This window comes from Vulpes vulpes, chromosome 4, assembly GCF_048418805.1.
Source record: "Vulpes vulpes isolate BD-2025 chromosome 4, VulVul3, whole genome shotgun sequence".
Lineage (NCBI taxonomy): Eukaryota > Metazoa > Chordata > Mammalia > Carnivora > Canidae > Vulpes > Vulpes vulpes.
In genome coordinates this window covers 117709448-117813562 of record NC_132783.1, presented here as the reverse complement: position 1 = coordinate 117813562, position 104115 = coordinate 117709448, and the positions used below count along the sequence as shown (strand labels likewise).

The window sequence follows — 104115 nt, the reverse complement described above, 5'->3', positions numbered from 1 at the left end:
AAAAATTGGTGGGAACAAATCAATTTATATGAAATGCTACCCTTTTTGTCTCTGCAATTTTATATACAAAACAAGACATTATCAGGTGATAGGTGAATGAACATAAAGTCTCAGTTCTGTGTACTCAGTATACTGCCCTGTTTTTTCAGTTATTCACAGCTAATGACTTTAGGAACATATTTTATACCACATATATCTTTTTTAATTAAAGCAAGTGCCTTGATGCCATTCCATATAAATCAGGCTTAACCCTTTTTGGGATGAGGATGAGTTGATGGGTTGCAGCTTGTTGCAGGAGAGGGGGGAGTTGGTTAATAGCAGGTCTTTTTCTTCTGGAAGGATATGTTCGTGTTGTTTATTATGTAAGATCCAACATGTGTTGAGATCTAGAGGTGTCATTTTAATTTCTGCTAATAAATTGTTACGCTAATAAAATATTACTCTGTGTCTAAATTATTTAAGTGCAACTAAGAAACACATTCAGGTCACCAGTAAGCTTTGAAATGCCATCTCTTTATATTTGCAGAGTGATTCAGTTATTTATTTTTCCCAACTATAACAAGAGGATCTGTCCTTCTAGAAAGACATAATGCACAAAGACACATTTCTTTCCTTTTTGCTTTGTGGTTCTGAGTAAATACATTAACCCTTTGGGGACTCATCAGTGAAGAGGAGAGGAGCATTAGATTGAGGACCTTTCCAGTTCTCATGTTGCATGACTACTATCTATACCATGTTGGAATCAGAAAACCCCAAACTGTCATGATTTACTACTCCTAACTCTGAATTTTGATAAGTGAATTTTGAGCCACTTTTCCCCCATGAATAGGTTGAGGCTACCTATCTGATATACAGAATGAAGGAGTTGGACTGAATGGTCTTCTAAGGGCCTTTCCAATTTTACCATCCTATATACTCCCCCAGGGCCTTTCCAATTTTACCATCCTATATACTCCCCCTGTGTGCACACGGCACCTGGGATCCAGAGCTTTGTGATGTGCCTCACAGTCTCTGGCATCTCTCCAGCTACCTTGGAAGGCTCTGCCTCCCCAACTGTCCTTTCAGTGCTTGTGTCTTTGGCCTCTTTTCTCCTCAGCATCATTGCTTAAGTTTTGAATTTTCAGATCTGATTGAGACTGATGAAAGTATGGCTCTTCTTAGAGAAATGCCACATGTGCATGTATATACACACGATTATAAAAAAGGCTGGTTCATGGACCCCCGTGTCATGAATACTTTGCATAAAAGCTCTCTCTAGATGACTACATCCACATCTATGGCTTCAATTGCTTTATTATCGGTGTGCTGATGGCAGCCAAACATTTCTAGTCTTTCTAGAACACCAGTCAGTGTATCTGTCTATATATAATCTTCAGAGCTGTCCAATAACAGGTGGATGCCCAGAGGCACCTCACATGCAACACATCCTCAAACTCATCTTCTCTTTCTCCGTTAACCTGTCTTGATCATGGCATGACCCAGCAACTCAAGCCAGAAACCTAGAAAATTTTAGAATATTCCTCTTCAACTCCATCACCAAGTCCATCTACCTGGTAAGAGTCTGAAATCTAACATCTCTTTCTTGCCCTCAATGTTCATTTATCTTCAGGACAATTCCACAGCCTTACTAGTTAATCTATTTCTCTATAACCCAGCCTCCACACTATCAATTATTTTCTTAAAGAAAAAAAAAAGAAAAGACCTTTGTTACTTCTAAGTGGTTCTCCAGTGTTTTCAGAGTAAGTTCAGAATCAATACTATAGCCAACAAGACCTTAAAAACTCTGGCCTTGCTTACATCTTTAACCTTTTGTCCTGTCACACATCCCTTTGCTCAACCTTGGATGATCCCAAATGGGCCATTTAAAAATATCCCAGGCCTTTATATATATATATCCTGTTCCTTCTGCCAGGGGTAGCCTTCCAGCCCTGTATGTGTAACTTTTTACTCCTCTTCCAAATACTTCTTACTAAATGTCCCTTTGCTCTTGCAATATTTCCTATTGAATTCCTCTTCTCATGCAAAGTCTCGTTTGGACTTCATCTCTCCATATTCTCTAAAATGGCATTTACCACTCTATTATTTTTTCCTTTCTATCTCACCTACTAACTGGACTCGCTGAAGATGGGCCCCTGTATTTCATCCTTAAAACCTCTATGGCCGGCAGTGGGTATAAGGTCCAAGCATGGATATTTTTGGTGGATAGTTAGTCCTCTAACATTGGTTCATCTGCAGAGCATGTCTACCTGTCCAGGGTCAATTACATGGCCTGTGGTTATCAATAGGTTGGAAAAATTCCCCGGTGGAGGGATAGGTGTGTAATGGGGTAGATTAGATAGTCCAAGCTACGATTATTTCTTAGTTGCCTGAGCAAGCCTCACATCCTATCTTTTCTATCTTTCCTTGTTTTCCTTTTCAATCTCTACCATGTCAGAGAAATTACACGCGGCTGCTTCTAAGGGTTCTGGAGTGGGCTAAGTGGTCTCCATTATATAGTCTCTCTCTGCCCTCTGGTGGCCAGAATATGCTACCACATTCCACTTCAAAGAACTATGGCTTCTGGTAGCCTGAACAATTCTTTAATTGGTATGCAACTTTGGATTCATTATCTGAGCCCATTCATCCTTTTGCATTACAATTTTCTGGAAAGACTGAATGACAAGGAGTAAAATGGTGGTTGGCATGTAATAGGCAACAATTCTCAGCTTTCTTCTTTTTAAATGAAAGAGCCCATCTTAAGAACAGGGCAAAGAAAACTTGAGTTTTATCTAATAATCAGGCTTGCTGGTTCTGGAACACTAAACCCCAAAATCTGTTAGTGAAAGGAAAGTCTGGTAAGGGAGGGCCCTGCCTTTAGATAGTACTTGTAAAGTTCCAAATAAGGATGGATAGTAATGACATAACATTTGTAGAATACTGCTCGTTGCCAGATATACTTTCTTTTCCTCATAATAGCTCAATTGAGGTAGATGCCTAGTTCCAGAATGTTGGCCTACCGAGTGAATTGGTCAACTGGGGCGAAATAAATCCTCAAGTGGGGAAGGAGGGACCAGAGTCAGGGAGAAGCTATACAGGCCTGATGAAACAGCTGATTCAGAAGGGATAATAGCAACCTCTTTTAGTTTAAAAAACAAAATATCAAACAAAACCATAATGTACCAACAGAATCAAAGTAAAACGTTTGGCCAATGTAAACCAGACTACAGAAGCTCTCTCTTTTGGCTATAATTTCCACCTACAAGGGTTTAATTCATTATGATATATTAAATGAATCAAGAACGTGGTTGTTTTTTTTTTTTTTTTAGCAAGTTTAAGCACATATTTACTGAGTACTACTATGTGCAAGGCACTTAAAGCTTTCGCCCCCAAAGTCTTATGTGTGTAAATCCTGCAATGACTTTATGTGGAAGGAAATAGGCTTAACTTTATATATTGGAACTATTCACTATCAAAAAACAGATGATAATCTGGACTGGAATACTATTTGAGGCAATAATATCCATGGAAAATTTTTGCAAATTCTTTCAAATAGAGGACAGCCTTACCCTATCTTCAAGTCATTTTCTAATAGAATCAGTGCTTCATGCAGTTTTATAAAAAGGTGGCATTGACGCATTATATGTATATATCAATTTATACACAAATGTTTATTGAAGTGCCTGTGATGGGCCCAGCACAGTGCTAGGCACCATTAAGGTTATAACCAAAGGTCCCTGCTTCCATGGAGCTTACAGTCTAGTCCAAGAGCCACGAAACATTGATAAAAAAATATTTTTTTCATTGATAAAAATTGGTAGAGACTGTAAGTGCCAAGGAGTTGAGAAAAGGGTAAAACAGGTACTGAATCTTCAAAAAAGGCTACGAAAGAGAACTCCAGTTCTTGAAGGGGTTTTTGTGGAGGACCTACGTTGGTAGAGAGCAGGGGGAGGCATTCAAGTGAAATCATGCCAGCACACGTGGGTACAGAGTGAAAGAAAACCGCCTATCAGGGGCAGTGCCCACACTGAATTGTACTGAGCAAGCAAGCTGGAAATGTAGGTTGTAGCCAACTCTAGAGGGTGCTAAAACTCAACTGAATAATTAGTCTTGTATTTATTTATTTTAGGCATTTGAGAATTACTACAGACACTCAGGCAGGGGAAATGGCAGAATGTCAATAGATCTAACATTATGTGCCAAACAGAAGAAAGGTGAAGAAAGGAATTTGAAATTGTGTCAGTAATCCTGACACAAAACGATGACACAGCAACGTAGTGAAGTTGCTGTCAATAAGTGGAACCACAGGACTTAGCCAGAAGACACTACTTTCTTTTCTGAAAAAATATTTAAATATTTAAAATATGTGTAGTACTTATAATTAAAATTATACTTGTTAAAAGGAAAAATATACAAAATAAGGTTTCAAAAATCCATTTAAATATGCTTTTTGTGATTGTTGTTTTGTTCAACATGGAAGCCGTACTTTTTTTTTTTTTTTTAGATTTTATTTATTCATGAGAGACAGAGAGGCAGAGACAGAAGCAGGCTCCATGCAGGGAGCCCGACGTGGGACTCGATCCTGGGTCTCCGGGATCACGACCTGGGCCAAAGGCGGCGCTAAACCGCTGAGCCACCCGGGCTGCCCCATACATTCTATGATATATCTGCCTTATATATGTTTTGATTAAATGATTACAGAAAGAAAAATAACTGAATTGCAATGGGTTCCTGAAGTAACCAGAAAATTAACCTGTATGGAAGGAAAAACTACTACAACACTGACAGGTATTTGTATGTATCTTCTAAAAATGAAAGAGACACTTATCTTCCATATTAGGAACAGATACTAGGGTTATAAAGGATATTAAGAATGACTTCTTTATAGGAGAAAAACTTTAATATAAATCTGATTATAAATTTATGTAGTTCTAAATAACTTAAAATCAACTCTGCTCTTGCAGACGTCTATGCAGAACAAACATAAAGGAATTAAAGGTGAAGTGATTTTAACAAAGGCAAACAGTGTGCCTTCATCTTAATCACAAAATCTGGGCTGGATTATCCACAGGTGTGGAGAGCAGCGTGAATAATCCAAACAGGGACCAATCCAAATCCTGTCACACGTGTTCTCTCTCCCACAAACTTCCCTCTCACCTTGTCTGGAAAGTCAGAGAGGTACACAAAGCTGTATGTTCTCTCCCAGGATTCTGATATACAAGGCACCCCACATTGTGTCATACCTTCTCCTTAATTCTCAAATTCTCCTGTGCCCCAGCTCCCTCTGGGTAACAAGCCTCAAGCATTACGAGATGTGTTAATATGCTCGGTGGCTCCCGTCAATGCTTTGGGCACAGACAGATGTACCTCTACTCACTACTTGGTTAGCTGGTGGGACCTTCAAGAGAAAAGCTAAGAAGATTCTAGAGTTACCAAATCAGTAGAAAGGAGTTAGTGGATCCGGAATAAGAACAGCTAATGCTCCCCTCTTTTTCTTTTGCTAGTGAGTGTGAGTATTCAGTTGGTTTGCTGAAGGGAGAAGTACTAGAATCCAGCTAGACCAGTGGTTCTCAAAGTAGGGATCCTGGACCACATTAGCATCAGCATGACCTGGGAACTGGTTAGAAATGCAAATTTTGGGGCCCCATCTAAGACCCACTGAATCAGAAGACTGGAGGTAGAGCCCAGCAATCTGGGTTTTAGCAAACCTTCCAAGTGAGCTAACATTTGGAAACGACTGAGCTCCAGACCCACAGTGTGCTTGATTTTCCTGTGGTCAGCACAGTAATTCCCAAACTTTTCTGCACATTGGAATCACCTGGGGAGTTTTACAAACTACTAAGGCTTGTGACCCAGCACCATAGATTGTGATTTCATTGGTCTGGGATAAGGCCTGTGCTTTGGAAATTTTTTAAAGATCCTCAAGAGATCCTTAGGTGCAGACAACTTTGGGAACCACTTGATTAATCAAAAGATAACACACATTAGTCAAATTTCATTTCCAGATTCCACTCAAGGAAGTTTCCTGATTATTTCAGAGGACTGGAATGTTGTCATTATAATATTGCTTACATTTTAAGTTCAATAGCCTATCTTAAAAAAAAAAAACTTTATTCTCGTAAACTACATTTTCAAAATGAATAGAGGTAGGAAATGCCTATGTTATTTTGTTTCAAGGAAATCTGCAATTTTGGAGTCAACAAGAGTTTGTGTCATTTTTCTCATTAAGTATTCATCAATACCATTCAGCTGTCCAAAAATGGCATCAGGAACCCCTATGCAAGTGGAAAGGAACTGTCTAAGTTTCTGTACACTTGAGATGGCCTCTGTGATGGTGATTTTTGGCTGCTGTGCTAAAGATGCCTCCTCTTCCTCTTCACTTCCGGCTTCATCTGTATTTTCACCAACCTCCATGCCTGGGATGACCTCTGTGTCTATCAGCTCTTGCGAGATGATGAGGTCATCATCTGCAGTGATAAAGTCCTGGACATTGATTTCATTGGGGACACAAGTGGCAATAGCCACGGAGTGCCACAACTTCTCAATGGCTACCTCTGGTTCACTGACTGCTGCTTCTGTGTCAGAATCCATCAGTTCCATAGGGATGATGCCTGCCTTCTGCCAGCATCTCACCACCGTGGACTGCTTGACTGACCACCATGCTGCAGCAATCATGTCAATGGCCTGCCTAATGTCCACCTCTTCGTGATCTTCACTGCTGCGGAGCTTGAGGAGGATCTGTTTCAGGAGGTGGCTTCGGTACAGCACTTTCGTGGTGTGAATTATGCCGAGATTCAGTGGCTGCAGGACGGCAGTACAGTTAGAGGGCAGGTAGCCCACCTGAATCCTTTCCAAGCGGGGCAGCATGTTGTGAGCAGAGCAGTTGTCGATGAGCAGGAGGATGCGGCGCTCTGCCTGCTTCATCCTGGCATCCACTTGCATCAGCCACTCATTGAACAGATCCTGCGTCATCCATGCCCACTGGTTGGCTCGATAATCACATGGGAGGGAATGGACGTTCCTGAGACAGTGTGGGTTGGCTGACCTACCAACAATCAATGGTCTCATTTTTTCAGTCCCGGAAGCATTGCAACAAAAGAGTGCTGTCAACCGCTGCTTTGCTTTCTTGCCTCCTCTACAATGGTCCCCTTTAGCAGCAAGCGTGTGCTGGGGAAGCAACTGGAAAAACACTCCTGTCTCGTCAGCATTAAAGATATCATCTGGGCTGTAGTCTGCAATCAGTTTTATAATTTCCCCTGCATGCCACTCATTAACCTTATCTATTCCTAGACCATTCATTAATCTGTCACTATCCTCTCTACAGACTGCTTTCAAAGCAATTCCGTGGCGGTCCCTAAATCTGTTCAGCCAGCCCACACTTGCTTGGAAATTGTCATAGCCAAGCATGTTGGCCAAGTTTAGTGCTTTTTTCCGAATGACAGAACCAGTCACAAGAATGTTTTTGGCATGGATTTCCTGAAACCAAGCAAAAACAGCCTTATCAATGTCGTCATAGAGAGCGTTCCTCATCCTTTTCCGCTGGGGTCCTACAGATGCTTCCCGTACCTTCTCTTCAAATTTGGCCCTATCCTTTAAGAACGTAGACAAAGTAGAAGGAGTGATACCGAATTCTTTTGCCACATCACCTTTCCTCTTTCCTGAGTCTACAGCTTCCACAACTTTCATTTTCTCCTCCAGGGAGAACTGCCGACGTTTCTTGTTCCCCTTGTTTGCCATATTCACAGAATGAGTTCTGGGTTACAACTACCAGGGCTGAGTGTGTTCCTCCTCTTGGCTTGTTTTGCCGCAAGTGTAGAAAACTGAGGAGACAAAATGTGGCGTACGTGTCAGGAACCAAAGATAATGAATTCCCCCTAAAAGATGTCAATTTTTCAAAATCCTACTAGGAAATGATAAGGCCAAAGCCAAGAGAAAATAGAATTTATACAACTGAGTTTTTGTAAGGATTATTTATATAGGCTCAAGGAGTGTTTGAAATAGAAGAGATCTTACAGAGGATCTAGTTCACTTAAACTTTTGGAGCTTCTATAAAAATAACGTCAGTTCTGTTGTGGGAATAGATTGAAATGATATATGGTAAAAGAGGTTTACAAACAGCAGTGCACTGTATAAATTCAAGGTGTTATTACCTGGGTCATTTTATAACAGAAACTGAGGCTCAGAGAAGGGACTTACTCAAGTTCATACAGCTCAGATTTCATGACTCAATTAGTGCCATTTCTGCAATTCCATAATCCTCCTGGATATTCCGCCCAAATCAGATCTTCAAAGCTCTATCACTATTTGGCTTGGATGGATTTTCAGTGAGGGAATGTTTCTGGTAGCCACACATTCATTTAGTGAATATTTATAGGTGCCAAGTGGTAAGGATACAGTGATGAACAACACAGTCAAGGTCCCTGCCCGTATGAAACATACAATATGTTGGAGTAAGATAAACAAAAGAAGAACAGATAAATAAGATAATTATAGAGTGTTATATGACCATGAAGGAAGTAAACATAATCAGGCAGTAGCAGTTTTGGTAACTGCCTGTGAAGACATTTTATCATGAGAGTCCTCAAAGGACAAGAGAAGCTGCTGTGACTGCCCCTTTGCAAGGGCTGACTCCTACCACCACCTCCACACAAGTATCTATCCATTCTTGGCATCCTCTGTGTGCAAAGCACTGTGCTCGATGCCAGCCAACCAAAGACGGAAGGAGCATACTGCTCACCATTGAGAAGCCTATCCGGGAAGCAGGGAAGATGAACACTGGAGTGCATGAAAACTATAAGAGGTTACAGAGTCCCTTAGAATACGGAAATGAGGATGATCAACTGGGTGGGACACGGATGAGTAGTGTGCTTCAAAGAAGAAATGATATTGATGTCGGACCTTAAAGTATAAACAAGTGGGAGTTCATGTGATAGAAGGAAATATGTGTAAAGGCAACAAAGTAGTATAGAAAACAAGATGGCATGGTCCGGGAAAAAAGTCTTTGGAGAAGAAAACAAGAGCCAGATCATAGAAATTCTAGCTTGATCCTGGGACAATAGAGGCCATAGAGGTCTGTTTATTTAAACGATGCCATCAGATTTGCACTTTAGAAGAGTCCTTTGGTTGCAAAATGGAGAACCTAATGGGTAAAATCCATTTTCCTACGAGGTGGCCCTAGATAAAGGCAAGCTAGGTTAGTAGGCCACAGACAGTTGGGATACAGTACTTTGAATGCAAAGGGAAGCTACTGAAGGATTTTAAGGAAGAAGAAAGACAACTACTAGGTAAAGAATGGAATTGAGAGAAATAGCAGGGGACTAGTTAGGAGGCTGCTGCAGGAGTCCAGATGTGCGATAATGGTGGCTTGGACTACAGTAATCGTGGATATGGGAAGAAGCAGTGGGTTTGGGACTATGGTTTTGCAGATCTTGCTAATGGACTAGATGTCAACTGCAAGAGGAGTTCAGGATAACTCCCAGATTTCTGGCCAGAGCACTGAGCCATCAATGGATGGTTGTGCCATTTTTACAGAGATTGGGAACCAACTGAAGGGATGGAAACCAGTTATTGAAGATCTACTTCGTAATCAGAATTTGCTACTTTACATGCTTTAATACAGCTGACACAATGGCAGGACTTGGATTTTCAAATCCAGGGAGACTCTGCACAAAGCCAGTGTTCTGAACATAGAGTACTACACACCTTGTTCTGGGAACTACCAATATGGAGAGGTGACCTGAGAAGAGAATGACGTAAGAGCCAGGCCAGCGTCTGGTAGGTCAAGCGAAGTTCGAATTTTATTCTAAGTGAATGAAAAGACACTGGAAGGTTTTGAGCAGGGACTGACTGAATCAGTTACGGCGCAAAAAAAGATGCAAAAAGATCAATCGTCCTGTTGCGTGGAGAATGGACTGCAGAGCGCCAAGGGGGGAGGTGGGAAGAAACTGCATCGATCCAGGAGGGGGGATAGTGGTGACTAGGGGACTGGGGACAGTGGTCCAAGGAGGAAAGTATGCAGATTGGAAATACGCTTGCAAGATAGTGGGGGTGGGGTGGGGTCGTGCAAGGACTTGTCCAAACGTAGAACAGTCTGTGACGCTGGCGGGAAAAACGTACGGCATCCTTGTCTGCTTGCACAGCCTCTCCACTTGGTCATGCGGCGCAGTTTCAATCACTCGGGGAGCTCCCTACCTAAGTGTGTGTGTGGGACGGTGGGGCGGACGGCTCCATGCGGCACTAAGCTGCGAGAACCGCATCCTGAACGCGCAGGGGCAGGCTGGGCGGGGCCGGGCCGGGCCGGGGCCGGGCCTCCAACACCGTGCGGACAGGGCGCTGCTGGGGCTCCCCGGGGCCCGACGCGGCCCTGAGAGGCGAGGCGGGGCCTCGACCTCCCGCGCTCGGCACAGCCCCGCCCCGGTTACCTGAGCGCCCCACGGCAACGCCCGGGGCTAAGCGGCCTGCGCGTCCCACCGCGGGCGGCCGCAGCTTCCTCCTCCTCCCGGAACCTCTAGCCGGAAACAGTCCGTCCGCCTCATCAGCCCCCTTCGGGCGTCTGGGCAGCGCCCGGGGGCCCGTCCCTCCACGGGGCTGCACTGCCGCGCATGCGCCAGGGGACGCACGCAGTCACGCGCGGCCGGCCGCTTCCGGTGCGCCGCGAGGGCCGCCGGGAAGGGTCTCCCTGGCGATCCGAGGTGTGCTGCCGCCGCTGCTGCCGCCGCCGCCGAACCGGTGCTGCGGGGACGCCCGTGGTCCTGCCGTCTCCCTCGGGCTCCCCGGGGCTTGACCCCCGGGGCCCTCGGCAGGCGTCGGCGAGGAGCCTGCGGGGCGATCCCGTGCTCCCACACGCGCCCTCCGCGACCCCACATCGCGACTCCGACGAGGGGGAGCGAGAGGAGCTGTCGCGACTCCGCGCCGTGTGTCGCCGGGCGGGGCCGCGGGGCCGGGGCTCCTCCAGCCCCCGGGATGCGCGCGCGAGCCCTCGCCTCCACTTCCTTGTTGCCGCTGTCACGACCGGAGCCGCCTCTCGCCGGCAGCGGGGAGCGCGAGCGCGCCGGCCAGCCCCCTCGTCCAGCCCCCGGGCCGGGCGCCTCCGGGAATGTGAGCCGCGCGGCTCGCACGCTCCTCCGGGTAAGGCCCGCCCTCGAGCGCCGCGCTGCACGGTGCCGCCGACCTGCTGGGCGACCTCGGGCGGCTGCCGCGGCGCTCCGAGCCCGGGGCCGTCGCCCCTGCCACAGACGGGAGCGGTCCGCCCTGGTCGGCTGCTCCCGCGTTCGGTACGTGCGGGACATCCGGGACCCGGAGAGCGAAAGGAGCTAGCCCCGAGGCGAGCCGCGGGCCCCGGCCGGCCGCACTGTCAAAGGCCACCTCCTGAGGTTTGGAGGAGCATCTGCTGGAACAGCGGAAGTGTCTCAGATTTCATGGACTGCCCTTAATCCTGTTTTACAGATGAGAAAACCGAGGCTTAGAGCAAATAGGTTGCTCAAGGTCATAGAGCTCTGTGTGGGTGTTCTAGAAACGTGCAACTTAAATCCTCATCTTTTGCCTTTCAAAGCCCTTGGTTTCAACCTTTGTATTATTCCGGCTTCTTGGGCATCGCCGTACTGAGGCCTAGGGTTTGAAAAATAATCTCATAACCAGGCTGAAAATGGGGGTAGTCAAACAAGCAGAAATCCAGAGTCGTCCCTTCCTGCCCCCCACCCCAAGGCGGTTGTAATGACCATGTTTCCTAAATTATTTTGCTCTGGGTGGTAAAACCGATATGTCATCCTTCACAGATGCGCTCTCGCAGTTAACTGCTTCCCTGCAAGACTGTTAAGGGCAGAGAAAAAGCACAGATCCCGCATGGCCTTGATTTGAACTCTAGCCCTTCCCCTGTGAAGGCACTGGCCTATGGCTTACCCAACCAAGTTGTGGACTATGTTCTCTTCTTGGGTTGCACCCTGGCGGAATGCAGGATTTATTTGTCTTAAATGGGAAGGAAAATCATTAAGAGATGACGCAGAACAAGAAAGAACCTTAGGAATAACGTGTTTTTAGCTGGGAGAGATCTTTAAAACTGTAGGTCACGTTATTGTTTGTCTGCATTTGCTAGGGGAGAGTTTTTGGCTTTCCCAACATTCTCAGAGTTATTCTTGCCTCCCCCAGATTTAGGAGCTACTGATTTCAGCCTTTTGGTCTCACATGAGGAACAATTGAAATTCAGGGTGGGATGTAGACATGTCTGAGATCACATGGTTAGAGTTGAGCCTTGGAGCCAGGTCTCCTGAGTTATCAAGCAGTGCTCTTTTTCTCATTTTACCTTACCAGATACCTCATTTGTAGAGTGAGGTTTAAATGAGGTGTGAGTGGGTTTGTAATACACAGCTCTATCCTGTTTATTGCCGCAACTCCGTCTTTCCAGAATCCTAAGTTCTCTTCTGACAGATCTTAAGAGCAACTGCAGTGTATCATTTCTGTCTCATAAAATTGAAGTGGTTTCTGGAAACCTTTCTCCCTTCAATGATTGAGTCTTTTGGGTAAAACCCCAACTAAGAATGTGGCCACAAATAGACTAACTGTTCTTGAACTAGCCATTCAGGGTTTTTTTGTGTGTGTGCCTTCCTTTTCCCAGGAAAAGCTGTTATTAGATTTTCTGTTTCTGAAGCCAGAGAACTAATGCTGGTCTGTCAGATTACTGTTTAGACCTAAGCTGTCCAGTACCATTATCACTAGTCATATGTGGCTAATTTAAATTAATTACGATTAAAACAATTCGGTTCCTCAATCACACTAACCACATTTCAGGTGTTTAATAGCTGTATTGGAGAACACAGATACAGAACATTTCCATCATCACAGAAAGTTTATTGAACAGTGCTGGTTTAGAGGGTTGCCAGTGGAAATAGGCAGCAGTGTAGTATAACAAAAGAAGGCTTAGAGAGTTGGCTTTTTGAATTAAAAAAAAAAAAAAATCTTGTCTTTCAAGTCCCTGTTTGGGTGTGGTGGCCTTAGGCGGGTCATTAAGCACCTCAGCCATAAGTTATTAATCTTTACTGGTGAACCCTTTCTTTTGTGTAGCACTTGCTTGTTCTCAAATAGAGTTATATCTATAATATCTTTTGAGCCTTGTCACCATAAATCTGTACTAAGATGGGTGAGATACCTATCTTTTTATATGTGAAAAAATTGAACCTGAAATAGCTAAAGGACCTGTTCAAAGTCACACAAGCTGGCAGGGTGTAAAGAAATGTCTTACATATAGGCACTTCATATCTTACGAATAACTGAATGAATCAATGAAGCAGTTTGCTTAAGGTAATTAAACATGAGAGAAGGTCCAGAACTTCTTCTGACTACTGGCCAAGTATTCCTTTCACCCGTTACCATATGGAATTCTTGTACTGTGGGCCTAATCTTTGAGTTGAAGAATTAGTATATCTCGTGAGTGAATATAAGCAAATGAGCTGTCAAAGCTAGTGATCCTAAATTTGCCTGGTCAGAGAGATCACCTGAGGTACTTAAGCATATAGAGTTCCATACCCTCTGGAGATTCTGATTCAGAAGAGCTGAGGTGGAACCCTGGGTTCTGTATGTTTCTTAAGTACTCCCAGTGCTTTTTAGGATCTGCTGAGTTTGGGAGATGACAACCTTGAGGCCCTAGCAGGGATAGGGGATCATTGGATCAAGTGGCTGCCACCTTTAGGATAAATTCTTGAAACCTGTTTGTATTTGACTTTTCCTCTAGCCATGGATGCATCATATGATGGTACTGAGGTAACTGTCGTGATGGAGGAAATTGAGGAAGCCTACTGTTATACCTCCCCTGGGCCACCCAAGAAGAAGAAAAAGTATAAAATACATGGAGAAAAGGCCAAGAAACCCAGGTTAGCCAACACCTTTTGGTAGCTAACATTTATAAACACAAGCTGCTTGGAGAACTGTGTTGAGGAAGACTTTAGGCTGTGTCTGTTGTTGAAGCCCCTGGATGGGCATTGGTGTTGTGGGGAGAGGGAGATGGGGAATAGGAAGTGGTTGATTGATACCATCAGTTGCCATTCCTGGCTGGATCTTGATCATGTTTTCAGGCTCTCATAGGAAATTGTACAATACAAATGGTGGAAGCTGTGTACAAATGAAGTATGTTATTTATTATTAACATTGTCAACATTTAAGGATTGAAAATAGAGAATTAATGAAAGTACAGCGTTATGAGTAGTACCAATGACATCTGTCAAGATTATCCATGTTATAGCTCTAATCTCCCTCTTAACTGGACACTCCAACTTCTTGCTGAGGTCACCACTTTTGGGTTACTTTGGTAGTTAATTTACTTCCGTTTCTCAGCTCTCGGGAGGTGCTGTTGACCCATGCGGTGATCAGAGGCTGTGTAGAGGAGTAAAGCGTGTGTGGGGGGGGGGGGGGGCATAACCAGACTGATTAGCTCCATGAGTAACCTTTTCTGATAGTGGGATGACAGGGCACATGTGTATCTGCTCATACTGACCTTTAAAGCCAATCATTCCTGCAGAAAAAGTAGTCCATGGAAAAGTAAATCAGACAAGCTTTTGCTTCCAGGTTTCTGGAGGGAGAAACCTTCTATATACTATCTGGGGCTTTTCTTTGTTTGCTTCAGCCCATATTTAGATAAGTGCTTTGAAATGAAAAGCTAAGTTTTTGCCTCTTCACTCTCAGACCTGACCATTGTACTACTTACTGGTTGAATGAAGGAAAATCTTAAGAAATTCTTGTTTCCTTTAGGTCGGCTTACCTTCTATACTATTACGACATCTACTTGAAAGTGCAGCAGGAACTCCCCCACCTCCCTCAGTCTGAGATCAATAAGAAGATTAGTGAAAGTTGGAGGCTCCTCAGCGTGGCGGAAAGGAGTTATTACCTGGAGAAAGCCAAACTAGAGAAAGAAGGCTTGGATCCTGTAAGTAATTTTTTTCCCAGCTAATTTCTCCATTGGGTCAGTAGGGAAGGCCTTGGGAAGCCCCCACCCCCTGTTTTCCTTTTCCTTTTCTCTTCTTGAGAAAACTTTGAGTTGAGTAAGTTTTACCTATCTTAACGGAGTAGCTTATGTAGGGATTTCTCCTGCACCATGAGGTCATGTTATTCATTGAAGGTCATGAGTATGTGTTATACTGATTGGTGTCAGTTTTAAAAATGTAATCAGCAGTTGGGCTGGGGAGCTTGGAAGTAGATACAGCTGCCTTGTATAATGTGATGTTCTTCAGTTACCACTGGTGGTTAAGCACTATGCCAGAAGCCGAAGATGATGGAGGAGACAGGCTTGAAATAAAGAATGAATGAGGAGGTGTTCCAGTTTGTCAGCCATTTTGTATTTCTAGTTCATAGTAACATAACACTGACAACTATTAGTACCGCTGGTTTTTTGTTAGACTGAGATTCCTGCAGGAAAAACAACCTTGTTATAGCAAGGTTAACCTTAACTCCTTTTTTCATTTAAAATATTGTTTCTGATTTCTTTCTTTTTTTTTTTAATTAATTAATTTATTTATGAGAGAGAGAGAGAGAGAGGCAGGCAGAGACGCAGGCACAGGGAGAAGCAGGCTCCATGCACCGGGAGCCCGATGTGGGACTCGATCCCGGGTCTCCAGGATCGCACCCTGAGCCAAAGGCAGGCGCCAAACCGCTGCGCCACCCAGGGATCCCTCTGATTTCTTTTTTGATAATATAGAGCACAGATTCTTTAGGAATGCAACAGCTATGTTATAGAAGAAGAGGTTGTGTTTTCCCTTAGTGGAGGCCATCTGCCACTGCCATTTAAATGACTTGCCCTTATTGGCTTGGCATTCCTCTTCTAAAAGTTTTGTGTTATCTAAAGTCTTGGAGATACCAGTCCATACCCCTTCCTTTAGATGATTTGTTTCTCTTTCTTTTTCTTTTTTTTTTAAAGATTTTATTTATTTATTATTAAGAGAGAGAGAGAGAGGCAGAGACACAGGCAGAGGGAGGAGCAGGCTCCCTGGCATGGAGCTTGACATGGGACTCGATCCCGGGTCTCCAGGATCAGGCCCTGGGCTGAAGGCAGGCGCTAAACCGCTGAGCCACCCAGGCTGCCCAGATGATTTGTTTCTAAACTGAATCTGGAGGACAGTTTAGAGGGGAGGGGATGTGAAGTCTAGGAAAAGTGCATGTACTCTCTGTGGTTTCCTCGTCATAAAGTCAGCAACCTTCTGCCCTGGTACAGGAAAATGTTACATTTTCCCAGAGGGATAACAGTTTTAAAGCTAGACACTAATGTAGGTTAATACTTTTAAGATGTTTTTTATATAAATCATCTACAATGACTTTTTTCTTGTCTGGGACTTTATATCTACTATTATCTCTACTGCTATTATCAAGACATGAATGAATTAGCTCTGATATTTACAAACTGTGACCTTGGAAGAATCATTTAACCTTTGAGTCTTCATTTCCTCATCTGAAAGTGGGGAATAATAGTATCTATTCACAATGTTTAAAATAGATAATATAAGGGACCTAGCTGAGCCCTTGGCACATAGTGCCTTAATCAGTAAATATCACTCTTTAGTAGGATAAGTGTCCAGTGACCATATAATAAGAAAAGGCGTGATTTAATGAGCGTCTGAATATGTCAAGACTGGGTAAGGCTTTGGGTGCTGTGTTTGACCTCTCCCAGATTGCCTGGTATGAAGGTGAGACCCTCTAGCCTGCATCCTTTGGGAGCCTGTCAGAGACCTATTGGCAGCCTGGTTTCTCAGCAGCCCTTCTAGTCTCTTGCTGGATCAGTGGTTCCATGTCATTCAGGCCGCCGTGGTGTCTAGGTGCCTGGATTTGTTGATTAAGTCCAGATCATTCTATGCATTTGCTACCATTTAATCTTGTTCTGACCTGTCTGCTTCAAAGGGTGACTTGAGAATGTCATTTCTCCATTATCTCTCCAGTAAAGGCTCCATAAAGGATTTGGCCTGTCTGCTTTTATGTTTCATCTGAGTGCTTCTTTCAACTTTCATCTCTGAGTGCTTCCTTTGTACCTTAAGTAGTCTCATCGACTTCTTGCTTTTGATGTATTTAAGGATCCTTTTGTAATGGACTTAGTGTTCCTTTTAAAAGATGCATCTGAAATGATTTCCATTTAATTTCAGCTTTCATTTAACTTGACTTTGAACTTTTCTGTTTTCCTTATTGGGTAACTTGCAGCTTAATTTGAAAAAAATAAAAAACAAAAGTACCTTTTCCTTAGCCATGAAAGGTTGCACTTCTAGTACCTGGTTTCCTTACTCCTTAGAAGACCTGGCTTGGAATCCTAGCTTTACGACTTACTGATTTTGTATTTGGAGAAGTTTTATCTCTCTGAGCTTCAATAGGAACAGTAATATTACCCAACTTAATAGCATTGTTAAGGTCAGGACAGTATTTTCTAAACTTTAAGATCCTAGTCAGTGTTAATATTTGTATCCCCCAGTATATTCAGGTCCTTGTCAGATATCCCCATCCATACATACTTTCTCTCGTGAAGAGATCAGTTCATTTTCTGCTCTGTAAGTCTGGGAGAAACCAGTGTTATCAGAACCCTTGCTTTCTGTCTTGAGGTCCAGTATGGCCTATTGGCTTGTATTTTATGCTTTTGGGGGTTTTACTGAACATTATACATTCTACTACCTTGGAATTCTAAAGTATCAGAGCTAGAAAGGAGCTCATAAATAACTATATTCCGATAGGGCAGCAAGACATAAAAGTGGAAAGTATTTGCTCAAGGCTGTGCAGATTTGGGATTCTAGCTCACAGTTTCGAATGCCGAGATCATTGCCCTTTTCAGAGTCTGATCCCTGTTATGAGCTCCTGTGTGATTGAGCAAGTAAGCTACATGGGCTTAAGTGTGGTTCAGAGGAAGATAGCGTTGCTGTTGGCAGAGGCTGACCCTCTCAAAATCTTAGGTCAAGAGAGGAGTCTTTCTGGTCCCTTTTGCAGAAAATAATCCAAAAACTGAAAAATGTAATCATAAATATATGTGCATGTGGTCTTAACTCCATTTATCTCTGCTTGTCTCCCCCTCACCGGCTTCCTGGTCCTCAGAACTCCAAGCTCTCTGCACTGACTGCTGTTGTTCCGGACATCCCAGGTTTCCGCAAGATCCTCCCCCGCTCAGATTATATCATCATCCCCAAGAGCAGCCTGCAGGAGGACCGCAACTGCCCTCAGCTAGAGCTTTGTGTGGCCCAGAACCAGGTGTCCCCTAAAGGACCATCGCTTGTGTCCAACACTGCCCCGGAGGCAGTGCCTAGCCATGCGGGCATGGCAGAGCAGTGCCTGGCTGTGGAGGCCCTAGCTGAGGAGGTGGGAGCCCTTGCCCAGCCGGGTGTCGTACAAGAGATCACCACCTCAGAGATCCTCAGCCAGGATGTGCTCCTGGAGGAGGCTTCCCTGGAGGTAGGGGAGAGCCACCAACCATACCAGACAAGCCTGGTAATTGAAGAGACCTTAGTGAATGGCTCACCAGACCTCCCCTCTGGAAGCCTGGCTGTGCCCCACCCCCAGGTTGGGGAGAGCATGTCAGTGGTAACTGTCATGAGGGTAAGTGACTTTGTACTGATGTCTCTTTTGGTTTATCTGGAATTACTACAAAGGCAGCTAGCACCGTGCAGTGGTGATTAAGAGTACTGGTGTGGACTTCTAGTAGGACTACAGTCCTCTTGAACCTTTTGCCCCTGGGCTTACTTAAAGTTCTCCTCAGTTTCTTAAGCACTCAACCAACTCCTTTTGCCCAGCATAGCCAGGACTTTCTTCACATGAGAGTACCTGAAGTATGTAACAGCATTTAAATAATACAGGCTATCCATGAATCAAAGCCAGGATCTCTCAGGCTATTAGGATTTTATGTTCCCTGAAGATTGTGTCAGCAGACACAATGGCACCTTGAACTGTTTAGTAGGAGAATTTCCAAATAGTCTTCCTGGGTGCAGAGTGGGTAGGAATAAGAAAGCTCTCTTCAGGGCAGCCCTGGTGGTGCAGCGGTTTAGTGCCACCTGCAGCCCAGGGCATGATCTGGAGACCCTGGATCGAGTCCCACGTCAGGCTCTCTGCATGGAGCCTGCTTCTCCCTCTGCCAGTGTCTCTGTCTCTCTCTCTCTGCAGCTCTATGAATAAATAAATAAAATCTTAAGAAAAAAAAAATGAACAATAGTTAAGAGGGAAGTCTCTCCGGTGGTGGCATAAGTCCAGCCATGCCCGGTTGAAGGGAAAGAGCAGGTTCAGCAATCCCACAGCCTGGTCCCCCCAGAAGCAGGGGAACTACCACCATGCATTCTATTACCCTGGGTAGTGTGGCATCCTCAGAGAGGAGGAGTTCTGCCCCGGTCAAGAGGAATATAGGATGGCCTATATGTACGAGAGCATTGTAGCCCCTTGCAAAGGAATCTGTGTTAGACCTAAATCCATTTTATTGTTATTGCCTTAGTGCTATTTATGATAATGAAGCATGCCACCTGCCTAGTTAAGCTAGATCAATAGGATGTTAAGAACACTTGGCAGGGTCAGAACAGTTGGGTTCTTTCACTAACTGCTTATGTTATTTTAGGAGTCTTCAGTCTCTTAAGACCTCAGTTTTCTCATCTTTAAAATGAGGATAGTCCGCATTCTCTGCGGTAACAGTTTACTCTGTCTTATTTTTGTTCTTAAAGTTTTGAGATAGATTCATCTTTTGGATAAGCACATTGTTTGTGATTATTGGACTCAATCAGTCTATGTTGTGGGCGGCCCTGGGTGTTCTTCATTCCATAACTGTCCTTCTCTCCGTTGTGCCCACAGGATTCCAGTGAGAGTAGCTCCTCTGTGCCAGCCACACAGTTCATCATGTTGCCTCTTCCTGCCTACTCAGTTGTGGAGAACCCCACCTCCATCAAACTGGTCAGTGTGTGGAGAGTTAATGGAGATAAGGGCTCTGTAAAAATTCTCCCCCTCGTAGTTTTCTAAAAGTCTTGATGACGTTGAGGGAGATAGGACTGCCAAAGGTCTCAAATCACCTACCTGCTCCAGGTATTCTTTAGCGGGTGTGGGGGTGGTGAGGAGAGTGTTTGAATGGAGCTCTGAAGGATCTTAAACTGCTCAAGATACATACAAATTTTTCTCTTTAAGAACATTTACCTGGGATAGATTCAGTGCCTCTTACCAAATTTTCAGAAGTATATGTGGTATAGAAAAATTGAGGGCCACTGATCTGATTCAATCCTATTATTGTACAGATTAGAAAAAAGGCCTAGAGAAGGGGAAGGACTCTATGATTCAAAGACACTGAGCTGCAAAACAGGCCAGAACCAGGACTCTGGTCTTTAGATTCTCAGTTAATGGTTTTCCTCATCACATACTACAGCATCTGAGCTGAAATTTCTCCCTAAATATTTTATGGTTTTTTGTGCTGTTATAATTGGTAGTTCAAAACTTTTCAATATTTGATTATTCACTACTAATATATAATAACATAGTTGACTTTTTTTTTGCATATTAAACTTACATTCTACAACTTTTATTTTGCATATTAAACTTGTGTTCACAACTTTAACATTTGTAGTTTCTGTTGTATTTTCTACATAGTTTTGTTTGTGAATAAAGACAGTTTTATTTCTTCCTTTCTCATCTGGATTCCTTATTTCTTTTTCTTACTGTACTGTTTGGGATCTCTAGTACAATATTGACTAGAAATGGTCAGAGCAGATATTGTCCTCTTGTTCCTCATCTTAGGAGGAAAACATTCAGTCTTTCACCAACCATTAGGTGTAATATTAGCTATAGGTTTTTCATAGATATCCTCCTCAAGTTTAGGAAATTCTCTAATATTCCTAATTTGCTGGGAGCTTTTATCAGGAATGGATGTTGGATTTTGTCAAATGTTTTTCCTAGGTCTGTTGAGATGGTTGTAGGAATTTTCTTTTTTAGTTTGTTAATATGGTTAATTTCATTGTTTTTCAAATGTTAAATCAGTCCTGCATTCCTGAAATAAATGCCACTTAGCAATCATGTATTATCCTTTTAGTATATTGTTGGATTTAATTTGCTAAAACTTTTCTCAGAAGTTTTGTGTGTATATTCTAGACACAAAATGAGGGATGTTGGTCTCTAATTTTCTTGTATAATGTTTGTCTGGTTTTAGTATCAGGTTTTAGTATCTACTATTACCTAGTAGAAAGAGTCAGGAAATACTTTATCCTCTTTACTTTTCAGGAAGAGTTGTGTAGTATTGGTATTACTGCTTCCTTAAATGTTTCAGGTCAAATCTGGGCCTGGAGATTTCTTGTGGGGAGACTTTTAATTGCAAGTCCAATTTTTAAAATATATATAGGACTATTTAGATTATATATTTTTAAATAATTTTATATAGATTTAGATTATCTGTTTTTGAGTGAGCGTTTGTAGTTTGTTTTTCAGGGAATTTGTCCATTCCTCTAGGTTGTCCAATTTATTGACATAAAATTGTTCAAAACATTCCCTTATTTTTAAAATTGTGATGAAATATACATAACATAAGTTTACCATTTTAACCATTTTTTTAAGTGTGCAATTCAGGGTCATTAAGTATATTCACAGTGTTGTGGGGTCGTTACCAATACCTATTTCCAGTTTTCACCATCCCAGACAAAAACCTTATGCCCATTAGACTGTAACTCTATTCTTCTCCCCCAGCTCCTGGTAACATCTGTTTTACTTTCTGTCTTTGAATTTGCATATTTTAGGTACCTCATGTAAATGGAATCATGCAAATATCCTTATGGTCTCATTTTTTTCACTTAGCATACTATCTGTCTTGTACCATGTATCAGAATTTCATTACTTTTTGTGGCTGAATAATACTCCATTGTGTGTGTATACTACATTTTGTTTATCCATTCATAGACATTGATGGACATTGAGTTTGTTTTCATCTTTGGGCTATTGTGCATATTGCTACTGTGAACTTTAGTGGATACGTGTCTGTTTGAGTCCCTGATTTCAGTTTTTCAGGAGATACCTAAGAATGGAATTGCTGGATCATACGGTAATGCTGGGTTTTAAAATTCTAATAAATGCTTATCTTTTAATATTTGTAGACTGTAGTGATTTTTACCTCTCTCATTACTGATAGTGGTAATTTGGGTCTCATTTCTATTTTTCCTGACAAGCTTGGCTAGAAGTTATCGATTATATTGACCTTCAAAGAACCAACTTTTGGTTTCATTGATTGTCTCTATTGTTTTTCTGTGTTGTATTTCACTGATATTTGCCCAGATCTTTATTATCTCTCTTCTGTTTCCTTTTGGGCTTAATTTATTCTTTCCTAGTTGGTTTTTTTTTTTTTTTTTAAGATTTTAAAAAAGGGAGAAGCAGATTCCCTGCAGAGCAGAGAGCCCAATGTGTGCAGGCCTTGGTCCCAACACCCTGAGATCATAACATAAGCCAACAGCAGACACTTAACTGACTAAGCCACCTAGGCACTCCTCTTTTCTAGTTTCTTAAGATAGAAGCTGAGGTCATTGATTCGAGACCTTTCTTTCCTAATACAGCTGCTTAGTACTATAAATTTCCCTCTAAGCACTACTTTGGTGGCATCTCACAAATTTTAATATGGTATGTTTTCATTTTCATTTTGTTCAAAGTACTTTCTGATTTATTCTTTGACCCATACGTTATTTAAAAGTACATTATTTGCTTTCCAAATATCTGGGATTTTCCAGATATCTCCTTTTTTTTTTTTTTTTTAAGATATCTCCCTTTTATTGATTTCTGATTTAATTCCATTATAGTCAGAACTCTGCAGTTTGTAAAACTTGAATCCTCTTGAATTTATTGAAACCTATTTTATGGCCCAGAATGTGGTGTGTCCTGATAAATGTTCTGTGTGCCCTGAAAAGGAATGTATCTTCTGCTGTTGAGTAGTGTGTTCTATGTATGTCAAGTTAGGTCATGTTGATTGATAGTGGTCAGCTCTTTTATATCCTGACTGATTTTCTGTCTGTTTCTTCCGTCAGTTATTGAGAGAAGGCATCCACCTATCACCATAAATAAGATTTATCTTTTTTTTCATTTTTATTAGTTTTTTTTGTCATGTATTTATTTTGACTCTGTTAAGTACTTAAACATTTTGGATTGTTATGTCTTTTTTTTTTTTTTTCTTTTAATTTTGCTTATAGGGAGAGGGAGAAGCAGACTCAACTCTTCATGGGCAGGGAGCCCAATAGGCAGGACCCTAAGATCATGACCTGTGCCAAAGGCAGATGCTTAACCAACTGAGCTACCCATGCGTTTCAGGATTGTTATGTCTTCATGATGAATCGACTCCTTCATCATCATGAGATGACCACCTTTTTTATCTGGCAGTATTGCCTGCTATCTCATTTACTTTGATAATGAGCTTTCTTTTGATTATTGTTATTAGGAAGTTATATCTTTTTCCAGCGTTTTACTTTTAACCTGCTTATCTTTGTATTTATTTATTTTTTTTTTGTAGGCAGTAATACAGTTTAGATCTAAAAGCAAGACCTATCTGACAATCTCTTTTTTAATTGTGGTATTTAGGCCATATATATTTGATGTATAAACACATAGTTAGGCTTAAATCTGTCATTTTACTCTTTGTTTTCTCTTTGTCCTGTTTTATTTTACTTTCTTTGGAATTGAATGTTTCTTATGAATCCATTTTATTAATAACTCCCTTCTTGGCTTTTTAGCTTTTAACTTTGTTTTAGCTATTGTGGTTTTTTGGGGGTTTATAGTGTACATCCTTAACTTGCAATAGATTATCTTCTAAAACCTGTGGATAAACAGTATATTTTTAGATGAGAAAGTTGTCATATCTTTAACAGGAACAGCCACAGCATTCTCATTCATGGAGAAATTACATGTTTCTCCTGAGCCTTTGCTTTCCTGGAAATTATTATTGTTCTTTCATGATTTAATAAGTGTCAGCCAGACTTTTCCAGAAAGCTTTTATAAATAATACTTAAGAATGAAACATCAGCCTGAAACACTGACATTTTTTTTTCTATAGCTATTTCTATAAGCTGCTATTTAGGAGTCTTTCCAAGTTCATGGTAATTTATTGATAGAACTGACCTAACTTAAGTTTTTACTCTGCTTTCTGGTGGTGTTCAGAATGAATATTCTATATGGAGCCACAGTGAACAAAGATAGAGATGTTTTATATCCTAGCAATAATTTCTCACAAACCTATAGAATCTTGTACAGTTTAAATGACATGGTTCCTAATTTCTTACCTTGTTTGCTCTTCAGGATTCTTACCTTGTTTGCTCTTCAGGATACATCCATGAAATAGGAAGGGCAGATGATTTTACAGAGGAGGAAACCCAGGGCCCAAGAGCTAAAGTGACATACCTCCAGGTCATCCAGTGTGTCTGTGGTAGAGTTGGAATTCAAAGCCCAATCTCTTTCCTCAGTGCCACACCATTTCACCCTCATCCTTGACTTGCTGCTGCTATAACCATCACCTTTTCCCTAGGCATTCTGGCAGGGATAGCCTACTAGCAGCTTGGTGTTTCCCTAAGAGAGGTTTTCGCTTTTTGGCCAGGCTAGGGAAGGTGGGATTAATATCTGATAAAGCGTTCATAAGTGACAGAACAAATCTGAGACGGAAATGTTTTCTTTGCAGCATTAATCAAGAAATGGAGCATGGCTAATTTCTGTTTGTAGCTGAAATGTAATAACCCATTGTAATCATTATGTTCAAAGGGAAGTCATTGGAGGGAATGAGAGCCACTAGCTGAGTATATTCATATGCAAATAAATTATTGAGGTCTATTGGAATTCCCCCCTTTTTTTTTTTTTTTAGTGGCCATGATCTATTTTTATCTCTCTGAACCCTAAGTCCTTGGTTTTCAAGTAGTGGAGTATGTGGAAGGAATCTTGGACCAAGAATCAAAGACTTCAGGTTCTAGGTCTACGTGTGCCCTTGATTCACTGTAAAATTTGAGCCAAAGTGTTTAACCACTTTGAATCGCAATAATTATATCTACTTGATAGCATTGCTGAGAGTGTTAAATGAGATACTGGTAAAGCCTTTAGCACTGTGTGGTACTTGGTTTAATTAGTAGTGGTTGTTGCTATCTTTATTCCTCCTATACCTATCTTTATAACCTTGAGCAGCTGTCTTCTCTCATTTGAACTCAGTTTCTCTATTTCTGAAAAGTGAATTAACTGTATCTTAGTACCTTTCCAATTCTGACCTTTTGAGATATCATGAATGGACTATTCTTCTGCAAGCTGGCATCCTCCTGGCATTGTTGGGGTTATAATGGTCATCAGGATCTGAGAGGGGTTATACTGTGGTGTTGATTCTGACTTGCTCTTTTCCTTATAGACCACTACGTACACCCGCCGGGGCCATGGGACATGCACCAGCCCGGGTTGCTCCTTTACATATGTTACCAGGCACAAACCACCTAAGTGCCCTACCTGTGGTAACTTCCTAGGAGGGAAGTGGATCCCAAAGGTAAGGTCCATTGGCCATTGCTCCTTTCGAAGCCCCACAAAGTAGGCTCCCTGTTCCCCTTTAGAACAGAGGACTTAAATATTTGTTTTTATTTTCTGACTATACAAGTTAGTTTTATTGTAGACTGTTTAAAAACGAGAATAAAATATTACCTATAATGTTATACCATCCAGAGAAAAGCAATTATTATCATTTTGGTGTATTTTCTTCCAGTCTTTCTTTCTTTGAATTTATAAGTTCTGTAGCTTGCCCTTTTTTTTTTTAACTTAACATAATTAAATACTCTTCAAGACCATTATCTTTAATTGCTCTATAACTTCTGTGAATGACTACACCATTTTGATTTACTCACTTCCTGTTAGGGTTAAATTTTTAATAATCTACCCTCTACACTGTTTAGTTTTATTTAGATACATAATTCACATCTGTTCACTTTTTAGCTGAGTCCTTTCAGTATCCTATAGTTCCTATTAAAAGCAAAGGTCCTTAACCTGATATTTAGGTCTTTCATTATTAACTTTCCAAATGTATACCTCTGTCTCTGTTTCTAAGTAAATGATGCTTGATAAATAAATGAGCACCAGAGCTACGCCCTGTAAAATTCAGTTCAACATGTTGTTACTTATTTTATGCTTTGCACTGATTATATAAATCATACACACTTGCCACATTTTTTGTTTAAGACTAAATTATTAGGGTCAAAAGAACTAGAGTAGTCAAGGTTGAGTTATAAAGCAGATGATCTTGAAAGATCAGTAGAATTTAGGGCATTGTTTTTGTGAAAATAACTTAGGCTAGGTTTGTGTTTGTTAGGTGTCTAACTCAGCATGGTCCAGACTTTGCTGTGTGGAGAAAACTTATATAGTGGCATATCTATTAAGTTCCTCAGAGGCAGTTTCCATAGAACATCTCTGTAAAATACTAGGGTGGTGACATTTTTTTCCCTCTGGCTGTGTGTTGGGAGTTTAGAGCATCACTAATTCCAGGAGACAGAATAGGTTCATAATTAAGAATACACTGGGGAGCCTGGCTGGCTCAGTTGGGAAAAGCCTGGGGAAGCCTGGCTGGCTCAGTTGGGAGAGTATGAGACTCCTGATCTTGGGGTCATGAGTTCGAGCCCCATGTGTGGAGATTACATACATACAGACATAAACAAACATGAAAGAAAAAAAGAAAATGTATTTGGTGTCTGCACCAGGTTCCTGGCACTGAGTTCCTAAAACCCTAGAAATTTCGAGTGATAAAAAGAGAGGGGAGCATCTTTGGGGGGGAAAAAAAGCTTTTGGAGTCAGCTTTCCTCAGTTTAAACTTCGGCCTCCCAAGGATGTTAGCTGTGAAACCTTGGACGAGTCACTTTATGTCTATTTATTTGGTTTATCTTTCATTTGTAAATGGAAATTAATAGTTGTGCCTGCTTCATTCGGATTGGCAGAGGGATCAAATGAGATTATCTCTCTAAAGTGGATGGCATATTCCTAGTATAGAAATCCTTCAGTAGGGGGGTCACTGCTGTGACTATTGGCACCAATGTAATTCTCTATTATTGCTTTTCACACTATTTCTTCAAAGGCAGGAAGGACCCAGTGGCAGTGTGTTTGAGGAGATTTTGTTGAGTTTCTTGTGCTCACCATCTCTGTTGTGCTGCTGTACAACACTTGGTTTCCTCCTACCCTAATTATTCTCCCCAACCTCATCTGCAGTAGAGAGATTGACTAGGATAGTCGGGATTCTCCTTGGCACTTCTTCACAGGTGCTCAGCAGGTCTGTCAGATGACCTTATTTCTTGTGCTTTTGTATGGAAGGGTTCTAACTGATCCTGTGGCTGTGTCTCCTTCAGGTTCTGTTTTTACTTTGACTTTTTCTTTTTTTGTTTATGTCTTTTTTTCCCCCTTTGACTGAAATAACTTTTGAGCCATGGTTCTGAGATCAAACTCATGATGTGAAACCAGTTTTTTTCTTAGCTACTTGTCCCTCATCTTGACTTGTTAAGCCAGATTTTTTTCTCCAAAGGTTTTTATAAAAATTACTGGTAGGAGAGCAGCCCGGGTGGCTCAGCAGTTTAGCGCCGCCTTCAGTCCAGGGCCTGATCCTGGAGACCTGGGATCGAGTCCCACGTTGGGCTCCCTACATGGAGTCTGCTTCTCCCTCTCCCTGTGTCTCTGCCTCTCTCTCTCCCTCTCTATCTACCTACCTAACAAAATCTTAAAAAAGAAAATTACTGGTAGGAGCACCTGGGTGGCCCGCATTGGGCTCCCTGCTCAGTGGGGAACCTGCTTCTCTCTCCCTTTTCCCCTCCCCCTCTGCTCCTGCTCTGTCTCTCCCTTCTTCTCTCTTAGATAAATAAAATCTTGAAAAAAACAAAAAAGAATTACCCTGTAAAGAGTAGATGCTCTACTTACTAAATCTCATAGGATCAGAATAGGTGAGTGTAAGAAGAAAAAGTGTAACATTTAGCATTAGTGGACTTAGAATTTTAGAGATAGGGATACCTGGGTGGCTCAGCAGTTGAACATCTACCTTCGGCCCAGGGCATGATCCTGGAGTCCCGGGATAGAGTTCCACATCAGGCTCCCTGCATGGAGCCTGCTTCTCCCTCTGCCTGTGTCTCTGCCTCTCCCTCTGTGTCTCTCATAAATAAATAAATAAAATCTTTAAAAAAAAAAAAAATTTTAGAGATAAAAGTAACTTTGGTTATCAGATAGTTCAAGTCCAGATCTCTAGCTGAGGAAAAATAGATTCAAGAGAAGTGACTTGTTAAGGTCACATAGCTAATTATGTCAGTGCTTTTCCACTAAATCACACTTCTCAGGCATTGCTGTGCTGTTTAGCTGCAGAATCTTAAGATTTCTTGAGTTCTGGTTTTTGAAGCAGCAAGTATAAATAGTTTCTAAAAGCTCCAAATGTGTTCATGCCCGTCAGGAAATGACTCACCTTTTCTTGCATTGTTCCAGAGTTCATACTGACTAAAATTAACCCAAGAAACGTTCAGCACAGTTCCCAATGAATTGGATGGAACAAAAGATGGCATGTAAAGTTCTTTAGCCCAAGGCCTTACTCCTTTAGCTCTCTAATAATGGTAATTGAGGTCTCTGTAAGCGGGCAACTGGTAGTATTTACCTTCCATCTTGAAAGAAAGTGACATCTAAAAAGGGTAGGTTGAGTTAAGGAAATGTTAGCTCACTAGCTAATTTTTTTGCTGTGATTTCTTAAATTATTCAGTCTCCCTGCAAAGGATTTTTATCTAAAATAGCCTCCTTAGTGGGCCGTGCTTTGCTCAGAGATTTCTTTACAGGGATTTAGTTTAACTTGTCTCCTGTTTTTCTGATGACTTTTCCCTTCTCCAGTAGTCAGTAGGCTCTGTGCGGTTTACTGGGAATTTTTCTCTGTATTACTTATTCTCATGGATTTTTATTGTGTGTTAGAATCTGAAAATGCTTTACTGGAGGTTGGCTTTTTTTTTTTTTTTTTAAGATTTTATTTATTTATTTATGAGAGACCCCGAAATAGAGAGGCAGAGGCATAGGCAGAGGGAGAAGCAGGCTCCATTCAGGGACCCCGATGTGGGACTCGATCCCAGGACTCCAGGATCATGCCCTGAGCTGAAGGCAGATGCTCAACCGCTGAGCTACTCAGGTGTCCCTTTACTGGAGATTTCTTAAAGGTCATCCTTATTTGTTCTTAACTAGAAGCACTGTCCTGCCCAGGTGGCTTTGGAAATATAAGGGGTTTTGGTAGTCAGTGACTGGGTGAGAATACGGGCATTTAATTTCAGTAGCCACAGATCTTTTTTTTTTTTTTTTTTTTTTAGTAGCCACAGATCTTAATCTAATGCAGTGTCAGGGGAATCCTGCACCACAAGTTGGGCCACCCAAAAGGCTATTGCACTGTTTTTGATGAACTCTGAGAGCCTGTCTCCTATTTCATGGTGGCAGAATGGGGGGTTCTAATGAAGTTTGTCTTGTGTGACATAAGTAGTTAGAGGTGAAGCACCACCTAGGTAGAACTCAGCTTTTATGTTTTATACCTCCTTGTTTATAGTGCCTTTTGCTATTCACATGGAATTTAAAAACCTTTCTGAGACCTATTCTTGAGACAACTACAAACTTTAAAAAATTTTGTATATATATGTATTTAAATATATGTGTATGTGTACAGGTATATGTATAAATAATTGTGTATTTCCACAGCAGAGCTGATGGAATGAAATCTACCATACCAAGGACTTTTTTAAAGTAGGTTGTTCTGAAATAGCAGCTGGTATTTTTAGTGAGTTTGAATATTTTCTAGCAAGTAATTAATATGTATGGATTAATTTGACCAAGGGAGAAGTTTGTGGTATGTGTGTAAGTTAGCCTTAAGACTCACCTGAAAAGAATCTGGGACGAAAAATAGAGGTTTTCCCAAAAGAATTGGAGGCTTTGAGTCTCCCTATGTGAGAGTTGACTACATTGGGATTAACTGAATCTCATAAAGGGACCACCAAGATGACAATTTAGGATTTCTAGACCTAGTATGGCAACATGTCAGCTTCTTTCTAGATGTGGAGAAGCAGGCTTTGAACAAAGATCAGGCTCAAAATATCAGCATTTATTTGCTGGAAACTTAAAGAGAAATTTGATGAGAAATTTGTTAGGGGAAGAACAGCTTTATCCTATCCTGCGTGTTGAATACCGTAGTAGAAGGGACCTGCAGTCAGAAGACTTAGATTCAGGCCAGTTTTGTACTTGGCCCTTACATTAGCCTGTTGCTCTCTCTTGGTCTTCATCTCTTAATCTGTTGTCCATACATAGCTGTAAGGATCGAATGAGAGAATATTTGTGATGTGTTGTTCACTGTAAAATGGTGTGTGCATACAAGCAGTCTTATTTTTTCTAGGAAAAGCCATCCAAAGTCAAAGTGGAATTGGCTCCTGGTATCTCCTCCAAAGGTTCGGTGGTTAAAAGAAATCATCAGCCTGTCAACACTGAGCAAAATTCCCCAAAGGAAAATGCCTCCAAACTGACTCTGGAGAACTCGGAAGCTGTAAGCCAGCTCCTAAGTGTAGCTCCTCCAAGAGAAGTGGGTGAGGAGAATGAGTGGGAGGAAGTGATCATCTCAGATGCCCATGTTTTGGTCAAGGAAGCTCCTCGGAATCGTGGTACAACAGCCATGAAGACGTCGGTGGTCAAGAGTGGTGTGCAGCCTGAGGTCTCTCTGGGGACAACTGAGAACGATAGTCCTGGACCAGACTTACCACCACCAGCTGAGAGGACTAGCACTTCCAGTCCTCTCCCTGCTCCTAAGAAGCCTCCAGGGTAAACTAATATGTTCATATATTATAGGACTGTATTTAGAATGGCAGGTTGGGAAATGAGCCATGTTTTGTCCTATGTCCTTACAGCATTCTTGAGAGACAGAGGAGACCCCAATTAATGGTTCTTATTTTAGAGATAAAGAAACCAAGGCCTAGAACCATGGGATGATTTGCCTTTCCACTTACACTCTGCTGTCTGTGCATTGCTATTACATTCCTGTACATCTTTTTGTCATTTTCCCTACAACAATTATTAGAGTCCATTTGGTACACGCTGAGGGTGGTGTTACAAACTAGCATCATGGTTACTAGATTTGGAAAGAAAAGCTTTATTAAGTCATCTTACAGAATGACTCTTGTCCTGGTGGTCAGAGAATTCAATTGTAGTTGTGATCAGTCTCTTGATTTCTTTTTTTTTTTTTTTTTTTTTTTTTAAGATTTTATTTATTTACTCATGAGAGACCCAGAGAGAGAGGCAGAGACACAGGCAGAGGGAGAAGCAGGTTCCATGCAGGGAGCCCAATGTGGGACTCGATCCCAGGACTCCAGGATCACGCCCTGGGCTGAAGGCAGGTGCTAAACCGCTGAGCCACCCAAGATCCCCTTGATTTCTGTTTGACCTTGGACATTGTCCCTTCATATCCATTCTCTCCTCTGAAAAATCTTGAGTTGGGTATTGAAAAAATCTAATCTTTAATGGCTGACCTTACAGACTTAACAATCTTACAGAAAAGATTGTGTGTAAAGCTTGCACAGCCCAGTGCCTTGCAGATAGGAGGAGGCCCATAAATGTGGACTATTTTTCCTCCTACTTCCCTCCTTAAAGGCCTGACTGGATTTTTCATGTGGCCCTTTCTCAGAGTCCGTTGTGGTCTTATGACTAATGGCCCTTATTTGTTTATATCAGTGGTTCTCAACAGGGAACACTTGTGCCCCCAGGAGACATTGAGGCAATGTTTAGGGACCTTTTGAGATTGTGACAACTGTGGGGGAGGAGGTGCTGCAGGTATCTAGTTGGCAGAGGCCAGATGTGCTTCTAAACATCCTAAAGTGCACAGGACAGGCCTTTGGGAACAGAATTATCTAGGCCAAAATGTCAGTAGTGCCAAGACTTAGAAATTCTGGTATATATTATTTGATTTAAAATGTTTTGTTGGGATCCCTGGGTGGCGCAGCGGTTTGGCGCCTGCCTTTGGCCCAGGGCGCGATCCTGGAGACCCGGGATCGAATCCCATATCAGGCTCCCGGTGCATGGAGCCTGCTTCTCCCTCCGCCTGTGTCTCTGCCTCTCTCTCTCTCTGTGACTATCATAAATAAATAAAAATTTAAAAAAAATAATAAAAAAAAAATAAAATGTTTTGCTGAATAGGAAATAAATTCACATGGTTCAAACTCAAAGGATATAAACTGAAACAAATCTGTATTCTAGCCTGTCCTTCACTCATCCATTTCCATTTTTCTGACACAGTCAATATTCCACCTTCCTGGGCAGCCCTGGTGGCTCAGCAATTTAGCACCACCTTCAGCCCAGGGCGTGATCCTGGAGACCCGGGATCGAGTCTCACGTCGGGCTCCCTGCAGGGGAGCCTGCTTCTCCTTCTGCTTGTGTCTCTGCCTCTCTCTCTCTCTGTCTCTCTCATGAATAAATAAACAAAATCTTAAAAAAACAGTCCACCTTCCTGCTTTCTAGACATAATTTTACACACATACATGTATACATATGTGGAGATGTGTATTTGTAGGTATAACTTTTTCCTACCTTTTATACACAAATGGTAGCGTAACTTACATACTTCTACGTCTTTCCTGTTTTTATTTAATGTATACTTTGAGATGGTTCTGAATCTTTAGAGAATGAAGCCATGCAGTTCAGACCTTTTGTTTTGGGTAACTGAGTCACTTGGCAAATGTGTATTGAGGCCTTCTGTCATGTAGACTCTGCCACAAAGAAAGCTGCAAAGGAAACATGGATTTTGTTCTGCGGGGTCTTTTAGCTGCCCTCTTGTGGGAGACTGATATACTTGAAATACTAATTAGAGGCAGGTCAGGTCGTATAACTATGATAACTATTGGTATTCTACGTTGTGGGCACTGTTTTGTGCTTTTTTAATCTTCATAATGATCCCGTGAAATGTATGGCTAAAGCCCGACGGTTTACTACACTATTCCTCTACTAAAATGCTATTTGGAGATTGTACTTTCGTTTTTCTTTCCCTTGGTCTGAAATTTTTAGATTTGCCTTCTTGTTTTTTTCAGAGTTGAGCTGCTCACTCCCGGGGCCAGAGCCCCAGAGCTTAAAGGCAAAGCTCGGGGCAAGCCCTCATTACTGGCTGCAGCAAGACCCATGAGAGCAATTCTCCCAGCCCCATCTAACGTGGGCCGAGGCAGCAGCATGGGACTGCCCAGGGCCAGGCAGCCCTTCCCCTTGAGTGGTAAGGGCTGGGACAAACCTGGGAGTGGGGAACTGTCCAATGGGAAAGGGACAGGAATGGGAATTGTTGAGGATGGAGACTCAGTGCACTTAAGTCACCAGTTTGGTTCCTGATTGTCTCAGATAAAACCCCCTCTGTGAGGACTTGTGGCCTGAAGCCAAGCACGCTGAAGCAGCTGGGCCAGCCGCTCCAACAGCCATCTAACACCAGTGAGGTGAAGGTAAGATCTACTACTGTCCAGAGGTGGGCCTTTTTGCGGGTCTACTGCTCTGAGAACAGGGCTTCTATTTAGTGTATCAAAGCTATAAGCAAAAAGCCTGTTCTTATACTGGTAGACATCTGAAATGAAGCTGAGCATGAGTGAGTCAGTCATTTTTAGTTAATTTTTTTTTCTTATAAAATGAATGCATGTTTTTAAACTTCGGCTTTCGAAATAATTTTGAGGGGTGCTTGGATGGCTCAGTCAGTTAAGCATCCCACTCTTGATTTTGGCTCAGGTCATGATCTCAGGGTCCTGGGATAGCCCTTTGGTGGGCTTCCTGCTCAGTAGGGTGCCTGGTTCTCCCTCTCTGCCCCTCCCCCCCCCCCACTTTTTTTTCTTTCATCCTCTCAAATAAATAAAACCTTAAAAAATAATAATTTTGAAACTTAGGAAACAAGTTAGTAGCATAAAGTTTGTACAGAGAGCAGCCATGTACTTTTTACCTGTAGTCATTTACTGTTACCGTCCATTTTGTCATTTGTTATCACTTTGTCATTTGTGCTCCAGTGTACTTCTAAAATACATGTAACTTAAGGGGAGGTTACATGGCCTATTGCTTCTTAATATTTTAGTGTGTATTTCATAAGAATCAGGATATTCTGTTGCTGAAACATTGATACAATACTTCAGTCTGTCATTTGCATTCCCATTTCATCAGTTTTACCCAGTTATGTTCTTTATAGCATTTTTCTACTTTAGTACAGGATTCAGTCTAGGACTAGATATTGTATTTAGTTATATTGTTCCTTTAGCCTCTTTTGAAACAAATGAATGCATGGCTATTGTAGAAAATACAGAAAATTTAGGTTAAGGCAGAAAGAAAATAAATCCCATGAAATCCTGCTGCCCAGAACTACTGTTGGCATTCTGTGCCCATTCTGAGCATCCTGAGTCCTTTCCTATATTTGTGTTTTTTAAAGATTTTATTTAAGAGAGAGTCAGAGCATGAGCGGGGGGAGAGAGGGAGCAGCGGGCTCCTTGCTCAGTGGGATGAGGGACTCAGTCCCAGGACCCTGGAATCGTGACCCAAACCAAAGACAGACACTTAACCAAGTGTCACTCAGGCACCCCTTGTGTGTGTATTTTGTATTGTATGTTTTATTTATTTGTGTTTTAATAGAAATTTTTAAAAGCAAAAAACAGCTCTTACTCTGCATTCTAGTTTATAGCCAGTATAATCCATTCAACTTTAATGATAGAGTTTTTAGAGGTTTCCCAGGTGCCAAAAATTCAGTGTTCTAGCACACTTACTCTTAGATTTTTATTTCTTAGTTCTTTTTCCATTTGTGACTAGAATAATTATCAAAATTCCCTAAATCAGCATTTTTTACTAGACCTCTTTTTTTTTAGATCATGACCCTCAATAGTATATTTCACATCACAGCCCAGTAAACTTATCCATATTCCTACATATGTAAGAAGTATAAGGAAGTTATGCCTTGATTATAGGCAGTCATTTTGGTATTTTCCATTTTTGTAGAATGCTGGCTTTAACTCATTAAATTAATTTCACGACCCCTCAAGTGGATTGTGACCTGTAGTTCAAAAACCCTGTTAGACCAAATTGGAATAGGAAAATCAGGCTGGCCTTCTCCCTTGCTGTGTGCTCTACCAGGCAATGTAGAGCAGATTTCCCTTGTTCCAGATTTGCCCCAAGAAGAATATCGAGTGGCTTTTACTTTGAAGGCTGATCTATTTGTTACCCAGAGGTGGTGTCAGCACTGGGACTGTGTGGGATTTCTAGGTGTAGAGGCTGGTGATCTAGTCAGCTTTCCACTGCTTTGTAGATTTCCAGCCCTGAGATTCCCTTTACTTCTGTAAACTCTCAGTCTTCTCTGTAAATAGTTTCCTTTTGACTGACAATATTGGGTTGTTAAAAGCCATAGTCCTTTTGCTAGTCTTTTTTTTTTTTTTTTTTTTAAGATTTTTTATTTATTCATAGAGACAGAGAGAGAGAGGGGCAGAGACACAGGCAGAGGGAGAAGCAGGCTCCACACAGGGAGCCTGATGCGGGACTCGATCCCAGGTCCTCAGGATCACACCCCGGGCTGAAGGCGGCGCTAAACCACTGCGCCACCAGGGCTGCCCTCCTTTGCTAGTCTTAAGCCAGTTAAGTTACGTGAGATTTTATATTTAGTGAACAATCTTTCAGACTTTTTTTGTGCCAACATTCAACCACATATTTACATGTATAACTATTATGAGCTTTTCTCACTTGGTAGTGGTTATAAATCTGATCCACAATATTACTAATATACTGTGTTAGAAGCTGCACAGAACAGTGTGGCAACCCTGGACTTGGAAGTGATACTCAATCTCTGGTGGGCTGGTGATGCTGACTAGCACCTTAGAGGGTTCTCATGGTGCATAGCTCCACTCATTCCCTGGGAAACTATTTCCTCAAGCTGTTTCAGGACACAGCACCTCAGCAGTTTGAGGTTTTATATAAAAACACTAAATCACTTGTTCTGATCCACAGCTACCAAATGGCCCAGCCAGTAGGACATCTCAGGTGAAAGTTGTAGAGGTCAAGCCTGATATGTTTCCTCCATACAAGTACAGTTGCACTGTAACACTGGTAAGTGCAGCCACAGGTGATGGTGAGTTGACATGGAGGTGGTTTTGGTTTTTGGGCAGAGGGTGAGTAGAAGTGTGAGGGAGGTGGGGAGTGGTAGTTGGGAGTGAGAGTAGGGTCAGGGACAGATCATTGGTTCTGAAGATTCTATTACTAAAAAAATGATAGTTGCTGGGTAAATCAGCTAGATTTTTCCCAGATGAGATCTACAGAGTGTAGGCCAACTGAGCCATGGAAGGTTCTTGGAGAGTAATTGGAGATGAGAATCCAGTCCAGCTTTAGCATTCAACAATCTTTGGAACTTTCAGCCTCAATAGTGTTTTCCACAGATAAGCTTGAGAAAGTTATATTTTTCCTCCTTAAAACAGTGTCACATTCGGTACTGATATATCAAAGGATTTGAGAAGTACTTTGGTAAAGCAACTTTGTTTCACTTGGCATTTCCTACCAAGATTTTCCCTCCCTACCCACCTTTTATTTTTGTGTGACTCTGGGGCATTCTTCAGCAAGGTAAGCCACATGGAGCAGTGGGATAAACACTCGAAGGACTTAGTCCTAAAGTGGTTCTGGCTCTGTTGGTTGCCAGCATGCCATGTGACCTTGGCCAAGGCTCTTTGCTTCTCTGGTCCTCAGTTTTCACCATCTGTAAAATGCTGCATTGTTTTAGATATCATATGGCAGGGGGGGTTTGTTTTGTTTGCTCTTAATAACCTCTAATTTTGTTGGTCCTTTAGGTATCAGGTAGGCGGTTCTCTTGAGTTGAGTAAGATACACAGGTTTTGAGAGAGCAGCTGGATTTTTGAAAATTCTTATCTGATGAAGGCAGACAGATGGAGAACCATTCATTCATTCAAAAAATATTTCCTGAGCACCTACTCTGGCCAGGCCCTGTGCTGATGCTTCCACAGTAGCAAGACAGCACAGAATGGTGGATTAGTGCATAGTCTGCGCTGATCCTTAAGAATATCTTCTTTAGGGATGCCTGGATGGCTCAGCGGTTGAGCACCTGCCCCTGGCTCAGGGCGTGATCCGCGTCTCAGGATCGAGTCCCACATCAGGCTCCCTGCCTGGAGCCTGCTTCTCCATCTGCCTACATCTCTGTCTTTCTCAAATCAATAAATAAAATCTTCTTTAAAAAAAAAAAAGAATATCTCCTTTACCCTGGATGTCTGCTCAGGTTTCTTTTTCCCAGAGACCTAATTACTGCCTTCTCCATGCCATCTGTACTTTTACTTCCCTGTCCCTTGGCTACAGGAGGCTACTAGGGTTACCATCCGGGGCAACTTTCAGGACCTTTCTTTTTGGTTGATTAGATAGCTGTTTGTCATAGAAGCCTAGATCCCTGAGATTTGAGCTTAGGTTGTACAAAGGTCACGATTGTCTTCAGGCAGGGTGCATACTCTTCAGTTCACCAGAGTGACCAGCCTGCTGTTAGAACAGGCGTACTTCACTCTGCCAATGGCCTTGAATACCTGACTCTTAAGAGTCCACTCATCACTTGTTTTTTTCACAAATGGAGGAGAAGGACTTGCCAAAATTACGCAGGCTGTATTAAGTCGAAAGGGGGTAACTTTCAACTTAATACAGGAAAAGGATCTTGCTTCAAGGCCCTTTGGAAGTTAGTCCACATCTGCTTTTGCAGTTGTCACTCTCTTTGATTGACTGATAGCTGGTCATCCTGGTTTTGATTCTGCTCAGGTGTCACTTTTGTAAAATTGAACATTGGTTTTTTGTTGTTGTTGTTGTTGTTGTTTTTTAGGATTTGGGCCTGGCTACTTCAAGAGGCCGGGGAAAATGCAAGAATCCCTCTTGTAACTATGTCTACACCAACAGACATAAGCCGAGGATTTGTCCCAGCTGCGGTTTTAACCTTGCCAAAGACCGGACTGAAAAAACCACCAAGGCTCTCGTGAGTTCTTTCCCTGGACACACTCCCTAGCCCTGTGTTGAGCTCTTAGTGCACCTGTTTTAGTAGAAGTAAGATGATTTCTTAGTACGTGACTATAGAACACCAGAATTAGAACCAGTTAAGTTCTGAGCCTAGCCACCTTCTCTCCAGATTTGCTTATCTTTATTGTTAAGTTTGGTTTAGGTTGCCTAGGTACCCTAATCTCTGAGAACTTTCTAGCCCAGTGGACCAAGAGTTCATTCTCCAAAGAGAATGGAATACAGGCTGTAAGGAGGGTTCTGAAGAAGAGAGGGATAGAAGGGTTACATTCTTTAGCTCAGAGACTATTTTGGGAATTGGAGAAGGCTGACCCAAAGACTTTGTAGATTAAATCACTGCTTCTCAGGTTCCTTGCAGAGCTTGTGGCTTAACACAGAGCTTTACTTCTAGCAGTCTTGGCAAATCTCTCTGAAGTTGGACCAAGCTGTTTGGATAGTAAAACACATTCCACTTGGCTCCTTAGGGCTGGTGTTTTATTTATCAGAACCAGGAAAAATGGGTGTTTTCAGAGGTCCTGTGACTTTCCTGAACTGAACAGAAAAATGTAGCACCTGAGACAGCAGATAGAATGAGTAGGATTGGGGTGAGAAGACAGTCTTCCCCATCTGCCTTGGGGCAACACAGGATGGCATCCAGACCAGGTCAGGTTCCAAGGTCGAGCCTGGCTACTCCACATCTAAGCTGGACTTTGCATGGTGGACAAGATTTGGATGGAAGGGGAGGGCATGCCATACTCCGGGTTAAGCAAGGTTAAAAGTGAAGAGCTAGAGAGGGTGGTCCAGTCACCTAAAAGAGAAGGATATTTAGGGAGGGGTATGGAAAATAAGGCTCAGAAGGCATGTTGGGGTCATATTGTGGAAGATCCTTAGTGCCAGACCAGGCAATTTGGTTTTTAGGCAATAGGGTCACATTGAATGTCCTTGAGCCAGAGTGAGGCCCAGATGTTATGTCAGGAGAGAGACTTCTGGGAGTTTGGGAGTGGACAGGACTACTGAGGTGGTGAGGAACTATTTCAAGCTGTTTTCAATACATGTGGAGGGGTGGGGCAGGAGGAACTCCTGACTGATGAATCTCATCCCCCTGGTCCTGGCTTTGTTTCCATGCTCAAGGTGGTGGTCTGAGGTTGTCCTTGTGAGAAAGTGAAGTGGAGGTAAAGTATGTGGGCACTGATGGCCTAGTAGAAGAAACACAGGGACCAGGAATTGAGAGACCTGGCCCTGAGCTGGATGCCTTCCCTCTTCAGAGTTTTAGTTTCTCCATTGACAAAAAGGCAGGCAAGGTGGATTCCGTCTGGATATTTTATTCTCAGGGCCATCAGACCCAGAGAAGACTCAGAATTGAGCCTTAAGGAGTCTGTAGACCCTGAGGCGCCTGGGTGGCACAGTTGGGCATCAGACTCTTGGTTTCGGTGCAGGTCTTGATCTCATGGTCGTGGAATTGGGCTCTGCGCTGAGTACGGAATCTGCTTGAGATTCTCTGTCCCTCTCCCTCTCCCACTTGTGCTCATGCAAGCACACCCCCTTTCTCAAATAGGTAAATCTTTAAAAAAAAAAAAAAAAAAAGTGTAAATCCCTGAAATTGCATGTAAAATAGATCCATAGCTTCCATTAGATTTCTCTTGCTCCATTGGCTGTCCCTTGCTGGCAATGAGCTTCCTGGATCTTCCATGCTCTAATGTGGTACTCTTCACTTAGGGTTGACCACATTGTGTCTTGACTTCCTCTAAGCTCCTTGTGACATCATAATCTCTTTTAGGGCAGGTATATCTATTTTCCCATACCTTCTTCTTCTCTTTTTTTTTTTTTTTTTTTTTTTAAATTCATGAGAGACACAGAGAGGCAGAGACATGGGCAAAGGGAGAAGCAGGCTACCTGCAGGGTAGCCAATGCGGGACTCAATCCCAGGACCCCAGGATCACACCCTGAGCCACCCAGGCATCCCTTCATCGTACCTTTTGACCCTGGAATGTGCATACTCAATGTGTGGATCAGTGATTATAGAATGGAATTGAGTTCTCTATAAGTAGAGGCTCTGAACATTCCTTTCTCCTATTTGATTGTAGCTGTTGATGTGGTATGCAGAATGGAAATGAATGATGGTCCCTAGATCTGGGGTAATGAGATGACCTACCTTTCCAGGTCAGATGGGAATGAATGGTCAGGACTTCTGGCCATTTGATTTCAAATCCTACTTTTTGAGATTTGTATTTATATTCTTCTGTTTTCGGCTGATAGCTGCCTACCTGCAGGACACTTATTTTCTGACATTCTGTCTCTTTTCAGCTTACTAAATTTTAGAGAAATAAAATGTAAGACCTGTTTTTCATAAACTAAAACACTGGTCAGAGTCCCCGGATCCTTTGTCATGCACTTTGGAGTCCCCTGGTGGCCATACATTTTCCTGTGCATGGCCCATGCTGTAATTGGAGGCTGTAATTAAGACTTTGGACAGGAATGATATTCATCCCTTTCCATCTTGCGTCTGTTACTCTGAGCAAAAGGATACAAGTATTCCTGCCAACTCTTCTTCCAGTCCATGGTTCACATAGTCATGACTGGGAACACACTATCTTCCAGGGCAACTCCTCGTGTCAACTCTCTGCAGCCATTCATTCTTTCTTTCAGCAAGCATACATTGAATGCCTACTATAGGTCAGGCATTTGGAGATACAGAGATAAATAGGAGGTGGTCCCTTCTCTTGAGGAGCTTACAGTCTAGTGTGGGGATAAAGATAGGTAGCCAAACTTATAATGAGGTAAGAGTTCTTGTAGGTGTGCAGAGTTAATAGAAAGTTCCTTCTTGTTATTAAGCAATTAATTTCTGCAAAGCAACATGTAACATGTTCAGCAGGTATGAATTAGCATTTTTGTGTGCTCTTATGCTGGTATCGAGAATGTGTAAACAAGCACGGAAAAGATGCTTATACTCACCAAAGATGAGGGAATAGTCTCACCAACTGTGAGTCAGTAAATTCTGCAGTAAAAGAATGGACGCTGGGAGTATCCGGGAGGGAGTGATTCCTACTGCATTTGTACAAGGGATTAGGGAGGAACCTCCATTAAAAAGGACCTATTTTTATGAGCATTTCAGAACCTTGTTCTGAAAGCCTCTGACTAGTGTCTAAAAGAGTTCCCTTGTACCTGCAAGATAAAGGTGTTAGAGAAATACTGGAAGCAATGCAGCTACTTATTTACATATTGAAACTGTTGTTCATAGAGCTTTCATTGTTTCCCCGGTACTATCCCAAGTACTTTACTTGCAATATTTTATTTACTTTGTACAACTATAGGAGATAACTAGTATTTCATCCTTCATTTCATAGGTAAGGAAATTGAGGCTCAGAAAGATTTAAGTATATTGCTTTGGGTCACACAGGTGTAGCTCTTAGGTGGCATGTCCAGAAGTGAGACCTGGGTGTGTTCTTTTCCAAACCCCATCCCTGGTGAATGGAAGCCGACTCTTAGAACTGTTACTAAGCAGTGTGTGTCATCCTCTTGTTTCACTGAGAGAGAACCAGTGCCAGAGAGAGAAAGCACCTGCCTTGAGTCACAAAGCAAATTACTAACTGAGCTGGTTTGAAGCCTTGGTTTCCTCCGCTCCACCATGGTCAGGCCCGTCCCTCTGTTACCGGTAGCCTCTCTGATTGAGTCTCGGTGCTGGCTGATCATTCAGTCTGCTCTTTTCCCAGGAGGTCAGCTCCCCCCTCCCAGATGTGCTGAGTGCCACAGAGCCGCTGAGCCTGGCCCAAAGGGAGATCCAGCGCCAGTCCACGCTGCAGCTGCTGCGCAAAGTCCTGCAGATTCCTGAGAATGAGTCAGAGCTGGCCGAGGTCTTCGCCCTGATTCACGAACTCAACAGCTCTCGACTCATTCTGTCCAACGTGAGTGAGGAGACAGTCACCATCGAGCAAACGTCTTGGTCGAATTATTATGAGTCTCCGTCCACGCAGTGCCTACTCTGTAGCAGCCCATTATTCAAAGGGGGACAAAAGTAAGCACCCCTTTCAGAATTACCCTGTCTGTAGTGCCCGGTCTTCCTCGGCCCATATTGTACCTTATTTCAGACAGCTGTGAAACTATAGCCTTTGAAGGTGTTATTCTCTGCTTAAGTTTCCTTTGCTTTTGAATTCTAAAGTAAAATAATAGTAATTATCTATTATTTCTATTGGAAAATGCCTGAAAGTTACTGTCACCAAGTTAGGATTTTATTTACATCTGCAAGTTAGGATTTTATTTACATCTGGACTATCCAGCACAAAGCTTGGATTTGGGAGTTCAGGGGAATTGGTTAAATTGGGTAATAAATCCAGAGTTACGTTAACTTTAGGAGTGATTTCACAGACCTCGTTCCAACAGAGTGGGAATACCCACCTAGAAAACCCTGGAACACAAGCCCCACTCGGCACTTTCATTTGCCTACCTCATTAGAGTCTTGAGAATTTTGCCATTAATCCCTGAGCCCAGGAACTGCATCATGTTGATTTCCCTTCTGTTCTTCTGTTGGTGATGTTTTGGTACTAGTTCCCTGGCTGGGCCGCAGGAGTGCTGGTTGCTGACAGCCAGCCGGCTGCAGGTGGTGACTGCCCAGGTGAAGGTGTGTCTGAATCCTCATTGTCTGGCCCTGCACAGTTTCATGGACATCTATACAGGTGGGTGTCAGCCTTTCTTCCCTCAAAGGTCCCAAAGTAGGCTTGGGAACAGCCTCTGTGGGTCACACCTTTGCTCCTTTGAGCACTGGACCTTCTCTCAGATGGGGCTTCTGAGGGAGAGGGAATTTTTCCTCCTGGGTGTCTCAGCCCTAGAAGATGATGTTTATCTCTCAAGTGTTAGGACTTTTAATCTGGGATCTTTAAACAAAGTTCATTCCTAAATAACATCTCCATTGTGGAAAAAATGGAACATGCTGACAATCTAAAAAAGAAACTAAAATCACTAGTAATTGTGCTGCTATCAGATAAACACTTAACATTATGCTCTTTAATCTTTCAGATGTGTTATTTTCATCTATAGAGAATATAAGGAAGTATGAGATTAATGGGTTTATAGTTTTTGTTTCAACAAAAGTGGGATTGTGCTATTCATCATTTTGGAATATTCTTTTTAAGTTTAGCGGTGTATCATGGGCATCTTCCTATGCCAGCAAGTAGAGAAATCTATGACCATTTTTAAGGGCCATGTGGGACTCCATTTTAGAATTCTCTTTATAATTAACTCATGGTGTGTAGGCCTTAATTATTCCCTTTGGATAAGTGCTCCAAATGGAATTGCTGTGTGTTCACCCATTCCCCCTATACATTCATCAATGTCAAACATCTGTGGAACATTCACCATGTACCAACACTGTCAGAATTTGGATCTTGAATTTCACATGTAGAATTGAGTGCTGAAGATGAAAGAATATTTGTTTTTCTCTTTGTCTTCAGAACCTTATGGTGCCTTATTTTGAATTCATGCTCTTAATGTCCTGTGTTGCTCTATTTAGTTTGTACTATTTTATGCTCTTGCCAGCAGTTAATGAGAGCGCCATTTCCCTTCAGTCTGTCTAGTGCAGTAGTACACAGGATTATGTTTTTTAAATTTTAGCTTTACTTTTAAATTTACATACAGTGAAGTTTACTTTGTCGTTTGACAGTTGCGTGAGTTCTGACAAATGCACCTAGATGTGTAACTGCCAACGCCATAAGTAGATAGAACAGTTGCACTGCCCAGAACCCTCCTGTACTGTGCTTTGATAATCATACCTACCCCTCCCCCTGAGCCTCTAGCAACCAGTTGATAATGTTCTTTATTCCTATAGCTCCATCTTTTCTGAATGGCATTTATCATAATATGTAGCATTTTTTTAAATGATTTTTAAAAATGACAACATTTTTAAGTATAGTTGATATACAATGTAAGTAGCATTTTAAGTGAATCTGGCTTCTTTGATTACACATCATGCCTTTGAAAGTCATCCATGTTGGGGCCACTTGGGTGGCTTAGTTGAGTGTCTCTTAGTTTCAGCCCAAGTCATGATCTCACGGTCCTGGAATCGAGCCCCCACATCAGGTTCCACATTCAGAATAGAGTCTTCTGGAAATCTCTGCTACTCTTTATGTTCATGCACACACTCTCAAAAAGAGAGCCATCTATATTATATTGTTTAAATGTATCAGTAGTTCCTTCTTCATTGTTGAGTAGTTTTCCACAGTGTGGAATACCACAATTTATCTGTTCACTTGTTGAAAGACATCTATGTTGTTACCAGATTTTGACACTTAACCAATATAGCTGCTGTAAACATTCACATACCAGCTTTTGTGAACACAAATTTTCATTTCTCTTGGGTGAATACCAAGGAGTCAAATTGCTGAGCTATATGCTAAGTGTAGGTTTAATTTTTTTAAAGGAATTGCCAAACTGTTTACCTAAATGTTTGTACCGTTTTGCATTACCCCCAACAGTTAGTGAGAATTCTGGTTTACTCCATTTGTGAGCACTTGGTATTGTCCATTTTTTGGTTCTTGTTTTTAAGCCACTCTAATAGTTGTGTGAAGTGGAATCTCACTATGGTTCTGATTTGTATTTCCTCAATGACTAATGAAATTGAGCATCATTTCATGGTTTTATTAGCCATCCATGTGTCTCCTTTGGTGAAGTATCTATTCCATCTTTGGCCTGTTGAATTGGATTGTTTTCTTAATATCAAATTTTGAAAATTCTTTTTTTTTTTTTTTTTTTTTTTTTTGAGAATTCTTTATATATCCTGGATCCATAAGTCTTTTGTCAGATAAGTGATTTACAAATGTTGTCTTATGGTCTCTGGCTTGACTTTTCATTCTCTTAATGGAATTTTCCACAGGACAGTTCTTAGTCATAACAAAGACCACTTCATCAAGTGTTTCTTTTAGGAATTATGCTTTTAATGATCTGTCTAAGGTCTCTCTGTGTAGGTGAAGATTATCATAAATATTTTTTCTATGTTTTCTTCTGGTGGTTTTATTATTTTGTAGTTTGTGTTTAGGTCTGTGATTCATGTTGAGTTAATTGTTAGTGGGAGACCCAGATTGAGTTCTTTATTTTCTTCTTTTGCATGTGGACATACAGTTGTACCACCACCGTTTGTTGAAAGGTAGTCTTTTCTGCTTTGAGTGAGTTTCATGTTTTTAAAAAATGAGTTTCTTATGGAATGTAGTTGGGTCATTTTTTTCCACTTTTTTTTATTGTGTTATGATTTATATAGTGTTAAACTCATTTTAAGTGTACAATTCAGTGACTCGTAAATTAACAGAGTTGGTCAGCCATCTCTGGATTGCTTTGGCTCCTTTGTTGAAAAACAGTTGATCATATATGTGTGGGTCTATTTCTATGGTCTGTTCTGTTCCGTTGGTTCATGTTGTCTATTCTTTTGCCAATACCACACTGGTCTTTATCACTACGGCCATGTAGTAGATCTTAGAATCAGTGTGGGACCTCCAGCCTTCTTCTTACTGAATTGCTGTTTCCTGAATTACTTTGGCTATTTTAGTTCCTTTGCATTTCTGTATAAATCTTAAAATCAGCTTCTCAGTATCTGCGGAATCCTGTTAGAATTTTAATGGGGATTACGTTGAATCCGTTGATCAATTTGTGAAAACTTGACATGCTTAAAAATATTCAGTCTTCTAATCCCTAAAAACTTATCCCTTTCCATTTTATTAGAGTTTCTTTTATTTCTTCCATTAGTGTTTTGTAGTTTTCAGCATGTAGATCCTGTACATGTTTTGTTATATTTAAGTTACTGTGTTCAATGCTAAATGATGTGGTTCAGTTTCTAACTGTTCAGTATTAGTGTAGAAACACAGTGGGTTTTGTCTATTGAATTTTTATCTAGTGATCATGCTAAACTCACTTAGCAGCTTTAGGAACTTTTTGTAGATCAATATTTTTTGAAATTTGCCATATTTATGGGTAAAACCTGGGGTATCATTTCTTAATTTGTTGCATTTCTTTGATTACAAGGAGGATTATATGGGGTTTTTTTGTTTTTTGTTTTTTTTTTAATTTCTTTGAATTTTGTAAACATTTCTATTCATTGGAATATTTTGTTGACTGAGTTCTTTCCCATTTTATCAATCATCTTTTAACTTGTTTGTGGGTTTTGTTTTTGTTTTTGTTTTTGGACACAAAGTGTTTTTGTCTTTTGGGGATTTTATTTGCTTTTTGTTTTTGTTTTAATTTTTATGTAATCAGATTTGATCTTCTTTATGGTTTCAGCATTTGGTATCATGCCCAGAAAGGCTTTCCCCACTCCTCCATACTCTTCTTTCATGGTTGCACATTCCAGAACCTGATTTTGTGCAAATTTGTGCATTGTACTTTGTGCAAAAAAAAAAAAAAAATTATATTTATAAAATCATCCTCTTTTATTTGTCTTAAATTGATTGCATATAAATCCCTCTAAGTCTTTTATCTTGGGATTTGTTTGGTTAGGGGTGATTTTGTAGCTTTTTTATATCTCCTACACATCTCTGGGCTGGATTGTGCTCCTGGCCTTTACCCACATTGCAGTCATTAAGAAATAGAGGAAGAGTGGGCCCTGGTGGTCATGAGGGCTAAGGTGGCCCATAGAGAGGATTTTTGTTCTTGTTTTTTAAATTTCTCTACAGAATTCATGGCTCGCTTTTTTCATTTAACAGTGTATTATGGACAACTCCATGTCAGAGCAATTAGGTCTATGTTATTTTTATTATTTTATTTAAAGATTTTATTTGTTCATGAAAGACACAGAGTTGGGCAGAAACATAGGCAGAGGGAGAAGTAGGCTTCCTGCAGGAAGTGCGATGTGGGACTGGATCCCAGCACTTTGGGATCATGCCCTGAGCCAAAGGCAGATGCTCAACCACTGAGCCACCCAGGCGTCCCTATTCTTTTTTAATGAGGCATAATTTTCTGTTTTAGGAATGTATCATAATTAATGTAACTGTTCCCCTATTACTGGGTATTTAGTTTATTTCTAATTTTTTGCCATTGTGGATATTTTACAGTGAGTTTCTCTGTTGCCTCTTTTTAACTTTGCAGGTCTCTTTAATGTGGGGAACAAGCTACTAGTGAGCTTGGACTTGCTTTTTGCAATCCGGAACCAGATCAAGCTGGGAGAGGACCCCAGGGTGTCCATCAGTGCTGTTCTGAAGTCAGTGCAGGAGCAGACAGGTACAGGTTGGCTTCCTCCCTTTCCCGTACTAGTCCTGAGTTCCCTGGGAACTTTTAGTGATGGGCTTTGGTTGAATCACCTTAGAGAAGAGTCTAATAGTTTGAAAAGGATACATTCTTGGCTTCCCTGGTACACTCCTCCTTTTGAATTTTACAAACGCCCAAAGTGTGAGTCTTTCCATCCATCCAGAGACCCTCAGCACAAAAGTAAGCTGACTCTTATGATCAAAGGATCATAGTAGAGTTGGCCTTGCTGCATGTTATATTGAGACCTGAAGGTGGAGACCACCCTCCTTAATATTAGAAATTGTTTTTCTACTTGCTTTCCTTCTTTTGATACTTTTCCCTCCTAACCCTGTAGACTTCAGTTCCCTTGCACCTTGCCTGCTATGAGTCAGATGGAATAGGGCAAAGGTTCTAGGGTCAGACAGCCATGTGTTTGAGTCTTGGCTCTGCCACTTAGTGGCAGTATGATTTTTGAGCCAGTTATTCTCTGTGCCTCAATTTCTCCAATTATAAATTGAGAATGAGAATAGCTTGTTTTGTAAAGGTGTGAGGTAAGTGAAATAACGTATCTGAAGCTGTCAGCACAGTCTGGTGCCTGGTAGGTGTTAGTGCAAGACAATTATATAACTGACTGGAATTGCCCTTAGGGGTTGCCACCCAAGCCCTTGAAGGCCAGGGTGTTTGACCCTTGGGGTGGTTGGTGCTCTTGAGTGTCCTTAGAGGAGCACTCTTGAAGAGTCGCTATTCTTGCTGGCCCCTGGCTCATCCCCAGTGACCTAAGGGTCTTTTTTGTGACCTTCTCAGAGCTCTTGCTCTCATTGCAGAAAAGACTCTGACTTCAGACGAGCTGAGCCAGCTGCAGGAGCTGCTGTGCAATGGCTACTGGGCTTTCGAGTGCCTCACTGTCCGAGACTATAATGACATGATCTGTGGCATCTGTGGTATTGCCCCCAAAGTGGAAATGGCCCAGAGGAATGAAGAAAACGTGTTGGCACTGAAGAGTGTGGAAGTAAGTGCCTCCTGGCCACCTTTAGAACTGTCTTCACACTCACTTGGCAGCCACCTTCCTACATGCTGTCCCAGGAGCAGATGGCTCTAGTCCTGCCTGGGGGAGGCGAGTGGCTTTTTCATCTAAGGAAGGCTGGATGGAAATAGAGGCATTTGTTACTTTCCAACGAATTATTATTAAACATGAACCAGGTGCATTTTTTAGATGCTTGTACATGGCAGTAAGAAACCCATAAAATTTCTGTGTTCATGGGGCTCGAATTCTGATTTGGGGAGACAGGAAACAAACATTATTAATAATTGTATATATTATATTAATGTCTATTGTATAAACAGTATGTAGTAATTAAAAGTAACACAGTAATAGTAAAGGAGGTAAGAAGAGAATAGTGTGGTAAAGAGGGGGATTCCTGTTTTCTAGAGGGTAATCAGGGAGGCCCTCTCTGATACGGTGGCATTTGAGGAGAAATCTGAAGTCCAAGTAGCTTTCAGGGGAGGAATATTCTAGGCAGAGAGAGAAGTGAAACAGTCTGAGTTGGGCTTGCTGTGCATGGTTGAGGAACAGCAAGGAGGCCATGTGGCTGGAGCACGTGACTGGCAGAGAAAACAGTAGGACCTGTGAGGTTCGAGAGACTGCAGGAAGCCAGACTCTCCATGGGGGCATGTGGGCCACTGTGAGGACTTAGACCGAGTGAGATGGAGAACTGTGGATAGATTTTGATCTGTGACTTGGTTCTTGACTAAAAAATGTTCACATAAAGATAATATCTGATTTATGTGGCTTCGTACATTAATTCTAACAGTTACCCGAGAAATACGATTCTAATCATAGATGACAAAAGCAGATATATTTCCCCACCTCATTGTATAAGGCTAGATAACCTTGAAAATAAAGCCAGACTTTTAATATAAGAAAACAAATTGGAGCTGCTTGTATTCATGAATATAGATGCCACAGTGCTGAATTAGGATAATAGCCAATCATATCTAACAGTGAAGGAAGTAACCTATCATGACAGGCTTATCCAAGGAAAGCAGCATTGTTTCAGCATGAGAAAATATACAAATATAATTTGCTTTTGTACAGCTTATTTTTATTTTTATTTTTTAAAGATTTTATTTATTCATGAGAGACACACACACAGAGAGAGAGAGAGAGAGGCAAAGACACAGGCAGAGGGAGAAGCAGGCTCCATGCAGGGAACCTGACGAGGGACTCGATCTGGGGTCTCCAGGAGCATGCCCTGGGCTGAAGGCGGTGCTAAACCGCTGAGCCACCTGGGCTGCCCTTGTATAGTTTAAAAGAAAAAAACCCATATGATTATTTCAGTAGATGTAAAAAAGGCTTTCGTTCTCATTCAACACCATCTGTGATAAAACTCTTACTAAACTGAGAATAATAGAAATCTTTCTTGACCTGGTACATGGTGTTTTTTAAAAAATTGCACAGATTGCTGAACTTTCTCCCATGATCATGCTCAGGAGGTCTGGTCTGCCTGCATAGGGATGGAGTACCTGTGAGTGTGCTAGTAGTAGCGGGTGTGAGGGGTGGGGGTGAGTTTTCCATCCCAGAAGGAGCACTGCAACATGAAGTGTCTTGTTTAGGCAGTGGACCTGCAGCTCACCTGTTCACCACCAGGGGTGCTGTGAGCCCTCTAGAGAAAAGCTTGGATGCGTTTTGGCATAGCCAGCTGAGGCTCTTAAAGATTTAATGTATATTCCTCCTTTTCTTCCCAATTAAAAAAAAAAAAAGTCTATATCTTGTTCACATATCCCATTTGAAGGATTCTGGTGCATAACAAGACATATGAAAGTAAGTATAATGCTTTCTGGAGTCTTCTAAGTGTTCTTCATAGATAAAATGAACTATAAAAAATTTTGCTTTTTTGTTATCTCACCAAGAGTCTATTTTCAAACTCTTTCGGATGTGCTTGTCAGATGGTAATCTAATGGCAGTGTTAATAGTGACACAGCTAGGATTCATTGAGCATGTTACTACATATGCCAGGTTTTTTTTTATAATTTATTTTTTATTGGCGTTCAATTTACCAACATACAGAATAACACCAAGTACTCATCCCGTCAAGTGCCCCCCTCAGTGCCCATCACCCATTCACCCCCACCCTACATATGCCAGTTCTTATGCTGTGCTCAGGGCTTGACTCACTTCTCACCTCAGCCCTCTGAATTTTTGTAGATGAAAGGACCAAAGCCCCCAGGGGTTTTATTCAAGCTTACTCAGCCAGGAGGGGTGGAGCTGGGACTTGACCTTGGTCTGACTGTCTGACTCCAGAGTCTGAGCTCATGAGCATTGCCATGCTCACTAGCATTTCCTGGGACTCTGAGCCCAAGTTTTATTTTAAAAACACATCTAGCTATAGAGACCACAGATGCCCACCTCCCTGCAAAAACTCCTCTCCTAGTCCTAACTGGCATCTGCCTTTCTGATCAAGGCTCTTTCCCACAGAATCGAGTAGAATTCCCTTCACTTTTGGTATGCATGTCTCTTCTTCTCTACGGTACTGGCTATATCTCTCTAGAGACCAGGGTCTACTCTATTTCTCCCTTTTGTATGTGGCAAGTGATGTGGTGCCTGTGTGGAGAAGCAGGTAAAGGGTATTCTGAAGTCAGTGAGGTGAAACAAGTTTCTGAACTAAACTCAAATTGGCAGTTGTCCATGAGGAGACTGTCTGGTGGCCTCTCCCCTCAGGGGGACTGCATAGAGAAGGACCCCCTAGACTGATGACAGTCACACATCAGTTTGTACACACAGCAGTACGCTCAGTTGGCATTCCTTGCCCCCTTGTTTTATGGAGAGGATGGCTCCGTGACTGCGAAGTGTGGTGGGAGACTTGTGTAGTTACAGTGTGCACTAGCCCTGTAGGTGGCGGGGAACAGGGGGCTTGGCCTTTGGAACTAGACCTTCAGTCACATTCTCTTTCTACCCCTTGCTGTGGTAGTCTCACCTCAGACAGCCCCCAGACTTGTGCAGTAGTTAATCAGTGTCCTACATGTAACAGGTATTTGGTGGTAGCTCCCCTTTCCTTGCAGGTCAGGGAAAGGACTTGAACAAAGGCAGATGCAGAAGGGCCTGAGAGCTGTTCAAGTATTGGGGAGAGCTATGGTATGGGGGAGATGAATGTGGCCAAAAAGCAGTTAGGTACTAAGATATCAGATTTGGGGGTGCCCAGCAGTGCATGGCTGGCTGACACCTTCCACCTTTGTTGTCTTGAGTGGATCAAGATGGTGGACTCTTGTGTTGCTGATACTCTGTGGCTCCTATAGTTTGATCTTTTTATCCTGACCTTTTAGTTCACCTGGCCCGAGTTCTTGGGCCCCAGTGAGGTAAACGTGGAGGACTTTTGGGCCACGATGGAGACAGAGGTGATTGAGCAGGTGGCCTTCCCTGCCAGCATCCCTATCACCAAGTTTGATGCCTCTGTTATTGCCCCCTTCTTCCCACCACTCATGAGAGGCGCTGTGGTCGTCAACACCGAGAAGGACAAAAACCTGGATGTGCAGCCGGTACCTGGTAAGATCACCTGGTGGCTCACTCGGGTCAGGGAAGGGCCCAGTCCAGAGGCTGGAACATTTCCATGGCCAGATAGCATCAGTGGCAGAAGGGGGTGGAGGAAGGCCCACTTAGAAGGCTCTTAATAGAAAGATCATGACAAGGGGTCATGAAATTCCCTAGAGGTTAAAGTCAGGTGTAGAATTTTGAAGAGCCGCAGCCACCTTTCACAAAACAGTACTTTTCCTTACGAAGTGGAATGTATTTTCTGTTCTATTTCATTTTTAAAATTCTGGATATGACCCACTGAGGTGATTTTATAAGTATTGAGTATGTTGTGATCCACTAGTTCTCAAACAGTACTTCCTAACTTTAGATGCTGAGGTCCCACCTCATACTAGATGTTTTAGGGCCTAAAATTCATTTTCCTTTTTAACACCTCCACATAGTTCACTGTTGGTTAGGCGGTACAGTTTTGAAATGAGACCCACTGCTCATCGTGTTGCTGCCCTTGTGGTAATCCTTTGAGATCTTGGTTCTGAAAAACCTTAAAAGATGAAAAGCATACCGATTTTCGAGTTCTTTGCAAGGGCACTCTGCTGGATCTCTATCCTAGACGTTCAAGGTCAAAAAGCCAGTTCTGAGAGACTTGAAATATCTGCAGAAGTTAGAAGACCCACCTGGAGTCCACCTCCCTCAGCACTGAGGGCAGTGCTCAGGGCAGAGCCTGCTTCTACTGCTTGCCGGATTTAGGCCTCGTTCCCTGGTTCTCATCCTCACACTTGAGGGACTCCCTGTAACCCCTGTTGCCTGGTGGCAGTGTCCTCCCTTCAGCAGGGTCGTCTCTTACAGGCCATGGTAGTGCCCTGGTGAGGCTGCTCCACGAGGGCACTTGCAAGCTCGAGGAGATCGGCTCCTACAGTGAGGAGGAGCTCCAGCACCTGCTGAGGCAGTGTGGCATCCCCTTTGGAACAGAGGACTCCAAGGTGAGTGGTGGGGGCTTCAGTGCAGACAGGGACTTAGGGAGCAGACTGGTGGTTTGCTTTCTGAGCAAGGAGATGAGCATCTGCAACAAGTGCCTATGTGGTACACAAGGTGCTTGCTGGCAGTCAGGGAGACCTGGGGGATCATTTGCAGCCAGGTCATGACAGGTATGCAAGGCCTTTCCCTCCAATCAGTTCTTCTGGCCAAGGTAATGGGTCCAGACTCTGAGGTCAGGAATACTAGTTTTCCCGCTGTCTAGGTGTGACCTTGGATAAGCTATCTTTCATCTCAGCCTCATTTTCCTGGTTTACAAAGTGGAAATAACCAAAATACTGACCTGACAAGGTTGTGAGGAAGGCGTTTAGCAGTGTGTGATTATCGCCTCTCCAGGCCCTTTGTGAATGAGCATTGTTATATCCAGAGAGAGGGGTAGGGAGAAAGGGACAGAGGCTATGTGCGTGTGCATTATCCATTCATTATTTACTTTTCTTCAAACTAGTGTTCTTTTGAACATTTTATGCTTCCTTCAAGTTCAGATTCAAATATTAGCTTCTTTTTGAAGCATTCCCTACCCTGTGAAAAGTAGGAAGACCCCCAGGCCTCAAAGACTCTGGCACCTTGATCACTCTGGCTGGCTTTCTCTGGGACCTGGTCCTTTCAGGGCGTCAGAGTCCACATCTGTACCTAAAAGACATTAAGCTAGTAAGGCTCCAAGGCATACTCTGGCCCTTGACAGTTTATTCTCTTGCTTTGGGTATTGAAGTGAGCATTTGGTGCTGCACACCAAGCCTGGTCCCTTAGCATTTACTACTTTGTTTTTAATCTTGTCCTGCTCCAGGAACAGCTCTGCTTCTCCTTGTTGGCTCTCTATGAATCTGTACAGAATGGAACCAGAGCTAGACAGCCCCCACCTCATCTCACGGGGGGTAAAATCTACAAGGTGTGCCCCCATCAGGTAAGTGGATAACGAGGAGCTTGGGGTGAATTTGTCCATGACAGATTGCCCACACAGAATCTAGTTGATCAGCTTATCCTGTGGGAGCTGGCACTTAGGTCACTGGACAGCCTGTGGAATAGCTCATTTTGGGTCAGATGCCACCCTTTGGACTAGGAAGGGAGCTTGGGTCATCATCAGTGAATATTAAGCACCCTTTCAGATGCTAGCCCTGTGTCAGTTGTTGAAGGTACAGAGGTGACTAGTGAAGATGTCCTTCCTCTCTAGTTGACCTCAGAGAAGAAATAGAGCTACCATGGCCTAGGGGGCTAGCTCTGAAGGAACAAGACAAAGCCCTGAGATAGAAGGCAACAGGGAGCTCCTGTCTGGGGCAGCCAGAGAAGGCTGAAAGCCCAATGATGAGCTATGGAAAGAATGTTCCAGCAGAGGGAAGGGTGACCACTAAGTCCTTAGTAGGGAAACATGGTGAGCCCAGAAGAGGAAGACTGGAGAGGTAACCAGACACCAGATCATGTAGTGCTTTGTAGGCTGCATTAGCAGTCTGGGTTTCCTTCTGAGGGTGGTGAGGGACCCACTGGACTGTTCTGAGTAGGAATTGGGGAAGAGGTAGTTCTGATTTGGTTTAAGGAGGGCACACCTCAAGTCTGTGGAGCGTGGACAGGGTAAGGCACTGGGATAGCTCTGGGAAGGTTTCGTACTGTATGACAGAACAGGTTCAGAAAGATACTGGGGTTGGAGACTCCCTGAACAGGTACCAAATGGAGGAGGGATTCCTAGCAGAGCCCTCAGTTCACTCAGCTGCATGAGTGGGCATGGCAACTGGCTGTCAAAAGAGAATCTGATTATCAACTTCTTCAACAAAAGCTGTGTTTGAGGGGCAGGCTTGATGCCTTTCCCCTGGCAGAACAGACCCTGAGCAGAGGACTGTGTTTGTTGACTAGGGACTGGCTCATGAGAAGCACATGACCACACAGCTGTGAGAGCTACAGAGCTCAGGGCTGTGATGGGCGAGTGGTAGCACTAAGAGGTTATAGCTAAGACTGGTGGGGGTGAAGGAAGGGAGGTGGAGGGAGACACCGGGTCCCCACTGCACACACAGCTTCCCCTCCCCAGCAATGAAGTGGTTCCTGGGAAGCGCAGTCAGTGGAGGTGTTTACTAGTTTACATGGGGTTCCCATCTGGGTGGCATATCCAGGTCTAGAGGGGAGCTGCTCAAAAGCCCAGATGCTGAGACCCCATCCCCAAAGGCTGATTCCTTAGGTTTGGGATAGGGTCCAGGAACCCCCATGTCTAACCAGCTGTTAGCTGCTGGGGTTGTGTAGCTAGGAATTCGAGCCTGTGGACTAGATGGTACTTAGTAGGGCAGTGTGGAGGGTGGGGTTGGGGACCTCTTGGCCTCGATTGGAGACCAGATGCTCCCAGCTGTACTCTCTCAGGAAGTCAGGGATGAGCTGGCAACTTTATTTAGGGACAGAAATAGGAAGCAGAATGTGATGGGCTCTGGCAGGACAGCCATGGCTTTAGTCATGAAACCTGATTATTCATCTTTCTGGGAAGAAGACTCAACTCTGTCTGCTGATTTCTTAACTCTGTGCTATGCCCTCCATCTCCCTGCTCAGGTGATCTGTGGCTCCAAGTATCTTGTGCGAGGTGAGAGTGCCCGCGACCACGTGGATCTGCTTGTCTCTTCCCGCCATTGGCCACCTGTCTATGTGGTAGACATGGCCACACCAGTGGCCCTGTGTGCTGACCTCTGCTACCCCGAGCTGACCAACCAAATGTGGGGGAGGAACCAGGGCTGTTTCTCTAGCCCCGCAGAGCCACCTGTGGTAAGTTCCCTTCTGAGAAACTAGAATAAGTCCCACAGACTGACCATGTCTCACCTCCTGGTTATTTGGGAAGGCCTTCTGGGAACCATCTCTAGCATCCTTTGTCTCAACTAATATTTTGTCTTGATGCTCTGAGCCAGCATTTACTGCACAGATTTTTACCGACCAAGCCCTGTATGTGTGTGTGAGTCCCTTACATATCACTTAAGAGTGCCCAAGGTGTCCCAAGCACAGATATTTTGGGGTCAAAGGGGTTGCCTTCCAAGTACTGATAAGCCTTTAACAGTACTGCCTCTGGGAGATGTCATACACATTGGCATACTAAAGGCCTGGATCAATCAGGTCTTGGGTCTGACTGTGAATATACTGCATGGCATACCTGTTGTGATCTAGAGGCCCAGAGGCTTAGAAAACCCCACTCTAGCCAACCCTCTCCTTTTAGGAAAATGTGAAGTAAGGTCCAGAGAGGGGAGATGGACTTTGTCCAGTGTTACATAGCAGATAAGTGGCAGGACCCTCATCTCAGTATTTTAGTGCTTTGTACCAGGCAGTGATTCCTACCAGACATACGTGCACTTTGCTGGAAGAGCCGTTATTAGGACTGGCAACAGGAAGAAGGGGACGTTATCATCACTTACCTTCTCCTTATTCCCAGGGACTCACTGGCTCTGGGAGGTTGTGCCAGGCACTGCTGAAAAGCACCTGAGCCTCAGTGAGAGCCCCGCTCTCCACTCCCCTGCCGCCCAGCCTGAATTGACTAGGCATGGTAATAAGCAATAGCAGCTCAGGTAATCTAACATCTGTTCTGGGAAGTGGCCTCTGTGACTGTCACTGTCCTCCCAAGGGGATGGAAGCCCAGGAAGAGGAGAAGGGACTTGCCCCAGGAGATGTGAGCATATGTGGTAACTTGAGGGTTTCTGTAGGGCTGACTGACACCACCCCCCTTCACTCTCACCCATCATACAGCTTTTACCATAGTCATTCTCTCATGTCAGAGTGGTTTCTTATCTCTAGAGCGTATCCTGCCCGGAACTCTTGGACCAGCATTATACCGTGGACATGATGGAGGCTGAGCACTCTGTCCAGCACCCAGTCACCAAGACTGCCACACGTCACATCGTCCACGTAGACACACAGCCCAGTCCTGGTGACCCCAGCACTGGGCACCACTCTTCAGCCCTGTGCCCTGAGTTGGCACCCTATGCGACCATCCTGGCCTCCATAGCAGACAGCAAACCAAACAGTGTCCGCCAGCGGCCCATTGCCTTTGACAATGCCACCCACTATTACCTCTACAACCGCCTCATGGACTTCCTCACCAGCCGTGAAATTGTCAACCGGCAGATCCATGATATTGTGCAGAGCTGCCAGCCTGGCGAGGTGGTCATCCGAGATACCCTCTACCGCCTTGGGGTTGCTCAGATCAAGACAGAGGCAGAGGAGGAGGGTGAGGAAGAAGAGGTGGCTGCAGTGACAGTATAAGCTGGGCTCTTGCACAGGGACTGCACCGTCTCAAGCCATAGTGAGGCCCTTGCCCAAGGCAGATCCATCCAGGGGACTGACGGGAACGTTCACCTTTGGGGAGGCCTCTGATGCTGGGACTGACCAAAGAGCTTCCATTTCCTGAGCACGGTGGGGCCTGGGGTCCGTGGTTCTCAAGCTTCTGGGGGTCAGGAGAAGCACCAGGACACTCCTTACTAGCCCTGAGAGAGCACTTGGGGGACATCGTATGCTCAGCGGAGAGGAAGGGAGGGCTGAGGGAGTGCTGGTAGCTGGTGGCTTCCCTGGAGCCTCCTGTGGGTCAGGGTGGAGAACCAGGGGTAGGCTAAGGCAGAGTCCAGCGCTAGGTGGGGAGGCTGCTGCGGTCTCTCTTGCCACCCCTGGGGAATGTTCTTTCCAGCCCCTGCAGCCACATGACTTCCTTAGCCTGTTGCCTTTGACTTGGGGCCTTGGGGGCCTCATTAGCTCTAGGGGTCCCTTTGGGCTCTTGATTTTCCCAGAGGAGGGATGCATTTTCCTCTTCCTCTTCCTCCACCCAAGTTTAGGGGAAGCTGAGGAGGGAGAAACAGCCACAGCTCTCTTCCAGGACTGTCTTCTCTGCTCTGAGCTTTGAGGAAGAGGATCCCCTTCCTCCTTTCCCTGGCCACTGCTGCTGCATCCTACATCCTTTCTGGGCCCTGGACCCTCACCGCAGAGGGGATGTGGCCTGTTGGCATGACATAACCTGGCGGCAGTAGGAAAAACTCCCTTCTGTGAAGGGGAAGCAGACTGGGCCATAAGGAAACAGCGGGACTGGCTCAAGTGCCTAAGGTTTGCTTAGGGCACGGGAATTGGCCGTGTGTTATTTAATTTATTGAGAGGAGTGGAGTAGGTGGCTTTTTTCCCCTCCTTCTTCCCCTGCCAAGAATAAAATTTATTAAATTATCTGTTTTGGTGAAGCAAGAGTCAATTCCATGCTCATTGTGTGGGGCGCAGTGTGGTTGAGCATCTGAGGTGCCAAGCTGGTCACTTGACATGGAGGGTGGAAGAGACCCTGGGGAATCCACAAGCCCCCCAGGGACACACAGAACTGGAGGCCAGCTGTGTTAATGCTGTTAGTTTAATGACTGAGACATCCCGCAGGGCAACTGTTAGTTACGGGGAGTCAACTTGGAGTGCATGCTGCTTGCTTGGTGTGGCCAGCCACACGGGCCCCTGCCTTCCAGCTCAGAATGACAGGGGACTGGTCAGAACCCCGAACTTTTAGCTGCCACCTGGCTCATTGTAGCGACCAGATCCAGAGCGAGTGGGGCTGTAGAGACCAGGTTAGAGGGCGTGGACTAGGAGGTCCAATTCATTCCTAGGAGCCACCCTGCTCTGAGGCACCCGAGCCAGGCACAGTCTCTGAGCACCCTTCTGCTCTTGCCATTGGCACTCGGCTGCAGGGGGCATCCTACTCTGACAAAGCCCAAGAAGCCTGGTTTTCCCAACGTTGATAGGCACAAAACCGGTCCGTTTCCAATGAGATAAGAGGGAGAGTAGGGAAGGGGGTTCCTGGGAGTGGGAACAAGGTTAAGAGGGTGAGCTGGGGGTTCTCCCCTTTGGCATAGCAAGCATGAGGCCATAGCATTGAGAACAGTGGGCGGGGGGCTCAGCCCTAGCCCCTGACTGGCAGTGATGGCCCAGGTCCCGGAAGGGTTCTTCCCAAACTCCTGTGGATCTCACATTCCTGAGATTCAGAGCTGGGCCGAGCTGTTGAGTGAAATGACCAAGGGCAGAGTCCGTAGGCTCCCCGCCGTGGTGCCCCATCCACAGTGGAGTTGAAGCTTGGAGGAAGGGAAAAGCAGTGCTTCCCGGTCGTCTCCTCAGCAGAACTGGTAGTTGTTGGGCTGCAGCAGGGGCTGGGCAATATCCCCCTGTTCACAGCAGGCCAGGTGCTCGCTAGAGCTCTCCTCCTCTGGCTCACTACTGCTGCCACTGCCACTGCTGCTGCTTGGCAGATTGGTGTAGTCCTGGGTTGGAGAGGCCAGGGGTGGTCAGTCCTGATGGTTCAGGCCCAGCCTGGCCTGCTGGAACCACCCACCCACCCACCCTGAGGCTGGCCCCACTCACTGGCTCTCTCCTGTCTGCTTGGGCCTGCTCCTGGAGGAGGGAGCAGATCTGCTGGAAGGTGGGTCTTCGGGTGGGCTCCAGGGCCCAGCAGGCCTGCATGACGCTGTATCTGATGGGACAGAAACTGCTTATGGGTCTGGGGATCGTGACACAGCTGTGCGTGGCAAGCGGGCACACACACACACACCCCACACCTTGCAGTCTTGCCCAGCAGAGGTCCTGAAACCTAATGAGAACGGGCCTGACACAAGACCTGTGCCAAGCCCTTGACATGCATTATCTTAATCTCCCCAGTAGCCCTTGGGAGGTATTTATTTCACGCCCATTTGACAACTGAAAGGAGAAAAAGCTCAGAGGTGTTCTCTTGCCCAAGCTCCCAGAGCTAAGAAGGGGCGCTCTTGCTGCCGGCAGGTAGGTTTGAGGGCTGGGCTGAGAGATGAGTAAGTGGCTGACTAACGGGAGACTTAAGGGCAGGCGGGCTGCAGGGGCTTGGGGCTGGTGAACCGGATGGGGCACGGGGAGCGGCTGTGCTGAGTGGCCAGGGAGGAGTGCAGTGGGTGGATTCATGGCCGGCTGGCCTGTGCAGAGGCCGCGGTGCGGTGGGGGGTCAGCAGCTCCTGGTGGGCCAGCTGTGCTGAGGCAGTGGAGAGGCCGCAGTGGCTGCAGGCTGTGCAGTGAAAGGCTGGCTGACACTACGGCTTGCCAGGACAGAAGAAATGACAGGAGCCCGCCTTGAGGTCGTGATAAGAGTCTGATTTAAAAATCATTTGTGTAACCAGTCCCAGTTAGGAGACCTCTGAGAACACCCTCTAGACTACCTGGGAAACCAGTGCAAACCCTGAACTCGCTCTGAAACAGGTTTGGTTTGGCCCACTGTGGGGGAGGTAAAGCCTGGCCCTGGACCACCCGATAGGGAGACTGGGACCAGGTGCACTTCTAGCCCCTTCAGCCAAAGCCTGGGGTATCTTCTTTCCTCCCTGGGGTCCCTCACTTACATGTTCTTGGGGGCGAATGCAGGCTGGGCCATTTGGTATCCATCCTTCACTAGTTTATAGAACTTGCTGTTCACCAGGATGCCAGGGTAGGGGTTCAGCCCTGCAAAGGCCAAGATCGCGTAGGAGACCATGCTCAGTGCTCACCTTCATCTGCCCCACACCCACATACATCTTGGGAAGGCTGGGGTGCGCATTACAAAGGCCGTAGGCTTCAATAGAACTGGGGGGTTTTCACAGAGGCCTCGCAGGCCTCGTTACACCCAGAATTCCAGCACAGGCTTTGGAATAAGATGTTAGAGGAGCTTGTTGAAGGGCTTAGCCCAAGTCCCTGGGCCTAGTGCTCCAAAAGCAAGATAGGCACATTACAAGAGAAAACTGCATCGAGGAAGTGGCAACTGCATGGGCAGGCAAGTGAGGGAACAGGTTGGACAGGATGCCTGGTGGCGTGGAGCTTCTGCTCAGCCCTCACGGGAGCTGCACTGCTTGGTTTTCAGACTCTGCCCATCATTTCACTCCCATCAGCCTTTGCTCTGCCCTGGGCACCAGGTATCCTTGAGTGGCATCCTCCATGAGGTATCAGACACCATGATAACAACACGAGGCAGCCCCAGGCCTATCCTGCGCTGGGCCAGCGGCTTACCGAGTGAGAAGATTTCCCAGAGCAGGATGCCGTAGGACCAGACGTCACTCTGAACCGTGTAGACACAGTCAAAGATGCTCTCTGGAGCCATCCACTTCACGGGCAGGCGGGCCTGGCACAGCAGACACCGGTCATCTCGGACCCTGGCTCACCCCCGCTCCCCAGCCTGGCCCACCCTCACATCCCCGCACTCACATTGCCTTTGACGATGTAGTTGGAGTCATTCATGATGTCCCTGGCCAGCCCAAAGTCCCCAATCTTGGCCACACGCCCACTGGTCAGCAGGACGTTTCGGGCTGCCACGTCCCGGTGGATGCACTGAAGGGAAGTGCTTGCAGGGTTAGTCTCAGCCCCTCCCCTACTTGAGCCTGAGGTGCTGGGGGGGACCAGCCAGGGCCCCAGAAGGCCTTGGGCTCCTCATTGAGGGGGTGGGCATCAGTCATGGTCCTCTACTCTGGCTCCTGTCCCTACCTTCTACTGAGACCCAGGTCGGAGGAAATTTAATGCTGTCAGATAGTTTAGTATTTAAAAACCACCAATTGCTGTGGCCCTCTGGCCCTGAGCACCAGCTCTTGACTTGGAGCTAAGCAATCTGCTCGGGCACAGAAGTAGTGAGCCCTGGCGCTGGGAACAGCTTCTGCCCCCCTCGCTGGTTACTAACAACAGCACCTGCCACCTCTAGGGCTCTACCAAGCCAGGCTCTTCTCTAAGCATCAACCCACATTATAACCCTGTGACTATGCCCATTTTTATAGATGTAGAAACTGAGGCTCAGAGAATCGCAATAGTTGCTCAAAGTCGCACAGCAAATGGCAGAGCCAATAATCAAACTCTGGACTCCCAGATCTGCTGTAAGGAGGACGGTCACAGCTCCCTCTCACTGGGCACTTCTTGGGTTGAGTGTGTTGTACACATACCCTCACAACACCTTCTCATACTCTCACAACAACTCAGGGAGTTCCCTTCATCAGCCCCACGAGACCGTGTGCTTCACAAGGGGACACATGGGTTGTCCTGTTCACACTGTTGACCCAAACCAAGGAATGAAGCCTGTTCTTGGAAATGGGGTCCTCTGCAGCCTGCTGCACACCAGGGAGACGGGGCTACTCAGGCTGGGGCTCTCCCTGTCCTGCGGAGGAGGAACTCGCAGGCAGTTTTCTCCCACTCACTCCTAGAGGCTGTGTGGCCGCTGTCCACTTGCTCTCTGGCACTCTGGCTCCTCCTTGGCTCCATCACATGCTCCCCTTTCCTCCCCTTCATCCTCAGTCATCCAGCCTCATGGGGGTAGGGGTGGGGGAGAGGTTCAGCCATCCCCCCTGCCCAACGTGATCATGCTCAGACCCAGTTTATGACTCACGTTCTTGGATGCAAGGAAGGCCATGCCCTGAGCCACCTGGCTCGAGAAATGGAGCAGGTCCCGCAGCTCTAGTGGTCGCCCATCCTCTTTGTCCAGGTCTGGTGTGGGGAGAGATGTCACGGCAGCCCCATCACACCCCTGCCCCTCCCTGCCCAGACCCCAGCAGTCCCTCTCTGCACAGCAACCCCACCCCCACCCTACCCTGCAGCCCAGCACCTCCTCACCTTGTTCAGAAAAGGAGTCGTTTGACGAAGAAGTAGAGACAGGCCTCATCTCCACGTAGGTGTCTACACCCTGGCTGGAGAAGCCGCTGTCCCTGTATAGGAGAAAGGGTTGGGGACGGTGGGTGAGTTCTTATTGCTACACCACTCAGCTCAGGCCTTGGCCTCACCAATGGGCAGGGAAGGACAGTGACCTCAAGGTCAACTTGAACATCCTTTTCTGACCGGGAATCCCATGCCACGTTCTGTGTGAGTAATCACTGATCTCTGCTTGGCCTTCCATGAGGAAGCTGACAATTTGTTCTATCGCTGGGCAGCTCTCTGCCTGCTAGAAACTCTTCACTGTCCCTCATGCCGGTCTGCCCCCTGGGATTTTCCTCCCGCTGGTCCTTGCTCAAAGGCCATAGACAATTAAGCTCCCTTTCCCCATAACAGCTCTGCAGGCATTTGAGCATATTCTAGGGCCCCTTCTTTGAGCCTTCTCTGTATGGACAGTGTCTCTCACCCACCTGGGGAGTTGTCAACTCTCCCTGTGCCCAGACCACCTCCAAAACTAGGGGCAAAACCCAGTTATTCACACTTTGAAATCTGGCCAGGTGATTCCAGGGTGCAGCCTGAGTTGAGGCCACAACTAATTTGTGAGTCTATGAATTAGCGATCTTATTACTCAGCAGGTCTGGTGGCCTGAGCTCCTACATTTCTAAGTCTCAGGTGATGCCTATGAGCTCATGCTTTGAGTTGGCAGTTGAAGAAAGCACTTCTTTAGATTGAATAGTCACTACTGCTTCTAATATTCCAACTAGGTATGATTTCTGGACTCTCTCCACCCTCTCCTGTTCCCTCTGTGATGAAGATGTGCGCCTTGACAATACCCATACTCTAGTGTTCCCAGAAAGAGAAGGGAGTGTCTTATTTATGCTGTGACCATGGCAAAGCCATCCCCTCCCTTGGTTTAGAAACTATACTTCCATTAATGTGGCCTGGGAACCCACTGGCAAGATTGGTTCACATGCCATTTGTCCTTGAAGTTGCTCCACTGAGCACTTTCCCCACCTGTATGTTTGAAGATAAGAAGTTAATACTTTACTTTAGTTCTCATTTTGATTTGACCTGGCCTGAGGTTCCAGCCTGCAGGGGCCCGTCATGAGCTGCCCTCTCAGAGGGGCAGCAGAGAATAGAAGAGGAAGCAGATCCTGCCAGCCCTCATATTCGAGGATACTGGGTGGAATGAAATGGCCTCCTTCCCCTTTCGCCTCCCCAGGCTTGGCAGCTGACAGTGGCTAAGTTAGGAACCCAATGTATACCCTTCTCGTTCTGCTCCTGTCTCAGCAGCCTGACCCTGAGGCCCCACATGCCCCAAGACTGAGACTTCAGGACAGCAGTGTGGGCTCAGGTGAGTACTGGACCAGGAGTCCAGGGAACAGAGTTCTAGCCCAGGCTCCGCCTCTGCCCCTGACTCATGTGTGACAGGGAACTGGCCACTTCCTCTCTCTGCTTCCCCATGTGGCTTTGTCCATCTGCGTCCGGGTGGCTTCCAGGAATCACAGCATCATAGGATAACAGAGGAGGAAAGACTCTGAGAGGTTCAACCCCCTGATAGCTCACCCCAGGGAAACTGAGGCCCAGGTAGATCAGGGACCTGGCCACAGTCACATTGTTTTGCCCCTTCTCACCCAACAACCAGCAGACTCTGTCCAGGTGCTGTGCAGCCAGCCCCTGACAGCATCAGCCCCGGACAGCATCAGCCCCTGACAGTGTGGGAGAAATAGGGCAGTTGCCCCCAAGATCTGCCCATCTCTGCCCAGAGCCCTGAATGGATCTTGTTTGATCTTTTATATACATTAAAGTGATGATTTTATTAATGCCTGTCTCCACCAGACTCTGAGCTGCACATCTTTGCCCTCAATACTCCTAGAACATAGTAGATGCCCAAGTATTTGTTGGATGATAGGAATAAGTAGTAGAAAAGCTGAGTTGGCCCATATAAGCTGGGGTGACCTCCCCATGGCAGAGATAGGAATACGAAGGCCACACAGCCACGCAAGCCTGAGTTAGCTTTACGGCCACCCCCAGGGCTTACCCCTGCTCCTGTCCTTTGCCAGGATCTTACCTGCGGACATATTTCTTCTCCAGGTGGATGTTCTTGTAGCCAGCACCTGCCCCGGGGTCCTGGCCCACACTCAGACTGGGTCCCAGCATGGCCTCAGCCTTCCTTCGCAGAAAGTTGAGCAGGTCACCATAGCAACAGTACTCGGTGATGACCAGAACCGGGCCTAGAGCAGCCAAGAAAGTGGGGTAAGGCACGTGGACAGGAATATGAGGTGGGGCAACATGGCCCCCTGGAATGGGACTCGGGAGCCCTAGATTCTAATCCTGTCCGTGAACAGCTTTTTCTGCTCTCTGCACCTCAGTAATCCCATCTGTCTAAAGCAGAGGAATCTCCAAAACTGTATCTGAAGAATTCTTTCTTCAAAGGAAGTCTATGGTAGTTCCATATGGGTCAAGGCTGCTCTGGAAGAGGAAGGGAGAGACTGACCGTCCTGACAGGCCCTGAGGCCCATCTGTGGTGAGTGTCCAAGTGTCGTTGGATGGGAGCTTCACTCTAGATCCCCAGAATCAGACTTTCTGCACTCTAGGGATCTGCACTCTATCCCCTCTCTGGCTGACTCAGACACCCACCAAGGTCAGAACCACTGATCAGAGCACACAGAACTGTCAATCCGTCATAAACAGCTTCTGACCAATCCAGGCACCTGGTCCAGGAATTTGAGGAACTCTGAGGTCTATAGAAATCCTACAGTCACTTGGAGGAGATGGGAAGGAGAGGATGGAGTGAGGTGGCCCTGGGCCCTAAGACACTCAAGAGGCTCCAAGACCATGGGCTCCACTGCCTGCCAGGACCCCTCACCTCCATGGGTACAGGCTCCCAGAAGGTTGACTATGTTCTCGTGCTGGCCCAGGTGACTCATGATCTTCAGTTCTGACATGAGGGCCTCCTTCTCGTCTGCGTGAGCTGTGGCTGGAAGATGGAACCACAGGTCCCATAGATCGGGAGAAAGCAGGACATAGAGAGTCACACAGACAGATGGGAGACACCCAGGAGAGCAAGCAGGTGCACCCAGTGCCCCAAAGTGATTAGTGACCAAAAAAGGGAAAAGGAAAAATGCAGACACACAGATGGCAGTTAGGGAGAGAAGAGAGGTGGCTCATCCCTGAACTGCTCTTAAGTGGCAGAAAACCAAGCTGTGGCCAGATCATGGCCCAGGGTGGCCTCTGTGTGCCTGGCCTCTTTCAGGCTCCATCAGAAGCCTCCCTCTCCTGACCCAGGAGTTAGCGGGAGGCTGGAGCTCACAAAAGAGGCCAAGAGTCCTTGCCCCCAATCTCAGGCCCTGTCCCCCAGGCTCTGATAGGCCAAAAATGTGGGTGGTGCCTCTTGTGAGGCCAGGGCAGACCCTCCCCTAGCATACCCACCTTCTCCTGACTCCCCCAAATTCCCGAAGCCCCTGCTCCTCACTCACACTTCAGCATCTTCACAGCCACCTTCAGGACAGCATCCTCCTTGCCCAAACCAAAGGCTGTGGCCTCTACCACCTTCCCAAAGGCACCGGCTCCGAGAGTCTTCCCTGTGACACACACACACACATAGCCTACTTAGAGCCCTGGACAACAAAGGGCCCTTCATCTGAGGGCCCACAGGCTCCCTGCAGTGCACGCTGGCACCATGACGGGAGGGCATGGTGGGTGCTGAGATCCCATCTCACCAAACTGCAGGTTGTTTCGTGGAAACTCCCACTTCTCATTGTAGGGCAGCTGGGTGGGGTCAATGAACGTGTAGCTGTTGCCCTCGTAGCTCTCGATGATCTTCCAGCGCACCTGGTACTTGGGCTTCTGCAGGGGAGAGGGGAGGCATATGTCAGCTGGACCCACAGGCGGATCTGGGATCTCATCACTGACCCCCGAGAACAGGGGTGTGGGCAGTTCCAAGGCAGGCGGGAGGAGGCAGGGGTGGCCTGAGATGCAGGTGAGAGGGGCTGGCACTGAGAGCCCTGTCCCTGCCTGGATTGGCCTCACCATGTGACCTTCCCTTGGGCAAGCCTTTGTTTCCCCATCCCTGTATTGAAATACGTGGGCAGGGTCACCTCTGAGAGGCTTGGCAGCTCTGACAACTTGGTAATTCCTGAGCCAGGAGGGAGGGGAAGATCTTGAGCTCTACCCATTCATCCGTCCATCCTCCCATCCAAATGTTGTCTGGTTTTATTCTTAATTGTAGTAAGCTACATACAACATAAAATTTACCATCTCAACCAGTTTTGAGTAGACCCTTCACTAGTTCATTCACACTCTTGTGCAACCCGTCTCCAGAATTCTTTTCATCTTGCAAAACTCATTAAGTGACTCATTAAGCGTCTCATTAAGCGACCGTACTCATTAAGTGACTCCCCATTCCTGTCTCCCCTGAGCCCCTGGCCACTTATCTCCTGAATCCGACGACTCTAGGTACCTCATTTATTTGGAATCGTGCAGTATTTGTCCTTTTCTGACTGGCTTATTTCCCTGAGCCTAATGTCTTCAAGGGTCATCTGAGTGTCAGAATTTCTTTCCTTTTTAAGGCTGAATAACATTTCCAGACAAATATTTCACCAGGTTCCTATTAGTGCTAGACACCATGGATTCAGACCCGAAGAAGATAAAGCCCCTGCCCCCACGGAGTTTGCATGCAAGGGGCTAAGACAGGCCTTCACCTCAACCAAATGTACATGTCTGACATTTTCATATAGTGCTGTGGAGAAAATAAAACAGGGTAATGGGCTAGAGAGTGCTGGTCCGAGGGCAGGTCAGGGAAGGCCCCTGAGGAGGTGCGAAGCCGGTCGGATGACCGTCGCAGGCTCAGTAGGTAGCAGATGCAGAGGCCTGCAGTGGGCAAAGTCCTAGCCAGTGTGCGGGGCTGGAAGCTGCCGTGGGCTGCAGGGTGGTGGGGATTGTTCCAGAGGTGGCAAATCTTGAGCACTGGGATAGGTGAGTGGATTCCCTCCTACCTGCACCGAGGAGCCCTTGAGGGTGGGATGGAAGTGAGGGAGACATCGGACTTTATATTGGTAAAGCAGGAGGGAGAGGCCAGAGCCAGATCTGGGGAAGAGAATGGCTGCCTCCCTTTCCTGCCCAGGGTGGCAGCTGCCTGGGGGCATCATGCCAGGGGGGGTGCCCATGAGAAGTGCTGATGGAAGAGGGACTTTAGGGGGAAAGTGGAAGCTGGGCTTGGATGGTAGAGGACACTGAGGCCTTGGGTCAGCAGTCCCACTCTTTCCGGTCGGCCCCAGGGGACAGGGACCAGCTGGGCTGTGCTTAGCAGCTGGGCGCCTTCTCCAGGCACCCAGCCTGGGGGAGCTAAAGGGTACGTGAATGGGTGTTGGGGAGGCAGGCAGCCGGGGGCTGCAAGTTGCACCAGATGAAGAGAAAAGACTCCAGAGAGCCGTAGGGAAGAACTTCCTGATGGCAGTTTGGGAGAGGAGACTGTGGTTAGACACAAGGAAGAACTTCCGGGTTCTGATTCTGGAGGGAGCCTGCCAGCAAACTTAACATCCATGCTACGGTTTGGGGAGGAGAGTCGGAAGCAGGAGCAAAGGAGGAGGCTCCCGAGTCACAGAGGACTCCAGCCTCGTGTGGGGTGACTTCCCCAGCTCAAAACATGGAGAGAAAGCCCCAGGGGGTGGGGGGGGACTCTCTGACCTCCCCCCCCCCACCGCCACTTCCATCTCCAGGGGCTCCTGTGGCCAGAGCTGTTTTTCCTCCTCGCCACTTCTCCTTCTGGCCCCTGCAGCTGAGTCAGCCCCCTCCCCAGCACTGCCCGCCCCCAGCCAGGCAGGGGTGTTGGGGAAAGGGGGTCTCCAAGGAGGAAGATGTCCTCTGGCTGGATCTCAGGTCTCTGAATCTCAGACTCTACCTGGAGGAAGACGCAGCCCCCACCCCCCGCCTCCCCCTCCACACCTCTGGCATTCAGACAGAATGGGAGGCAGCCTGCAGCTCAGCTTCTGTGCCCTTGGCCGCCCAGGGCTTCTCCCTTGGGGTGCCCGCCTGACGGAGAGCCCTTCCAGGGAAGTCGGGACGGGCCACCTGGGCCAGGTTTCCTAATGGCAGTAGTTGTCCCTAATGGCAGCGTGCTCCCTGAGCACCCGCTGTGGCAGCACACTGGGTGTGCGTCATCTCACTTACTCGGTAGGACAGGCCCAGGCCCAGGCCTCACCCCACTTCCCCTCAGTGACTGAGATGGACAGGCCGACCTCCAAGTCCTGTGACCCTCCCCATCTAGGCCTGCCGGTTCTGGGCTGCTGGATGTTCTCTGTCTTAGGAAAAGGTAGGACCTCAACACTTCCCACTGGAAACCCTGGGGACCCTCCAGTACTGCCCCAGTTGGCCTCCAGGCCCCAGAGCTCAGTTCTGACTCCAGGATCCCAACCCTTCCTGCCTCCCTGCCTCATCCTTTCCTCCTTGCCTCCTTCCTCCTTCCAGCCTGCTGACTCCTGCCTTTTTCTCCCCCCTACCCCCAGCCCCACCCCCGTGGTCTCTCTAGGGGCCAGAAAGGTGATGACTCAGGCCTGAGGCAGAACCAACCCTTCCCCCCCCTCACTGCAGGCGCAGGCAGGGAGGACGGGCCAGGCTGGGTCCCCAGTGCAGAGGCAAAGCTCAGAACCCCATGGGGCAAAGCAGAGGGGAATTGGACGGAAGGGCCTAGAGGCAAGAGCATGACCATCTTGACCCCTTGAGGTTTTGTCCCATGGGATGCCCTCCTTTTCTTGGCCTTAGATTGATTGGTTCAGGGGGGCAGTTACATTTCCTGGATGGGAAACAAGGTGGCTGGGATCACATGTTCCAAAAATGGTCCCATGGAGAAGAGGGTAAGGTGTCCCCAAGCCAATGCTGGCCCAGGGAGCTGGGCACCTCAAGGTAGAAAGGGCTGGAGAGGGAACTGGGCCCTACTCTGGAATCTCTGCAGGAGTGTCCTGGGCTGAGGAGGCAGTTCTAGGGGGGGCAGTGGGAGGCAGTTTTCAGCTCCATAAAAGGAAGAAGTTTGCAACAATTGGAGCTGCTCAGAGAAGGAAGAGGTGGCCACAGGAGTGAGTTAAGGCCTGTCCACAGAGGTGGGCGAGCAGGGCCCAACAACCACTGTGGGTGTGTGGTCAAGGAGATGCCCAGTCTGGGACACTCCTACAATCCCAAGATGCATGAGCTAACATGGGTTCCCCAGGCCACTTCCTCCTGGCACAAGGGCGTGCAGCTTCTGTCCTGAGCACTGTCTGTGCCCAGCGCCTTGCTAAGTCCCCTACATGCAGTCCCTTGTTAAATCCTCATGACAACCTGGTGGGACGGCCACCATTATTAAACCCATTGCACAGATGGAGAAACAGAGACACCCCCAACTTCCCCTGAGTTACCGTAGTTGGAGACTGGCAGAGGCAAGATCCACATCCATCCAACTCCCAACCCCTGGCTCTTAAACCAGACTATCAGTAGGCTCTTGGAGTGTCAGAGGAGGAAGACTGGTAACCAGTCCCATGGTACAGGTGGGGAAACTGAGGACTAGAGTGGGCAATGAGTCAGCCAAGGTCACACGGCAAATAAGAGTTTCCGAGCGGGACCCAGATCCTTCAAGTCTTGACCCGGCAGCTTCGCTTCTTGGAGGCTGTGGTCAAAGCTGCCTCTTCAGGCTGGGTGTTGGCATAAGCATGAGAGCTGAGCCCATGGGACCCCATGAGCCCCCTCATCCCATCCACACTATGTCCTCTTCTCATACTAAAACCCCCAAGGCAGGGGTGCAGAAGAGAAGGCCCAGAGGAGGCCCACAATGTGGGTTATTCACCCCTAAATCACAATGCTCCCTTATTCGAACCCACTGATGGCTCTGAGCCTACAGGATGGAGCCCAACTCCTTGGACTCCCCAACCTGCCTCCTCTTCTAGGCACCATTTCTAAATCTTGCCTTGGTGGTCCCCCCCACCCCACCCTCCCTCGGGTACACATTGCCCTCTCCCCCAGAGATACCATTTCCAACCCTTACCGTCCCTCTGCTGCACCCTGCATTCTCCAAGATCTGGCCCACTCATGACAACCACCACCTTCTCCAAGCAGTCTCCCTTCCCCACTAGGGGAAGGCATCCATCCCGCTCTGACCTGGCCCTCAGCCACTGTTGCAGGGGACACCATCTATTGTGTAGGAAGGCAGCGAGGCGGGGTGGCAGGAGGCCTCGGGCTGCCATGTGGGAGGCACCTGGGACCTTTGAGCTGGTTCTTCAACCTCGCCAGCCCTCAGCGCCTTTAACTCTAAAATACTGACTGCCAGACAGTCCCTGCTTCCAGCTTGTCGGGAGGGGAAGATAAGATGATTCAGTGTTTCACATGATGACTAGGAACATGGTTTCTTAAAACCCAGCCTCTGCCACCGACCAGCCGTAGACTAGGGCAGCTGCCTCCACCTCTCGGAATCTCAGCTTCCAACTCTGTAAAATGGGCTTAGCGATGCTATCCACGCGCTGTGATTGTCGAGGACATTCAGTGAGAGGAAGTAAGTAACAGGCTTCACAACAATGCCCCTAAAATTGCCATCGCTGACTGAGAGCTCAGAGTGACAGGCGGTGCACTAAACGTCAATGTGCCGTCCATGGCAGCTTCCATTAGCAGTAACTAGTGAAGGGGATGATGATGGTCAAGCCTTCCTCCTCCACTAGACCGCCCACCACCCGACGTGAGACACAGACCTGGCCCCGTGAGGCCCTCTCTGTGTGCTTGAATCCCCCAGCGGGGACAGCCCCCCATGTTCCCGCTCACCCGGAACACCATTCCTCTCCCCACTGCATCCTTGGCTCTGTAATCCTCACCCTCCCTTTTCTGGTTGTTTGACAGGCAACCACCTCTTGCTCTAGACAGTGAACCCCTCGAGGGAAGAGCCTCAGAGGCTCTGAGTTTTGGCTCACTCAGCACCCGGCTGCTCATGTTAGCATACAGTTGGTGCCCACTAAAGAGCTGTTGGCTGAATGGCTGACAGAATGAGGGGGGCTACAGGGTGGATTGTTGCAACCTGGTGCCACCGCCCCAGGGTCTGGCTCATTCTGGTGCCCAGATGCGCCCTCCCCCCGCCACTGCCCTGCCCAGGCTCACCTGCTTATATTTGTAGAAAAGCAGCAAGAGCAGCAAAAGCAGCAAGACCATGATGGACATGCAGGTGACCAACACAGGCGTGAAGAGTGGCTCGTCAGGAGGCTGGATGTGGGCTCCTGGAAGGGGTGGAGCAGAGGAGTAAGCCGGAGGAGGGGGCCTCCGAGACCTCCTGCCACCACTGAGATCAGGCCACTGCACTGCCTGGAACACAGTAGGTGCTCAATAAATGCCTGTTGACTGAACAAAGTGTCTTCTCACCCAGAAGGCCCCAGAGCCTCAGGGAGTATTCCTATAGACCTTCTGCCAGCCGTGGGCAGGGAGGACAGCCCCTCCAGTTCTGCTCACACCCAGCCCCAAATCCTGCTCAGAGTCACAGCCTCTGTGGCTGGGGAGCCCCTCAGGTCGCTGCAGTACCCCCTCCTGCCAGTACAAGGAGCCTCTGCAGCAGGCTGGCCTGGCGCCCAGCTGTGGCTTCTGTGTGTACGCATGCACGCATGCACACACTCACGCACACCATACACACTCCCACCCACCCCCACCCCCAGGGATGGGCGTTCACCACCCACACCTCCGGGCAGCTCACACAGAAAGGCCTAGCGCTTAGACTGAAATCTGCCCTCCCAGCATTTCCCCCACTGCTTTCTCGAACCTCCCTTGGAACCACAGCCTTTCTGAGGGTCTGAAAGCTTGGCTTATGGCCCCTGGGCCTCCTCTTCCCAGACCAATAACCTTACTTCTTTCAATACGTTTGAAGGACACAGTGTCCACCATCTTGCCCAGATCAATAGTGTGGGGGTCTGAGGCCAAATCTCCCCTCTGCCTCTTAAGAGACGTGTGACGTCGAATCTGTGACTTCTCCCTAAGCCTCTGGTTCATCGTCTCCCAGGTGGGAAGGAAAATAGTGCTCACCTCCCAGGCTTGTGTGAGCTGAGACAATGACCGTAAGGTGCTCAGCACGACGCCTGGCACAGCGTAAGTCAGCGCAACATCCGTTTAGATTTGTTCACATACGCCCCCCAGCAGTGAGACAGAGCAGCTGCAGGCAGCTGCGTGTGGAGTCTGGGCCTAGTCGCAGCTGCTCCGAGGCCCCCGCAGGGCCCCCGCTGAGCTGGGCACAGGCTCCCGCCCTGCGCTGTCCGCCCCGAGAGCCTCGCCAGGGCCAGGCACACAGCGGTGCTGAGTCCTGGTTGGCAGAAGTCTGAAGGTGCGGCGGGTCTCTGCAGCTGCAGGCCTCTCACTCACACTCAGACAGCCGGAGCCCCCGTGTGACAGGGAAAGGCACCCCTTCCTCTAAGCAGACGCGGCCTGCGTCAGTGCCTGGCTAGCCATCAGCACCCCCTGGACGGTGGCCCGGAATGAACGAGACTGTATCTGGAGGGAAGAGTGTCTGAGAGGGAAGGAGGGGGCTGAGGGGGCTGGCCCTGAGGTGTGGTTGGGCTGGGTCCACTTGTTGCCTGTCTCTGTCCCCATGCTCGAAGCTGCATGGATGCCCCGTTCCCCTGTGCATCCCTGAGTGCCTGGCACACAGCTCATGCTAAATACATACTTGCGAAGCCACGCTTCAGGCTGCTTTCTCTCCGGACCTCATGGCTTCCTGCCCTCCGCTCTTCCTCCCCGCCCCCTGTGCTTCTAGTCCTTTGGGTTCTGGACTCCTCCACCTGCCTCTTCAGGAAACCTTTGTTCAGGAGGTAGCTGGAGTCGGACCCAGAGAGGTGGAACTCGGTAGGGCTGGGATCTGCTCCACTTTGGCCCTCTGGCTCTGGCTCCCTGGCTCCCTGGGGCTGGGGCAGTTTCTTGGGCCCAGCTCCCACGCTGGCCTGAGAGGGGTGAGGGCTCACCTATGGAGATGGGCCTGAAGGCCTGGGAGCTGTTCCCCACGCTGTTGAGGGCCCTGCACTCATAAGTCGTGTTGTGTTCCATGGTCCCCATGGCCAGCAGGCTGTGGACGATCACCTTGTGGAAGGGCTCCTGGCTCAGGACCTCCGAGTAGGAGTCCTCTAGGACAAGCGCTTGGGCCTCATCACATCTGAGAAGAGCAGAGTGTGGCTTAGAGTTTCAGGATGCCCAGTCCCTCGGCCCCTCGGCCCCTCAGCCCCTCGGCCTGGGGTGAAGAAGGTGAGCAGAGCCGCTTACCTATCTGTGTGGCCTCTGCACTGCAGCCATGTCACATTGGGCTGGGGATACCCAGAGGCTTCACAGAGCAGTGCGTCAGAGCCGTTGACAGTGGTCCAAGTGATCCTGACCTCTGGGGGGTCTGAGGAGAAAAAGAGGAATGGATGAGGGAAGGATCAGCCCCAGAGGCCCCAAGTCCCCTGCACTGAGCTGCTTTCCCTCCATCGTCCATCTGCAAGCCCCAGGGACCTACAGGCAGCCCAGGGACCTTACTCCCCAGCCCCCTAACCGAACTCCCGCTCCCACCCCCACGCACCTGCCCCATCACTCACATCGTAGGGTGAGCTCAAAGGTCAGAGAATCCCCGCCTCTAGTGCTTCTGGCCATGAAGGAATAGCGACCGGCCTCTGAAGGCTTCAGGCGAGGCAGGGAGAGGGTGGAGGTATACCTGCAAAGAGGGGCAAGCTGTCTGCAGTGAACCTCAGTCCTGGTACTTGGACAACCTTCCTAAAGGGCTTTTTTATTTTTGGTAAAGTGTCCAGGACACAAAGGCCTTGGCTGAGCCAGGCACAGGCTGAGTGCCATTGAGACATGGGAAAATCAGCAAACCCAATGAGCAACCCAATTCCTTAATTGCTTCTCTCATTTGCAAAGTAGTTTTGTTCTGAGATTTCTTCTTCTTTTTTTTTTTTTTTTTTTTTGTCCTGAGATTTCATAGAAATGATGTCTGTGAAGTGCCGACCCTGGAAAGCACATCAAAGCCCTCTCTCACCCCCCGAATGTATCTACTTACACCACCATCACTGGGTTAAGCAGTCCCTGCTCAAAACACCAGCACCTAGGTTAGCTGCAGCCCCGAAAGCACCAACCCTGCCAAGAGGGACTGTGAGAGGGATGAGAGGCAGGATGTAGCCACAGGGCTGCAGAAACCAGGGTTCAAGTTCTTGTGCTGTTGTTTCTGAGCTGTGTGATCTTAGACAAGGTACTCAACGTCTCTGATTCTTTGCTTCCCTTTCTGTGAGGGTTACACTGATGGTTATTAATTCACAAGCTTGGCCTGGGGACGAAAGGGGCATATATTCGGGGTACTTGACTCAGAGCCCAACTCAATGTAGATTGTGGTTATATACCAATTTAATGGTGCCTTTTGTTACAGAAAAGACCCAGAAGCAAATGCAAATAACATAAGTTATCCTCAGCTGATTCCAGATAATTTTTCCTTTTTTTTTCTTCTCTTAATCTCTATTTTAGCATTTGTCCATTATGGACATGCACTGTTTAGGTAACAGATAGGTTTTTAAAAAATAAATTACAGCATATTATTATAAATTACACTGGGCTAATACCCATGGTATTCAAAGGGCAATCTCATTCAGCTAGACCTTAGGCATACAGAACCCCTCTACACACCTGCCTCTTAAGCTGGAAGAATTTAACTTTTTTGTGTGACTCAAAGTCACCATCATGAATGAACACATCCATCACATGAGCTCAGTTTGGTGGCTGTTTGGTGACCAGGTTTTTCTGCCGTGTGCTGGATGACCCCACACCCCCGTGTTTGGGGGATCTCCAGAGTTTCTTTTTGCAATGTCCCTGTTGCCTATGGATCCCTGAAACCTGTCCGTGGACCATCCCCCTCCCAGGGGTCTATAGACTCTAGATTCAGAACTTCTGCTTTAGACAAGGAGAAGCTAGAAATCCTGACCAGAATGGATGAGAAAGGAACTGGGAGGAGAAACATGAGGAGGACAAGGAAACATTTTTGTCCTGCTGAACATTTTGTTCTGTTTTGATTCTGAAAGTTGGCAAGCTGGAAGCCAGGCATTCATGAAGTCTGGGCTTCAGAAGCTAGAAAAAGAACTCTGGAGAGTTCTGGAGTTAGAAGTTGGCTAAGGGAGTATCTAGCAAACATCTAGCAAATCCCTAAATAATGGCAAACATGTCTCCTCTCCTAAGTCAATTAATGAAGAAAATACTGGCTGGAGATGGTGTCAAGGACTCCCAGGCTGCATGGGGACCTTGAGGGAAAGAGCTCGACAGTAGATTAGAGATGTCTGTCAAGAGTGTGGGATAGGAATGGGTTGCATGCACAGCGCATGCTTGCTGTTCTTGAGCGCCGTACTCTTGTTCAAACACAAGTGGGTAAAGAAGCTATTGTTTTAACACCTGCTACTGGTGTTCCTCCTATAGATGAGACTCTTATGTAGTAGACAACCTGGTTACACCACTTTGGATGGGAAAGTGACACCCTGAGGTTGTAAGGAGACAGAAAATAGACTTCTAACATGTTGTGTGTGGGGGATAAGCCAGATTCTAGAAGTGGAAAGAAGGGGGAAAAGAGGAGATAGAGTCAGATGGCACTTTATGAGAAGCATTTTGAGCCTGTAGAGAAGAATGAGCCCTTTAAAGAACTTTTGATGTATATGTGATTGTGTGATGCTAGTTCTGTCTACCCCCTAAACCCATGTATGTGGCAGATTGCCTGTGTAGTCATTATTAGGAGGGTGTCTAGGAGTAGAAGTCATGAAGCATGGGGCAGCCTGGGGGGCTCAGTGGTTTAGCGCTGCCTTCAACCCAGGGCGTGATCCTGGAGACCCGGGATCAAGTCCCACATCGTCGGGGTCCCTGCATGGAGCCTACTTCTCCCTCTGCCTGTGTCTCTGTGTCTCTCATGAATAAATAAATAAAATCTTAAAAAAAAAAAAAAGAAAAGAAATCATGAAGCACTGTCTTCTATATTTGGATTGGCCACGAAAGAAGAGAATTAATGGGATTAAGAATTATTCAGTGAAAAAAAAAGAATCTTCAGTGAGCCTGAGAATACACACCTCAAGAAATAGTAGAATTCTTGAGGAGGGCATTGGATTTTCCAAGGATGTGGGACAGAGGGGCAAGCCAATTTTATCAAAGTCTCAAACACAGATGACTGATATTGAGGTTCTATAGTCAGGAAAAGTGAGACCCGGAAAAGGGAAGGGATTTATTTGTTCCAGGTCACTAGCAAGGTTGAGATATGACCCAGTGTCCTGCCTCCTGGCTGAAGTGTTCCCCTTCTGGCTGTGGGGCCATCCAGATGGAAGCTGACAGGTGGTACCTGTATGTGTCCTTCGTGATGACAAACTTGAGCTTGGCCTGCTGGTCGGAGAAAGGTCCCAGATAGGTCCAGTTATAACCTTCCAGGCTTGGGTAGGCCTCCACCTTGACTTGGAGATCGACCTTCTCACCCACAGTCACTTCCTGGAGGAGGCTCTGCTCAGAGGTCAAGTTCAAGTAGGCACTCTCTGGAAAGCAGAACACATAAAGATCTGGCATTGCTGGGAAGATGTCTCAGTTTATTTGCTCATTTGGTGATCCACCCTTTGACTCAGCCATTTAGCTGGACCCTTCCTTTGTGCAGCAGGTGTGCAGCCCCCACCCCTAACCAAGACTCACCCTCTGGCATCTCCCTTCCCACCACTGTCCCACAGAAACCCAAACACTTCGCTGAGCCCCTGGGAGAACTCGGACAAATTCTTATCCTCTTTGCTACCTCTGCCTCCTTATTTATATAACCAAGAGATTGGATATTTTGTGTTGTTATAACTTTTTGAAAGTTTTTCAGTGGCAAAAAAATCAAAGTGGCAAAATGCAAAGACACCCTCACTCATTTCCCCTTCTTCTGGTTATAGTTCAGGCAGTGAAGCTTCCACATCTAGCTCTAAGGAGGGCATGTGACTCAGGCCAGCCAGTCAAAGTAGTTTGTCCCCTTTGGACCAGGGAATGGTTTAGGGTAGGCACATGAGCCCTTGGGTCCTTTGACACTTACTTCCATGATTTTTGTTGGAGCTCTGGGAAAGGAGAAGCCCTAACTCCAGGGGGTTGTCAAGCCTGATACTTGAAGGAATCCACAAGAAAAATGTTGAGCTGAGAGGCAAGAGGCAACAGGTTCTTGTCCATATCAACTGAACACCAAGATCCAGTTCACCTGAAGCTCAGATCCATGGGCTTTTGAGCTATAAGGCCAATAAAATCCTCTTGTGATCAGGCTAGCTCAAGTTGATTTCTGTTACCTATGCCTGAAAAAGTCCTGACTTGTTTCTTCTAATTAAATCTTGCATGAATTAAAATCAAGTTACTTTGGTTGAATCTCAGGCAGAGGAGCTATGGCAAGAATCCCCACTTACTCACCCTCTCCATGCCTCTCACGGAAGCCCCTGAAATACTTTCTCAAATCCCCCAAGACTTTACAAAAAGCCTGGAACTAGATGATCTCTAAAGGTTCTTCTCCTTACTCGTCTATGAAATCTAAAACTCACTCTTTTACCCTGTGATATGCCTGCTCCAAAGTCCCTTTGGCTCCCCATTGGAGCCATACAGATTGGCATTCAAGGCTCTCCTCAATCAGGTCTCTCTTTATGCCCGTCTAGCTGTCGCCCCTCTTCCTACACACACACACACACACACACATACACACACACACACACACACACACACACACACTGCTCCACCCATCTGGGCGTCCTCATAGGCCCTGAATACACCACAGTCATTCCTACCTTGGAGGTTTCTATCAAGCCAGTTTCTCCACCAGGAGCCCCCTCCACTTCCTCTTTTCTATTTCGATCCTTCTCATCCTTCCAGGCTCATCCTTATCAGGGGGTCCCCATCCACCACTTCAGGCCACAGGGGGCTCTTCCTCCTCAGGACTCCTGCTGCCCTTCTAGACTACACATCCATTAGGCACCACATCTATTCTACTTCATACATCTTCTCCCTTCGGGTAGCCATCCTCTCTAACTAATCTGGGAGCGTTTAGGGCAAGGCTTCTGTCTTCTTCTCTCTCTCCCCTCAGCCATCTATCTGAGGAGGATGAGTCTCTCCATCCTCCATCCATCCTCCCACCACCTCCACCACCACCACCCTAATCAAGCCTAATCAAGCCACCATCACCTCTAGCTTGGACAATCACAGTGGCCTCCTACATCGTCTCCCTTCTTCTACCCTCCACAAAGCACCATGTTAAATCTTATTACATGCAAGTTGGATTGTGTCACACCGCTTTACTCAGATCCTCCAAAGGCATCCCATCTCTCTCAAGGGGAAAAGAACCAAGTCCTTACATCGGCTTACAGGGCCCTGTGGAATTGGATACAATACGTCTTGGCTCACTTTGTACCACTCTTCCTCCCGAGCTCCACCCCAGCCACACTGGCTGACTTATACCTTGCACGTGGCCAGCACAGTCCTGCCAAGGACATTGCTTGCCCTCTGCCTGGAGCTCTGTTCGGCAGTACATCTGCATGGCTTACCCCCTCACCAACTTCAAGTCATTGCTCAAATGTGAGCTGGCCAGTGAGACCTTCCTTGGGGACACACTCTACTTTAAATGGCAAACTCTAGAACTGATTCAGCTTCCAGAATTTATGTTGCTCATCACTTGTCTTTTCCCAGCTCGAGCACAAACTTCATGTGGGCAGGGGCCTCCATGTATGTTTCCTTTGCAGCCGCACCGTCAGCATCGAGAACAGTGTCTGCCCAGAAGTGTGCACGAACACGAACATTGAGTGACTGTGGTACCCGTACACTAGGAAACACACAGGCTCAGAACCCGTACCTGGGGAACAATGCTATGAGCTTCTCCCCTCTTTCACCCCACACAGCTCCCAGCAATGGGGCCTAGGGGAGTGCAGGTGCTATAAGGGTGGTGATGGTCATGCTTGGCCTCCCCAATACCCCTCTATCTCCCATAACATTGAACACATGAGGTGTGGCCAAACCAAAGTCATTCAGCCTGTCCTGACCTTGAGAAACTCCCACTTAGCCTGCCCAGACTCCCATCTCCCATCTAATGCACAGGACATCTGACTGGCCTTCTGAGATCACAGCTCCTATGCACACGAGGCAGCATTTAGTCTGTGCCAGAGTGATTAGATAGATAGATAGATAGATTGATTGATAGATGATAAATAGATTCACTCAATTCCCACAACAAACCTATGAGACAGTGACTCCTAGTACTGTTAGTATCCCTGTTTTTTAGAGAAGCAATGTGCTAGTCATTGGCGGAGCCAGGTTGGGATGCTGCCTTGGGAGTATGGGCTGCAGGCCACCACCACGTACCCCTCCACACAGTCTCATCCCATCACTCCCCTCTTAGACTCTCAATGACTTCCCAACATGATATGATGCAAACCTCCCACCCATTTTACTATCTGGATGGTGCCTCCATCTCTGCTTCTCTGGGGCCACTTGTCACACCACTCACATCCTAGCCATGGGCAACTTCTCTCCACGTCTCAAATGCTCTCTGATCTCTTTCCCTTTAGGCCTTCCACATGTTGTGCTGTTACCCTTCTGCCTTGCTAACCTGCCTCGATTTTTCTGAGCCTAACGTAGGCCACTTTGTTCAAGTCAGGGTTGGGGGGTCCCCTTGGTGTCCTCAGGACACTCCATACTTCCTGCATGGATCACACTGGGTGAGCATTGTCTGCTCCCGTGTCCATGTGATGTGGGTGTTCCAGGCATGAAGGGATGAATGATGGAGTGAACAGCAATCCAACAGGGAGTTACTGGACATCAGTCACAAAACAAAAAAGCACGATAGGAGCCCTAGGAAGGGAGTGAGGGATTCTGGGGAAGGACCTGGGAAGGACCTGGGAAGGATCCCAGTGGTGTTGCTCCCCAGCCAGGCCCAGGATAAGGGGAGTCTAGTGCAGGTGTTCTCAACAGTGTCTCCTCATTCTGTGCCATCAACTTCCTCCTTCTCAATCCCCTCACACACTCTCTCTGCACCCCCCCACCTGGGATCTCTGTCAGCCTTCCCCCATCACCCTGATTCTTACCTACCACCCGGAAGATCATGGAGGTGGAGCTGATGCCTCGAACATTGGTGGCCACGCAGGTGTAGTTGCCAGCATCTTGGAAGCCTACGTGATCGAGCTCGAGGGTCAGGACTTTTTGGTACTGGTTACCTTGGAAGTCGGATTGTTGAGGGATTGTAAGCTGTAGACAGAAAGAATGAAAATGGGATACCAATATTGTTTAGGGATTAGAAAACCCTGCGTTCAAATCATCAACCCTTAAAGATTACCATCTGCCTTTCCTTGGGCAAAAGACTGAACTCTGAGCCTTGGTGTCTTCATCTGCAAAATGGGACTAATACTAGCCCATACTCCTAGGGTTGTAGGGAAGAACAATGAGCTATTGCTTGTAAATGTGGGTAGGGTTGTGCCTGGCACACAGTAGGCACAGTGGGACAGCAAGGGGCTCTTTGAAGCAGCCCAGTGCCGTTCTCTTTTGGAGATGCTCTCTGCTTCCCTCTCTCCAATCTTTTTGAAATGGCCTTTATTTTCCTGGGCTTTGAGGTGCCCTAGGAACCCCTCACTAAGTCAGAAGTGAACTGACCTCTGGCTCTTGTCTACAGACTGGGGCAAACAAAGGTCATGGGTCAAGGTGGTAGAGTATCACCTCCTTCCCCCCACAAGATTCAGTGGTGTGAGCCTGAGTCCTAGTTCTGAATCAGCCTTTGATGGGCAGTGAGATCTTAGGGCCTGGGCCGCACCCTCAGTCCAGAGAGCCAGCTCGTAGGGGGACTGGGGCTCCATCCTGCAGAGCCTGGTGTGCTGGGAGGATGGGCACACCTAATCCCACTGTCACCCCAGGGACTGACCTTGGTGTCTTCGTGTTGCAGGAAGACGTCAAAGTTAACATCAACATTGCTGGCTGAGCACTCGATGTTGGCGGGCTCTCCCTGAATCCGTACCAGCTCTGCAGGCTTCAGCGACAAGGTCGGGGGCCCTGGGATGACTGAGGCCAGGGAAAGCGACCCATAAACACCCAGGCCGGAGCTGTCACTCTGCTCCCTGCCACAGGGAGAAACTGGCTGAGGCTCTCACCCCACCCCTATCGCAAAACCCGGGAGGCAGGCTTGGAGGCCTCAGACAGCAGGTTCTGTTTTTTAAACGGACTCTGAGAAGCCTACTCCCCTGCATCGCCACACCTCTCCCCAGTCTCACCCTGGTCTCTGCTCTGGGTGCCTGCAACAGCCACCTGGAAGGCCCCCACTTCTCTTCTGACCCCTGCACAACACAGACTGCTTGCAGCAGCCCAAGGAGCTCTTAAGAATGTGGATTGGATCACAAGCAACTCCTGGGCTGGGATCTGGTGGCTTCCCATCACTCATGGGATGCTAGCCCAGGCCCATTACTGACCATCCAAGTGCCTGCTACCTCTCGCTCACCGCTCTGCAGCTGCACCGGCCTCCTGGCTACACAGACTGCACACTTGCCCACCTTCCTGGAGTGCTTTTTCCTTCCACATTGTGAGTGGGTGGTTGCTCTCATCCTCTAGATCTTTCATTCTGAGAAGCCTTCTGTGACCAGTCAGCTGAATGAGCCTCCCCATCCCACACACATCTAGCTTTCTCCAGCTTGGTTTCTTGTTGATCACCATCAGCATGTTATTTGCTCTCTCTAGTCTGTCTCCCCCACCCTTGGTGGACAGCAGTATCCCCGGTGGCTAGCACGGTGCCCGAGACAGAGTAGACACTGAATTCAAGTTCAATGAATTGAGTGGGAAACCCATGTCTGAGGATGTGGGACAGCTTCAGGCTCTCCTCCCGTTCCTGGAACAGTCAGAACCTGTTCCCACCTCATGCCTTTGTACCTGCTGTTTCCTCTGCTGAAGCAGAGCTTTGCACGGCCACCTGCTTCCCATCATTCACAGTTCAGCTCCAATAAAATGTCACTCTCTCAGAGCGCCTCCCCTCCCCACTCTCTCCTATCCCCTTGTGGAATGATTTGCATAGTGTGTCTCATGAGCTCTTTGGGCTGCCTCTGGGCCCAACAGTTTGCTTGTCTTGCCCCAAAGGGCCCCTTATAGATGACCATGATGCAATTAGAAGGAAGAAGTGAAAGAAGAGGGACACCCCATTACTCCCCATCAGGCCCAAGCCCTGCCACGGCTCGCAAGTCACCGGCTCTCTGTCCCTGCCCTCCACATTGGCCTGTCCCTCCCAGCCCCACACACCTTTCTGCACTTTAAGCCAGATGCCCATCGACGTTACCGTCCTGCCGCCTACTCGAGCGCTGCATTGGTAGCCCTGGGACTCGGTGAACTGGGCCTTGTGGATGGTGAAGCCATACCAGGGCGAGAAGGAATAGTTGGTTTGGCGCAAGACAGGCCGGCCACGCACCCGCATCAGCGAGACACCTGCCTCCAACGCTGGGTCGGTAAGCAGGCAGGGCAGCAGCGCATCCTGCCCCTCCAACACCGTCACGTCCTGGGTCAGCACCTTCCAAGGCCGAACAGGGTCTGGGGTAGAGCGGATATGGGTTACAACTGTCTCCCTCTACCAGGCCAAGTGGTCTCTGAACACTGGTGACAGGGAGGCTCAGAGAAGCTGATCGTTTGCCAGAGGTCACACAACACCTGAGAAGCTCAGCCGATACTTCACTTCAGAGTGGGGGCGCTGAAACCAGGTTCAGCCCTACTCCTTGGTGCTGTGTGACCTTGGGCAAATGACTCAACCCATCTGAGCCTCCAGGAAATGAGCATAGTCATGGAACCTACCTCCAGGGTTATTATGAGGACTACATGAAATTGGAAGCACTGCCACTGGTCTTTGTCAATGGCAGCTGCTCAATAAATGTAGAGCTGGCTTGTTATGGTTATTAATATTAGGGCTCAGCCCTCCTGCCTGTTCCTGGTGGGGTCTGTTGGGCCAGGCTTCTTGGGAGTGGTCTCAGAGTCCTCACCTTTGACATAGAGGTGGATGGTGGCACTGCCCCCCAGGGGGCTTGCAGGCTCAGTGCAGCGATAGGTCCCAGTGTTCATGAAGGTGGCATTATTCGTGCTCAGGATGCTGCTGGGGGAATCAGGGTCCAGGTTCCAGTGTGGGGAGATGGGGCCTTCCCATTCCACGCTGCCATTGCCCACACATCGCAGGGTCACTGTTGTGCCTGGCTCCACGACCAGCTCCGGGCCTCTGGGTTCTATCACTGGGACTCCTTGAACTGGTGGGGCAAAGAGGGGATAGGGGTGAGCCCTGAGGAGGCACTCCCTGATCTGCTGACCCTAGCCTCTGAGATGGGTGGTGCCCTGGCAGGGGAGGTATGGGGCTGGGGTTCAACTGTGACTTGGGATCACCTTGAGCAGTCCTTGTCCCCTTTGTCATTTGCTTGGGCCCTCCTCCCCGCCACCCCCCCTTCCCCGCGCCTCAAATCTACTCAGGTGAGGGACTGATGTCTGGCAGGCCCCTCCTCTGAGAAACAGAGGCCTGGGAGCTTTCTCAGCTCCTAGTCAGCTGCTGTCCCACGGAGTCTCCCCCAGCCTCAGCCTTCCCAGCTGTGATGCAACATTCTCCCTAGGGGTGGACCCCTTCAGCCTCATGTATAAAATGGGCTGTATCCCTTGTGCGAGACCCAGGACCTGGCTCAGAGCAGGGGCGCAAACAAGCAACAGAAAAAACAAATAAGTGGAATGTTCATAGCAAAGTCCTCCAACATAATTTGTATGGGGAAGAAGAGAAAGGCCATAGGATCTTGGCACAGCAGATTTAGAAGGGTTGTGTCATGCCCACCCCCACCACTGGACATCTGCTCTACAGCACCATGGAATGGTTCAGAGGCTCTGTGTCTCACTTGCCCCACCTATAAAATGGGAACAATAATTATATGCATTTCTTGGGATGCCAGGAGGTTTAAGTGCATGGAAAGCCTTTGGAACCTCACCTATCTCCAAATAAATAGTAAGAGTTGGTCATCACTCTAGCCAAGTACACCAGCACTGCTGTGTTTACTAGGAAGCCAATCTCTTTTAAGGAAAATTTTCTTGAAGGAGAAAAGAGAACTTGAAACCCATATCAGGCCCTCCGGGAAGAAGGCCCGTTGCCTCTGCAGTGTCAGCATTTTTCCAGGCCTAAAATAGGGGTAAAGGAGGGAAGTGAGAGCTGATTCAAGGCCTTGGAGGGGCGGCCAGGCACCCCTGAGCCTGTGTGGGCGGAAGCACATTGCTGGCATCCAGCCTGGCCCCCAGTTTCCGCTCAGCCTGCAGCCCTTGTCCCAGGGATGTTCTCACTTCTGTTTCCTGGCCCTCCTGGCTACTGTCCCCTCTCCAGTGGAGAGACCCCCAGGAGATGGAGTGCCACCTGCTGCACATTGGAACATGCTGGGCTGCAGGGCCTGGCTCTGCCACTGACCAACTGGGTGTCGCTAATGAATCCAACCCCTCTACTCCGGTGACAGGGCCATGGACACTGCTGCCCCCCGAGTATCGGCTGAATTCAGGGTTCTCTACTCTCCTGCACAAAAGTTCTCTGGGTGGGTATTTCCACCCCATCCCCACCGTGGACTCCAGAATGGGGAAGATCTCCTCTGTCGAAGTATTTCAGGATGGCTTCATTAAATGTTTTGACTTTATATCCATCTAGAGGTGAGTTGCCTCTCTGCCTGAGCTTCTGAGCAGCATAAAAAAATGGAGTGAACTGGTGAATACTGCCACAGCCAACACAGGGGTTGTATCCCTCCTGGGCCACGTGACCACCAGGCAGAGGAGCAAGCGCCATTTCTGGGAGCCTGTGCTCCCCCATTATAGCTGCAGCTATGCAGGGCCCCAGCTGGGGTTTTACTGCAGGGAAGAGCTTGGATGGTAGGGTCACACCCCCATGGGCTGAAACTTGGTTCTCCCTTGTGCTGGGTAGCTTGCTTCACCTCTCTGACTTTTAGGCTACTCTTCCATCCAATGGGAACAGTGTGTTTCCACCTCTGAGGTCTTGGGAGAATTCAATGAAGCTATAGCAGTCCCAGGCTCGGTCAACTGCTCTTGTCCTGGGCTACAGTTTCAGTTATGACATTTCTAACCCCCTGTTCTGATCCTGACACTTTAACGCCTAAAGTTTTTAACTTGTTTAAAAAAATTTTTTTTTAAAGTAGATTCTATGCCAGCCATGAAGTCCAACATGGGGCTTGAACTCACAACCCCGAGATCACAACCCCTTAATCTAGGGGGTTGTGAGTTCAAGCCCTGAGTAGAGATCAAGAGTTGGACACTTCACTGACTTTGCCCAGGCGTCCCTAAAATTTTTAACTTTTATTTTTTTTAATTGTATTTATTTGTTCATGAGAGACAGAGAGAGAGAGAGAGGCAGAGACACAGGCAGAGGGAGAAGCAGGCTCCATGCCGGGAGCCCGATGCGGGACTCGATCCCAGGACTCCAGGATCATGCCCTGGGCCAAAGGGAGGCGCTTAACCGCTGAGCTACCCAGGAGTCCCAATTTTTAACTTTTAAAGGTCACAGCCTGTGACTGTACCATCCGCTGTCTTGAATTCTATAATTCTCGTTGTGTTCCTCTTCTGTACCCGCCTGGTCTCAGTGGCGCCTTCTCCTTCCCCTCCCCTGCCCTGTCCCTCTAGCCCCTGTCTTAGCCTCCTGGAAATGTGGTCAGAGAAATGTGTCCTGTTTTGTCCTGTCCTGTTGTCCCGGATATTCATGCAGGGCCAGACTGACACCCTCAACTTCTGCCCCTCACTTCCCCCTGCTGGTTTGGCTGGCGGGAAGGGAAAGCCTGCTCAGGCTCATCCTCCTTGGGGTGGGGGCTGGGGCCTTGGTGGACACTGATCAAGGTCCTCTTCTGTCTTGTTTCCCATCTCGGCTCCCAGGATGTGCCTCAACCTCCACACCTCTCCCTCAACGCCTCCCCTACACTGCACACCAAGGCCTAGGACATCGCGGTCTCCTCAGCGCAGGATCTTAGTGAGCCTCTCCTCATCACTAGGGTGTTCAGGCCCGGCCCTTGACTGCCTCACAGCAGCCCCTGCACCCCCACTCACTCACCACTCACTCATAAGTCTCCTGGGCTGAAAGCTGAGACTCCTGGCCTGCTGCCTCCCATTTTTTCTTTTTTCTGGGTCTAAATACTGAACAACCCTCCACCCCCCAGTAGTGAGAATCTGGACAGGAAGATAGGACAAGGAAGTGAAATAAAACCCAAGGGGCTTTCTGGAGAGAGGGGAATCGTTTCCATCTTAATTGGGATGCCGTGTCCACAAGCATATGCATTTGTCAAACCCCATCAGGCTGTATACTTAAGAATCTGCATTCTCTTGTATGTAAACTACATCTCAATAACAAAGAACAGACGCTCAAGCCCAGAGAGCCTGGGCCACCAAAAGACCCTCGGTGGGCTATCTCCTCATGGGGACCAGCTGCACCTACTCCTCAGGTCCTGCTATGGGGAGGCCAAAGCTGAGTCTGCCTTCCCAACCCCACACCATCACCATCCTGGCCCAAGGTCCCTCCAAACAAGCATGTGATAAAACAGAACTGTAGCTACAAGCCAAGCTGCCAGCCCCTCACCTCCAGTTGGGCATCCGCCTGGGATGAGAGTTTCTGCACCAATGCTGCTGCTACCAGAAGGTTGGAGGTGGGACAGGGTCTGTCACAGAGCTACCTGTCTTGAGGCCAGGCAGCCTGTGTCTGGGAACGTGCTGGCCAGGGCCACCTGCACTGTCCTCTCCGCAGGCCCTCCTCAGGTCCTCCTCTAGTAGCCTCCCAAATTTGCCTCACCTGAGCCCTGGGCCAGAGAGGCTAACCTCTTATTTCCCTTCCCAGCCCCTTATCCAAGCCTCCCAAGAATGACCCCTGCCTCTTCGGCCCTTTCCAAGTCAGGTCCTGCCTACTTTGTGGCTCACAGGCTGGCAGAGCTGGAGGGCCATTCGGAGCTCTCTAGGGCTTCCCAAGGAGCTGTAGGTCTGGATCAGCAGCATTGGCATCTCCTAGGAGCTTGTAAGAAATGCATAATCTCGTACTTGGGACCTACTGACCTACTGAGTGAGAAAGTGTAACAAGATCCCCAGGTAATCTGTGCAGAGCTGAGTTTGAAAAGCATTCTTTCGTCTAGCTCACCACTGCCCCCCAACAACCTGCCATTGAATGGATGGGCACACAGAAGCCCTGGGGCATCAGGGGCTTGTTCAGGACACACAGTGAGTCAACATCTGAGCTGGGACAGATCTGCAACCCTGGCTGGGCTGGTCCCACCCCACTCACACTTTCTTTTTCCCTCTGTTGCCTCTCGAAAGCAGATACCCACAAACCTGCAGTCCAGGCTAAGGAGATGGAGGCATAGAGTGGGGACACTCAGGGAGAGGCAGGAGTTTACGAGGTCCTTACACAGGGGCTTTCTCTGTCACTCATCTCCCCCCGCCCCCAACCCGAAGAGTTCCCGATTTTGCTCTTACCATGCCAAGCTGTGGCCACCAGCAGAACCAGCGGAGCCCCTAGGCCCATGGCCTCAGTGGGGAGGTGGCAGGTTGATGCGGGACTGAGGGATAGGCAAGGCACTGGGGTCTCAGCTGCTAGCTCCTCAGGGACCAGGGCTGCTGGACACACACTCCTCTCTGCTGTACTGGCTGTTTCTCTTGTTTTCCTCTTCCTCCTCCTTGGGCTGATCCCCTTCTTCCCCTTTTAGCAAGGCAAGGCAACCACAGAGTTTGGAAATCTTGGGTCTTCAGAAGAAAACAAAGCCATGACCCCCAGGGGGAGGAGTTGGAGTCTGGAACAGGGCCAGCCTGTGCTTGGGGGAGCTAGCTAAGTTTAGGGCCCTTCTGAAGTTGCCTCCAAAGGATCCTGGGAGAAGAGATACACCGAAGGTCAAGTAGTCAGTCAGTAACACAAGTAGGGGGTCTTTAGAGTGACCAACAGTTCTGGTTTAGCCAAAAGGAAAGTTAGTTTGGTCTGAGACAGCCTGATGATAGAAGAAGCTTCTATTTCCAGGACACTCCCCAGCTAAGCCCTTCACATTCACTGTTTCCTCCAGTTCCCATAGATCCTTTATATGTTGGGTACCATTGCCATTCCCATTTTGCAAATGGAAAACCTGAGGCTCAGAGAGATCAAACACCTTCAACTTGCCCATAATTACATGGCTACTGAATGGCAAGGTGGGATTTAGATCTAGACAGCCTGATTGTAGAACTCTTGTTACATCACCTATTAAGTTATTTGTTATTTTTACAAAGAGTCTAATTGTGCAGCTATATTTCTTCAGAAAAATAGCATTCCTCTGCCACTTCCTCTCCTGGAGTCAATTGCTTTTATCCCTTTCAATGGATTCCCTTAGTATTTTCCTTCTTATTTCTAAATAACATGGTTATGAAGTTACTTCTTGAAACTAAAAAAATTCCAACATAAAAAAAATTCCAATGATTAGTCTTTCCATGTACTTAAGTATATGTAATATGTTTTATATATACCTTTTTTTCAGAAAGGTGTTTTGAGGGGCACCTGGGTGGTCAGTTGAGTGTCTGCCTGCAGCTTAGGTCATGATCCCAGGGTCCTGGAATTGAGTCGAGTCCCACATTGGGCTCCCTGCTCAGCAAGGATCCTACTTCTCCCTCTCCCTCTGCTGCTCCCCCTGCTTGTGCTCGCTCTCTTTCTGTCAGATGAATAAATAAAATCTTTAAAAAAAAGAAAGTGTCTTTAACATCGAGTAACCATGAATACCAACCAAAACTGACTCAAGAAGAGATAGAAAATCTGAATAGATTTATAACTAATACAGAGGTTAAATCAGTAAACAAAAATGTCCCAACAAAGAAAAACCCACAACCAGATGGCTTCACTGATGAATTCTACAAAATACTCAAAGAGTTCACCCCAATTCTTCTCAAACTCATTCAAAAAATAGAAGAGGAAGGAACCCTTCTTAACTCATTCTATGAAAGCAGCATTAACTTGATACTAAAGCTAGACAAAGACATCACAAGAAAATAAAACTACAGACAAATGTCCTTGATGAACATAGATGCAAACATATTCAGCAAAATACTAGCAAAAAACACCTTAAAAGGTGTTTATATCTAAAAGTTTATATCTATAGTTAACTGATTTTCAACAACCATTAATGTGGAAAGAAACAGCACATTACAGTGATTGTACACCATGACCAAGTGAGATTTATCCTAGAAATGAGAAGATGGTTCAACATATGAAAGTCAATCTAACATATTACATTGTTAGAGTGAAAAAACAACCCACATGATCATCCCAAGTGATGCAGAAAAAACCTTTGGCAAAATTTATGATTTAAAAAAAGAAACCAACAAACTAGGAATATAAGGCAACATCTTTAACATGATTAAAACCGTAGATAAAAAACTCACAGTTAACCCAAGGTGAAAGATTGAAAGTTTCTCCCCTTAAATCAGGAACAAACAAGGACATCACTTTCACTGCTTCTGTTCAACACTGTACTGGTAGTTCTAGGCAGAGCAATCACAAAGAAAAATAAGTACCCAAATTCAAAAGGAAGGAGTAAAATGATCTCTCTTCACAGATGACATAATCCTATGTATAGAAAAATCCTAAAGAATGTATGGTAAAAAAAAAAAAAAAACCACCTATTAGAGCTAATAAATTCAGCCAGGTTGAAAGGTACAAGATCAACACACAAAATCCAATTTTATTTCTATACAATTACCATGAACAAACCAAAAAAGGAGGTTTAAAAAATTACTTTATTTGCAATAACACCAAAATGAATAAAAATAATTGGGAATAACTTTAACCAAAAAAGTTGCAAGACATATACCCTGAAAACCACAAAACACTGCTGAAAGAAGTTAAGGAGACTAAGTAAATGGAAAGACATCTCATGTTCATAGACTGTAATATTTAATATCATAGAGATAGCAGTAACTCCCCAAGGTGATCTGCAGATTCAATGCAGTCCCTTATTAAAAGTCCACTGGCCATTTTCTCAGAAATGGAAAAGCTGATTCCCAAATCCACATGGAATTTCAAGAGACTCCAAGTAGACAATACAATCTTTAAAAAGAACAAAGTTGGAAAAGTCACACTTCCTAGCTTTAAAACTTAGTATAAAGCTACAGATATCAAAACAGTGTGGTATTGGCATAAGGAAAGGCATATAGATCAACAGAAGAAAATTGAAAGTCCCAAAAGAAAACTTTATATCTATAGTTAACTGATTTTCAACAAAGGTGCCCAGACCATTAATGTGGAAAGAAAACTCTTTGCAACAAATGATGTTAAAATAACTGGATGTCCACGTACAAAAGAAAGAAGTTAGACCCTTCACACCATATATAAAAATTATAAAGGATCAAAGACTTTAATACAAAAGCTAAAACTGTAAAACTCTTAGAAGAAAACATAAGGGTAAATATTCATGATCTGGGTGTGGAAATCTCTTAGATATGTCACCTGAAGTGCAAGCAACCAAAGAAAGAGTCAATAAGTTGAACTCCATCAAAATGAAACATTTTAGTGCATCAAAGGACAATATCAAGAGAATAAAAAGACAATACACAGAACGGGAGAAAATATTTGCAAATCACATATATGATAAGGATTAGCTCTCCATAATATATGTATCTCTTCTAATTCATGAATCAAAAGGTCAACAATTCAATTAAAAGTGAGCAAAAAAGTTGAGTAGATATTTCTCCAGAAAAGATGTATAAGGGATCCCTGGGTGGCTCAGCGGTTTAGCGCCACCTTCAGCCCAGGGCGTGATCCTGGAGACCCGAGATCGAGTCCCACATTAGGCTCCCTGCATGGAGCCTGCTTCTCCCTCTGCCTGTGTCTCTGCCTCTCTCTCCTTCTGTGTCTCTCATGAATAAATAAATAAAATCTTTAAAAAAAAAAGATGTATAAATGACCAACAAGCACGAAAAGATGCTCAACATTATTAGTCATCAGGGAAATGCAAATCAAAACCACAATGAGATACTGCCTCATACCAACTAGGTTGTCCGTAACTTTAAAATCAGAAAATAACAAGTGCATGATGGGGAGAAAATTGAACCCTTGTGCATTGCTGGTGAGAACATAAAATGATGCAGCTGCTGTGGTAATCAGTTTGATAGTTCCTCAAAAAGTTAAACACAGGAGCGCCTGGGTGGCTCAGTCAGTTGAGTGGCCCACTCTTGATTTTGGCTCAGGTCATGATTTCAGGGTTCTGGGATCAAGCCTTTTGCTCACTGGGAGTCTGCTTAAGGATTATCTCTCTCCCTCTCCCATGAGCGCTTCCCCAGCTCATGCATGCTCTCTTTCTCTCTCAAATAAGTAAATCTTAAAAAAAAAAAAAAAAAGAAGAAGAAGAAGAAGAAGAAGAAAGAAAAGTTAAACAGAATTACTATATGACCCAGCAATTCCACTCCTAGGTATATCCAAAAGAATTAAAAACAGAGACTCAAGCAAATACCTTCACACAAATGTTTAATGCAGCACTATTTACAATAAGTGAAAGGTGGAAACAACTGATGAATGGATAGACAAAAACATTTCATCTCCATACAATGGAATGTTATTGAGTCATAAAGAGAATTAGGGACACCTGGTTGGTTCTGTCAGAAGAGCATGCAACTCTTGATACCAGGGTCGTGAGTTTGAGTCACATGTTGGGTGTAGAGATGACTAAAAAAAAAATAAATAATACAAAAAAAAAAAAAAAAGAAAGAATAAAGTACTGATAAATGTCACAACATGAATGTACTTCAAAAACATTATGCCAAGTGAAGGTAGTCAGGTGCAAAACTCACATATTGTATGACTACATTTGTATGAAACATCCAGAATACATACATAAGTCCACAGAGACAGAAAGCTGACTGGTGGTTGCCAGGAGGGGGGTAGGGGGTGGGGGGTGGGGATGGGGAGTGACTGCTCCATGGGGACAATGTTCCCTTTTGGGGTGATAAGAATGAACTAGACATTTGGACGCCTGGGTGGCTCAGCAGTTGAGCATCTGCCTTTGACTCAGGGCATGACCCCAGAGTCCGGGGATTGAGTCCTGCATCGGGTTCCCTGCAGGGAGCCTGCTTCTCCCTCTGCCTATGTCTCTGCCTCTCTTTCTGTGTCTCTCATGAATAAATAAATAAAACCTTTAATTAAAAAAAAAAAAACAGCAAACTCCAGCTATTTGCTTTCTACAAGAACCCCACTTTATTTATTTATTTTTAAAGAGACACAGAAAGAGAGAGTGCTGGCGTGCTGCACTGATATCAAACAAAGTAGACTTCTGAACAAGGAATACATCTAAGGATAATGAAGGACATTACAGAATGACAAAGGAGTCAATTATCCAAGATGACGTAACAATTCTAAATATATATGCACCTCAATTAAAGCAGAGCTTCAAACTATAGCAGACAAGACCAATAGAACTGAACAAATAGACAGACAAATCTCTGGCAACACTTCTCTCTCAATAATAAATAGTACAGGTAGAGAGAAAACAGTAAGGATATAGACCTGAACAAAACTATAAACCAACTCGACCTAATTGATATTTATAGAATAATCCACTTAATGGTAGCAGAATACACATTCTTCTTTAGGGCACATGGGACAATCACCAAAATTACTATATTCTGGCTCACAAAAAATAAAAATAAAAAACACCGATAACTAAATTTTACAAATTATTTCAGCCCCACAACAGAATTGAACTTGAATTCATTAACAGAAAGATATCTGGGAAATCACAAATATTTGAAAATTGAATAACACACTTATAAACAACTCATGAGCCAATGAGGAAATCACAAAGGAAATCAGAAAATATTTTAAACTGAAAGAAAAAATAATCAATGATCTGAACTTCTATCTTAAGAAACTAGAAAAAGAACAAATTAAACCCAAAGCAACTATAAGGAAGAAGCTAAAGATACTACCAGAAATCAATGATATCCAGAACAAAAATGTTGGAGAAAAACCAATAAAACTCTTGAAAAAAATCAATAAAATATCCAAGAAAAAACAAACAAGAAAGACACAAATTACTGATATCAAGAATGAAAGTGTGGATAATACTACCAGCCCTATGGACACTAAAAGGCTGGTAAGAAAATACTACAAACAACCCTATTCCCATAAATTCCTTAGATTAGAGAAAATGGACTACTCCTTTGAAAGAAACAATGTGCCAATCTCACGTGAATGGTCCTATATTTATATAAAACCTTCTAACAGTAACAACAGACCCCTAGAAAACAAAACAAAACAAAATTCCAGGCCCAGATATTTTTGCTGGCAAACTCTACAAAACAAGGAAGAGATAATACCAACTTTACACAAATTTTTCCACAATGTAGCAGAGAGAACACTTTCCAACCATTGTGTTATGCCAGCACTGCCCTGATAGCACAACTCTACAAAGACACAAGGAAATAAAACTACAGGCCAATATCACTGATGAACACAAAGGCAAAAAATCCTCAGAAATATTAGCAAACCAAATCCAACAATACATTTTTAAAAATCACTCACCACGATCAAGTGGAATTTATTCCAGGGATGCAGGATGGTTAAAGTGTTTGCAAATCAATCAAGGTCCTACATCTCATTAACAGGAGAAAATATAAAAGCCCCTGTGATCATACCAACAGAGTGCAGAAAGGCATTTGACAAAATACAACATCCATTCATGATAAAACTCTCAACAAAGTAGGTTTAGAAGGAACATACTTCAACGTAATAAAGGCCGTATATGAAAAACCACAGCTAACATCATACTCAATAGGGAGAGCTTTTCTCCTAAGATCAGGAACAAGACAAGGATATCCACTCTCATTACTTTTATTCAACATAGTACTGGAAGTCCTAGCCACAGCAGTTAGATAAGAAAAAGAAATAAGATACATCCAGATTGGCAAGGAAGAAGTAAAACCTTCACTATTTGCAGATAGCATGATATAATATATAGAAAACCCTGAAGACTCTACCAAAAAATTACTAGGACTGATAAATGAATTAAGCAAAGTCACAAGATACAAAATTAATGTACAGAAATGTGTTGCATTTCTATACACTAACAATGAAGTAGCAGAAGCAAAACAATCCCACTTATAATTGCACCAAAAACGATACAATACCTAGGAATAAAATCAAACAAGGAGGTGAAAGACCTGTACTCCAAAAACTATAAAATACTGATGAAATAAATTGAGGATGACACAAATGAACAGGCATTTTATGCTCATCGATTGGAAGAACCAATATTATTAAAATGTCCCTACTGCCCAATCCACAGATTTAACACAATCTCTATCAGAATACCAACAACATTTTTTTGTAGAACTAGGATAAACAACACTAAAATGTGTATGGAATGTGTATGGACCCTGAATAGCCAAGGCAATCTTGAGAAAGAAGAACAAAGCTGGAGGTTTCTGGAGTACTCAGATTTCAAGAATACTAGAAAGCTGTAATTATCAAAACAGTATGGTACTGGCACAAAAACAGACACATAGAACAACGAACAGAATAGAGAGCCAAGAAATAAGCCCATACCTGTATGGTCAGTAAACGTATGACAAAGGAGACAAGAATATGCAACAGGGAAAAGACAGTCTCTTCAACAAATGGTGTTGGCAGAACTGGACAGCTACATGCAGAGGAATGAAACTGGACCCCTGTCTCACCCCATACCCAAAAATAAACTCCAAATGAATTAAAGACCTAAATGTAAGGCGGAAACCATAAAAATCCTAGAAGAAAACACAGGCAGTAATTTCTTTGACATTGGCCTTAGAAATGCTTTTCTAGATATAGCTCCTCAGGCAAGGGAAACAAAAGCAAAACTAAACTATTTGGACCACACCAAAGTAAAAAGCTTTTGTGCAGCAAAGTAAACCATCAACAAAACGAAAAGGCAACCTACTGAATGGAAGAAGATCTTCGCAAATGATCCATCCGATGAGGGGTGATGGAACTATATCTTAATTGTGGTAGTGGTAACATGACTATATACCTTTGTCAAAAGTAGCACTATAGGGTTGTTCTCAGGCCAAAGAGCATGCAACTCTTGAGCTCCAGGTGTTGAGTTCGAGACCTAAGCTGGGTGCAGAGATTACACAAAACAAAACAGAAGCAGCACTATAGACTACTATAAAGAACTGTAGATTAATAGGGCCAGTTTTCCTTTGTATTATTTAAATCTTAACAAAGAAAATGAGAACTAAAGGCATAGGGCTAGGAATAGCCAAGACAGTTCTAAAGAAGATGAAAGAAATGGAAGGTCTTGTTCTACTAGATATGAAGAAATACTGTGATAAAGTGTGGTTGAGTTTGCTCTTGACTCACAGGCAGACAAATGGTACAGAATAAAGATCCTAGAAACAGATCTCTACATGCAGGCATTTGATAAATGATGGCCGAGGCACTGCAAGGTTGCAGGGTGGGGAAGGACATTGGACGGATCTGAGGTCACTGGCTACACGTTTTTTAAAGTGTATTTCTTCTAGATATCCTTTGCCCATGTTTCTATTTGCTTTTGTCTTTTGCTGATTTGTTGGGACTATTTGTATTCTGCAAAATGTCTATTAACCCTACCATCACATATGTTGAGGTATTTTCCACTAGTCTACCGTTTTAACTCTCTTTGTTGACGTCTTTAGGTACACAGAAGTTTTTACTCTATATGTAGTCAAATCTGTTGGGCTTTTCATTTCTGGCTTCTGGGTTTCATGTCTTACTTAGGCAGGGCGAGCCATTTATTGTTTACCAGGCACTTTCATTTCCATGTTCTCATACAGGCCTGAGCCACAGGCACGAAGCGAAGTGCACACTATCTCCACCGTAAAGATAAGAAAACAGGAAGGTCAAAGAGGGTAAGTGACTTATCTCAGGTCAGGGCTACTTTGGGGAAAACTCAGAGCCAGTTTGGGATTCTCAGCTTAAGCCAAGGTCACCACTCCCTGCTTCTGGAGGCATTGGGCCAATACCATTCCCCTCCCTGTCCCCTGGCAGGTCACCTGCGTGCCTCCTGATGTTGGAAAGCTGTAGCCCATGCTTCCCTACCAAGGAACAGACTGCCTCTCTGGGGCACCTCTTGTCGCTTCTGCTTCTGCCTTCTGGACCCCCAGACAACTGTGTTCCTTGCCTCTTGATAAGCCTCCCGTGATGTGGAGGCAGCCCTGTGTTCCCTGGAGACAGCACATCTCTGGGTTGGGCACTCTGATCCCTTAATAGCCCTCCTCCGACCTGGTCTCCAAAAGCATCTGGTCATCTTCACTCTCATCAGATCTTTAACATACGCGAGGTCATCAATGTGACATTAACTTTTTCAAGTTCAACACATTTAGAGGGAGCTCCTTCATGTAGTGACAGAGGTCCAAAGGGGTGCAGATGTCATAAGGGGAAAGAGAACCGATCATCTGGGAGGCCTTTAGAGTGGGCCGTGGAGGAGTCCTCCAGGCAGAGGTTATTTAGTAGAAGGACTAATGTAGGGGCAGAGAGGGTGAGAAATCCGGGCCAGCCAGAGGGAGGGAGCAGAGGTGGAAGTAGGAAGCAAAGAGTCCCTGACAACCCGGCCTGGAGCTCTGACTTTACCCTGTAGGCCATTGGATCCTAATGGGAGCCTCCAAGGTGGTCTGGGGACTCCAGCCTCAGACTCATAGAAGTACCTGTTAAAATGCAAAATCTAAGGCCATCCCAGGCCTGCTGAATTAGGGGTGCACAGGAAACACGCTCCCTACGGGACTCCGATGCTCACTCATGGTGGTGGCCGCTGCTCTCAAGAGCCCACAGATAGCCTCAAGGAAACCTGAGAACCCCTAACATATCAGTAAAGTTTGCATCTGAGCCCAGGATCGGATGCCCAGCTTCCATGCCATTCTCACAAAGTCCCTGACCCAGTCTGGCAGAGACCACTCCCAGGTGGAAGTTGTTGAGGTAGAGAAGGGGCATGGCTGGCCTGGGGGGTCGGAGGCCACGGTGGGTGGCCCTGAGGGGTGGCTTAGGCCACCTCAGCAGAACCTGTCTCCGTCCCCAGATCAGAAGAAGCTGCTCCCTCTGTCATTTCTGTCCACCCAGCAAACCCCTATTGCTCCTCCCACCCCCTACCTCCAGGAGGCCTTCCTAGCCCTGACAGACTGGTAAGTGTCCTTATGCATCCCAGGCCATTCCGGTACTTTCCTCACTTAGCAGATGAGGTTTAGCAAAGGTTTATCAGGTGCTTACTATGTGTCAGCAGCACGCCACGTGCTCTTTGAAGTTTTCTCATTGAATCCTCAACCCTAGAGGCAGGTGTTGTTATTATTCCAAAGCTCCGAGAAGTTAAGTCACTTTTCCAAGATCACACAGCTAGTGAAGGTATTTATGCCTCCTGAGCCTATGGTGTCCGTGACCATTCTGATCCACTGACTTTAGATATTTGAAGAATGAACGAGTCCCTGGATAAAGGTTGTGTTCTGAAACTCTCCAAGCAGGAAAGTACTCTCCCCTCCTGTGAATATGGTCTCTGGAGGCCTAACATGCTCTGATTGTCATTTATGTGGCAGGCACCACGTCAGGCTCTTTGCATATTTATCTCATTTCATCCGCTCAGCCATGAGTCTGGTTCTAGTAATTATTCCCATTTTGCAGATGAGGAAACTTAGGCTCAGGGAGGTTAGGTCACTTGCCCAAGGTCCCAGAGCCAGCAGGTGACACAGCTGGGGTTGGAATGAGGCAGCCTGGCTGCAGAGCCTGTGCCAGTGACCACCACACTCACTGCACAGAGTGCTGCTGAGTCCCCCCCAGCAGCAAGCCTGCTGACCACCAGCAGCCGTGGGATGGAGGTGGCCTGCGGTCCAGTGGGGCGATGCCCAGCAGAAGCCTCAATGATGCAGCCAGGAGGCTGATGAGCAGGAATTCTGGATTGACATCACTCCTTCCTGCAGCAGAGGAACTTTAGAAAGGGTTTGCACGTCAGCCTGAGGATTAGGAAATCCCAGAGTAACTGTGTGAGCCTTGTCATGCTTCTGCACATACTAAGGGCCTGAAATTCATCTCCCTGCCTGGCTTCTGGCTCTTGGCACCTCCAGACCTCATGGCAGGGACAACTTGGCCCCCACCCTGGAGATCTCTCAACCCCAGCCCCAACCCATGCCCTTGAATCTGGAAAGTTCCCCCATCTCAGAGCAGAGGAGCCTGAGCCAGGATCCAGGGACCCAGGAGAGTTGGCTACTGGTCCTGCTTTGACCCCAGGCCAGAGAGGTCCCACTGGCCCTCCCTCCAGGCTGGAGGATCAAGTGGGCGCTAGCAGCTGGTGTAGGATACCATGGGACCCTATTTCAGCCCAGTAGTGCAGCTCACATCCCTACTCAAGCAGGGCCTCTGGGAGCCCTGTGATCTCTTCCCTGCTGGTCTCTCCTCTCTCAATCTGCCCTCTTCCTGCACTGCATGCTGGGTTTTCAGCTGCTGACCTCACTTGGCTCCTTCTTGCTGCTGGATGTGCCCTGCCTCTGTCTGGTCTGAGCTCAGGGCTCCATTCTTGGCCTATCTCACCCTCTCCCTGGCCCCTGAGTTCACAGCACCCAGCCCAAGTGCTGTTCCAAGGGGGTTGCTGACTGACTCCACCCCCAAAGCAAGCTCCTTGGTGGGACCCACATGTCTCCTCATCATTTCCTGTTCACCCAGCGCTGGGCCCACGTCTGGCAGAAGACAGTGGAGGGAATTCTAGGCCCTCAGAAGCCACTACACTGGGTACTTCATGCATCTGGCCCTGCTCTTTGCCTGGGAAGGAGAAGACTCAGGGCTCTTCCTGCCTGCAGGGCCCTGCCCGTCTCAGTGGGATGTAACATGAGCACTAAGCAGCCGCAGGATCTGTGCTGCCATGTCCATCATCCAAATGGGGGCCTTTGAGACCAAGAGGGTTGCTATGCATAATTTCACCAACAGAGGGGCATGAGGAGGGATCATTCTCCATCACCCTGCCTGTTGGGCACTCCCCTTGTGTCAGTCTCTGCACAGACCAGCTCGTCTTATCCTCACCACCACATCTGGAGACAGCTATAATTATCCCACCTCACAGATGCAGAAAGACAGGCTCAGAGGTGGCAAGCGACCTCCCAGGGCCATATAGCTAGTAAGTAGCAGAACTGCATTTGAATCCAAGAACTTGGCTCCAGAACCCATCTGCTTAACCATCTGCCTTCAGCAATGGCAGGGGCTCTCAGAAAGGCAAGGCTAGAGGGGAATGACCTGAGCCTTGAGCCAGAGAGACCAGGAATGCTCCACTCCTAGCTGTGTGACCCCAGCCAGGTCCCTGGCCTCCCTAGGCCTCAGTTTCTTCACTGGTGAAGTGCGGGAGGGATCATTGACTTAGATCCGGTGAGACAATAACACAGGCTAGTGTACGCCCCAAATACTTACCTAGCATTTATTCTGTCCTGGCCCTAGGAACACAGTGGTGAACATGGCTGTCATCATCCCCTGTCCCTGCTCTGCAGCTCACAGCCTGGTGGCAGAGCCAGGAGAGGAACCAGGAACTCAGGGGGTGGTAGGACTTCCTGGGAACACTGAAGAGGGGAGTCAAAAGGAGTCTGCCTAAGCTGACCAGGAGTTGGAGGGAGGTGCAGGGGAGAGTAGGGAATATCGCAGAAAAGAGAGATAGCGTGGAACAGGCCAAGAGATAAAGACATTCAGAGACTGAGGCTGTCAAAGGGCTGGGAAGAAAAACCACTTCCCACTGAGTGATCAGGAAGGCTTCTTGGAGGAGATTGCTTTGATCTGGGCCCATTTGCCCTTAGCCATAGTGGGCTGGGCACCCTCAGTGGCAAGGACTACACTGATAAAAGTACACAGGTCACACTTCTGCAACAGCAGAAGAAACAGTCAACAAAATGAAAAATCAACCTACTAAATGAGAAAAAACATCTGCAAACCATGTACCTGATAAGAGGTTGACAACCAAAATACATTAAGGAACTCATATAACTCAACAGCAAAAAACAAAAACAACAATAAACCAAAGAATCTGAGTTAAAAATGGGTGGAAGTGGAGCACCCAGCTGGCTCAGTCAGTGGAACTCAGAGTTGGGAGTTGGGATCAGAGTTGGGATCAGAGCTGGCTCTTGATCTCAGAGTTGGGAGCTCGTACCCCACACTGAGTGTAGAGATTACTTAAAAGTGAAATCTTAAAAAAAAAAAAAAATGGGTGGAAGAACTGCCTAGACATTTTCTAAAGAACACATTTAAATGGCCAACAGGTACATGAAAAGATGCTCAACGTCACTCATCATCAGGGAAATGCAAATGAAAATCACATGAGATGTCACCTCACACCTGTCAGGATGGCTAGTATTCCAAAGACAAGAGATAGCAAGTGTGGGCGAGCCTGAGGAGAAAAGAAGGCTGTTATGCACAGTTGGAGGGTTGGAAAGCTTGTGGTCCATAGGGGGGTAGACAGCCCTTGGAGGTTCAATGAGGGGGGCGGACGTTGGAACCAGGTCGAGGATGGCCTTGAAGACCACTCTAGGGTGCCTAGATTTTGTTTGTTGGGCCATGGGGAGCCATTGAAGATGTCTGAGTGAAAGAGAGTCAAGATCATGGTATGCTTCAGGATCATCAGTAACAAAGAAGAGAAACTCTCAGGCATGGAAGCTTCCACCTTGTGCCTCCAGAAGGGGAACAAGCACCCTTGAGAATTCAGTGATTTTCCAGAAGCTCTGTTACTTCCCCATGTTTATGACTTTTCTAGTTCCTTGCAGTGATTACCATGAAACCCCAAACCAGAAAGAGACTATGGAACTGCCCCCACGCCTATGAAGAGAAGAACCCTAAGGGGTTGTAAGGAGCTATTGGAGAGAGCAAGCATGGTACCACCCAGGGCCCAGAGAGAAGGGCCAGGGGCTAAGCCAGTGAGAGGAAGTCACAGGGAGACAGTCTGGTTTCTGTGGTATCCCTATGTCACTGCTGGATCCTGAGAAGAGCCAGCCCCCTGCCCAGGCTGGGATCCTCTCATCAGGCCGTTGTGACAGCCGTGGCAGATTTTATTCTGAGCTGTGGGAGTCTGTCGTAGCTCAGAGAAGCTCCTGGATCCCACTCCAAGAAGAAACCACCCAGGGATTCCAGGAGCCCCACTGAGCGGCAGCCAGCACCCTGATGCCAGGGCTCAGTCTACTGCTCCCTGTGAGTCCAGGAAGTGGCCTTAGAAACTCCTTGAAGAAGGCAGTAGAAAGACACCAGACTGGCAGGAAAGAGCCTTGCTGTGTGTGACCTTGGGCCGGCATTGGATGGCTCTAAGCCTCAGCTTCGTCATCTGGGACTGAGCCCTTAGCTTGTCTCACAGGCTGACTATGAGCTTCACATGTGGCCACTGTCAGGGACACACTCTCTAAACAGCAAGGGGCCCTGGGCAGGGCCCAGGTGGCCAGGGCAAGCTGGGGTTCCAGAAGCTCTGTTTCTGGACAAGTGGGGTTCCTCTGGATGTGGGCTGATGGCCAATCTATGGGAGCACTGAATAGAGTCGCAGGCAAGTTCCTGCCTTGGCAGGTCACTCCAGGGGGAAGATCTCCACTCACTGCACTCTGTCTTGAACTCTGTTCCACCACTTGTTTGTGGCTTTTTCCAACAAACGGAAGAGGCTCCAGACTTCTTTCAGGAGGTCAGAGCACCTAGCTAGAATTAAATAATGTTGTTTCATCACTTGCATGCTTGATCTTCTTAGCTTCTCGGAAGCTTAATGATTTTGCATATTTTAAAGGCAACTTTTAGACTCCAGTAACCTTTTAAATGCTTATTTTGTTTACTAAGCAACTCTGTGTCTAGGAATTTAACCTATGGAAACAGGTACTTACCAAAGTGTGCAAATATACATATACTTTATGGGGTCACCTGGGTTACATGTCTGGCTCTTGATCTCATGAGGCTCAGGTCTTGATCTCAGGGTCATGAGTTCAAGCCCCGCATTGGGCTCCACCCTGGCTGTGGGGCCTACTTTAAAAATAATAAACAAACAAACAAACTTGATGAACAATGGTCATTCCAGCATAATTTAGAACTTGGAACCACTAAATGTCCATCATCAATAGGGGACTGGTCAAATAATGAATGGCACAGGCATGCTTTAAATTATGCATGACTCTCAAAATGAACGCATTGCTATCTACATGTACCACTGACCTGGGAACACATGTGGCCATGACATGTTCTTAAGTGAAAAACAAAAATGTTGCAAAATGGTAGCAGTCATTTTATTTAAAATTGTAATTATATATTTACACAGATAGGTACAGAAAATACAAATATTAACATAGATGTAACGGGGCCGGGGGAGGAAAGCCCTGGGAGGATATAACTAAACTGTTAACAGTGAGAGGCAGGATTTCCATAAGATAAATTCCTATACTCAGAGCTGCTGAGTGAAGAAAAGACGCATTTACAATGTTACTGGAGTCTAAGATGCAAAATACACAAAGGAAAGATTATTTATTTTGATGACGGATTTTTTTTAATACACGTGTATGGTACACAAATACTTTTATAAAAGCAATTTTTAATCCTTAGGACATCGAACAAAGAAATCAAAGAGGCCGTTAGACTGTGTGCCCTGGTGCAGAGGGGGTTGCGAGCCGTGTGTCAGCTGAGACGCAGAGCCCCTCAAGCAATAGCTCCTTCTAGTCTTTCCCTCTTTTTCCAGGAACAAGGCCGCTTGCTGTGAATGGGGTGGTGGAAGAATTGTACAGCCCAGGTGGCTCATCCGTCTGGGAGGAAAATTCTAGCTCACCAGTTCCCTTGGGCCTGCCTGAGAGGCAAGGCAGGAGCCAGCAGCAGAGGTGACCTATGGTCCTCCCCTCCCCCGACGCCTGCATGTCCTCTGCTGGGGGGCGGGGCGGGGGCGTGGGGTCCAAGTCCTCTGCTAGCCCTCAGGTTTACTTAGCTCTTTCCCTCCTTGGTCTGGGCACCAGACAGGTCCAGAGTCTGGAGACAGGGGTTGGGACTCAGGCTTCCCCTGTCTCCAGCTCTGCAACCTTGGCTGAGTGCTTTCCCTCCCTGAGCACTGACTTGGGAGTCTGCTGGGCCCATGCTCCTATCCTGTCCCTGCCACCCTGACCGGAGGGCCTTGGGAGGTCGCCTCAAAACCTTCCTGAACTGGTTTCAAATGTAATATGGGGACAGCAGTGGTACCTGGATCCTAGGGTTGGTGTGAGGGTGAAATGAGAAAACGGGACAGGACAAGCGTGGCCCAGAGTAACTGTTCAGTAAGTGCTCACCAGGGTTTCATCATCCTTCATCCCTTTGTGACATCAGTAGCTCCATTTACTGCTGGGGAAATTGAGGCCTGATGTGGTGTAATCTAGCCAAGGTCCCAAAAGGAGCAGGCCTGCGATGGAGGGAGCCCAAGTCTCCTGACCTCCAGACGGAGGCTTTTCCCATGAGCAAGGATAATCCCTGTCTGGAATGTGGGTTGTTTATTCTCTTCACAGGGCAGATCCGAGTATTGGCTTATTCATCTCTACTACCAGGAAAGAGAAGGTCACAGGCTCTGGGTGTTCTCTGAAGCCAGGACCCCCAGGAGGGTGGGCTTTGTGCAGCCAGGCCATGCAGCGGGCGGGATTTCCCCTGGCATGGCTCAGCTGCCCCTGCGTTGGCGGCCGGGCCTGTGAGTCAGAGCTGCCCCACGTCTCCCCACGGGCGGCCACAGCCCCAGACCCCTGGCGGCAGTCCAGGGAGGCGTGTGGTTCCAAAGAGAGGTGCCTGCCCCCCAGAAACAAATGGAGATGCCCCCTCCCCCACATCAGAGAGAGCAAAGGATGGCCGAGATCACACAGTGAAGTGTGACAGATCTTGGGTGACCCCTGCCAAAAGGCCCAAGTGAGGAGGTCAGGAAGCCACAGCCTGGGTCTAAGACCCTTGCACTCCGGCGCTTGCCCTGTTTGGCTCTATGGCC

At 46.4% G+C, this 104115-nt stretch overlaps 3 protein-coding genes across 4 annotated transcripts; 1 reads left to right on the top strand and 2 right to left on the bottom strand.

Annotated features, from left to right (window-relative positions):
* Positions 1-4462: 4462 nt before the first annotated feature.
* Positions 4463-10591, bottom strand: TIGD6 (tigger transposable element derived 6). The gene is made up of 2 exons (XM_026008774.2): positions 10398-10591; positions 4463-7796 (listed from the first exon to the last, which is right to left on the bottom strand). The coding sequence occupies exon 2, from the start codon at positions 7711-7713 to the stop codon at positions 6139-6141; it is 1575 nt and encodes a 524-aa protein (XP_025864559.1). The 5' UTR covers positions 7714-7796; positions 10398-10591; the 3' UTR covers positions 4463-6138.
* HMGXB3 (HMG-box containing 3) lies at positions 10590-57814 on the top strand. 2 transcript variants are annotated; one of them, XM_026008745.2, is made up of 21 exons: positions 10604-11103; positions 13700-13838; positions 14713-14887; positions 18019-18516; positions 19750-19848; positions 25286-25417; positions 30293-30439; positions 30536-30711; positions 32967-33142; positions 33265-33362; positions 35884-35982; positions 37739-37888; positions 41616-41917; positions 42448-42575; positions 46966-47097; positions 47928-48112; positions 51424-51643; positions 52475-52608; positions 53445-53561; positions 55181-55390; positions 56405-57814. In XM_026008745.2, exons 2-21 carry the CDS (start codon positions 13702-13704, stop codon positions 56870-56872), a joined length of 3783 nt encoding a protein of 1260 aa, XP_025864530.1. In that variant the 5' UTR covers positions 10604-11103; positions 13700-13701; the 3' UTR covers positions 56873-57814. The 2 variants fall into 2 exon arrangements, with proteins under 2 accessions (XP_025864521.1, XP_025864530.1); XM_026008736.2 differs by having other exon boundaries at positions 10590-11103; positions 30293-30711.
* A 157-nt stretch (positions 57815-57971) lies between these two features.
* On the bottom strand, positions 57972-88339 carry CSF1R (colony stimulating factor 1 receptor). The gene is made up of 21 exons (XM_026008765.2): positions 87674-88339; positions 83191-83448; positions 82463-82747; positions 81105-81241; positions 80278-80437; positions 76551-76737; positions 73789-73904; positions 73478-73598; positions 73183-73370; positions 71345-71460; positions 65956-66082; positions 65713-65817; positions 65103-65213; positions 64305-64467; positions 62198-62289; positions 61974-62071; positions 60812-60934; positions 60617-60728; positions 59977-60076; positions 58982-59090; positions 57972-58881 (listed from the first exon to the last, which is right to left on the bottom strand). Exons 1-21 carry the CDS (start codon positions 87720-87722, stop codon positions 58735-58737), a joined length of 2904 nt encoding a protein of 967 aa, XP_025864550.1. The 5' UTR covers positions 87723-88339; the 3' UTR covers positions 57972-58734.
* Positions 88340-104115: the final 15776 nt, after the last annotated feature.

Coding starts and splice junctions, on each gene's coding strand:
- TIGD6 (XM_026008774.2), bottom strand. CDS start 7,713: ATGGCAAACAAGGGGAACAAGAAACGTCGGCAGTTCTCCCTGGAGGAG.
- HMGXB3 (XM_026008736.2), top strand. CDS start 13,702: ATGGATGCATCATATGATGGTACTGAGGTAACTGTCGTGATGGAGGAA. Junction 30,712..32,966: donor GCTCCTAAGAAGCCTCCAGG/GTAAACTAATAT, acceptor TGTTTTTTTCAG/AGTTGAGCTGCTCACTCCCG. Junction 51,644..52,474: donor GGATGTGCAGCCGGTACCTG/GTAAGATCACCT, acceptor CGTCTCTTACAG/GCCATGGTAGTGCCCTGGTG.
- CSF1R (XM_026008765.2), bottom strand. CDS start 87,722: ATGGGCCTAGGGGCTCCGCTGGTTCTGCTGGTGGCCACAGCTTGGCAT. Junction 62,290..64,304: donor GAGAAGAAATATGTCCGCAG/GTAAGATCCTGG, acceptor TCTCCTATACAG/GGACAGCGGCTTCTCCAGCC. Junction 59,091..59,976: donor GCATTCGCCCCCAAGAACAT/GTAAGTGAGGGA, acceptor CTGTCCCATCAG/ATACAGCGTCATGCAGGCCT.